Source organism: Diadema setosum, chromosome 2, assembly GCF_964275005.1.
Source record: "Diadema setosum chromosome 2, eeDiaSeto1, whole genome shotgun sequence".
Lineage (NCBI taxonomy): Eukaryota > Metazoa > Echinodermata > Echinoidea > Diadematoida > Diadematidae > Diadema > Diadema setosum.
The window spans coordinates 30,882,167-31,026,345 of NC_092686.1; the positions used below are offsets into that span (position 1 = coordinate 30,882,167).

Below are 144,179 nucleotides of genomic sequence, written 5' to 3' on the forward strand. Positions count from 1 at the left end.
TAGAATGCGTGTGCAACTCATCATTATATCCTTTCTGTTTTTAGTTCCGAATTCCAGTTCTTTTGCTGGTTAGCAAATATGAGTGTGTATATGATTAAAGCCGAAATAATTAATGAAATCATTGTGATCCCGCCGAGTGACAGTAGCGTAAAATTACTAAACAATTTTGAATAACGCATGTTAACCTACTTAATCGGTGTTCAGAAAAAGAAACAAACGCATTTATTTAGTATTTAGTATTTATCTGATAATTCAAATATGAGTGTGTATGATTGAAGCCGAAATAACTGGTGAAATCATCGCAATCTCGCCGGGTGACCGTAGCGTAAAAGGTAGTTGTTCGGAAATAGAAACAAACGCATTTAACAGTTCAAGAACAGAATCGATGTACAAATCGCGAAGAGATTTTCGGAAGAAAATAAAGAACGCATTTTAATCCCTTCGGGCGCAAGGATCATACATTGTACAAAATTACAGCCGAAATGATTCATGAAATTATCGCATTCCCGCTGGGCACTAACAGCGTAAAATACCTCGCAAGTTAACGGTAAACACCGCATGTATGTTACCCTGAAATCATCGCGATCTCGTCAGGTGAAAGTAGCGTAAAAAAGTTGAATGACGCATGTTAACCTAAATCAGAAAAAGAAACCAACGCATTTATTAGTTTGAATAGATCTGGGTTTGTTCATTATTACAATTTTAACACTGCACTTCACAAAGACGATTTTTCTTTCTTTCAGAAAGGTCTACCAGGTAAAGATTTGCGTAAAAAGGATCACAACCTTCCACATTCAATCCTGTCGCATATTTTTCAAGAACGGATGTACAAAACGCAAAGAGATTTTTGGGAAGAAAAAAGAGAACGCATTTTTAATCCCTTCGGGCGCAACGATCATACATTGTACAAGATAACAGCTGAAATGATTAATTTATCATCGCATTCCTGCTGGGCACAAACAGCGTAAAAATACCTCGCAAGTTACTGTTAAAACAAGGCCTATATGTTACTCTATCTGCGCTGGTGTTTAGAAAAACTTCACAAACAAGAATTATTACAATTAAGATTTAACTCATTTCAGCCCCTACTTTTTCGTCTAATTCACAAATAATTTCCCTTTATTCTCTCAATAATAATGATCCATAATTGTGTAATAACAACGCAAAGGATGTCCTTAGGTTTCATTTATGGGTATATGATGTCGTGCTTATGTTTTTCTTTGTTTTTTATATGTACGGATTTAACGAGGTACCGGTTATAACGAGGTAATATCGCCGGTCCCACGGACCTCGTTATAACGGGGTTTCACTGTAATAACTTTTAATTCCATAGATTTGCTTCTCAGTTGCAAATTTATGTGACCATAAGATCATCCTATGCAGGCCCCAGTGTGCTAAAATATTATGCTTGCAAAATATTGTAGCACTTAACAGTGTAAGTCGTGTAATGATCACTTGAATATAAGTAGGACTCCGAGCTACAGTGTACACTGTACTTCCTGGGCACATAGAAATAAAATTCATGACTTTTTGGTTCTTGTTCTTCGGATGTAAGAGACATGGTATCACCAAAGTGATCCTAATGGAAACACAGCAGCATGAATTGCTGTAATAGAAATATAATATTAAGTGTTTTATCATTGTTTTACAGTGTATTATTATCATTATTATTATTATTATTATTATTATTATTATTATTATTATTATTATCATCATCATTATTGTTATTGTTATTATTATTATTGTTGTTATTATTATTGTTATTATTATCATTATTATTGTTGTTATTATTATTGTTATTATTATTATTATTATTATTATTATTATTATTATTATTATTATTATTATTATTATTATTGTTATTATTATTATTATTATTATCGTCAATCACTGTCATCATTCTTTTTAGGACTTGTAGGACATATTAAGAATCCTTAGTTACATTTAATGCAGAGTTACTTGTATGACAACAGTGATTTATACCAGGAAAACGTGAAATGAATATTCATCAAATGAAAAAGAGGTAAAAGACGGAAGGAGGAATTATGGTTCTCAATTTGCTGACACCGCCACTTCGCACATTGTGGGTAGAAAAGAGGCACAATCATGGTATTTCCAAAGAATAATCTCTTTGTATTTTCCTCTATATTCATATGTTTATGTGTGTGTATACATGTGTTTGTGTGTGTTTTCGTCCATTGTCTAATTATGCAGACTAGAAGGGAAATTAACATAAATGTAAAGTGGCTACATGCTTGCCTGTGTTTGTACTGTGTTCGCAGATCAGAAATGTAGCAGTATTTGTTCAGTGTGCAAAATTCTTTTATACATGTACCATTTCTGAACATGGGGGCAAATGATACATACACATGAGCATTACCAGTGCTGTGGCAGCTATCGCTAATATCCTATCAAAGAGAAGTAGCATCCATAGTACTAAATGCTGTTTTGTTACGTGAAGATCTTGAATATCTGGTTCTGGAGTTCGAATTTGTGAAAACAGGCCATGGTGATTATGGAGGATCTCAGAAAAGAATGGCATAATTGTAGCCGTGAATACCAATTCAATAAGTTTGCTTTCCACTTCACAGCACGATGTTTAAGTTGTGTGATCACCTGGTCTTTCATGCACAAACTGGACATTCATAAAAGTCTTGAGTGTTTGTATAAAAGGAATAAACACTCTAGGAGTCCTTTCATCTCTCCTCTCTGGGTACATAGTATGAAGACGTCTGGAGCCAAACATGTGAATATGTGATCAACCGCCATGTTTCCCTGTTAAAGCCAAAGTCAGGGGATGTTATGTTGATTTTATGAAGCATGTCACAATAATGCTTTGAATTGACATATTCCTTGTAAATGTATACTCATGTGCACCGTTGACTGCCTCTGTAGCTACAGAACCTATTATTGATTTGATAAATATGTTCATGCGCTAGCTTGCTTTCTTACAATTTCTGTGGTAGACTATTGGAAATATGTCTTGTACATCATTTGAAAGCTTGGATGTCCCATGAATTTAGAAATGCTGAAATCTGGAACTTGATGATAGGCAACTGAATCAGGCTTTTGGGGTGATGGGGACACAGGTAGTTTGACAGATACCAAGAACCATGTTATGAGGAAAGTTTTACAAACTTTGGAACGCTTGTACAAGAGAGCTAAACCCATTCAACTGACACCATCTTTGTTTTCAGTGCCCTAAATACTTGGTCCAAGTTTATATATCTGTTGTTGGGTTTTTTTTCCTTTGCAATCTCAGACCCGGAACCGTCCTACCAACCTGTGCACCCAGATGAGAAGCGAGTGCTCATCATCAGCACCGAAGAGTCGGAGGAGCACAAGGATGTCGTCCAGAAGTTTGCGGCGTTCATCAGGGAGCACGTCGGTGTGGTTCCCATCCTCCCCTCCCAGCACAAGATGGAGATCCAGAAGTCTGACCTGGAGACCTGGCTGAGCAGTCAGAACCAGCACGCCTTCAAGGTGGTCTTCATCTGCTCGCGGGGGACGCGCGAGTGGTGGAACGCGGCCAAGTCGGGCTGCAACTCGCTGGTGGGCGCCTCCATCTTTGGCGACCCCTTCCAGAAAATGGTGACGATCACGAAGAAAGAGCGAGAAACCATCGGCGTGAAAGGCAAATTCCTGACGGCATACTTTGAGGATTACGCCACGTGGGAGGACATTCCAGAGTTCCTGAACGATCGCCCTTGCTACAATCTCATGCGTGATCTGGCTGAGCTCAGCTTCGCTCTGCTCAACACAGAGAAAGACACTCCAACGTCCAAGCGTCGCATGCCTGAAGTTGACAACTATGACTTGCAGCCAGAAGGGAAGGCGCTTGTGCAAGCTATCGCGAAGGTAGCATCTCTCAATAGAAGAACCTTTCAACCGACACACCCTCCACGGGACATGCCAGTGACCAGCAGGCAGCCCATGATGGAACTCTTTGATCATCAGATCCCTCTGGATCCCCACGAAGTGGTCCCACTGGATCTGATGGAGATTCCGTGCCACGATCCGGGAATGGAGTCCATCCGCGGGATTTTCTCCTCGACAGTTGCGGAGGTTGGGGACAAGCACAATGCTGGGGCCAGTGATGAGAACATGGACTCGGGCTTCGAGACCTTGCCGTCACCGTCACAGAATGGCAGTGCCTCAATCGTCTGACAGTGCAATGACCTCATGCCGACACTTCCACCTTAGCACACAAAAAACTCAATTATTAGAGAGATGTATGCTTGTCCATGAAGAGGTATCACAAATTTAGCCGTGTGGTGTAATATTGTCACTTCTGATGTCATATTTCTGGAAAATACATCAAAAAAAAAAATGAACGGAATCGTGCTATAGTATATTAAAAGATTGAAAAGTTCTGATTTGAGTGGAAGGAAAAAAAACCAACAACACACATTTGTCCTTGCCTGCCTTGTGACAGCAGGTTTCTACCTCGAGACAACGTTCAGTGTATATTTCCTACCACATCAGACTGAGGAACATAACAAAACGAAAGGGGAGTGTGTGTGATTTGCTGCTACAGTTGGAAATACTTCAGAGATGACGTCACAGCAAGCTCTAAAGTGTTGTATGCCATGAGCCTTAAAAAAAAAAACAAGAGAGAGATAAAGACGAAAAAGGTCGGATTATTCTTGAAAATTTGTCTTCAGCTGCACATGAGGTATTTCTATAAGTTTCATTGTATTTGCTACGATGTTGCAAGATGTCCCCTGCAGTGCTGCTCTGTCTGCCAAGGTAGACCTGCAGAATGAGTATATCTGGTCGTAGAAATGTAAATTCTGACCGAAAAAAGAGTTCAGCTTGAGCACGCTCTTTTGACGTAAACTCAACTCAAAAAACAGAGCGGTAAAACCGTAAGAATGTACTGCAGGGGAAGTTTCATGTTGTTTAATAGGCTTCACCATTTCAGTACCCCTCCGTGAATGTAGGCAGGACTGGGCACCTTTATTTGGGTGACATTGTCTGGAACTAGAGCAGCGACTCGACAAACAAACATTGTCGGGCCAGAATGATGTATGCATGATTGATCCCGTCCAATGACGATTTGGGTTATCCAGGCCCGGCCCAAGCAGATGCTGCAACCTTGACCACTATGCCATGCGAAGCTACTAGGAGGGGGTCGCCATTTCTACCAGGGCGTTGATGTTCGGCCAAACAACTCAGTTTTGGAGAGTGCCAGTGTATGCACACATATATTCCCTCCATGAAAAATGGTTCCAAGTACCTGTAGATAGTCTGTGTACGTACATGTCTTGTATGATGGATGTAGATATTGGTAAGGCAAACATTCATGATGCGTAATGTGTCAATGCACTCATTAGACATTGGGCAAAATCCCTCCACAGAGGTTAATAGATTTAGCTACTAAATGTAATTTTCTACCATAACTTCAGCGAAGAGAATTTGATAGAAATGTAATTTGGTACAAAGGATACAAATATAGGAGAAATACTTTTATTTGTACATAGGGGGTGAGAGCTCATGAATTTCATCATAATACATGTATGAAAATGAAGGGCCCGGCCATTGAATTATTGAATGATATTGAAATGTCTCTGAAATTTTTTTGATGTGATGTAAATCAAAGGTGTGTCACACCATCGAAATTGGATATCTTGCCAGCAAAACAGTTGAAAAATACCCGTTTGTCCTGTGATATGATCACACTAAAATTATGATGTACACGTATTGCGGCCCCAGAGAGGGGCATTCTTTAAATTATCTCAGTGAACGGCAACCACTGAAAAAAATTTCCCCCTTTGCCGAGACATTGTTATGCATTGATGTTGCTGCTTTAAACCGTGATCTTTCCTGAGATGGCGACATGTCTATCAGAGTTACGCTTTGCTGTTTCCTTAGCGTGTACGACGTCTTTGTGTAATTTCAATTAATTAGTCGTGTGAATGATTATGGGAGCCTCAGAGGTGTGTATGTTAAATGTTTGATTGTGACTTAAGTATGTTTCTTTGTTTTGTTGTTGTTGGTTTTTTTTTTCAAATTTGTTATTGGGGAAAGAGAATTTTAGAAATTAGATGAGCTGTGTCAGATGTCAAGGAAATCAAAGGATTATTGCAGAAAATGCTGCAGAAGGGTCTCATTTATATGCAATATTTTAAGTGCAGCAAAGAGAGGCTCAATTAAATCTGAACACTTTTGATGTGTTCTATATGTAGAAGATCTTTACTCATGCAAAAACACTTTAGTATGTATATATTTATGAGTACACGTTGTATGTATCCACACATATCTAGTCCCCAAAAGCTGGATTTCATGTCATGTCTCAACATCCTGGTTTTTGTCCCAGGAAATACATATAACTGTATATAATGATGTAGAGATTCTGTAGTTATTCTCAATCAAGTCACTGCAGAAGGTGTGATTGAACAAATCAAATTCTAAATATAGCAGGAACTGATCACTCTTTGTATCCTACACTCAGGAGCCATGGAACTATGATTTTTTGAGGGTTCTATTAAAGGGGGGGGGGGAGGGAGCATTGCCTTCCGACCCCATCTTGAGCACTACCCCTATCACTTTGCCCCCCCCCCCCCCAAAAAAAAAAAAAAAAAAAAAAAAATTCCATGGCCCCCGATGCTAATGAAAGGGAAAAACGATCGTGTATTTAAAGATTGTTGCTACACCATTGACTGTGGGGCAGAATGTAGTGCATTTGTCTGTGTGAGGTGTATTGTATTCATGACAAATCTGCAGTATTCGTCCAAGCACTAATTCCCTCCAGTTTGTGCAGAACTGTTCAGAATGTATGATGGAACAGGCATCGGCCAATGAGACAGTGTATATGACTGTACAGGCAAGGTTTAATCACAGTACTTCATACGTCACCTTTCAAGTTCATGATGCATTGTTCTTTTTCACTGCGGTTCAAAGAAACCTGTGTATCACTAAGAAATAATAACAAACAAGAACAAAAGTAACAACCACATAGAGCTTAAATTAGTTAATTCAACCCAATTACACTACCATGTCTCTGCAAAATTGGAGTTGACAGTGTGGCACGTGGAGCCAAACGTTTTAATCAGTGATGAAATTTCTGATAGCAACTTGGATGACCTGCAATAACTGCCAGTAATCAGTTTCAGTAGCTGTCAGTAATCATCAGTCAAGTAGTAATTCAACTCTCTTTGATTCTTCGTGGATGTGCTCAAATTTGTTTTAATATAATCTGTTGCTGTCATATTTTATTTTATTTTTTTTAAACTTCAAAATAAAAATACACAGAAACATACACCCACCCAGCCGTCAGTTTTATGCAGTATTAGTAAGCCTTGAGTATTCTCGTTCAGCTTAAAAGATTATAAGCTGCAATGAGAATCCTCAAATTGGCAGCAGTAGATGAGATAGATGGTCTTCCATTCTTATGATGAATGACAGGAATCATTGCAAAGTTCATAATTGCCATCAAATTTCTGTTCCACCTGCTCCAGGGGACATCTGTACCGCATTACATAGCAGTGTCACCAACGTCATGTTCAACAAGCTGAAGTTTTGCTTCCTTGTAGGTGTAGAAAGTTTGTTGTGAGTATAGTTGCAACCCTGGGGCTGTAAAGATCTATTAAGCAATGTGGGCCAGTTGTGACCATGACGATCACTTCTTGAACAGACTCTTTTGTCTTTTCTCTGGTCTGAAGGGTATGCAAAGCTTTGGGTAACTGTTCTGGTTTCAGTGTGTTTTGAGGAAGCAGATGGTTTCAGTAGCTTGATATTATTATAGGTTGCAATCTTTGTATGACTCTATGCTCAGTTCCTTTTATAGTCCATCATGCATATGTATTCCTCCCTTGGAATTGCCCAAATTATGAACATGTAATGAGAACACACTAGCTGCATGTTTTGTTTTGTTTGTTTTGTTTTGTTTTGTTTTGTTTTTGTTTTTGTTTTTGTATGATTTGAGCGAATGCACAGTCACAGAAGATATGTTCTGCCCTTGATGTGCAGAATGGCATAATCCCTTTAGATACACTGTACCATTCCTCATTGCTACAGAGATGCCAACCAATACAATTTTATAGTACCTGGTACATTGTATTTCGTAGTATAATACGATATTGCCTCTTGAAAGTATGACTTTTCGTCTTTCAGATCAAAAATGAAGCTAACATAAACTGTAGAAAACTGCGGAAAACCGCATCATCTTATAGAAAGTAAGATGTTAGTACTACTGAATTCCTGCAACCCCTACAAAAATGTTGAACAATTAGCCTAAATGGGTGGGAAAATATGCAAATGCTTCACAATTTTCTCATCAATGTTTATGAAAAAGCAACATTTTACTTGGCATGCAAATTCTTACCAGGGATACATTTTTTTTTTCTGACATATCACTGGCTCAGGGCCAACGACCTAGCGGTGGTGTCGAGATTTCATGAAAATCTGATTTTCCCCTCCAAAATTTGATTTGTTTTTTAAAGGATATTCCATCTGTTTTTTGTGTTGTTGTTGGGTTTTTTTTTTTTTTTTTTTGTCAGGAAGTTGGCATCTCGATCTGATACTGTCAGAGGCAGTGGTTACAGAATGTTTTATCCACGTTTTCCTGCTATTGGATCCACCCAGTTTCTATGTATATATGAATCTACTTCTCCACCCCTCAAGCTGCCCCCCCCCCCCCCCCATGAATCATGGGATGGAGGATTTGATTGACCAACTGACTTAAACTTGTGTGTGTATCTGTAGTGCTGTATGTCTGTCTCTTAATAGTCGAGTCGGTCGGTCAATTTGGATGCGAAGATGATGGGTAATTTAGGAATCATGACGTTATAAAGAAAGTGCATTCTCTGGGGTGATAAAAAGGTAATTCTACAAGTCATGTATATCTGTACAGTGTTGTATGAAATCTCACGCCCAATAATACCCAAGGCCAGTAGTACTGTAAATGATGTATATACATGTATGAAAGTCTTGTCAGGAATTGAATCAAGAAAAAAGTTATGTGATTTGAGACATCGGCAGCAATTATGTGGTTGTGTGTTTGTGTGTTCATGTCTAGTGAATAATTTACAAAGTCTCATTCCTTTGTTTCCGTTGTGATGCGAGGATGTTGACGGAATACTTTATGACGCACTTGTTGTAGAAGATATTTGTGTGTATTTTTATGGGACCATTCAGACTAAAAAGTTGTTTGTTATTTCATGCAGTGGTGGGTGCATTGTTACACGTGTATGCCTTGTTTTCAGTCATTTGCATTGCATTCAACACGACTATTGTAGATGTTTATTACATATCGACATTCTTTATTTTTTCACTTACGAAACGGGGAATGATGAGTGTTCTCTGATGATAGAAAGTGTATATTTTTCTCGTTTATTTCATTATTTTTGATCTCCCTCCGTGGATTTGATGCAACTCCTTGAGACAGTACTAAATGTGCCTACTTTTGAAAAGTAGACACAGAGGGGCATTTGCCCTGTGGTAGCTGATGCAGGCAGCACCTCCTTCTTGGCACTCGCGTGTTATGATGCACACCAGGATTCGGCGATCTAAAGATTAATATTTTTATTAATAAAATCAACCCAGAGTGCATCTAGGGAAACAAGTTCCCACAGTATTTCTTTTGTGTATGCTCGCAGAAAGCTGCGAGCGGCATTTTGTGCAATTAACAGAGGCGCAATTTGCAGTAATTGGTACCTACTGGAATTCCAGATGGCGGCACAACCACAAGATGTGTGCAGATGCGTGGATATGTCGTTGGTACGTGATACATGATGCACGGAGAATATTTCCAGATGTGTTAAAGAAGTACACACCACCTGCTAAACACATGTCAGCATCTGCAAGGGAACACTTTGAGAATCTAATGTTAATGTCACATTCTGTATTGTCCCAATCACATTAGTATGTGTTGAGCCCTGTATATGAGTCTAATTTCTCACTAATCAGGACCCACGACAATTGCAAGAGTGGTTGAATATGCAATTGTGGATTACAGAAATGAAAGGTATGCATGCAAGTTTCATTCATGTCAGGATCTGACTTAATATTTTAGCTTGTTGTTAAAATGGCGGTTAGCACACAACTTTTTAAATTCACAAAGTAAATTGCATATACAGTGATCATCCATCAAATACATGTACAGTATACTGCAATCATCCTTCAAAGATGTGAACAAAATGCTGCATAGCAGTGAAGAAAAGATTTAATGGCAATGTGATTCTCCGGGCCAAGAGAGTAGAAACATTTTTGTGTTTTTCCACTGTAAGAATTTCTCTTTTCAATCCCATCAAGTTTTCTGAAATGTACATTTAGTCTTTATTTCATAATAATTTTGTAACTTACTTATTACTGCAGTAGCATGTTCCAAGTTGCTGGAGTTGTTCAACTTCATCGAAGTTTGGCTGTTGTGATGGAGGATCCGAGAGTGGGGCTAAAGAGGCACCAGATTTTGTGCCTGTACCCCTGTGGTTTTCAGTGGAGCCTTTGCTTTTTGTTTTATTCATCCCGAAGCGAACATATGCATCATGTATTCCACAGCTTGGTACCTTTTTAGACAAAATCAAGTGACTCAGGGATCACCGGTGTGATGGCTCAGGTTGAGAGGGGGAAATGTGTTCATGGGATAACGGGAAGCCTACTGGAAGTTTATGTTAACCAGTTGAAGACTAGTCCCGAGTTGACCCGGGCAGGTGTCTATATGGGAAATATGCATTGTAGCAAAATCAGCCTGTCCTCAGCGAGTTAAGAATAGCATAAAATCAAACCAGCAGAACAGAATGAAGTTTATGAAACTTGTACATACAATAAGAAATTCTTAGGTTGTTTGTTAAAGTTTTGCAGTAAAAAGGGGGGAAAAAAAGGTTGTTGGGGGCAGCCTCATGTGCAAAATTACTGCAGATGTAACAATGATAACATTTCGTCACGATCTTCCCATAGAGTTGTTTATAAAAAATGATATGACGATATGGTATAGGTTGGCAATGTAGCAACAACAACTCCATTTCATGTAGAACTGACTGTTGTGATAATTCATTACAAATTTGTAATTAACAATCTAGTGGTTTTTGTGTGTGTGTATGCCATTTTCAAAAAAGGGGCTTTAGTGAGGGTTTGTGTTCAACTTTATGGGAAACTTATGAGGTGTGACGACATCGTCGACTCTGCTGATTTGCATATAAGTATGTAATCGTTACCAACACTAATGAATTAATGATTTGAGTAAATGTGTAAAACATACACATTTGGTATTTTCTGTACAACTGTAGTTTGTATCTTGTGAAATTACACTTTTATCCTTCTATTCGTTTGATTTTACTGTGGTTTGATAGTAAAGTCTTGTCTGTTTGATTTTACTAAATATTGTTCTCGGAGCCATTTTGAACTTGCGGCACAAAGTTTGACTCCCATGTCTTCCCTTCTCATAGGTAGACATTGAGCAATTACTATCCTCCTACGTCACCCCGATTCCAAGTGCACGTAGCATTAATGTATTCCCATTCAGTAGCTTGCAGGAAAGATATTAGACTCAGGAATCATCAACTGTGATGGCATTAAGGGTATCAAATTTTATGATGAACAGAGTTGATATTTTAGGATCTGTGTTGCGAGTTCACCTTCACTGCTTTTCTCCATGAATGAACACAGAGCTAGTATTTTATATATAAAAACTTCTGATTGAAGTGTGTGCAGTGTGTATTCCAGTGCATTTAGTTTTTTTTTGGTAGAAAGTCAATCAAAATTCTTGTGGATTTACTACCTTGAAGACATGAGGCATTTAGACAGTGGGCCAGGGACTCAAATCAATGCATGTGGGAACTGAATGGCTGTAGAGGCATAGATGTAATGTAGCCTTCCGCCATTTCAGATCAAGATCAAAGCCATGTGTATGAAGCTTTATTTTCTGTAGCCTATCCAATAGCCATCGAGGTCTTGGCTGACCAGCATGAAATGCACTTTAACGTGGTGATGATAGATTATGTGGATATGATGTGCTGTCATGTGACAGCCACCTGCAAGCATTTGCTTTAGATTCCAAATGACTTGACAAAATTGCATGCAAACATTCGCAAGGTTCTTTTTTTTTACTGTATAAGCTGTAACCATCCTGTTATTTTCGCATACAGATATTTCCACGAATTAGAAGGTTACGGACATTTTCGCAAGATGTTGTTTTCGCGAATTGACACCAACGCTATCTTGCATGCATTGTTACTCCAGTGTGTGGCGACACTTTCGCGTGTTGTTAAATTCGCGATCCAACTGTGATTCGTGAAATTCGCGAAAATTAAACCCTCGCAAAAATAATCACTTGTACAGTAATTCCTGCATTGTGTTGGTGTTGTTGTTGAAACAAGAGAATTATCAAATATGCAGTTGACTCAAATGAGATTTTGATTGCAATTGAATACATCCGGTAAGTTGCATGAATGTGGAGGCAACATACAAGTGTATTTTAAGTGCTTTATCCGTAGTCTGCCTTGATTCTCTGTGTTTTTGTTGTAGGATGACATTCCTTTACAAGATTTCTTTTTGTGTTGTAATTCAGTGCTTATGTTTCCATAGCAAGGTACAGTACGAGCAATGTGATACAAATTATATTGATTCAAAATATATATTGCTGTACATAATGCTGCACAATATTCGAGAAATTCTATTATACTACACATAAGTTGCAATTTTCTGTGAATGATTTGAATTTCAACATTTTGTTTTTTTCCTCCCAGTGGATTGGAATTTGCAATACTGGAATAATGGAGGAGTTATGTTTTGTGGCTCAGAGAGAATAGCACTATTGTTTTGAATTTGGTGCAGTTGAGTGATGTTCATATGTTCTTTGTGCAGGGGAAGGTTGCAATTTTAGCATTGAAATGGATGCTCTTCGTGTTTGTTTTGGAAAATATTTCACATTCCCTCATTGTTTCTTTCATTCACTTCCACTCTTTAGCTTGTTTAGATACTACATGATACTGTTGAGATCACCTGAGGAGAATTCTTGTCACACACAATCGCAAAAAGGTTTACGTAAGGGAAATATAGGAGAATGACAAGTGGGGATATGATTGATTGCAATTTGTTACAACTTGCAGGCAATATATCAGTTGGACAGAAAAAAAAAAATCGAAATGTGTTCACAAGCCCCAGGATGTACGTGATAAGTTATCAGAGAAGTGATATCTAGAATGTTGTAAGTAAAAAAGTCTTGCAAGCAACTTCTACCAAGAAATAAGTAAAATTACTTTCCTTTGTTTTAGAGAGAGTGACGGTGTGTTTTTTTTTTTCTTTATTCAAGAGTGGAGAAAACTTACTTCCAGAATATAATCTTGACATTATACCTGTACAGCAGTCAAGTTTCTTGGTATGTTTTTAAACCATAGCTTTAATGTGGCTGTAAGCAACAACAGCAACAACAACTGACAACCACCGATTCGGAAGCATGACACACAGTTTGCTTTGTTGTTCTTGTTTCACCACCGTGTAAGATGTTTTTTCAGATAATTCTAGCTGTAAAGGAGGCTTATTTTCAAATCACAGCAAAGATGTGTATAAGCTGTAAAACTACAAACGCCATTATTTATGTCATTTTTTATTTTTTTTTTTAAAGAATAAGATTTAAAGGGACTGTACAGTTCTGGTTGAGGTGAGGATTTTGCTTTTAACGTTTTGCGAGATATTCAGACTTTACTCTGAGATGTCAAAGAGCGTGCAATTCTAAGGGGTATCAAAAGTTTATTTGATGAAAATTGGTTTTGAAATGGCTGAGATATCAAAAAACAAGGTGAAACAAAGAGAACCTAATTAAAAAGATGTGGCCTGTCGCCTTTTATTATTATCACTTTTTTGTCTCGCCCACCGGAGGTGAAGGCGAGACTAAGGGATCCAAATGGCGTCCGTCCATCGTCCGTCCATCGTAGATGTCCCTTGGGGAATTAAAGGTCATCACAAGGTCAAAGGTCACAGAAAGGGGTCAACAAATTTTTAGGGCCCATTGTTAAGTTTTTCTGGCACGTTTCGATTATGGCTCATAACTTTTGATCCCTTTGTCTTTTTGTGACCAAACTTGGATGGTAAATGTCCCTTGGGGAGTTGAAGGTCACCACAAGGTCAAAGGTCATAGGCGGGTCAATGAACTTCTGGGAGTTAGAAAAATATTAATTTCTTGTACGCGAATGGGCGAGACACAATTGGCACTTGCCTTGTTTTGATATCTCAGCCATTTGAAAACCAATTTTCATCAAATAAACATTGAATACTTCTTGAAATTACATGCTCTTATATATTTCATAAGAGGTTTCTCATTATCTCACTTAGGAATGTTATGAACCTGAAGCCCCATCCCAATCAGTACTGTACAGTCCTGCCTGTTGAATGGCATCTTTAGATGTCAACGTTTGGGTGAACATTGGATATACTATTCAATTTTAATGATTTGTATTGAAACATCATGCCTTTTGAAGTGTGTTCATGTCACTTTCATTCCTTTCCTAGCTTCTTGACTCGCATGTTGTGAATTATCAAGCATCAAACTGCGAGTGTGCACAATGTACATTGTACATGTGTGTGTGTGTGTGTGCGCGCAAGGATTGTTGGATGTGTGTACTGTAAAAGTGGATAATTTCGCGGGACTAATTTTTCGCGCTAGGCCGGGTCAGAAGAGTTTCGCGTGTTTTTAATGCCGCGGAATCAAGACATCACGCACAGGAACGTATGGCAAGCAAAAATATTCGCGTGTTTTTATTTTCGCGCTAGTTTCTGGTTGCGCGAAATGCGTGAAAATTTCAACACCGTGAAAATTCCCACTTTTACAGTATGTGTGTGAGTTTGATGCCTTTTTATAAAGAGTATGTTTGTAAGAAGTGTTCATATTGTAAATATTTCTCCCATGATTCTGTCCTCACTTTACCAGTATATCCATCTTTGGGCTGTCTGTATAGTGCATCACATGTGGTGACGGTGACTTTTAGCGCGAGATCAAGTTACAACGAATGGCCACAACAATCTGCAAAGCCCTCTAGAGCTGACTGTGCTACAGCACATATTTGAACAACTCACCTGCCATTTTTGTAGGGATGAAGAGCTGGACAATGTTTCAAGCTCGTGTGTGTGTGTGTGTGCGTGTGTGTGTGTGTGCGTGTGCGTGTGTGTGTGTGTGTGTGTGTGTATGTGTGTGTGTGTGTGCGCGTGCATGTGTGTGTGGGTGTGTGTGTTTGTATTGTTGGTACTATGAGTAAGAAGGTAGGCCTATGTATCACAAAATTCAAGAGAAAGAAGAGAAATGGCCTTGCCATAATTATGTGTACATGTACTTGATGTATATTTTTATATGATGATAACATGAAAATGCCCTTATAGATTTTTCCTTGAATGTATTTTGTGTTGTGTTCCCCTTCACATCAAGAAAGTGATGTATATCACCTACAGATAATCAGCAGTGTAATTGTCAGAGAAAACACATTGTCATCATGTTTGAGTAGGTATTGATGTTGATCATGAATGTTCCATAATGAGGAGCGTCCATAGCAAAGGTTGCACAAGAGTTCCAGCATTGTCATATGTATGCAATTTGTTTTGATTTGTTGTGTTTTCTAGCAATTACAGGTTTGGAAAAAAAAAAAAAGTTCTGGGAAACTGACAAGGGACTATTCCTGCACCGTAGGTTTGCCAAACATATCTTCACTCTAAGGCATCATCACATTCCATCAATACTAAACCTATTCTGCTATAAAAGAGAGCCCCATGGGGAGAAAAGGACTCGGCAGTGCGAATGTGTCGTTGACCTCGTCTCGGGCGATCATGTTGTTGGATAAGAAAAGGAAAAACAAATGATGAGGACACTGCCCTCTGGCAATGTCAAAATAACTCATAATGTGTCATATCACTGTGTCATATATACATGTATGTATAGATCTGTGTGGGTGCTATTTTTACGAGGCACCGTATTTCAGAGTAAAGCAACAAAAGCTTTTCCTTCGCACTGCACATTTTGTAGATTTATAGATGAACATGAGACTGTAAATGCCCAGTAACCTAATGCAGACATCGTTTGTTAGTTGTTTTGCATTAACAGGACATACACACACACACAGACAAACAAAATTATTAAATGTCATATCTAGATAAAAAGAGGTACAGGAAATTTTTCATATGTATCTTTTCAGACTTCTGATGACTGCCTTGGAGAAAAGATTAGGAACAAATATTCTCTCACAAGTTGATGAAATGCAAAGCAAAGTAGGCCTAAATCTGTGCTAACAGGCATGCTCATTTGACAATGAGATGAACTTTATTCTTACAGAATGTATGGATATAGAGAGAGAATTAGGGAACAAAAGAATCATGCAATTCTTTCACAAAATACTTTTTTTTTTTCATTCACAATCTGTGGCATAATGTATCTTTTTCATAAAGCTTTCAAAATGTCATGTTAATTTGATTCCCCACAAGAAAGCAAATAAAAGGGTGGTTTTTTTGTATTTTTTTTTCAAATGTATCAAATAGTGTTTATGTAAAATTCTGTGAAATTATGTGAGAAAAAAAAATCTGGTAAATACAAACATTTTGTAGTCCGGCAACTGATACGCTATATTTTTCAAACAAAAATCATATCGTTCATGAGTTAACGGCTATTATGCCAAGGTCTGTGTTTTTTAAGAGTACATATTGTACAATGTTTTTCAGCGTTCATTGTCTGTACTGTGACACTCCCTCACCCAGTCACTAAATCAGATCAAATATAGATCGGATGTAGGTGGTGTGCAAGAATGCCAACCTGTCATCGGTTGAGGGAATAGGATCTACTGAAGGTGGCATTTTATGAGATTTGATCGGTGGCGAGGTTGGAGTGCAAGTATCACAATAATGATTTATATTCTCCATTGGTCAATTTGTTGTAACATCACATGAGCTGTGCATACATTGTGTCTTATTGTAAACTGATGCTTGATAACAATTACTAATGTGAATAAACATGTTCTCTTTTTTTTTGTACACATCAAAATCATGACTTATAGAGCTTCTCTTTTAAAGCATGTTGTCAATTTTTTTTTTTTTTTTTTAGTTCCAGTTTGATTCTCTGTTTAGAGAATTGTTCATAATGTATACCTGTGTTCGTGTGTGTTTGTGTGTGTGTGCATGTGTCTGTGTTCATTGAAGCCAAACTGATAAGAGAGAACCAATTTCTCACTAAACTGCTTTGTTTTTGTGGAGGAATAACCAACTATGAAATGCTTTAAAAACAGAAGAACCCCACTCCACACTGAAGGTCACAATGGTTAATAGCATAATAACAGAGTAGTGAAAGTTTAAAGGGATGATATCATTTTGGCTGAGATGGAGAGTCATCTCTCAACCTTTTGCGAGATAATTAGAAACCACTTATGAAATATAAAGAGCATATAGTTCGAAGAGGAATTCAAAATTTACAGAAAATGGGTTTTGAAATGGCCGAGATATCCAAAAAACAAAGTAAAACAAAGCGATCCTACTAAAAGGTGGGTCCCACCTTTTCTTAGGATCACCCTGTTCAAATAAACTTGGATTTTTTTCTTAGAATTGTGTGCTCTTTCATGTTTCATAAGAGGTTTCTCATTATTTTACCCCCCCCCCCCCCAAAAAAAAAAAAAAAGAAGTCAGAAACCTGAAGCCCCATCTCAACCAAAGCTAAGTCACCCCTTTCACCTAATGGGAAATTTTATCCTGATATTACATGTATTTTGCATTAAATGAAACAGAAAAATCATAGAAGTAGATCAACTAAAATTTAGGGAAAGATCAGACACACACACAAAAAAGGTTATGAACTATAAAAATTTAGAGAGTAAAGAAAATGGCAACTCTGTGCTGTTGGTGTTGAGCAGCTCTCCATTCTCTTTGTACACAAAAGACAACAATTTTTCACAGAAAAAAAAAAGTGTCTTTGGACCTGCTCTTGGTAGGAAGAGTATTACGTGTTTGCATGTTCTTCTCAGCAGATAAGTTTTGTCTGTGCACAAACATTTGAGAAAAATGAAATTTAGTGAAAAGTTGTTTACGAACTGGAGGGTGGCTCAGTACCCACCTCACAGTTGCCAATTTTCCCTAAATATTCACCGATTTCTCTGATTTCTCTGATTTCTCTGATTTGTCTGTTTTCATACAAAGCAACACAATTATTTAGATGGAATATTCCTTAAAACTACAAAAAAAAAAAAAAAATAGCAAGTTATGGACTATCACCCTTTTGAACTAGATTGAATAGTGCCTTCTCATAAGTGGGATTACTTTCAATTGTATATCTCTCGTTCCCTGGCACACAACCCTTCACTAATAGAAGTTGTTTATAATAATTTGAAATGAAGTAAAGGTTGTTTTGCATGAACTTGTTCTAGTGTTGAGTTGGTTTTAGCAATAAAGAAAAAAAAATACAAAGTGAAAGTATGGGTTGTAATAACTGAGGTGGATAGAACTTAGGTTAACAAGATAAAGGGCAACATATTAATCACTACAAGGCCTGACTTAATGCAAGTTATGTCAGGAAGAGTTATGATGCCACCAACAGAACGCACATGAATATCTGCACACCGGGAAACAAAAACAGTGACAAACAAAGTAAAAAATTATTGTACTATTGAAGAATAACACTTTATTTGACAAATATACATGCGTGACAATCTGTTAATAATTTGTACAGTCAGCATGGGGGGATATTACAAGTTGAATAGAGCTTTATATAACCAGTTCCATGATACTTCCATTTTTATTACGATTCTACAATTTACAAAATCTTATAAACAATGATTTTCAACAATTATGTACAAAGAAAGCGTCCATATCTTTCTGCCGTCTTGAAAACAAAAACAAAAAAAAATACCCGAGTTCTGAAGCGGACGGATGGTAAATACAGCATTTCTAAATTTTGTTACGCAGCCCTACGACTCCACAGGATTGTCACCGAGAGATTTAAACCCCCATTTGTGTGCTTCCCATGTATCATTTGGGATCACAAAGGTGTCTAAACTTTGCACAGAGCCTTTGTTCACGTGTGCGTTCAAAGCAAAACAAACGTGCACATGTTCTCTTTACTCTTGACTGGCGAAAGTGAAAGCATGAGTAGAGGGAGAGCGATCACTTCAGAAGAACCACAGATGACCAGGACAAAATGGTCAAAATAAATTGCAGTTTTGATTAGAGAAGACAAAAGTCTCCCCCCAGTTAAGTGGTTGCAGCTGGGAGGCAACCATCTCGTAATGAACCGGTCAACAGATGTTTGGTAGAAGCACAACAAAAAAAAAAAAAAAAAGGGGGGACACTTTCGATTCACTGAAAAAAGGTCAACAGCCTTTTGCAATTAACTAGCCTATGTCCACTGAGAAACTGAAACTAATCGTAGCTGATGATAGCTCTCGATTTTGCATCAAAAACTTTTGTGCAAATGGGAAGCAACAATTTCTTCATAAATTGGTCAGCAGAAGGTTGGGAGAAGCACAGAAAAAAAAAACTTTGATTGACAGGAAAAAGGTAAACAGCCATTTGCAACTGACTAGCCTGTGTCCACTGAGAAACTGAAACTGTTGTAGCTGATGATTACTCTGAAGTCGGTTTTGCATGAAAAACTTGTGTGAAATTATTCACAGTGCTTTCCTCCCCGCCCTTTCTGTGGCAAATGAAAACAACGATATGACTTTAGGGGTTACAGTCTTGTGGATTTAATTTGACACTGACAGTAATACATGTTAAACTACAAAGAATGCACGCTGAGAAAAACTGATGTGAAGGATTTTCGGGTTAAATTTATCCTCTACGTGTGTGTATGCGTGTTGTTTTTTTTCTTTGTCCTTCGTATCAATACTGCATCAAGAATAATGCCACGCCTCCCTAAAATTTCCCACAGAAAGTGAATGATCGATATTATACAAGGTGATATTGCAGCATCAACTGTGGACAATGTGCTCTCCTAAAATTGTAGCATTTCCTCAAAACTCCATGCCTAATATGATAGCATATTTCGACATCATGCTGTTCTGTACAGAGGGTTACTGAACAAATGATATAGTGTGAGACAATCCAGCCTTACAGCAGGGTTGTGCAACTGGAGTAGGGAGTACCAGTACTAAGTACAAGCGCTCTAGACATGCAGCCGGCTGTCACTGAATTTTTGTAGCTGACACAAGATGTGTCTCCAACTGGAAGAGTATATTTCATCTTGAATGTCTCAGGGCTGGTAGCATTTTGGATGTTGCTGATGGATTCAGGCCATGAGGGTGAGAGCGGGCCGGTTAGAGATACTCTTACTCTCCTGCTTCCGCTGGGCTGCCTTCTCGTGCATGATCTGCGCCATGCCCGGCAGTCGGGAGAAGTAGTTGCGCGCCCTCGTGTGCTTGGTCTTGATCTTGTGGCAGAACACGCGCCCGTACGCCTGCAAAGGGAGATAGGGAAGGTTGCATTGATGTCATCACTGGCAGTGTCAGAATTTTACAAAATATAATATGGAAATGACCTGATGGCAGAGCATTTGGTTTTTCAAGTTCATGTGCAGCTTGAGTAGTTGGTTCAAATATTTTGTTTCTTCTGCAAGAAGATACACAGGTCTGCATCTACCAGTGCCCTAAAATGCTTGTGTCACTGTGCCACTTTCATTTCATTGCAATCAACATCTGCTCCATTTAAAATACATCCAATTCAAAGTATATCACTGACAACACTCTGTCATCTGTTTGTGTGCTAATGGGTGTGGATAGAAAAACTTCTTTGTATTTAATATAGCACAAAGTACTTCTTTGTATCTAATATAGTACATATTACTTCTTTGCATCTAGTAAGGACATTTCATACTTTTTTTTACTCACTGAATTTCAGAGGATCTATGAATGAATAACTCTTGACGAGTCACATTATTTTACATCAGACAATGGGAAAAATATTTGGCAGCTTGGAATTCAATGCATATGGTGAATGCATCGACTCAGCTGTAGATGTAGCAATATACTTGGTTAGCCTTCTGTCCATTTACAAGACCTTCTTTATCCAACTTTCCATCACACACAAATGTGATGTCACCATTGTGTGCACCAGACATTCAAAAAGTTATAATGAAACTCCGGTTACAATGAAATAAAATTCAGGCCGCAACATTACCAACTCTTTGTTGTTTTTTTATTGCTTATTTGTTCGGTTACAACAAAATTTCGATATAACGAAAGAAAACTGCCGATCCCGAGGACTTTGTCATAATGGGAGTCCATTGTATATCCACGTAGGGGATTAAATTCTGCTTCGTCTGTGAAGCAAAGGGTCACCTTTTCGAGGTCGTCAATCTGAGCATGTGCCTTGGCCTCATCCTTGGTGAGGAGGATGCAGTTCCAGGGTGACCACTCCTCGTCCTTGTCCCACCTCACCAGCACTAGGTCATAGAGGTCCTCCCAGCAGCTCAGGGCACTCTGGGAGCTCCAGATGTCCACCACCAGATACCTCAGGTCAGCCTCCTGCCAAAGGACAGTGACAACAACAACAACAACAAATCAACAAAAGGGAAACAGGACATGCAAGGCATGTTTCATATTTGTTTGGGTGGCTTAATTGTTTCAATTATAAAAAAAAAAAAATGACTCGGTCTAGATATTCGGTATCAATTGTTATGAGAAGTTTCATGGTTACCTGAGGTCTGTTTCATGAAAGTCTTATGAGAGACCATTCGCCTCATAAGACACATTTATGAGAGACTTCATGAAATGGATTTGAAAGTCTCATATATCTGTGTTCAGGACACACCTGCAAGTAGCAAAAGTGTGACAGGTGTTAGACCTTGTTGCTACAAATGCGTGACCCCTTCTTAAAATATCTGATGGGGTAGGCTTTTTTCTACAGAGTGCTTGAATGCTCCAAATCTGTCATATTTTATGGTTCACATGAAATTGGTTTGCTTTGGTTCATTTTTGAGCACTCGAATGCAGCGGAAGAGGGAGGGAAGCTGAGTAGGTACAGGTGTCCAGTCACTCACCTGGAGCAGGAAGGCAATCCTTGACCCATCCCCCATGGCCTCCTCCGACTTGCGCAGTCCCTTCAGCATGTAGCGGAAGTGGCTGTAGTCCTGGCGGGTGCGGGCGTCGTTGTCCAGCTTGGTGCAGCGCCGGCACCGCCCGACGTTGGACGAGTTGGAGGACAGCTGGAACTCGGTGGACGGGAGGTAGCTGCTGCAGCTGGGGCAGAAGTAGATGTTCTTGCGTAGCGTGGACGGGTCTTGAGGTACCTGGTGAGATGAGAGACAAAGTTTGAAGTTTGTAACTCTTGAATCATAAGTAAATCCTCCAATTCCAGGAGAAGCAGGATTGATAAGCAGACCAGACATTGAAATGTAGGAATTACATTTAGACCTAGGTACTTGTAGAAACTGTTAACGCAGTAGTCTTTTCCCCAACATAGAGAATTGAACAATTGCTAGATATTTTTCCTTTAAATTCTGAAGCATTTGGTGCCCACTTTTATTTTGATAAGAAACCCTACATGATTGCAACTTTATGGGTTGCAGTCATTAAAATTCACACTGTAAGAAAATAAACGCAAACTGTTCTAATCACTTCAGTCGCTACAAATAACAGTAGCTGTGATAAAAGAAGGGTATCGCTACAGGACTTTCATGAGAACATAAGAACACTATTGAAAGCTGAACATGCATATTTTCAGATGCAATTGCATGATGTTTATGAGGCTTAGGGCAACATTGAGGCGAAAAGGTGACATACACAGACAGAGAGAGAGAGAGAGAGATCTCCAAGACAAATTGTAACTTTGGCCAGTGAGACGCACCTTCAGGAGTCGTGCTGCCTCAGCATTGAAGGTCGGAGTCTTGACGTACTGCAGGAAGAGGGTGGATATTCTCTTTCTCAGTCCCTCCAGGTTCGACTCCCGCACCCCACGCATCAGTAGATCGGCCTCCCGATCGATCAGTTGGATGATTTCTTGCGTCAGCTTGCAGTCATGTTCCTAGGACGATGGAAATATCGCACAGCGTGATAATTTTAGGAATGCATGGTGCAAGCAACGTATAATTACAGTGTGAATATTCAGAGGAATTATTCCACGCAAGTCATTCAGGTTGTCAGCACATACTGAAAAATAAAAATGTGAGATTACTTGTTATAAGAATAATGTCTACAGTATTAAACAAGTTTGTTTTGGCTTGTTTCTCATTAAAGATCTGATCACAGATTGGCTTAACATGGACTTTTACCCCTTTCAGGTAATCGTGGATGCGGATAATAGGAGCACAAGTCGTAAAATTTCGATTACATGAACGGGAGAGGAGTAGAAAAGTGCGCATTATTTTTATGCTGCTATTATGCGCATAATTGCAGCATGAGGAGTAGATCGAGAATACATGAACGCGTTTTACGACTTATCCGCACTAACATTCCACAGTTCGGTCAAAGGTCACTCGATTTCCCGCACAACCGCTGATTGCTGAGCTTGAGCGCGCGAGAGGTGTGCATGAAGCGCATACACGTGAGGATATTCACCGGAAACATTACGTCATTATAGAGGCGTGCGCCGTAACCATGACAAATAACTCCGTCCTTCGCACCATTATATGAACGGGTGCTCGTAAAAGTAGTGCGCACTTCATGGGATATATGAACGCGATTTTGACTACTTCATCCGCATTATTTGGATGCGGATAATTGAACCGCGATTACCTGAAAGGGGTATTTGTCAGATGTTTCACACTTTGGTGCACAAACAAATCACAGTGTACAAGCTTTTTACCTTGACCGTATGCTTCAGCGTGAGCAGGACATCGAGGCGTTCGTCCTGCGTCAGGTACTTCATGTTGAGGCTGTTGTAGATGTCCTTCAGCTCCCTGGCCCTGATGGTGTAGGCCGTGTCCATCTCGGTGTACTTCCCATCAAAGGCCTTCCATCTCCGTGGAGCAGCAGCCTGTGACGAATTTTGCGATATGCAGATATGCAAGACGCGTCAAAAATCTTGACCCTCTTTTTTTCATTAGGAATAAGAAAATACACTCTAGGTGCCCACTTCATTACTGAATGCACCAGTTTTATGACAACTATCACATTTTCAAATCTTCCCAGAAACTTGTGCTCTTTGATGAACATGAGTATGTGTGAATCTAAGGATGAAGAGTTTGAGTGAAAGTTAGAGGTCCATGTAAACTGAAGCAGGACTGAATCAGTAAGAACATGAAGTTAATTTTACAACAGTGTCATCACCATAACAGATGGAAACTTTGTTTTGCTCAGATGAGACTAATGTTTTGAAAACATTACCATGATAAAAAAGGATATATGAAAAAATATTTTATTCCACTGCCCAATTTTTACCATCCTGAACTATATAATGCAACCAGTGCCAAATGGCATTCTTTCACCCACTCCCTTGGACTAAAAAAGGACATACATAGCCCCCCCCCCCAAAAAAAAAAAAAAACAAACAAACAAACAAACAAAAAAAACAAAAAAAAAAACACACCAACAACAACAACCAACAAACAAACAACCAGCCATCTAATAAAGGAAACTGTGATATATCCATGGAATATTCAGAAACAAAAACTGTGCATTTGGTCAGGGAAGGTCCAGATATGTCTAGAATAAAAGAATAGTGGGCTGACCCCCCACTCACCTTGTCAAGAAAGTTCTGGATAGAGCGCTGCTTGTTCTCACTGTCAGCCTGCAGCTTGTGTCGGCCGATGGCAGCAATGAGCTGGGTCTCCTGGTCCAGTAGGTGGCAGAGGGCAGCCTTGCGCTGGGCCCCCGTCATGCCTTCATCAATGGTGGACAACTCTTCTTGCCTCCATTCTAGTTGCAAAAGCAAGGGAGAACATGTAAACAAGGCATACAATAAAATGAATTACAATTCTACTTGTGATTTAAATTTACTGGTACTTGGAGAAAATATCACTGTGATCACATTAGGACACAGAACTTCCTGCAACTGCCATATCTACAGGGCTTTTTAAGTTGGCTACATAAAACAAGTTAAATGCTGTTGCTAGGGTGACCTTGACCTTGTATCTCAAATTTTGGTGAAAATGACTTTTTGATTAATTGTCAGATAATCAGTTGTGATGTCCTGTCCAAGTCCTAGCTGTTTTACCCTAAAAATGAAGCCACCATGACATATGTCAAAGGAAAGGCAATCCAAATTGTTACAGCGCTTTAGCTGCCATTTTTCTTGCTCTCCTGAACATTTGACATTGAACGCCGATCTGAGGTTTTGTCACCCAAACAGCAATATTCTGTTTTCCCACATGCTGTTATGTTTGTTTGTTTTTTAAGTGCAGCCTTTCTCTTGTTGTTGTTGCTTACTCCTTGGTAGATATGCAAAATATTAGGAAACAAAATTTATTAATGTCAATTTCTCTTCCTTTTGAATGACATTTTGTTGCCATATCTGTGTTATCAAAGTTAGGGCTGCAATTTCTATCTGTGAAGCAGCTACGACTACCAAGGACTCACTCTCCAGTGCATGGTAGAGGAGGTCAAAGTCCTCCTTGGTACGAGGGTTCATGCGACGCTCAAACTCCCGCCGGATGCGCTCCTCCTTCTCCTTGATCTTGCGCATCTCCTCCTTGCGCTCCCACTCCCGCCGCCTGATCAAGTCCTCCTTCAGCTGCACCACAATGTTCTTGGCCTGCCAGCGCCGGAAGTAGGACTGCAGGATGATGACCTGAGTTGGCGACCCCAAGAACAGACCAGAGAGGAGAGAGAGAAAAATAATGAATGAGATCAAAATAGGTGATGCTACTGCACTTGCTATCACATCAAAACATTCACAATTTCAATGTCCTTGCACACACAAGTTCCTTTGACCACTATGCAAAATGAACAATGGCTTCATGAAAACAAAGATATGGTTGGGGCAATAAGTACATAATGTAGTTGAAGACATACTTATATAAAGTGCCATACTTATTTGAAACACATATCATTTGTGAATAGGCTACTATAAAACAGTCCTCTGTTTGAAAGAAATCATTAAGAGAAATCAGTGTAAGCTTCCCAATACAACATCCCATGAATCCTGAGCTCAAGATTTGGATGGTAAACCAGAGTTCACTGGATGACTACTCATTATTTTTACTCAGAAAATCTACAATAAAAGAAAAGACCTACAAATATCTTTATTCACCAGTCATACTGCAATCCATGAAATTAAAATCAGAATTAAAAAAAAAAAATCTAACAGATCTGCATAAAATCCTGACTGAAAAAAAAAAAAATTGACCTTACATAGCAATGTTGAGTTCTCTGAGAACAAAACTTTACCTTCTCCAGTCTTTTGGCATGATACTCATCGGCTGTTTCATATCTGCCCGGCACCACCAGTTTGTCGGTCATGTTCGACACGTAGCAACCGATGGTGGTCATCTGGGTGGACGTGTCCAGTGTCGTCTGCTGCAGCCTGTTCTTGGCAGACACTGTCTGCGTGTCGCGGCAGAACCTTGTGATGCCGTCGTCGGCGCGCACTCTCCCCATGGTCTGGGCCGAGGCGTTGTGGAACTCCACCCCAGTCATGCGGTGCCGGAAACCACCGAGGAATGGCTTACGTCGCGTGGTCCTCTCAATCTCGACTACAACGTCCTCGAACGTACCATCCTCTGTAATAACAAGGAAAGGAATTAATGTCGCAATGGAAAGAACATCAGAGGGGTGACAAATACTGCAATTTGCACGCTAACAGACCAATATGCTATGTCTTAAAAGAAGCGGATATATGTTAAACTTCTTTTGCTTTCTAATGAAAACTATCGACTCGTAAGAGTCAGGAGACTTGACCAGATTTAAACACAAAACAAAACAAACAAAAAAGTCAGATAAGCTTATACTGTAAGAAAGACCTTTCTAGCATATATTTGGTTCGGGATTGCATGAAATTGTGAAAATATATAATTCTGACAAATGCTACTTTTTTGTGTGTGCAAGCACACCCCTGTGTTTTAAACAAAAATCAAAGTGATTAGTTTTCAAAAGTGATCCTGCAGGCGACATTATTCTGTATTTTCATATCAACTAGATCTGTGAACGCACAAAAAGTGCCCAGTGTCCTGCAGTTTACTTACCCCTTTCTATTCTGGTGGTGATAATATCAGGCATATTGTACTCTGGCTTGGGCTTAGGGGCTCTGAGAGGCACATTGACGGGATCCGAAGATGAAATCTCAAGCTGTACGGCCCCATTTGGACCCACTCCAATAGCAGCGAGAGTCGCCTCTGGATCAACATTAGAACCTGGGGGAAAACAAAAATTACAAGAATGAAAAAAGGAAAATACATTAAATAATAATGAGCAAAAAGGCACTTTGGGGCTTAGACAATGGCCAATTAACAATGATAAACTTATTATGAGAATTAAAAAAAAAAAATGTAATGATGTCATAATATTCACACTTTTGGTGCCAGTGTTGAATGCCATCCACCTGTCTCCACTGAAGAGAAACAAAGAAGAAGCTGACAGTATTAGACCATAGTGGGTTGATACCCTTTTCATAAGCTTTATTGTTTTACTCCTTGTTCTCAAATATGAAGCGGTTTTTTATTCTCTCTCTTGAGGCACTTCGGCTTAAACATAGCGAGCCTCGCTAAAAGTCATCCACATAAATACATTCTGTAAAACATATTTTGGCAGTATGAAACTTTCACGAATGGGTGCCGACGGCCTTTTTTCGCGGCATGACATTTTCGCAAGTTGCCTCAACATTCAATGCGTATAGTGTAGACAAGGACTTTCACATGCATTTTAATTTTGCAAATCTTGGCTCTCACAAAATTTGTGAAACTCAAATGCGCGCGAACATTCCTCGTTTTACAGTATGCCAATGTTGTATGCATTCAAAGTCTGCCAACCAACAAGGCAAAACTTTTGAAGGTTGCACAGCATTCCAGTCTGTCACAGAATGACTTGTGCACAGAATCTTTCATGGCAAAAAACTAGGGAAAAGAGAGCATACAGAAGTATAGCTAGCAAGATATTTTGCCGATGGGGTTCCTTACCATCAAACATGAAGACCAGTTTGTCCGCTGGCATGCGCAGTTCACTGGCAAGATGCTCCCTCAGCTCCTGCATGGTCTGGCCAAGAGCACAGGCCATGGTCGTCACCTGACCGCTCGGCATCAGTACAAATTTGACTGAAAAAAATAATTGAATCATGGAAGAGGGTAATTTGCAGGGTGGTTACAAAATCAATGATGTGTATATTACTCAGATGATACAGATGAGCTGTAGCTTTTCAACCACACATCTAAAAAAAAAAAAAAAAAAAAATGGTTTCACTAATTTTGCCCTTTAATGTTAATAAGGATGTTGAGAAAGTTATAGGTTCTACATTGGTTGAGAAAACAGAAAATAATACCTTCCTGATTACTCACCTGTTGCAGTGGCATTGACAGTCACGTCTGGGTCAGGCTGTGGTGAGGCTGCGTGTGGGTCCACCTCATGTGTCTCACCCGTCTCCTCCGTTGCCATAGCAACGTCCCCTGTGTCCGGGGCTGCTCCGTCTGCATCCTGCTGCTGTTCGCCCTCAGCCTGCACCTCCTCAGCTGCTGCTGCTTCTCCCTTGGGTTGCTTGTCGCCTTCCCCTTCTCCTGCCTGCTGCTCTGTAGCAGCAACACCCTCTGGCTCTGCGGCACCCGCCTCAGGGGCCGCACCTTCCGCTGCTGGCTGGTCTTCAGCCTGTGGCGGCTTCTGCTCCTCTCCTCCGGCATCTTGACCTTCTACAGGAGCACTTTCTCCAGCAGGTTCCTCCTCTACCTTGGCATTAGCTTCTTCACCCTGGCCAGCATCCTTGTTCTCCTCCTGGGCAGCACCCTGTGCATCTCCTTCCCCTGCCTGCTCTGCACCCGCAGCCTCCTTTGCCTCCTCGTTTCCCGCCGCAGCTGCTTCCTGTGCATCTTTGGCAGCCTCTGCCTCCTGAGGTTGTTCTTGCACTTCACTTGTCGGCTGTTCTGCCATATTGTCGGGAGCTGTCTCCTTACTTTCTGCTGCTGCTTCTCCTGCCTCCTGATCATCTTGAGTTGTCACTGCCTGCTCTCCCTCCTGGGCTAGGGATTGCTCTTGTCCCTCGGTTTGCTGAGCGTGATCCACTTCTTGCTTCTGAGCTTCTTGTTCATCAGCCATCTTGAAATACTGCTTAAGGCTACCCGAGTCAAAAGAAGAGAATTAAAAAAAAATGTAACTGTTAATAGACAACAAAACAAAACAACTCCAGCCACATCAAAATGTACCATAGTTACAGGTGAACTCAGCCCCCAGCGTGCACATTACAAGTGGCTGAGTTTACCCGCTAGGCCGAGTTTACCCATATATAATTTCATATCTACTTTTACCTATGTTAGAATCCTATGCCACCAAAAATATAATGTTCTCTAACTCTGTTAACACCAAAAAAAGATATGTTGTATGACCATACGTGGTCGGACCGGACAAGTTGTGGGACTGGACTAAAAATTTACTTCCGCAAACACAATAAAATCCCATAAATTAAGCATAAAATACAATGGCTTTTGAATAAATATTTTATACCAATTTTTGAGGTAACTTCTCTCTGAAGCAGAATTCGCGATTCGGCGATCTGTTTCATGATTTGTCAACCAGAAGAAGCGCGCAATATTCTATCACATGCGCAATGTGAAACTTGTGCGCGTGTTTGAGTCAGAAACAACAAACTTCAGTGTTAATCCATTCCCATAGACAATACACGCAGGCTAGCTACAACATTCAAAATATATTTGCAAGCGTTTCAGTTAAGTTCTCTAATTACGACAAAAATTGATGGCCAAATGATTTTGTTCACTTTGCTTTGGAAGAACTGTTAAAATTTAAGTAAACATATCATTTTCAGAACCTCATCATTGTGTATTAGGGTAAGGGCACCAGTATTCGGTCAGGCACTGGTATTCGGTCACTTATCACTAGTCACCAGCCAGTAAGTTCAACTGTCACAACACACGCAAATCACACTAATTCACATACTTGCACACTCATTCACAACAGGAAACTCCCTTAGCCCCCTCCAAAAATCCATCCAAAATCCCAAATTTTACCGTCAAAAGTGCAGAATCGGCGCTACTTTCCAAAAGCGCGCGCGGATAAGGCCCAGTTTTAAGAGTACGGGTCGCCTAAGCGCTAAAAATCGAGAAATACCCCGTTCTCTCGCGGGATTTTTCGCTTATCGCAAGCTTGGAGTGTAATGGTATCCTCAAAAACGCAAAAGAAAAACAAAATGTCCGTACGTGCCGATACAGTGTCCCAATGTACAAGGGTTGAATGCAAGTGCCGAGGCCCCAGTATTCGGTCACCAACGGTCGCCGCAACTTCCCCGATGCAATTTTGCGCCAACAAGGTAGCGCGCGCGCGCGTTTTTTCAGCTGCCTTGAACACGCATTGACTTTGAACGCGCACATAGCGTGACCGAATACTGGAGCCGATGACCGTATACTGGGGAATTTTCAAGGTGAAATATTTCGCGATTTTGTGCAATTCTGTGAGATATTTAACGAAATGAAAGTTGAGATTAAAGAAATTTGATATATTTCACATACATTGCTGTAGATATGATGTATGTATGTATTATTTTAGTTTGAAAAATATTGCAAAAAAGCTTAAGTGACCGAATACTGGGGATGTTACCCTACTATTGGAATATCTTTATTGAGAATAGCAATGTGAAAAATTCATCTAAATCTCAACTTCTTAAGTGTCCGGGTACACAACCCCCATCATACTATCATCCATAGAGATACTGTCATATTCGCAGGCCATGAATTTACCAATATAAATTTACCTCTAACATCAACCTTCTCAGCATAGATTCTAAATGCCAGAGGCAGAGGGTCAAGAATAGACAGAGTTTATGGACCGACTTTATCACGCAGTGCAGTTGAGCTGAGTTAGGAAACCAACACATAAACGAACACTAGTTAGGACTTACATTTGCAAATAACGGCAAGTTTTCTGATAGCAGTAGATTGTCTACTTCTTCTACACCAACATCCTTGTGCTTCGCTTCGGAATACAGCTCTCAGTCCTGAGATTCCTTGACTTTTTGCGAGTTCAAAGCATCAACTGATGTCCACATCCATCCACGCAGTTACTAGTTTCGATACACACCGGGCGCAGGAGAGCTATGGGGGATATGATACACGGGATATTGATGTGTTGAACGAGTAACTTATCTGCGCTAGTACACAACACGCACAAAACACGAGAGAGAATCGCACACCACTCGTAATTGTTCGTTCGAGTCCGAGCGAAAAAAAAGTTGTTAGTAGACGTCATGTTGCTGCGCAACAGCAATAGGAGAACAAATTATCTATAAATAAATACTTGAATTTAATCTATTTTATTACAAAATACAAATAAATGGAATGAAATTAATTTGTAAATATTAATTATATTATTATTTAGGCAAAATATGGCCTTAATATTTCTATAATTTTTTCTATATAGTAAGTTTAATCGATCGAAATTTTCTAACTCTTCGGTGTATACTCGGGTCTTTCCGGAAATTCACCCTAACAACCGACGCGAATCTAATGGAATCTTTCGTAAAAATTGTATGTGAGACGTAGTTGCCCGGCGAATATCTTATTCTCTGAAAATGATGTCTTCGAGGACATTTGGTATTTCATAGCCTGCCCCGTATTTGGAAACATTTCAGGTGTACACTGAATACGAAATATCTCACCAGGTAAGTTTTCACAGGTTTTAGCCGATTTGGACATGTTGCGTAGTTGTGTTGACGAGGAATGACGTTCCAGCTCCCATGCAAGAACTTGCCCTGGCGCGACGGCCAGCTAATTGCTCGTGTGCCGCTGTAGCTGCGCTGGTACTGGGACTACACTGGTGTCAGCGAGACCTAACGTAATAGGCCTAACAAGTAAAGTTAGACGAAATGTGCGTGGACACACGCTAGGATACACCAACTCCACATTTAGCGAACAAATGGATATTACGATGCAACTGCACTCTTCTTGCTGATATTTCTGTATTTATGGAATGGCCTAATTACCAGATTACTAACTTACAAATGCAGAAAGTATTGTCTCACTTTCTATTGAATGAAGAAAAGTATCTGCCAGACTGCCCAGCAGAGTAGACAGATGGCAGAATTCCAGCTGTCCAGGTTTAACTTCGTTTAACCAAGGAGGTACATGTATAGTAAGGGTACTAGGTCTCGCGCAGGGACTTAATGATCGCGCATAGCGTAACTGCGTATAGCAAGAAATATTACGCGTAGGACTAAGCGCAAAATTTGCCGATACGCCCATGGAATAAAAATACCTGACAACCGCTAAACATGAGAAGAAAGCAGGTAAGAAATTTTGATTCAAACAAATTTTTCACTAAATTTCCAATTTTTTACCTTATACTTTACCTACCTTAGCTTAAAATCTTTTCTTAAGGATGTTGTAGCCTAGACGTGTCGTCTCGCTTGTCTCGTTCGTATGATCGTAGCCGATAGAATTCGTAATTTGTTCGATCGATCGTTGATAATATTCTACGAAAGCCGAAGCACGCTACAGCCGCAGAGAGGGGCAGACACTTTCACGCATGAAACTACATAGGGCAGCTGCGCGATCTTTACATACCCCGAGAAGGTGAACGCATAAAAAAAAGTCCGACATACAAACGGCGACAGCGCACTACTCCGTCATCGTATCATCAGGAGATTCTGGGAGGTGATTTTTCTGCATTTTCGTGATATTCATTGAGAAATTCAGGTACGATTATGGAATAACTTCTATTAAAAGAGCATTTCAAATTTTCGTGCGCGATATCCAGACCCCTCAACCATACTAGGCAAGCTAGTACCTCCTTGGTTTAACATGTTTAATAACTCTGCGAGTCTAACCGACTTGCAGTCAATCATGGAATCGGAATGTATCAAATCCCCAAGACCTTTCTTTAGGAAGTGTAAGATCTTCGAGAGAAAACTTGCAGTTGAAACAGATGAATGTTCGTGACAAGACCGAAAGAATGTGAGGAGAAAAGACAATGAGAGTTAATTAAATCTGAAACCATTGTAAGAAAATAAAAGTTGTACAACGTATGTTAGTTATTGGAATGTAAGAAAGAATACAGATATTTTCAATGTAACATTAGTAAATTCACATCGCGTTGTGTGTCGATGCATGCAAACTGTATGCAGCCGCCACAGTAGTCGCGTGTGGCTGTAACCAGTGACCTGGACCATGGCTACAAGTTTACAACCACACGCGTGTGGCTGGATGGTGAAAACTCACGTGTGTGGCCGTATACACTGCCATCAACACAGTGCCTCACATTTCAGTTGGCCGTTTGAACTTGAAGCTTGCATTGATAATAGCTGCCATGTAAAATATGCCTGTCACATTGCAGCATTTGGTATGTTTGTACCACATTGGTGTTACATACAAGTATCATTCTTTCTGTTTGTGCCTATGGACGATGGTGCAGAAAAATGTCCCGGGTCAACGGTCACAGTCCTGTGCACAATGGAACAGCAAATGGTGGGCCCACCCATGGGTCCAAGAGCCCAACCCATGGAGGGACCATGACACAGAATGGAGGGTCACACCTGGTCAATGGTAAACCTCGTCTGCCACCAATTAACACACCTGCCAGCGTGTTGTCCAGTCGAAACTCTCGAGACTACTCAAAGAGCAAGTTGATGCGACATCGGAGAGCCCACGAGACCCAGCAGCTACTGACGGAGAAAATCTACCAGAAGGCAGAAAAGATTAGGGAAGATGTGGAAGAGAAGAATAGGAAAAGACCACTCCTGTCGGAAGACCCAGACTATCCCATCACAGTAAGTTGGCTGCCACTGAAATTACAAAAAGATATATGTGATAAGACTAAGTGCCAATTAAGGTGAACGTATTCTACCTATAAGAATTAGTTTGTTATATAATGACAACTCAACTTTTATAATTGCCTAAATGAACATGGATATCTTGAAAACAGTTAAGACTATTTTGGCCAGTATAGTGCCAGCACTCTGTATTATTATCATTGTCACTGTTGTATTAAAGAAGAGAAATGATTGTGTATGTGTGTGTTAAAAATTTGTATGTAATTATTATTTTTCTCTTTTTTCTACTAAACACTTCTGTCATACAGAGTCAATTACATAAATACATATCAAATTATGCTTCATATAAGATGTACTTATCCTAGGTTAAACATGTACAAAGAAATGTATTAGCATACCTTCTCGACAAAGAGATATTGAATGTTGAGTTTAATACTCGGATATCTTATATGGTACCTCTTTTAAAATACATGTATTTGACATTTTTGGAATGCCCCTCCAGATGATGAGTAAGGATCGGATGACAAGGGTAAGTTAGTGTGCTTGCTGTCAACACAATGTGTAATCATTCCCAAAGCTATCATGGCACAAGTACTTGTATGTGTGTTGACCTCCTGATATATCCTCCAGCTATCTGTGTGTGTATGTCATCTGGTACTAATTTGTCACTTTCTCAATTCATTCACCACCCCACCACCCATTTGCTTCCAAAAAAACAATAACAAAGCAGACTTACATTGTACATGTGAAATGTTGTTGTAGTTGTTTGTCCCACAGTCTCATATTATGTATCGAATGTCTCACAGTCTCATAGGCCCGAATTCACGAAGGTGGTTTAAACATGGTACAAATTTAGACCATGGTCTAAAATAAGCGTTAAATAGGCGTACCAATACATGCGCGCATAAATGCATGTTTTTTTACTGGATGCCTGTTAGCGTACACAATCTGTCAATCATATCTATGCAGAAGAAATTTACATAAACCATGGTTTGAATTTAGACCACCTTCGTGAAATATTGTGTATTTAATGTCTCACAGGGTTGTGCACATCCACTTTCAATGAAATATGTTGAAACTTTCTCTTTCTTGGTATGTGATACATTACATTTCAACTCACAACCTTTTTTTTTCAAATGACTTCCAGTTCTTTTTTTTTCTTCAAAGAGTGTAAACCTCTTCAATTACATGTATTCAAAAGCCCTAAAGTGTCCTCTTGCTGCAGTACTGTCACTTTCTCTGTGTTTCTGTTTCAATAGAAATATTGTCTTGTATGCGTTTTGATTTGTGTGATGATTTTGTGAATGTACGGTAGTTCTTTTCTTCTCGAAACCACTAACTATTAACTTGTGTTTCATAGATTACTATTCACAATAGTGACATGATTGTAACAGCTTTTCTTAAACGAAATGCCACAGACTTGTAAAGGCTTGTCACTTTGTAGAAAAACTCTAATAAAATGAACAAGAAAAAAGAAAACTACATGCAGCTGATTTCCTTTCGAAATTAAAACCCTTCACTAAGTGTTCAAAACTGCCCTTAATAATTTGCAATTTCTCTTTGATTTCATATTGATTGATAAGGGTTCATGCAGCACGTGTATGAAATCATATTACATTTAATCATCATTTCAAAGTAATGAATTAGTAATTAGATAACTACAGTAAAGAAACTTTTCCTCATAGAAGACCATGTGTTGTTCCATATACCAACATACATAGTTGTAAGCTGCTTTTTGGGTTTGTGGCCTTCAGCAAATTTTTGTGGGTTTGTGTTGTGTACATCAAATGTGGATAGTCTGTGAGAAAAAAAAAAGAGAAAAGGTCCGTCACATGCAATATGGGTTTTGTAAATGTTTGCCTTGTATGGGATATAGGATTTTTCAAATGACATCCTTATCAGTAAGAACTAATTTTTACTGTGTCCTTTCAGCAAATTTGTACTTTTGGTCAGATACTTCAAATTTTCTTTTTGTATGTTTTCTTTTTGTGGGAAGGGGATATGATACAGTTAAGGGAATGAAAAGGGGTTGGAACATTTGGTGTATGATTGAAAAACACTCACTTTTCCGTGCACATTTTGCTCTTGAACCCACCAGCAAAATTACCAGTACATGAAGCAGTGCGTGGAGAGCGGACCCATCCCCGACATGGAGCAGGAGCGCTTCGACAAAATCTTGAAGCTGATCCCCAGCCACCTCCAGCAGTCCGCCTCCATGCTGGAGACCATCCAGGAGCTCTTTGGCGAAATCCAGGTGGACTTCCATGGCAGCATGAAAAAATCCATGAGTGAGTGTGCCCTCTTGACCTCTCGTAGTGCACCATTTTGTCGACTGGAATACAATTTGATTTCAATATTCTGCAGCAGTTCCATGTTTTTGAACAACCTGTACCTGTTTCATCAGGGGTCTCCTTAACCCTATTCTAACTGGGCTATTTGAGACCAAGTTTTTACTGAGGGGGGGTCAATTTGACCCCCCCTTCAGATCTCGGCCGCCGATCACGCGATCGCCGCGAAATTTTGCCTGAAGATAGAGCTGGATGTCAACTACAAGATTACATCGTCATACAATAGAAAAATATTGCCTTTCTATTTTTAATGAATTAATTATGCAAATTTGTGGATGAAATCATATTTTCACCTATAACTCCATTAAAAAGACTGGAGGATTGCTAAATTTTTGTGTCAGAATTCCTCAAGACACATCAAACAATTTTTGTGTAAAAAAATAGCTCAATTGAAATTAATTTCTTTTGTTTTTTATTGTTTTGTTAATTTCCTATGTACTTTATTGTTTTTTCAACCTTTTGTTTTCTATTGTTTTTTTGCCAAAACTTGTTGCAGGCACTTTTTCAGGCTTATCTACACTAGAATTGATTAATTTCAATGGTTAAAAGTTAAAATAATCTAATTTATATCAATTTAACCAAAAAACACAATTTGCATTGGATTTGCACACGATATCATGAATTTGAGCTGTCTTTTTGGTTGACATGCATATGCAAAACATTACGTAACTTCAAAACGGTGTACCCGGATGTCGCAAATTTGGTCTCAAAATATGCGGGAGACTTCAATGAAAAAAGTCGTGAAACGACGCGACAAAAGCTTTGCGCGTTGCAAAATCGTGGCGCGAAACGTCGAGGGGGGGTCAATTTGACCCCCCCCCCCCAGTTAGAATAGGGTTAAGACTTATCTTTACATTTTTCAAAATTACATCCTCAGATAGTATAATGTTTACATTGTGACATTTGCACCTCAAATATGAAAGCAAGAATCATGTTTGACTGCTTCAAAGTGCCACCCTCATTTTTAAAGAAATTTATGACTTCGAAGCACTTAAAGTTTTCTACAAATAGCAGCACCATGAAAAATGTCTTATTCAGCTTCCTGGAACATGTGTTTATCTTTTGTATCAGGACTGAAGTGTATGTTGTAACTTTCATCCTGTTTCAGATATTTCTGTTGAAAATAGTGTTGATATCATTTTGAGGAAAATGAGTGTGTGCAGAATATACTGACATATTTGTACTGGTATTTGTGTTGTTTCTTTTTGAAAAAGGCAAGAAAGCCAATATTGAGGGAAGCAGTGTTACAATAAGTGTCCAGTGAGAAAAATTTTGTTTCAGTTTGTTAAATTTACCCATATATGTCATACCTGCTAACTGTTCCCATTTTGTACTGAATATTTTCTGAGGTGACCATTTGTTAATATAGTGTAGTATGGAAAATTGCCAAAAATCACCATTTTTGCAGATGGTACTGCCATTGTTCTTGCTTGTTGAGCTATAGGGTTAGCAGGTATGTTATGTGGACATGCTTATATTTGAGTGGATGTTGCTCTGTTTGGAGAAATGGATGCATATGTTCATTAGATGTTTAGTCCATGACAACTTCTACCTTCTGTCTCTCACAGCGCAACATGTCTTGGTCAAGCCAGATGTCAGAGGGTTGGACAGTGATACCACTGGTGAACCTCCACAGGAACCAGTGTGAGTATTCAGTTACCCATTGATTCCTGCTATTGTATGGGAAATACATGTATGTAAAGAGGGTAGGAGTTGTATATTTGAGGTGTCAGGTTAGTAATTCTGGTATATCATGAGATTGCTTTTTAATTACCACAGAGGAGAGATCAGAAGGGGAAAAGCATTGTTAGCTGAGATGCTATAATTTCTTTATTGCTCATTGCATATGTCACAAATGTACCCTTGGTGTTATTGGTTAAGTTTATGTAGTTTTTTTTTTTTTGTTGTTTTGTTAGAATGTTTTGTGCATATGTACATGCTGAAGGTTTAGTTTAGACACTTGAGTCACCTTTTTTTTTTTTTTTTTAAATTCATGAAATTCTTCCGTCGAGATGCTTTCATTGCAACTGATTGACAAATTGCCCTGCATCGACGTAAATAAGCACTGAATTGATCAGTGTTTTAGTAGTAGCCATGATAAAAAATCATGGGCGTACATACTCGAGCGGGATTCAAACCCACGACCTCCTGATCACCGGACAGGCGTCATCTCCACTAGACCACCGAGCTTTCGCCCGACAGCAAGTGCTGGTTCTAATACCTTCTGCTTATTTACGTTGAGTCACCTTGTTTTGATGCTGTCATTGGAAAGCTGGAAAGAAGGGGATTATTGCCATGTGGGATGGGTCTCTGAAATGGGGAATTTGTACCTAACAGATACTGTGTTTGTTGCACATTATCTTGAATTACTGATTGAAAGTTAAGTTTTGGAATTTCAAAATACACTTGTCATTCTTGTTTTATGTATATGCTTTAGTAGTATGGCTAATGCTGTGAGGTGATATTGTGTTCAATCTGTGCTTAAATCTGTCAATACCATTATCTATACAATGTCATAGGCATTTCAAGACGGTGGTCCCTGTAAGGTTAATCAAAGTCCCTTCTCTTATCATTCCTGTGATCCCCAGTGGCCTGGACTACTCCAGCCCATGGCACGAAGACTTCTTGAACACGGTGGAGGAGATGCGCATCAACTTGCACATCACGCACCCGAGCATGCAGATGGTGCTGGGCATGTGCCAATCCAACCTTGGCAAACTCCTGCTGGTGGACCTCAGGGGTCAGAGGGCGCAGGGGCCGGTGGAGTGCGAGCACCTCAAGAACAATGTCATACTGGAATGCGAGAAGATGGAGGAGAGGTAAGAGGAAGGACCCATGGGGGGGGGGGGGGGACAGTTTCCCTCCCAAGCAGAAAAATGTTTGGTTCATGTGTGAGCATGGAAGTGGTGGTGCAAAGTGTAGGTGTGAATTCAAGGCAAGCAGTCATGAAGAGGTTTCTTGTATTGCAAAAGGAAATTACTGATAATTCACAGATAATGAAATTCCCAATCACATACTAGTAACCAAAACTGCTATTTTATGGTGTCTACAGGAGGTTGTGGTAGGTGAAGAGATTAAATATCAAGATATATGCACATTTCATATCTCAAAGTCAAGACTTCGAAAGTGCAGATATAATCATGTCAGACAGTCTCATTTGTTTGTAACGCTGTCATGTTGTTTCACATATCTGCCAGCAACATTCACTTGATGCTGCTATGAGATACATCTGTTTTCACCTTTCAGTGCTGTGTTTTATTTCAGTGAATCAAGACATGTAATGTTTTCTTTGCTTTTCCAACCTCAAGACTAATGCACAGTTGGTGGCCCGAGGTACTCAACGTCTTTGTGGATCGCAAGAGGCTGTCAGATGTCCGGCAGGATAAACTGGAGAATTTCTACTGCAGCGTTTCCACCCTTATATCAAACCAGGTAGGGGAAGGAACCCACTGCTGAGATTATTTGAACAATGCAACCACCACTTGCTTGTACCACTGCCATGCATCATATCATTGAACTTTCCATCGTAGGTTTTTTTTTTGTACGTTTCTGTTCCGTAATCTCAGAAAATGTCTCTTCTCAATTGTGTGATTGTTGACAAAAAAGTTTAATGGTTTTAATTCAGTACCTAAATTTGTCTGTGTTTTTTTCGTTGTAGACAAGTGGGCTGTCACACAAAATTGAATCCATTGTGCATGGCTAAGAATTAGCCTGTTCTCTAAAAATAAGATACATCTTTATAGAATCTTATGTATCCCTATCAGAACACAACATTTTCAAGGACAAGAATTATGTATTATTGTGGTAAAACTGTTAAAAGATAACAAGCAAGCTAAAATGGAAAAAGAACTCTGATGAAGTAGTAAGAGATCTCCTTGTAAAATTATAGTGGGTTTTTTTTTAGTGAAAAATGTTTTGGAAAATTATATAAGGTCAGTGTATTGCAGCATGTTTGCTCCACCGTGTTAACAACCTTTTGTGTCCTTCACTTTGAATCCATCAGCTGAAGGACCTCATTGTCCGCTCCATCGAGGCCTGGGTGGAGCTGTTTGACCCGGAGGACACCCAGCAGCTGCCCATCTTCAAGATGGAGCTGACCTACGACAACGACAAGATGGAGTTCTACCCTTACTACTCCGACCTGGAGGAGTGCCTGCTCTTCGTGGTGGTGCAGCTGACCCGCACCATGCAGAGCGTGCCCACTGTCCAGTCCTGGCTGTCCGGCACCAACGAGCTCAGCAGCATCGACGTCATGGTGGCCGAGCACGTGGTGTCGCGGGCACGGCAGAAGCTCAAGGAGGCCTGCAAGCGCAACTTTGAGGGCCCCCAGGCACATCTGGACTCCTACCGTAAGTGAACAATATTTCAGAGGAGGGTAAATTTCGTTTTTGAGGGGCATTGCTTGGCTACCATCAGCAATGCACCTGGAAACTTTGTCATCTCTCAAAAGTTGTTTAAAGGGAATATCAGTGGAAATGTTATGTCAGTCTTTACATGATGTCAGAAAGCAAGGCTAGTAAGATTTATGCTAACAGTTGTCAGAATTTGTAGCTTGAACACTTTCATTATTGTACACCTCTTCACAGTACTGTTCTTAGAGCCAACAACCTGTTCAGTCACTTTACAAGAATTGAAGTGTCCAAAGTCTTTCATTTTCATTCCTACATTGCATCATTTCAAAGACTGCAAATCAGGTTTACAAAATATGATGCTTCATATGTTCATATTGAATTTCAGTTCACAAAATAATTTTTCTTTCATGAATGTGGTACCGTATTAGCAGTCATACATTTTTGAGATCCACTTCATGTTGTGAGAAATTGAAAAGATATTCTTGTATTTCTTTTTACATTTCAGTTGAAAAGTATGAACATCTTTGCAATGGAGAGGCTTTGTCCAAAGTCAACAAATTCTTGGAGGATGAACACACATTTGAGGAGTACTGCAAGGTAAGGAATTGTCAACCAGTCGACTGCCCAATGCAGTGTGCCCAGGATCTAGATGAACATGTGTTCAAATTATTCTGAATGCAAACATTTTGAGATGGATGTTTGTTATTCAAATGTAGCAAGTATGTGTTCCTAGCAAATTACATTCATGTTTATGATATCTTGTCCATTTCTCAAATACATGTATGTAGCTTGCTTAAAATTATGTTCCTGGTGTTTGCCATAGTGAAGTAGTAGTGTACTTATCCCGAGCCAGAATGATACATTTTGTATCTTGATGTCTTCAATAATTTTACCTCAGTACATTCAAGAATTCCGCTCCCTGGCCAAGGAAATCATGGGCTTGGACAGCATCGTCCACTTCGACATGATCCGTCTCGACTGCGAGGACCTCAAGAGGGGCCTGGCAGAGAAATCTCGCAGCTACGCCAACATGCTCCTGGAGCGAGTCGCATCCGACCACAGGACAGAGAACGAAAAGTGAGGAGTGCATTTTTACAATACCGTTCTTGAGTCAATTGACATTGTTACAGAGAGGTGTACATATAAACGGATGCTGCTCCTCTTGGATAAACAATCTTTGAGTTTGTACCAATAAATCCCATGGTCATGGCATTTTACACTTCAGCTGTATGGTTTCTGTTATTTCACAGAACTTAAACCGGGTTCTAAAGGGAGTGGAGTTATTTTCTGCACATTTGCTGTTTCTGTATATGTATGTTTCTTTAAAAGACCAACAATACTGAAGTAGAATTATGATAGCGTCAAAACAGAGTGGCATCCATTTTTTTTTTTTGACATCCAGTTTGGCAATTTCAGGCATCATCAATGCTAAACTTTGATTGAATCACAAAAAATATCAATTTGATCGACGGCACTTCCTCCCGTCGCAAGAAGATTCAAATCATACCTGAAACCAGTGATTTCTCAGCCATCTCTTGGAGCACCATTGTCATCTTACTTCATTTCTCTGTCTGTCTCTAGCATCTGCAAGGAGTTTGAGACGATACAGGAGCGGGCGCTGAAGGTGCCCGACAGCTCTGAGGAGATGATGGAGATGATCGCCTACATTGAGAACGCCCGCGTAGCCGGCATCAAGAGCCTGAAGGAGCGCATAGGGGAGAGCACGCGGAGGATGAGCTTCCTGCTCGACATCTACTTCTTCCAACCGGAGCACATCGAGCTCAACAAGACAGTGCTAATGTGGCCCAGCAACATCCAGCCGGTCTTCGATGAGAACGATGAGGTAATTGGTCCAATCGGTCCAATCTCAGTTGTAGTGTGTCAGTGTTGTACCCCATGAACAAGACCAAGCATGCAACCAGATTCAGATTACCAACTGGAGCAGCTCACCGACATACTGCCTCAAGTGCTCTTACGTACACAGACTGATAGATGATAGATCATCCTTTTGCACATTTTTTATTCTCATTTAATGTTCATTTTTACCTATCTTTTCCATGTTGTTTGTCAGAGCAAATCAACTCAAATCGAAACAAATCAAATCAATCTAACAAACCATCCATTGGTTCCCCATCCTGCCCCTAGCTGGTGGAGTCCTCCAAGCGCAAGGGCGAGAGCGAGCTGCTGGAGAAACGGGAGAAGGTCATGCTGGAGCTGGAGAAGATCCGCAAGCGGGTGGCCGAGTTCACCGAGTACGGCGAGCTGGACATGATGGTGCAGTACGTCAACGATGTGCGTGCTGTGCAGAAGCGGCTGGCTGACGCACAGGAGAGCATCAATTTCATCAACAAGGTGAGCAGCAAATGCTTGGGCCGCTGTTTCAGTCATAAGGTCATATTTTGAAAAGAGTCTTCATTTGGCATGACTGAGCTGCCCTCTTTTTAGTTTTTTCTCTCTCCCTCTTTTTTTTTTTTTTTTTTTTTTTGACCCACTACTGTTGTTTTGTAGCTCACCTGAGCCAAAGGCTCAAGTAAGCTATTGCTGTATGACATGAAGGTGTTTGAAAAAGAAAAATGTTTTTTTTTTTTTTTAAATTACTAAAAAAAATACAATGCTAAAACCTTAAAGGCACACAAATGGTTACAATCATTTATGCAATGATTTGCATTTGTTTCCCCCAACTGAGAGATTTCTTGTATGCTTTTTCAAAGCAAGAAGTAGCTGAGCTTAAAATATAATCCTGCACAGTTTTATAGCAGAGGATGTATCGACGCACACAACAAAAACAATTCTTCAAATTCACGACATTCTTCCGTCGAGATGTTTTCATTGCGACTGATTGACAAATTGCCCTTGCCGTATTTACATCGATGTAGTGCAATTTGTCAATCATTTGCAAAAAACAATTCTGTTACTTGAATCCTTGAATTCATAGCATCTTTATAGGCAGAAGAGGCTGAAATTTTGATGTTATCATTTTTGACAGTCTCTGTACTTACACGACTATGTGTAAATTCAGACAGAGAGATATTGACTTTATAATCCAGATTATAGTACAGTTACACAAAGAACATGATTATATACATTACCATCTGGCTACTGGACCATTGTGGTAGTATCCATCATCGAGCATTGTGATTGACATTTCAAACTGACTAACATCATTTTGCTTCGGTCTGTGAATGTTTGTTTGATAGGAGGAGAAGCTGTTCAAATGGGATGGAACAGACTATCCAGAAATTGAGCAGATCACCTCAGCGATAGAACCCTACCAGAGACTCTTCAGCCTGGTTGTCAAGTGGCAGAGGGCGGAGAAGAAGTGAGTCTGCCTTTAAGAATAGTCATTGATATCCAAGTATAGACAGTCGTGGCTTCACGATTGAATTTCATTTCTATTGATGTTTTGTGGAAATTTGTAAGTGGGCTAGAAATGGAAGATTTTAACGAACATGCGTTATCCAAGTGTCCCCTAGAGGCATACATAATTTTCTCTGCTGAAACTGTTTGCTCTCAGAAAATTAAGCTTTGCCCTTTAATTATCATTCAATACTGAGCACGCATGTTTTGCCCTGTGGTCCTCTATCTTCACACCACATTAGTTGTGCAAAGCAAAATATCTGTGTAGTTGAAGAGTCTAAGATCTTGTTTGTGGCATATGCATATACACTGTATTCATAAGAGTCATTGGTAGAAGAGACCACAATGAACTTGAAGCATTGTTATGTCAGAAACTATTTTTTGAAGACAAAGTCAAGTTGTACTGCATAAGCATTGATGAAATTAATCTGTGATCTTGTTTTTGAATTCCAGGTGGATGGACGGCGCCTTCCTCGAGCTGAACTCGGAGTCGATAGAGGGTGAGGCGGACGAGTACTGGAGGGACATCTACAAGATCACCAAGGGCTTCGTCTCCGCCAAGAAGAAAGAGGAGGCGGAGAAGGAGCGCAATGCCCCGCCCAAGAGGAAGAAGCGCATGGAGGATGCGGCGGAGGAGGAGGAAGCCAAACCCGCGGAGGAGGAGACGGGATGGGCGGCCATCAAGGTGTGCAACACAGTGCAGGAGCAGATCAAGGAGTTCAAGGTAAAGTGACAGACAGATGGCACTATGTCTATCCTATATTTTTATTTTTGTGTTTTTGTTTTAGTGTGTGTGAATGTTTGTTTGTTTGTCTGTTTATTTTATTTGGCCTTCCAGAAAATTAAAATACACATATTGGGAGGGGATGGTAATCTGTAGCTAGCGCCACCTGCCAAAGATGCTATGCATGCTTTGAAAAACAGAAAACACACACACACACAAAAAAAAAAAAAAATGGTAAACAGGAATCTCTTGAGGTGACAATTCCATGAAGCAGTTTCTATCTCATGTAAAAGAGGGTCAAAGTTCTGGTTGGATACTTACTCTGTCCATTCTAAAAACAATATTCCTGTCTTCTGTCCTGTCTGCTTTGTACCAATTAACACTGATTCTGAACCTCACAGCTGATGGTTTAGTTTGAAAAAGCATGTTCACTGCAGTTTTACAGTGTACTGGCTCATGATTAATGTATTGCAAAGTAATCCTCACACATGCTCTCGGCAGATAAGAGTTACATGCAGAGCAGATTCTAGTCCTTATTCAGTACTGTACTCTGAAAATGTCTTTTGCATTGCAAGCCTTCAATTTCTGTTTCTTTACATGCATGTGCATGTGTTGCCCCTTATTCAACAGGAGTACATCCCTACCATAGCCATCCTGTGCAACCCCGGCATCAGGCCCCGCCACTGGAGCAAGATGTCGGACATCGCTGGCTTCGACCTGACGCCGGACTCGGGGAGCACACTGCGCAAGGTGCTCAAGCTGAACCTCGGCAGCTACATGGAGAAGTTTGAGTCCATCAGCGCTGCAGCTACAAAGGTCAGTTTCTTTGAGACATTCCATTATCGGTATCAAAGAAAATAATGTATTCCAAGCTTTATTCTGTGTCATATGATGTTGTTGGTTGAATTCTCAGAGCATTGTTTAGAGCACATACACTTGATGTAATGGAAAGTTTCCTGTCTGTGCTATATATCATCTGCAAGCAGATATTCTCATCAGCATGCTTTACAGGGAAGCATATGGCCACAATTTTTAGACACTTCTCCTTCCTAACTGCTTATTTCGTAATGATTTCATGTTTTTCAGCTAGTATGGGTTATTTGAATATGTAGATGTTGTAAAGAATATTTTGAATGCATTGTGTTAGCTGTCATGCAATAGTGCATATGAAGTCAAGAATTCCCCTTTATCTCTTGGTTTATATGAAAGTCTGTTACATTTATATTGTATTTAGATATCGTACATTAAGATTGTAGTGCAGTCTTGTGTATGTAGCTGCTATGTCGACTGTTTGTTTTTTGGTTTTTACTTGTTTTGACTTTGAACTCGTAGCAATAAGAAAATCAAATTGTTTTATGCTTTAACCTGAACAGGAGTACTCCCTGGAGAAGGCTATGGCAAGGATGTTGGACGACTGGGAAACTGTCCAGTTCGGACTGACCGCCTACCGCGACACCGGGGTCAAGATCTTGGCCTCGGTCGACGAGATCCAGACCATGCTCGACGACCAGATCGTGAAGACCCAGACGATGAGGGGCTCGCCATTCATCAAGCCATTTGAGAAGGAGATCAAGGTAAAGTAGGAGTGAGATACACTAGTTTAGTGAGGACCCGTATTACTACAATAGCAGATTTTCTTGGGTGACATACAACCCTAGAGAATTGTGTTGCTGGCTTACTCATTGGTACATATACCAAGTTTGTTGTTTCTGCAGAATAATGATATGGCATGAAAGAAAGACATACAGTCAACCCTGCCTGAGCGGCCACCTGTCCATAGCAGCCACCTGCCGTATACGGCCACTAAAAATTCCCCCGAGAGAGAGGCCATGCTAATGACCCTGTCTATAGCAGCCACCTGTCTATAATGACCACTTTTTTTTCATCTCCCGTGGGTGGCCGCTAAGGACAGATTTGACTACGTAAAGTATTTGCATTTTGAAAGTTTTGCAATGCTATGACATTGAAAATTAAGCACTTACTGGTTCAAATTCAGTGGTACACAAACTAATCCTTCACCAAATTTACCTACACATACTAAATAATGTCCTTGGCCATGGATGATAATTTCCAGGAATGGGAGGAGAGACTGCTGCACATCCAAGAGACGATTGACGAATGGCTGAAGGTCCAGGCCCAGTGGCTGTACCTGGAACCCATCTTCAGCTCCGAGGACATCATGCAGCAGATGCCGGAGGAGGGGCGGCTCTTCCAGACGGTGGACCGCCACTGGAAGGACGTCATGAAGCACACCTCCAAGGACTCAAAGGTAACAGTCTAAAACCTCATAACAAAGGTCAGATGTTGGCACGAAATTGGCCATGCTGTAAATAATTTGCTGGGGTTTGATTGCTTCTTTTTGTTGTTGTTTTTTCAGAAGGTTTTTAGAGTCGAGAAGTTTGATTGCAATTTATGGTAAAGTACTTTGCAGGTGCATAGAGTTATGGTATGTATCAGACACATTTGAATAGTGGAATTCATTATTTAGCTGGTTCAATCATTTTGTGTAGAGCTTAAGACAAAAGACAGAAAGGTAATACTACTTAAGGGGGATCAGAGAGGTGATATGTACGTAGCTGTTTTCCTCATACAACAATGCTATCCGGCATTTCATGGAAAAATTACATAGTTATGGCATACTTTTTACACATATTTGATGAAGGATAAGGTATGCAATGGATTTGCCAAAATGAATTATGGATATTACAAGAAGCAGGAATGCAGAAAATGAGAGTATATCAATATTTTTATGGCCAGCATGTTAAGTTGTGAAAATCGATTGTGATTGTATTTTGCAACCACCTCAATTTCCCCCGCGACTGCAGGTTTTAGCTGCCACCTCCCTGACTGGTATCCTGGAGAAGCTGCAGGATAGCAACAACCTCCTGGACCGCATCCTGAAGGGTCTCAATGCGTACCTGGAGAAGAAGAGGTTATTCTTCCCTCGGTGAGTGACGCATTTCCAAACGCTAGAGTATCTTGTGTGGATGTGGGGCTCAGAGTGCTTTGTAATGTACAGTTTTATGGTCTAAATGCTGCATTTTAAGCCAGCATAATTCATTTATCAACTCCATGAGTGTCGACTTTCTATATTGTATGTAAAACCTGAAGATAGTAGTGATGTTAGTAGATTCCATTCATTTCTGTGACTCATCATGTCAAACCTTTTGGCGTTGAAACAAGCAGAAAATAAAAAACTTTTCAGGGAGCCTTGCTTACAGTGTCCATGTTCTGTCTATCAATTGGTGAAGAAAAAAAAATAAGAGATAAAGTTTTCACACCACTTGCTACATGAACATAAGACTTGTCCCAGGTCTGTAGGCCTTCATCCCTTTTTGATTTTTGGAAATGGTTGCACTCTGTAAATCTTTAAGCCCCGATGACACCACGCCATCGAATTACTTATATGTTGGCACTTTCACATGATTTGATTGTTGGCAGTGCTTGAGAGACAGAAAAGTGTAAATGATGTGCAGTGTCTATTGTATCTTTGCCTTTCCTTGATTCTGAACTAATAATGATATGATGCTCTGCCACTGTCGACCCCGACAGATTCTTCTTCCTGTCCAATGACGAGATGCTGGAGATTCTGTCGGAGACCAAGGACCCCCTGCGTGTCCAGCCCCACCTCAAGAAGTGCTTCGAGGGCATCTCTAAGCTTGACTTTGATGCACAACTGGACATCCACGCCATGTTCAGCAGTGAAGGGGAGAAGGTAAATTTTCTCAAAATCTTTGAAGACTTCCTTGGCTGTAGAGCATTGGGTGTTTAGAAGGCTTATTGGTGCATCACATATCCTTTTTTGGGTATGTATGTGGCCCTGGCAAAGGCCTACCCACTCTCAACGTTTTGGCAAGCATGTTTTTAGAGTATTAAAGTTTTCTCATCATTAGTATTCTGTGACATTTTGTGTTAATACATATATTCATTTTCTCTTTATGGTTAAGATCATCTTTGGTCACCTAGAGGTTAAATTGTTGATTTCTCCTGTGATAAGTATATTCATCTTAAGTGAAATTAATTAAACACTTACAATGTAGCTAGGGAGTTTAAAGCCCAAAGAAAGTTCTGGTATGCCTGCAAAAGTTGTCAAATTTTGCTCCAAAATGTGAACGTATGCCTAGGAAATGTGCGGAATAACGCTGTAATAACAAGATATTCGATGGGTAACGACGAAAATGGGAAATATTAACCAAAAACGTTCAGTCTCAGAACTTACCCGAACGGGGTCAGGCTAGACTCGGACTCGGGGATAACTCGGCCTCGCTTTGCTTGACGACGGGATGAGCTGTATTGGTTGTCCCTCTGGATTGTACAGCGTTGTACTATGCATATGGGAGCGGCCTGTATAAACTACATTGTAGCGTTCTGGCTACAAGCTATAACTCGCAGTAATGGTCCGAGTTGTTACAACGCGCACATCAAAAACCTCTTTGGCGCGCATGCAAAATTAGTGTGCGCCTCTCAAGCACCTCTAAAAACAATCAAAGACGCTTGATAAACAACAACAAAAACTTCAAAGACCGCGCGTCTCAGCAACTGAGGTGATGTGCGTATAGGCTTGAGGACCGTGCGCTGTCCATTTGTTTTGTACAGGATTAGCACGCACTTTCCTGTCTGCTCATCAAGGCCTCGTTTGGTACCCGTAGTATAGAGTAGGATCTACTGATGAACATGGCGATCACGAACTGTGTGTAAATTGTCTGAAATAGGGTCAAGTTTTCCCTGAGACCGAGTTAGTCTGGAGCCTTCTGGAATAAAAGTCGGTCTACCGACTTTTATTATTTTTCTCAAAATACTCCAAAACGACTCATCATTCCGGCAAACCGCGTCAGCCAGGTAAGTTTCTTTGTAGACTTTTTCGATATATTGCAAGCAAATATGAAATGGTGCCAGACGGGTTCTCAGGCCCTTACCAGAACTTTGTTTTCACTTTAAGGTGCTTTTAAGCTTTGAATACAGTTCATGATAACCAATTGAAGCCTGAAAGTGAATGTGTATGTTGCCGGTGATCTTCCAGGTTGCCCTTAGCGATGTGATCTCCACCTCCGAGGCACGCGGAGCAGTGGAGAAGTGGCTGCTACAGGTACAGGATATCATGCTGAGGAGTGTGAGGGATGTGGTGGAGGCTGCCCATGGGGTAAGATAGTCACCAAACTTTTCACACCCACTCTTTCTCTCTCATTATCTCTCTTTTTCTCTTTCTCTTCCTCTTTTTTTCTCTGTCTTGCTCTGTCAATACTTTTTAGTTTTGTCTTGTTTCCTCAGCTGTGATGTATCTGAATTAGTCCTACTTGTCTTTACAACCAGATTATTTACTTGTATCTATCCTTCCATGCGACTGCCCTTTTTCATCCTTCTGGTAGTCATATATTCTGTATTATCATTGTGTCAGTCATTCAAATTGGATTCACATGGCAATTAGGCAAAGATGATCAGACTTGTATGTTTTGTTCTTATCCCTCAATGAGATGATTTTGCAAGTTGCAGCTTGACACTGTTCTCTGGGTCTCATTCTTTCGTTTCACATCCCACCCCTCCCATAATCAGGCATACGCAGTGGAGCCCAGGGCCAACTGGGTCCAGGAGTGGCCAGGCCAGGTCGTCATCTGCGTCTCCCAGATCTACTGGACGGAGGAGGTCCACGAGGCCATCCGCAGCGGCCCCGGGGGTCTGAGGGAGTACCACAGCAAGCTGGAGTCTCAGCTGCAAGACATCGTGGCCCTGGTGCGTGGCAAGCTGTCCAAGCAGACTCGTACCACCCTGGGAGCCCTGGTGACCATCGATGTGCACGCCAGAGACGTCGTCATGGAGATGGCTGAGCAAGGTATTGTTTGTTGCTAGGCAGCTACTAAATGAAAAGAGAAAGCAATACATGAATAGATGAATTATGTACACAAGTAAATTAAAGATTAAAAAATAACTGAATAGATAGCTATGGAAAGAAAAAAAAAATCTTCATGAATAATGAATAGTAGAAAGCAGATGAATGTATGCATAAATAATGAATGAATGAATAGATATTTTTAGGATAGATAATTGGGAAAGCCATGTATTACTGGCATGTACAAAATGCCAGCAGTGTGAAGAACAATAGTATGTATACATAGCTTTTTATTTGTTTGAGATCAAAATTTGGTGAAGGAAGGCTTGTATAGCATGTCAGTTTTATGAAAGCAGTGCTCTATGCAGTATTCATGGTAATGAAAAATAACAAGCAAACAAAACAAATTGAAATACAAATTTTCTAATGTCTAGACAGCACATTTGCAGAGCTTTTGCTGATAATCATACCACAGAATATAATAAAAGGGACCATCTATGGACTATTCAAAACTTATGATGTGACCTGTAGTAGAGCAGATAAGCCGAAGAATTGGGCAAAATTTGACTAAAGCATGAAACTTTCACCATTGTTAGTACATGCTATAAGATTAATTTTAAGATCGGGAGGTAAGTCTGAATTGACCTCTGATGACCTCTAGAGGTCAATGACCTCAAAATCTAAGAAAATTGATATTTTGCGTCATTGGTTAATGATAAACACAGTAATGATGTACTAAAACTTAATATTTGTCACAGTGAAATTGTCTTTATGTTCCACAGAGCCCTGACAGGTTTCTACCTTTGACCTGTGATGACCTCTAGAGGTCAATGACCTCAAAATGTCAGAAAATTGATATTTTGCATCATTGGTTAATGATAAAACACAGTAATGATGTACTAAAACTTAATTTTTGTCACAGTGAAATTGTCTTTATATTCCACAGAGCCCTGACAGGTTTCTATCTTTGACCTCTGATGACCTTCAGAGGTCAATGACCTCAAAATGTCAGAAAATTGACATTTTAATGCGTCACTCATAACTGAAACACGATAATTATGTACTAAAAACTAATTTTTGTAAGAGGAATTGCCTCAATGTTCCACTGAGCCTTTCGAGTCAGATTTCAACCTTTGACCTCTGATGACCTCAGATGACCTATGATGAGGCCAATGACCTCAAAATGTCAGAACATTGATATTTGGTGCAATTGGTTGATGACAAACATGATTTAGATGTTATATTCATTTGTATTACAATTGAATTGTTTTCCTATTCCACAGAGCAAGAGAAATTACTCACGTGTCTCTACCTTTGACCTCTGAGGAAGGTGACAGGTCAATGACCTCAAAATATCAGAATATTGATTTTCTATGTATAGTCAATGGTCAACTTTGTAATACCCGATGTACAATCATTTATGCTATAATAGAAGAATCTTGTCATTCCATGGAACATTGGTCATTAGCCTGTGCATTATATCCAACTTTGACCTCTCAGGACAATGAGAGGTCACTGAGGTCACATGTGTAGGCTTACCTGTATTGATGTTTGGCTTAATTGGTGTAATCGTAAATGCTTAATCATGTACAAATCACGCACTGATGTTTTGATCAAAGTATGTATGCATATTCCACAGAGCATTGGTTTATAGTAACAGGTCTCTGAAATGTGAGAGGTCAATTACTTCAGAAATAAGCTTAAGTTTCTTGAGTGATGGCAGTGACCTCAAATACAACTGTTATGTTTGGGTTAGTTATGTAGACTAGCAAATATAGGCAAATATGGCCATTATCTCGACACTCGAGGAAAACAAGGCCCACGAGACTGATATACAGAGTGTTTAATCTATTCAGTGTAAGTCTCATAGATCTTTTCCCCCATTTGTCGGACTCATTATGGGACTGGTTTGCCTAAGTGTCAAGCTCATGGGCAATATTTGCATAGTTTCCAGCTGGTGGGCCTGTATTGGCCAGTGTAAAGCTGGTGGGTTGTTACAGTATGACTGCGATGAATGACTCATGGTCCTGGAGTATACAGTCCACAGCTGCGACATCATGGACCATCTTGAAAACTTTGACATACTGTGAGGCCCAACATGCATTCCACATGAAGTAATCCTGTGTATTGCAACTAGCTATTGCCATCCGAGACCTACCCAGGGAATAGATAAGCATTCATGGCAAACCATGGAGAAAGCGGATTGTGCAAAATATTTTGGAGTTCCAATAGGAGGCTCGGCTGGAATCAAATCGCCACAGCAGCTTAAAAAGGTTATACTTCAACCAAAGACTCTCTCCAGACGAAGATACGAGTATCATAAAGTTCAGGTGTTTTGCTACTCCATGCCGCTCAGGACTGTCCTGGAATATGCATGCATCATCTGGGATCCATTCACCCAGGTGAAACATCATGAAGTTTGGAATGATCCAGAGAAGATATGCACTCTTTAGCTGCAATGACCATCATATGCATAACAAGCAAAGTAGGCCTACTCCCACAAAAGGTGGCGGCTACTCTCGGCCACTGTCTCTTGTATCTCTTTGAAACACTTCAGGAGAGAGATACTCAATATTCAGCTCTGTTATTAAAGATACATATGTCTCTCTTTTTGTTTTTGCATTTGTTGTTTTTTGCTTCATATAGCTCTTTGGATACCTTCTTTAACCAATTAAGAAAAGGCTCCATGGCAGAATATTACAAGATTACACAGTATAATGAAGAAGAAGAAGAAGAAGAAGAAGAAGAAGAAGAAGAAGAAGAAGAAGAAGAAGAAGAAGAAGAAGGAGAATAGGAAACGAGATCTGCTGTCAATGATGCAGAGCCAATACCAATCAGTTCCATGGCAGATCTTAGTCGGTACTGCAAAGGTTTGGATGTCTCTCTCTGTTGACAAAGGATATTCTAAAGCTCCAAGTAAGTCCATGGGGTGGTTTACATTGTCTGGGCATAGAGGGTTGGGTTGGGTATATGAGGATATGGTGCTTTGTTATAACAATTAGGTCTGAGATATCTATTTTTTATGTTTGTTTTGACCATCCCGCATGGATCTCCAACGAAAAGGAATGATAATGTGTTAGACCCAGCCGCCACCGTGTTTTTTCAATAGATATTGATATTACAGTGTAGTTGAGAAAAAAGTAACCGCTCATTGTCCTAGATGGAAGTCAAAATTGAACTGTGTGTGGAATACTCTGCATACAATTTTGGACATACACACACACACACACACACACACACAATGCATTTTTTTAAATATAATTATTATTTCATAACCAGCTGGCCATTACAAACCAATGAGACCAGACATCAATATTCTTACATTTTGATGCATATCTTTCAATATCCTCCAGGGGTCAGAGGATCATCGCTAATGTTCATGTGAAATGAGTACACGCCTTTTGAATTGCTCACTTTTATTTGCTATAGAAATACACAATATGTGCATCATGTCAATCATTAAATATTGTATCAGTTTCATTTTCAGTCTTGGATTATTTTTTCTATGTACAAATAAAATCGTGGCAAAGTAAACAACTTTCACATCAAAATATAAACGAGAATACTAAAAAAGAAATAGATGTAATAACGTGCAAGGCAAATACCAGGCCTACATCATCTTAAGGTATACAGGTGAAGGAAATCACCTTATTGATAAACAATTAACTTGACTGGGATAGCGACCACTGAACAATATTGTTTCTTAAAACTCTCTCTTCTTTTCAACAAGTGGAATAAAACACATGCACATACCGGGGCATCAGTTTGGAGGAGGGGTGGGGTGGTGGCAGGGATAGTTGACCCCCACCCCATTAAATTCTGAGATGTGGACTATGTTTTGTTGTTGTTAGTTTTTGTTTTTTTTTTGTTTTTTGCTTTTTAGACAGAAAACTGCCCAAGTTTTTCACTTTAAGTGTGCATCGGATTGTTAAAATTTAATTCTGAAATGCAAAATCTCCCTTCTGTGAGAGGGGATATCTCCTTTCGATAGACTCCTTCCCCCTACTTGGTTCCTTCCGCAGATAAAACATACTTTGGGGAATGATAATTTCCCTTATTCTATGAAAAATGTTTTTAAGAGATATTTTTATTTGAATTCCAAAGATGAAAAGGCTTTCCTATATATGCACGATTGTTCATTTTGGAGGGCAAGAGGCATTTGCCCCGCCTCCCGAGAAAATATGGGAGGGGGAATGGTGGGGACATAAAACTTTGCCTCCAAGAATTTCCTGAGATTGAGATTTTTTTTTCTTCACTTTTTTGACAGAAAATGAATTGTCACTGAACATTTCAGCTATAGTATGCACCAGATTAAAAGGCAGAATCTCCTTTGCATACCCCCTCCCCCACACTATCTTTCGTTATGTCCCCTTCCATATACGCTCAGTGCTTTTGTCCCATTTTTTGTTCTGTATCATCACAAAGTATGTACTAGATCTTTAATTTCAGTTCCGACATATTAAAGAAAATCCCTCTTGTTGGAGGGGGTAGTGTATCTTTCCATTAACAATCCCTCCTCGGTTTCTACCCTTAGATTTGGTACACTCCTTTTACTGACAATTTCCCAAATATTCCATCATAAATGTGTATACTAGATTTTTTTTTTTTACATTTCTATTCTTACTGCAAAGGCTCCCTCGCATGGGAAGGATTGGGGGACAGCCCCTTTCATACCCTCCTCTCGCTGTATCAACCTCTCCTCCATGCATTGATTATGGCTACACATTTGGGTATGGACTTTTTTTTTTTTCAAAATGGTAGTTCAACCAAGAGTGGCACGAGATCATTGAATTGCAAACAAAAGAATGCAAAAGCTCCATAATGTGGGAGGGGGATACCTCCACCCACATCCTTCTGTCGATTGATCTTCCTCCATAGATGGCTGACTTACTACACCTTTTTGATACAATTTCGAGGTATTCCTTCAAAAGTGCCTGTGTGCCAGGTCGTTGAATCTCATTTCTCAAAATACAAGAGCTCTGTCGAATGGGAGTGGAATACCCTACCCTCGCCAACGCTGCGCTTGCTGGGTTCCCATCCATATAGACTTGGTACACCTTGGTGATCCATAATTTTCCAAATATTCCCCAAAACGTATACATCAGATTCTTAAAAAAAAAAAAAACAAACTTCGCTTTGGGAGGAGGGTAGGTGAGATGCGCCCACACCCCATCAACTTCCGTATAAATGATGACGCACACATTAAACAAGAGCTACACTGAATCACTGATTTCAGGTCTAAACCTGCAAAAACCCAATCCCCCACCCACATCCTCCCCCTCCCCCTCCGCTTCATTCCTTTGCACCATGAACTTATGCTTTTACATATTTTCCAAGTTCCCCCCCCCCCCCACGTGAAAACAGATCGACACCCCTTGCTCTGTGCACATACCCGACTTGGATAATTACCTTAAAAGTTCTGCGGAATGAGTAGCCACTTTTTTGGTAACAGAAATGCATGGTTTGTAAGCCCTACATTATAAACAATTATTAACTATTAACTATCGCAATATCAATATTAACATCCTCACATTTCATTCGAGGTATTTGACCTTGTGTGATTTTCATAGGTGAACGGTAATGGCTCGTTAATAAACAGGGCCTACGAGTGCTCTCTAAAACATCATCATGTTTACCATTGATGATGCCAAACTATTCTGATACTTTGAGGTCATTGACCTCTCGAGATCATCAGAGGTCAAAGGCAGAAACTCGTCTGTGTGCCTTGGAATATGAAGACGATGTCATTGTACACAGATCTATGCTTGTTTTGTACATCTTTACCATGTTTGACCTTTCACCAATGATGTCATACTTCAATATTCTGATATTCTGAGGTCATTGACCTCTCAAGGTCATCAGAGGTCAAAGGTAGAAACCTGTCTGCTCTTTAGAATATGAAGACAATTTCATTGTAAGACAGATATGCTTGTTTTGTACATCTTAACAATGGTTACCATTAACCAATGACGTCACAGATCAATATGATATTTTGAGGTCATTGACCTCCAAAGGTCATCAGAGGTCAAAGGTTAAAACCTGTCAACATGCTCTGTTGAATCAGAAAATGGTTTCCCTGAAGTATAGATGCCTGTTTAGTGAATCATAACCACATATATTATTCACAAATGTCTAAAAACATCGATATTTTGATATTTAAAGTTCATTGACCTCTGGAGGTCATCAGAGGTCAAAGGTAAAAACCTGTCAGTGCTCTGTTGAATCTGGAAATGATTTCTCTGTGGTATAAATGCATGTTTAGTGCAACATAACCACATATATCATTTGCAAATGTCTAAAAACATCGATTTTCTGATATCTAAAGTACATTGACCTCTGGAGGTCATCAGAGGTCAAATCAGACTTACCTCCCGATCTTAAAATAAATCTTATGGTATGTACTAACACTGGTGAAAGTTTCATGCTTTAGTCAAATTTTGCACAATTCACGTGATTTTGAGGGCTTATCTGCTCTACTACTGGTTAAATTGTTTTGTTAAATTGTTTTGTTCGTTTCTGTTAGGTGTCAGTGCTGAGAGTGACTTTAACTGGCTGGCCCAGCTGCGCTACTACTGGGAAGACAGCAACACTCTCGTCCGTATCACCAATGCCACTGTCAAATATGCCAATGAGTATCTCGGAAACTCAGGAAGGTAATGTACACCTGTTTTTGTTAACATCTACAGGACATGAAACCTAGCCCTTTTTTTTTAGCCTTCCCATGAAATCACAGCTAATTCTTTTTCCCTTTTTCGCACTATTATTGAGGCTAATTCATCCCTATGTTTGATGTGTGAAGGGTAAGGGTTTGTGTAGTCACTTTGATTAATACTGTAATTCAAAGGTAAAACATTTTTCATACTCTGTATTATTTAGTTGGAAAATGGGGTTTCAAAGCATAGCACCACACTAAGATAAAAAAGTGATTGACTAGTTGAACTTCAATTATGACATAAAACTTGGGTTGTTTGTACTTCTTGATTTGCCAGCAATATGAAGGAACATATTGTTGACATCTTGTCATTAGATACTTGGTGTCAGTTAAAAACTTTTTTGGGTATGTTTTTGTAGGTTGGTGATCACACCTCTCACGGATCGATGCTACCGCACCTTGGTTGGGGCCTTCCACCTCAATCTCGGCGGCGCCCCCGAGGGCCCGGCAGGCACGGGAAAGACTGAGACCACCAAGGATCTGGCCAAGGCGCTGGCTGTCCAGTGCGTGGTCTTCAACTGCTCTGATGGCCTCGACTACCTGGCCATGAGTAAGTTCTTCAAGGGTCTGGCCAGCTCCGGCGCCTGGGCCTGCTTTGACGAGTTCAACCGCATCGAGCTGGAGGTGCTGTCTGTGGTGGCCCAGCAGATCCTGTGTATCCAACGGGCCGTGCAGGCCCACGTGGAGACCTTCCTCTTTGAGGGCACCGAGCTGGTGCTGCGCCCATCCTGCTTCGTGGCTATCACCATGAACCCCGGCTATGCGGGTCGCTCAGAGCTGCCAGATAACTTGAAGGTAGAGATAATGTTGCTGTAGATAAGTAGTTATTGTAGAATGAGCCCATTTATTGAATGGTTTTGATATGTGGCAGCACAATTGTAGACACACCGTGTGTCACCTGTGCTGTGTTTTATAAACTGCATTGACAAATGAATGAATAAACGTGAATGTGTGTGTGTCTACATAGAAAACAAAATGGGTGTAAAAGGAAGAAGTACAAGAGGAAGGTTTAAATCTCCTGCAGATCATGTAGAAGGTACAGTTTAGTTGCATTAGGCAACACTACATTAAATGAAGTTATCATTGGATAAAAGTTATCCGTTGATAAAACCTACGTTCCTTGTATTTTCTCAACCTACCTATATGTTTTTTTGTGATCACATAATCTGCAATGTTGCAATGACATAACTATTACTGGTATTCAAGTAACGTATCACATGTGTATGCTCATACTTTCAGGTACTGTTCAGAACGGTGGCCATGATGGTTCCTGACTATGCCATGATTGGAGAGATCATGCTCTACTCCTATGGTTTCGTTGATGCCAGGAACCTGTCCGTCAAGATCGTGACCACATACCGACTTTGCTCGGAGCAGCTGTCCTCCCAGTTTCACTACGACTACGGCATGCGGGCAGTGAAGGCTGTGCTTGCGGCGGCAGGCAACCTGAAGCTGAAGTTTCCCGAAGAGAATGAGGATATTCTGGTAAGTCTGGAAGAGATTTCTGCCAAGTTTTCTTTTTCTTAACGGTTTCAGCATTGGCAAAGAACTAAGAAAGAAAATCAAAGAGATGGTGCTGGGCCATTGTTCAGTGATTTGGGAAATGCATTCAAAGGAGTTGAAAAGAGGAAACTTTAGTGAGGAGGGAATTCAGACCTGGCAAATGAATGTCTCTGATTTACATTTCTTGTATCTCTTAGTGCCTTTTCTGTAAATTCTGTTACAGATCAGATATAATTGGTCCAATGAAGGACCAAGGAGATACTCTCTCCTCTTAACCCATTGAGGACGAGTCCTGAGTATACTCGTGTAGGTGTCTATGGGAAGTGTGCGTTGTAGCAAAATCGAACCGTCCTCAACGGACTAAGTGGGCTGTCAATTTTCAAGCATATCCTTGAATGTTAGATTTTTAGGACATCTCAGTAACTTGTGTCTGGGCCTCCAATGATTTAACCCCGTCATGGAGGAGTCCCGAGTATACTCGAGCAGGTGTCTGTGGGAAATGGATGTGTTGTAACAAAATCAGCCCATCCTCAACAGGTTAAAGATATGTTTTAATATTTGACAGTGATCTCTTTTCATCCTGGATCATCGGGAATTTCAAACAAGGTATAACCTTGGAAGATTAAACTATTCCTTTGCCCTGTTTTCCTCTGACCAACAGCTGCTCCGATCCATCATTGACGTCAACCTGCCCAAGTTCCTGTCCCACGACATCCCTCTCTTCGAGGGCATCATCTCCGACCTGTTTCCGGGCATCACCCTGCCCAAGGCGGACTACCAGGTCTTCATGGAGGCGGTGATGGAGATCTGCGAGAAGAGGAACCTCCAGCCAGTGGACAGCTTCAAGGAGAAGCTGATCCAGACCTACGAGATGATGATCGTGCGACACGGGTGAGGTCATAGGTCATAGCGGCATGTGTCCTGACATAGGCGATACATACAGAATCTGGAATGTGCAGTGGTGCCCTTTGAGAAATCATGCATGGGGTTTTTATCATGTAGTGTAATGTTTATTATGTGATTTTGTACAGAACTATTTTAACAATAAGGAGCTTTGATCAAGTGTTCTCACAAATGTTCCCCAATGTGTTCTGTTTTTGTGTGTAGTCAATACCACATTTTCACAAGACCTGGTCCTAGCACATGAAGCATAAAGTCATAGTGAATGCATAATTAAGGAGCTTTAGATTTTAGACGCGCAGACGTTCAAAGGAAAAAAACATGTTCTGAGCGTGCGCAGTAGCGCGTGTATAGCCAATCTATTTTTAGCTTGCGTCGCCTGAGTTTTTCACTACGCGTACTAGGCTATTTTCACGTCCGCACAGTTTGCGACGTAGAGAGCTTCTTCATGCACTGATTCTATGGGGGCGCGATTGTATTTTTTATACGTTGCGTCCCAGCGTAATCTAAAGCTACTTTTCCACACGACGCAGGGAGAGGAGAATGTCCAGCGCAAGCGTCGGCTCAAACGTCCGCGCGCAAAAATCTAAAGCTCCCTATTGAATGTGATGACAGAACTTCTATTAGGCGTGTCTATTTGTGTCTTAATCTGTTTCCGCGACATAACTCACATACAGGAAATGCAGTTTTGAGAAAAGAAGTGAAGAGCAGATGACAGACCATGGTTGATATTGTTTGAACTGTACAGTTGCTTTAAATGTAAAAGCCTATAAAGCAGTTGACGGAATACCACTGGGGCATACATGTAGTTCTGTGAAAGGACAAATTTGAGGTAAAAGTCCAAAAATTCTAAAATCAGGGTTCAACAAATTTTGCCCAAAGAGCACAACTTTTGGCACAGCTAAACTGAATCTGACTCACCTTAATGAACTCTTTCCATACTCTCTCTACCCCCCTCCCAATCTTCTGCCAGTTTCATGTTGGTTGGAGAGCCATTCGCAGGAAAAACCCAGGTTCTCCACGTGCTGGCAGACACACTGACCCTCCTCAATGAGAAGGGTCTGAACGAGGAAGAGAAGGTCATCCACCGGACGGTCAACCCCAAGGCCGTCACCATGGGTCAGCTCTTTGGTCAGTTTGACCCGGTATCCCATGAGGTACGATCAGTCAGTGTAAATCAGGCATTTTTTCTTAAACTGCTTGCATAATGATCCATGATATCTGTATGCCAACCTAACTAACTCTGGCCTGTAAGCATATAAAAGCCAGATGAGTTGTTTATTCTGTGTACATATCAAGCAGACCAGGGGGGTGTTTCATCAACGAGTTCGTCGGAGGTTTTCACCGACAAATTTTCCATCAGCCAATCAGACGCAAGGATTTCAGTAGCTTTTAACAGTTGTCAGTGTAAATCACTGACAAAAAGTTTGATGAAACAGGCCCCTGATTCATTCTTTTTCCTTTCTAGCATAATGTTGCAAAACATATTTACACTAAGAACCTTTGCGTGTTGGTCTGCAGTATTTCAGTAGAGGGATGGTAGATTTCAGTTCAATGAATGAAAGTGTGTTCTAATGCAAAATTGCCCATGTAGTTATCATGATTTGAATGGAGCAAATATTATGAATGTCATCTTCTTTTAATCCTTTCAGTGGACGGACGGAATTGTGGCCAACACCTTCCGTGAGTTTGCCTCCACGGACACGCCCGACCGCAAGTGGGTGCTGTTTGATGGTCCCATCGACACGCTGTGGATTGAGAGTATGAACACTGTGCTGGACGACAACAAGAAGCTGTGTCTGATGAGCGGTGAGATCATCCAGATGTCGCCTCCGATGAGTCTCATCTTTGAGACTATGGATCTCTCACAGGCCTCGGTGAGTTTGTACTATAGAAATAAAGACTAACCAATTTTAGGTTTGCTTTATTTGCCTTTTTCTTTTCTGCCCTTAGTTCAGCATTGAGCTTTGTTGTTATTGAAAGGTTATCTTCCTTCTTTTTTTCCTCCTCACTTTAACTCCTTCATTGGTATCATTCTTCATGAAAAACCAGTCATATTTCAGGTCCTTCAACTTTTTTGTTCCTCATATGTTTCCTTTTTTCTATATTTATTAGGCATAAAGTAAGATTTGGTATTACAACTAGAATGTATTTGAAATGAGCCAGAAGTTGCACATTATCAACAAGAATAAAAAAGAATTCATCATTACTTTTCTCCTTTACATCCCCCCCCCCCCCAAAAAAAAACGAACATTAGCCTGCTACTGTGAGTCGTTGCGGCATGATTTACCTGGAGCCATCTAGTCTCGGCTGGCGCCCGGTCTTCAAGTCCTGGTGCAACGACCTGCCGGAGGAGCTGCAGAAGGAGCTGCCGCTCATCAAGGCTCTCTTTGATTGGCTCGTCGAACCCTGCATCGACTACGTCCGCAGGAACTGCAAGGTTTGTTTGAAGACATTCTTTCTATGCTTCATAAAATACTGTGACAGCTGCGACTGTGTCAGGTCATACTGGCCACTTGAGTGATTCAGAGCCAAAGAAAGATGACAGATTAATGTCAGGTATAAGAAGTTAATTCTTAAATTAAGTTAATTCTTGAGTAGATGTAAAGTTTACAAGTGTCTATAGATATTTTCATTTATATCATTTCATTTATATCATTTTATAGTCCATATCTTTTATTAAATGTGACCATGTATAAATGCATTTAACAAATTCACTGATATGTTCTGTTCCAGGAATACGTGGCAACAAGTATAAACAACATGGCGCGCTCATTGATGTACTTCGTGAGGATGTTCATGGACGACAACCTGGCCAACTGTGACCCAAAGAACATGAAGCCGTGGCTTGTTGTAAGTATGGCATGGATCCTTGAGACAGGTCCTTTGCGGTGAGATCTACTGTTCAGAAGATGTAATTCAACTCAAAGTCGTATACATTTGAACTTCATTTGGCCATATGTGCACTTCTGAACAAGAATCACCCTCTGGAACTTTAAATGTTCTGCCAATTGGTTGCATATTGTTGGTAACTTTGTTTACTTTTCCTTTCATCAAATCTTCATTGAGCACTATTTGAGACCATTGCACATTTCAATGGCCATGTTTCATCATCCTACATTGCATGGGTTTTTTAGCTTTGCCAAGTTTTTGTGGGATGGTTATATTGAAGCACTGACTAAAACCTCCATTTTGAATTTGGTCAAAGACTAAACCTCTTTCTTGAAGTAGACTGAAAGCTTGCCTGTAGCTCAGAATTCAAATGTGGCTAAATTAGCAGCTGGTGTCACTGACAAAAATTGGGAATCATAGGTATTTCAATATCATTTGACTGGAGCTTTGTAAATGTATAGAGTGTCCTAATGCATTCAAGCCATACAAGTTCTCATATCCTCCCCCATTGCGATCCCAGAACACCTTCCTCTTTTCCATCATCTGGTCGGTGGGCTGCACAACGGACAACGACGGCCGCAGCAAGTTTGACCTGTACCTGCGAGACATGATCACGGGCAAGGCAGAGGAGCACCCCATCCCGGCGGAGGTGGGCAAGCTGGATGTGCCCCTTCCCCCGGAGGGGATGGTCTACGATTACCTCTTTGAGGTGAGTCTCTTCTTCGGCTCTTGCCCTTTCGAGTAGGCCAGTTGCCAACAGACGGTTTATTCGAAATTCAGTGATCAAAAATCACTGATACACCGGAAGGTAGTGTGCAATGTATCCATTACCGTGTCTTTAAAACTGATTCAGGCATCATCCATTTCTGTGACAAATTAGAGTGGTTGTTGCCTTTATGCCATCAGATCATAGATGCAGCTGGACAAAATTAGTGATTTGAAGGGAAAGACAAATTAGCTCCTATTACATTACAAGTGGTTGGCAAGATGATATCATTTTGAGGGATATTGAGATTTACGACAGTTTAATTGGTGTTGAATCGCATGAACATTCATTGAACTTATGTGAGTAAGAAGAATCAATGGCTATGGAGGATATCTTTTTCTTCTTCATCATGATCAATATTGGAATATTTAGAGAACAAGGGAATATATAACAATGATATATCAGACCTGATTCCACATGCAATGCATAATTCAGATTATGTTAATGTATCGCTTATGCTCGTATATTTTTGATGGACTGAATCAGTACAAGGCCAGGGGCAAATGGACACACTGGAATGACACAATCCGGAACATGGACATCGGGCAAGGCCGCAAAGTGCAGGAGATCATCGTGCCGACCATGGACACAGCACGCTACACTTACCTCATGGACATTGCCATCAGACGAGAAAGGTGAAACACAATAAAATGACTACTTACCCCACACATTTTCCCATCTCATCTCTATCGATGGTGATTCTTATGCAGTGAACGTCGAAACATGACTCAGTTTCAAGATATGATTCCAGTGACTAATTATAGACATGATCCATATAAAGCAGATTTCTTTATTTGCAGTCCATCTTAGTCTTCAGCTCGTGAAGTCATTCCACAATATATGTGGTTTGTAAAGTGATAACTGATCTAATTCTGATATTCTTGCTGCATAAAAATAATGATATCCTAATGATGCGGTTAAGCAAGACATCCACTTTCACTACTTTCCTTTTTAGAGCAAGATACTGATGATGGTTGAACTGTTTCTATCCATTAGCTTACTGGAACAAAATGTTGAAAACTATAACTATTTCCCTCAAGTACATTTATTTCTTTGATCTGGTATCTTATGTATTTCTGATAAAATCATTAATGAGTTATAGTTCTTTTGTAATAATCATTCGAGTGTGATATTGTCCACTTGTTTTCAAGAGATGTTAAGCTTGTTTTTTACGTGTTTGTGTGATGTTGTTGTTTTTTGGGGGTCACGTCTCAATAAAAATCACCCTTATTCTCTACCACCAGGGCTATCCTGTTTGTCGGCCCTACGGGTACCGGTAAGAGTGTGTACGTCAAGGATAAGCTGATGAACAACCTGTCCAAGGATGACTACCTGCCGCTCTTCATTAACTTCTCAGCCCAGACCAGTGCCAACCAGACACAGGTTCGTAGATACCAGAACTTTATCAAACTACAGTGGCCATCCTTCACTAACCCCTGATACAGAGGCCTGTACAATGTTTACCTTCAGAAGAAACATATACTTATATTCAAGTTTCAAGTTTCTTTATTTCACCAAAGCAAGAAATATATTACAAGCAAACACATACATCAACATTAGAATACAATAACAGTTAACATATCAGTTGAATATTGGAAAAAGAGAATAGCAAAATAGAATGACAATTATTCAAACATAGACTTACAGGTATGCTATGTGTGATTTCAAGGAGGGAGTATCTTAACCCTACCCAAGCCAGATTTTTTCAGTTTGTCGAGAATGTCGAGAACATTGTTGGAGGGTGTTTTTTTTTTTTCCATTTTAGTTTAGTTTATTGTTATCTAAATGTGACAAAGTTTATTTGACACATTCTATGTGAAATCAGGCATTAGGTACCAGGCAGTAATTAGTGTTGTAAGCTAAATTTCATTCTTGTGGGTCATAATCTATCTTCTTTAACATTAATTTCCTGAGTTGTCTGAGTTTCGCTATACTGAGGTGTCTAAATAATCTATGCTGTGAATCTGCAGGACATCATCATGTCCAAGTTGGACAAGAGGCGGAAGGGCGTGTTTGGTCCACCCATGGGCAAGCGGTCAGTCATCTTTGTGGACGATCTCAACATGCCGGCCAGGGAGGTGTACGGAGCCCAGCCACCCATTGAGCTCCTCCGACAGTACTTTGACCACAAGAACTGGTCAGTTTGTTCTGCAGTCCATTCAACTCACTTTCACTTTTACTGTAGTTTCCAAAGTCAGACACTTTTAGACACTACGTTGATCTTGTAGTTTCTTCCATAGATTATGATGTGTGCATCATATTTTGAATATAATGTCCTCAGAGTGATAGGTGAAAGTTGTGCGAAAAGGAGAATCAGAGTAGAAACAGATTATGGATAAAAGTCTTCCACATTAAAGAAAATTGTTTTGATATCTTGCATCCCTTATATGCTGTTTATGTTTTGTGTGTACAACTTCTTGAAAATTTAGGGATATTACGAGAGTGTTGAGACAGGTTTGCATTTAATGCAGCCAGAATAGTTTTTGAGGAAGACTAATTCTAAGATCATGTTGTTTTGAAGAATTGTTGTCACTCAGGTAAGTTTTGTTTTACTCATAAGAGACAAGAAAAAAAAAGAGCATTGTAAATCTTGGCAAAGAATAACTGTGTACACACACGCACACGCTCACACACACCAAATAGTCTTCTTAGTTTGGTGCTTCTTTTTCATGTCTTGAATTTGGTTTGAATCATCCACTTTATAAATAGGAAGTATTGTATTGAAGAACATGAATCAAATAATGAAATAGTACTGATTATTTTATTTAAAAACAAGTCTAAATGATTTTAATATTGTATTTGATGCAACGATCTGAGTTCATCAAAAATGAGCAATCTTGTCTGATATATCAAAATGGGAAAGGTTGATGAAAATCAATTAAGTTTTGTTGAAATTGATTGAAATCTTAGAAAAAAATTATTTAAAGAAATTATAAAGAATTTTAATGGAGTAAATAATATTTAATCACCCATATAAATCATGATTCATGATGGTGTGTTTGCCTGACCTAGGTATGACAAGAAGGACACCAGCAAGATCAGTCTGATCGACATCCAGTACCTGTGTGCCATGGGCCCACCGGGCGGGGGCCGCAACCCCATCACGCCCCGATTCCTGCGCCACTTCAACGTCATCGGCATCGTTCCCTTCAACGATGAGACCATGCAGAGGATCTTCACCACCATCGTCAGTTATTACCTCAGGGTGAGTTGCTGTCCGCTCCTCTTCTGTTCATTTTAGAATTGCAATGACTGGAATTACAGAGGCATTTCAAATCTAGATTTATGTGAATTGTTATTGCATAAATGTGCGTCTAAACACATTGGGTACTCCAACATATAGGCCTGTCCAGCGGTGACACGCAAATGTTATATGCAAGGTATGTTTGTTTTGCATTAGTTGCAGTCTACGGACGAAATTCAAACAATGTTTTGATTTTAAATTGCTTTCGTGAATTCCTGCCATGGTCTGTTTTCAGCCATCTCTGTCAGAGGAATAAGGTGATTTTTTTTTTTTTCTCAATTTCCTCAGTGAAATTAGTGGTTCCATGCAGTAGATCAGGAAGTTAATGTTAAATTATCTTGGATCTAGCTAACAATGAAGTAAGAGAACTGAACAGATTAGTAAATTACATGAATTGGACAAATAGTAAACAAAGGCAAGTGCTGGAAGCTTGAATATCTGTTTATCTTTCAACATCAAATACTGTGGGGCACTCGAGTACCCATTTTTTATGTTATACTTGTACAGTACTTATCACTACTATTTTGGCACAATAAAAAACAAAAACAAATATGAGGATCTATTTCGTAGACTGAGGTTGTTAGTCCTACGTAATTTTATAGAGCGTTGGAAGTGAGCTTGTTGTCTTTAAAAGTAAAAATTAAATAGCATTTCTATGGAGAAGTTAAATATTTTACTCATATTTGTTTGGTGGACTATCAGGCCAACGAGTTCCCTCCAGAAATCTTCACCTGCGGCAACATGGTGGTGACTGGCACCATGGAGGTGTACAAGCAGGCCATGGCCAACCTCCTGCCCACGCCGGCCAAATCCCACTACACCTTCAACCTGCGCGACTTTGCCCGCGTCGTCAACGGCGTGCTGCTCGTCAAGAAGAAGGCGGTGGAGAACAAGCGCACGTTTACGCGGCTCTGGGTGCACGAGGTCTTCCGCGTCTTCTACGACCGCCTCATCGACGACGCAGACAGGGAGTGGCTGTTCAAGTGAGTCTTCGCTCATTTGTCGTCGTCATTTCTCTGTCTTGAGTAGTTCCCACTGCCATCTTTATCGCAAACACTTGTATAATATTTTCACTGATGGTCCTTAAACAGTAAGGTCACGCATGGTTAAACCATCTTCTTGAAGTACACAGCTGTTCATGAATACTCCTTGTGAGACAGAAAAAGAGGTTAATTGTCACTAACTCAGTGTAAGTGGTAATAGTTCAAGATTTTGCTGGTACATGTGTTTTCTTTTTGGCTTTGATTGGTCCCATTGGTCCAACTTGTGTAGTATAAAGTTCCTTGGTGGCAACAGAATTAAAGTCGCTCTTGAGTTATCCCATTTTAGCTTCACTAAGTCTGTTGGACAGGTGACCAGTGGCTAAATTCAGCTTGTAAGTAGGAAACAAGCAAGGGGAAATCACACTGTTTATGCATGTATTCTGAAAGCCTACTCTCTTCTTGATGAAGCGTATCAATTATAGTTAATGTTTGTTTTTCTCCAGAAAATCCTTAGTTCTTCAAAATTCAGTAAGCCTATTTAGCAGTGCACAGGAAGGTGACATTATCATGCTCATTAGACCGCACGACCTAACAGCTCTCAGGATTCATGATAACAGCCATCTTCCCTTTAGTCCCATTGATATGATGAGATGTCGTAGTCTTGATTCGTATCAGTGCTCACCTTCTCAAGCTGTGACCTTTGACACCTCTCTCTCTCTCTCAATCCCATTAGGTTGTGTCAGACCCTGGTGAAGGATGTCTTCAAGGACAGCTTTGAGGCGGTCTTCGAGCACCTGGACCCGGACAAGCGGGGCATCAAGCAGGACAACATGCGTTCGCTGATGTTCGGCGACTACATGAACCCTGAGGCAGAGGACGAGGACAAGATGTACGAGGAGGTCAAGTCGGTGGAGGAGTTCAACAAGGTGGTGGAGTATCAGCTGGATGAGTACAACCAGATGCACAAGACCGGAATGAACCTTGTCATCTTCCGGTAAGCCTTTGTTTTGTGTTGCAGAGCCCGACTCCAAATTGTGTTCCTCCGTCAGCTATAAATCCCATATTATGGTTTCCCCCACCCCCGAAACTCCTCCGCCTTGAACACTCCCAATATTTTAATTACCCAGGTTGAAGGCAGTGTGGTCATTGACCTTTCTTCCTCAATGGAGTCATTTAATGTTTTGTTTGTTTGTTTGTTTGTGTTTTTTTTTTTTTGGGGGGGAGGGGGTAGTTCTCATAGATTAAAGTAATTAATCCAGATGTACACTGCACCTCAGTGAAATTGTACTTTATTGATATTTTTCTGATACTGATGGTAGGATGACTGGTGTGATAAGAACACGGTAAGTATGAGCTACAGATGGAATCATGCTGATAATTGGGACCTTAGTGGTTTTTGGAAGCAAAGCATGGCTTATGCTGACGTACAATAAGCTGTTCCCACTTATTCTTTGGGGGAAACCTTCACTTCTTTTGTCATGTAAAAGGACACCTTAACAAATACAAGTAATACAAAGCAATCAAGTAAGGTTATGTGTCCATTCCTACTGTCTGAGACAAAGAAATATCTCTGATGGTGTTGGAATAAGCAAACACAAATTAACTATTCATGTCTCTGTTGAAACATGATATTGCAGATATGTTCTGGAGCACCTGTCCCGCATCAGTCGAGTGCTGAAGCAGCCAGGAGGGAACGCCATGTTGGTGGGTGTAGGGGGAAGCGGACGACAGTCCCTCACGCGACTGGCCGCCCACATGGCCGGCTTCAGCCTCTTCCAGCCCGAGATCTCCAAGAGCTACGGCAAGAACGAGTGGCGGGAAGACCTCAAGGTGAGATGTTGAAGCTGGCACCTTCATATTTTTTTTTCACCAGCTGTAGTGGTATTTATTCATAGCCTCCATGCCTTACAGAATTGTATGATATTATTGCACCTGAAATTATTGTAGAGTGTTGTTTCAAAATTTCCCAAAGGAAATTTTGAATTGCCACAAACTGATGCTCGAGTTGTATGTGTGTGTATGTACTATTAGGCAAGGCATACTTAATTTCACCTCCTTGATAATGGAATAATGACAGATATGATCTCACCTGAAATTGATTTTAGATTTGTATAGATGTTGAAATAGAACTTGACACATTCAAAGAGATAAAATGTGAACTGAGGAAAATCTGTGTCATCCTGAGGTTAAGTTGCATTTCCTGGTGAAGAACAGTTTCACATTCCTGTGGCACAGACTGCTTTCTATCCCAAAGCTAAACTACATTGTATAGCAGGTTCTGAGAGATACATGCAATACATTGGTAACGTACACAATATAAGCGAAGTGATCACTATCTACCTTGACTGTGGAACTAAACTTGTGCACCCTGCTCTCGCCTCCTTGATAGTCCCTGCTGAAAAATGCCGGTGCCTTGGGTAAGCCCACAGCCTTCCTCATCACAGACACACAGATCAAGGAGGAGTCCTTCCTTGAGGACATTGACAACCTCCTCAATACAGGCGAGGTGCCAAACCTCTACGCCGTGGACGAGAAGCAGGAGCTTCTTGAGGTGAGCAGGCAGCATTCATATTTGAGATACCATGGTGTCAGCTTAGCAACAGCCATTCAGGCCTTTATATGTCTAGCTGTTGCTATAGTGACTCCAATTTATGTTATGTTACATGAGTTATGCAGGTTCTTACGAACAGGGCTCATGTGGTGGATATTCCTTTTTGCTATTACCATGTTCTTTCTTTTGCTTTCTAGTAAATTTTTTTTCATCAAACATCTATTCAGAGAAAAGGCAGTCATCTCTATCTTTATGCAGTCCACTACCATGGTACTCTTTAATCACATTTAAAAAGTAAATTGTTTGTCATGTAAATGAATACTAGACCTTTGCTCTGGTATGAGTGTAAATAAACTTCACGTATTTAATATTGAGAGACACAAAGGTACTTCTGTCAAGCTTTATGCATTTTTAAGTGAAAAGAATAAACAATTTGGTCTAATGTAGTTGCACTGATGTCATTGCTGAACTTTTGCTTCTGTAGCACACATATTGCAGCACTGTTTGAACCTTTCTTTGTAGATTGTGATATTTGATATGCAAGTTATCTAATCAATTACCATTGTCCACACTGATTGTGTTTCCCATACTTTACTCAAATCACAGGCTGTCAGACCAGTTGCCCAGGCAGGCGACAAGAATGCCGACTTCAGTCCCCTCGCCCTCTTCGCCTTCTTCGTCAACCGCTGCAAGGAGAACCTCCACATCATCATCGCCTTCTCCCCAATCGGTAACACCTTCAGGAACCGCCTGCGCCAGTTCCCCTCCCTCATCAACTGCTGCACCATTGATTGGTTCCAGGTTGGTCCACACTTACGTCTGCAGGGGGATTCAATGAGTCAGATACAGTAGCCTTCATTCAGTTAAAATAGCTGTAAACTAATGTACTTTCTTGTGGACTCAGTAGCTATTGAGGGTTTTTACTTTCTTTTTGTCATTCTTGGTTTTGTGAGATGTATGAATTGGTTGAATTAGATTATTTTCTTCAAGAGATCTTGAACAGGGGTTTGGAAAGTTTAACCCATGTGCAACGTTGATACGTACTACAGCATCTGTGAAGAAACTCCGGTACAGTCTACATGCATATTGGTGTGAGAAGAACAGGTTATCAAATTTAAATGAGCATGTATGCTGCTGTCCTTCAGTTGTGTATCATTTGTTGTAAGCGATCCAAACTACACAAGCTGCTCCCACATACTTATCTGCATTAATTATGTTGTCTTCCATTGCAAGGCGTGGCCTGAAGATGCCTTGGAGAGGGTGGCCAACAAGTTCCTGGAGACTGTGGAGATGGAGGAGGAGGAGCGTGGTAGCGTGGTCCACATCTGTAAAAGCTTCCACACCAGTGCCAGGAATCTGTCTGAAAAGTGAGTCATCGTCCTTCCTCTGGAAATCACATATCATGGACTGTCAACATTCTGCACCATGTTTAGAAAATTACAGGTCTACTCTATTTGAAGATATGCTGCTTTGTTATTACTAAAGCAATCATTGACTCTATAGACTGCAATTATCCATGTAATGTTACTGTGCAAATACAAACTGGAAGAACATGTTTAGCATTTCTGATTTATGTGCAAGCCCCCCCCCCCCACCCCCCCCCCCCAAAAAAAAAGGAGAAAATATCAAAGGAATGCAAAAAGGGAGTTGTGTTATAAATTGTCCTGAGAAAGAATTTGGTGATATCATGTCATACTTGCTTCCCTGTGTACCTCAGGTTCTTTGAGGAGCTCGGCAGACACAACTATGTGACCCCGACCTCGTACCTAGAGCTGATCTCGGCCTTCAAGACGCTGCTGGGCAAGAAGCGGGACGAGATCGCCAAGGCCAAGCGCCGCTACGTGGTGGGCCTGGAGAAGCTGAAGTTTGCCGAGAACCAGGTGGGCGAGATGCAGGTGGAGCTGAAGGAGCTCCAGCCCAAGCTGGTGGTCGCCGCGGAGGAGAACGAGAAAATGATGAAGGTGAGTTGAAAATGGAGGTCCCTTGTGTGGGAGAGACAGAGACAGAGGCAGTAGCCACAGTCACACTGGTAAAATATAGCAGAGTTTAACTTTGAGAAGTCTTTGCAAAGTTTGCTCGTCCATCCACACTGGCGGCCAAACTTCTTGAAGTTTCGGTTCTGGAAGCTTGGGTCACTGATGTGCATGCACAACATAGTGTAGAATTAATAAGTGTGTACCATCTGACAGCTAATGATTGTGACGTAACAATGCACACACATATATCGCAATGAATGCACGCTATGGAGGCACTGCAATGAACACGCGCTTCGGATGCACTGCAATGGATTGGTCTTGTGACAGATTTCACAAAAATTCAGTTGTGTGTGTCCAGACAGCATAAACCTCGAGAACTTAAACTTTGCAAACTTGGTTGGGTTCTGGAGTTAAGAACTATGCATGTAGGAGTAAATGTTCATGAAATCTATATAGAATTGAGAGATTATTGTGCGTTCTTTGTTTTGGTGCCTCCAGTTTCTACTTTTCACACTTTACATTGTTCATATGATTATAATTATGATTATGATTATCATGGAATTACACTTTACACACTTGTGCTTCTCTGCTTCTAGTGTGTAACTATTGCAATTTTTGTGTACACTGTATATCATGGGTACACCATCAATGAATAGCTCCATCTCACATGTCTCATGAACTACATCATAAGTCAGAGATCGCCTTGTTTCTTGTCCCTGTGCAGGTGATTACGAAGGAGTCAGTAGAAGTCCAGGCCACAAGCGAGATCGTCAAGAAGGACGAGGCGTCGGCCAATGAGCAGGCAGCCGCAGCCCAGGCCCTCAAGGATGAATGCGAGAGTGATCTGGCCGAGGCCATCCCTGCACTTGAGGCTGCCCTTGCTGCTCTCAATACCTTGAAGGTATCTTCATCCTTTCTCTCTTGACATGAGATCCATAAAAGGGATGGCTCCTAGCTTGACATGATTACTTGTGTGGTATGACAAACAGTAACTGGGACATAGGAATTATGCTTTAATAATTTCTATACAAAGAAAATTCTTGTGTATTGCCATGTATGGAAGATGTCCAAAGTTTTGATAGAAAGTAGAAGTAAATTGAATAAATATCTAACTTTAAACTACTAGACTAGTATTCTTAGCACAAACTAGTAGCATGCTACATTTTTACAAGAAATGTCACATTTTGGGCGGCCTGAGAATAGAAATTGGACCAGATATAAGAAAAAAAAAATCTGCAACTGTCTGGGATAATTTAGAAGATATTGACCTTAGCTGTTGAACCCTAGAGGTTGGGGTGAAAATGATTGTCTGTTTCGTGAAGATTAATTGCAGATAGCCCATAGATACGATGTTTCGCTTGCTGCTGCTGCTGAGCTTCATCAAGTACAGTGATAGAAACATCATAAGACCTATCTATGGTTGCCGATATTCTTCACAAGACTGATGTTTTCACTCTCAATGTTGTAGGATTTGGGATATTGTTCTAAATGTGATAACCAGGCCACATCTATCATACAAACCCTCTGGTCAGGTCTGGAGTCTTTTGTAACTTATTTCTTGCTACGAACCTGCTCTTTAACCCATCATGCCCTGTTGTCCTAAACTTTGCAGCCTGCTGACATTGCCGTGGTGAAGACAATGAAGAACCCACCATCCGGCGTGAAGCTGGTCATGTCAGCTGTCTGCGTAATGAAGGACATCAAGCCCGAAAAGATCAACGACCCCGCGGGTACTGGAGGAAAGATCCTGGACTACTGGGGACCCTCCAAGAAATTGGTTGGAGACATGAACTTCCTCAACATGCTGAAGACCTATGATAAAGACAACATTCCGGTATACAGAACTCTATATTTTGTTTAATATTTCAAATTAAATGACCAAAATGAAAAAGAAAATCCATACAAAAATTATCCAGGAATACTGTGACATATTCTGGAGGTATATAAGTCACTTGAACTTCTTGTAAATGTTAAGCTACAAGACTAGTCTTTAGTGAAAATGAAATGTATCATGGTGTTTCTCTTACCTTTGTCTTGAAAAGTTGAGTATTTCAGCTGTGTAGTGTTTCTTGCTGCATATAGTGATTGTGATGTTTAAAAATCAGTTTGTGAATAGAGCTGTTTGCTCCAAAGTTTCCCAATTAAATGATAAATTGTAGGTAACATATTATGTGTGTCAGTTCTCATATTCAAGTGAAGTGGCTTACCTATATCTTAAGGTATTTAAAACTTCTCATTTTCCTGCTGGCGTGAAAAAAGACATCATGTTTCATGTGCTTCTCACCATTTCTAAGCAATAACTGTAAAAATCATATGTTTGTTCAAATTGGACTTCAAATCTGCTTATCTAATTATTTCAAGTCCTTGCAGTTTTTGAACCAAGAGCTGCCACTCACTGTGCACTGTCTGCTGTATATTCAGTCTATCAATTAAAACTGCAACAAATACATGATAGTGCATGAAATTGATACAAATTAACGCTTAATGGATGTCATAACTATCTGATGTTCTGGTTTAAAGGTTTGGGAAGAAATATTAAGCAGTAGCTCCTAAACGTGAAATACAAGAATCAATGCATGCATCTTCTCCTAGGTTAGGAAACTGCACTTAGGTCATGCAAAATAAATAGACTGTAAACTCATACACATTTTTTTTTGTGTGTGTGGTTTTTCCAAATAGGTGCCTACCATGAAGAAGATCCGCACAGAGTTCATCACCAACCCCGAGTTTGACCCGGCCAAGGTGGCCAAGGCCTCCTCGGCTGCCGAGGGCCTGTGTAAGTGGGTGATGGCCATGGAGGTGTACGACCGGGTGGCCAAGGTGGTGGCTCCAAAGAAGGAGAAGCTGAAGGAGGCTGAGGAGTCCCTAGCTACCACCATGTCGATCCTTAATGGTGAGAGAGAGATATCACACTCTGTCCACATAATGATAATAATTATGATATGAATTTATATTGCGCTAAATCCACTCTGTACGAGTGCTGAATGCGGACACATCTTATCATTACTGCATACTGCAAAACAGAAACATTCGCGGCATGAAACTTTGGCATATTGGAGCTGACGGCCTTGTTTGCAGAATGAAACTTTCACTAATTGCAGGCAATGAAAGAATGATGAGTATACTATGCATACTGGATTGTATAGACGAAAACTTTTACATGCATTTTATTTTTGCTAATTGTGGCTCCTCACAAAATTTGTAAAAGTTTCATGCACACGTCCATTTCTGGTTTTACAGTAGCATTAGACACTTCATAGGAACCAGCGGTATCAAGTATACAGTTGTTTTGTCTCAAAGGCTGTCTTTACTTTATGCCATAATGAAGGGTTTAGAAGGGGAAAAGAAGTATAGATTTTGATTATTTCTTTCCCACTGAGATATACGCAAACATCAAATGCAATGTTTAAAATTGTTGTATCATTATCAAATTGACCAAGTGCAGAAATTTTGTAACTGCACATCACATGCTCAAATGTGTAACAGACATGCTTCATTGATGTGATCATATAAATGCGCAAATTACTCCAAACACTCAGCAGCAACATATATCTGACAATGACAGATGTTGCTGCAAGGGACACAGCAACAATGACAGTGAAAAGCAATAACAGTATTATGTCTATATTCAGCACATTGTGGCAAATGACTCTTCTTTAAACCCCAACAGCCAAGCGGGCGGAGCTGAAGGCAGTGGAGGACCGCCTGCAGAACCTGAAGGACCAGTTCCAGGAGATGACCGACAAGAAGGACCAGCTGGAGAAACAGGTGGACCTCTGCGCCAAGAAGCTGGAGAGGGCGGAGAAGCTCATTGGTGGTCTCGGGGGCGAGAAAGAGAGGTGAGAGGAGAAAATCCTCCAGGCGTCTTTTTTTTTTTTTTTTTAAGAAATAAACTTTAAGCCGTGTTCATACAAAATGATAATGAGACTCTTATCATATTATAATGCTTTTCAATATGATTGTGATAATTGCTTTAATCCTAATACATTCAAGGATGCACTCCAGCATCACCTCCATTATGATTAGATGCACATTCCCACGTGCATCACAGTGCTGAGTAATATTCTATCCAGAGTTTTTCAGTGTACTAAATCAGATCCAGATTGCCGAAAGCCTCATTTCATCTGATTCTGCCCGGTGTCTGAAGTAATAGCATCTTAGTTGCATAAAATTGTGTTTGTCACCCACAAATTTAATGATGGTACTTTCTAGAGAAACAAAAAAGGTTTTCAACCATGATGTTCAAACTGTGGCACATGGTGATAGACCTCTGTCAAGAGTCAGTCCTGCTCATTCCCTTTGCCTTGAGCGAGTTTAAGCAATCCTTTATCACTGAATCAATTTGAATGTCATGATGATAGAGTGTCCATAGTGGAGACAGAGTTGTGGAGATTGATCTGGACTTGATGTTTTGTATTAAGATGTTTGTGTACTAAGTAATGCTTGATTAAAGGGTGTGTACAGTTCTGGTCGAGATGAAGATTTATCTTTTAACGTTTTGCAAGATATTCAGAAACCACCGTGTGAGATGTCAAAGAGCATGCAATTCTAAGGGGTATCAAAAGTTTTTTTGATGAAAATCGGTTTTGAAATAGCTGAGATATCTAAAAACAAGGTAGAACAAAGAGATCCTAATAAAAGGCGTGGCCTGTCGCCTTTTATTATTATCACTTTTTTCAATATGTCAGCCATTTGAAAACCAATTTTCATCAAATTAACGTTGAATCCTTCTTAAAATTACATGCTCTTTCATAGTTCATAAGAGGTTTCTCATTATCTCACTTAAGAATGTTCTAAACATGAATCCCCACCTCAACCAGTACTGTACAGTCCCTTTAATCTCATTTGTGGCTTTTCAGCAATTGGTGTGTTCGGAGAATTTAGTAGTAAATGAACATACTTTGATGTATACTTTCAATCGTTTCATCAGTGAGACAAGGCAGTTGGACATATCGTGCATTAGCGTACCCGCTTGTAATTGTGTAATGTAGCTTTGATGAGCTCACAAAGCAAAAATATTGAATGGTAAGGACGAGGAATAGAAGTGCTGAATGGAGGAATAAGATGATCTAGGTCTTTGTTTGAAAATAAACAATTTTAAGGAATTTGGTGTTTTATCTACCTTTCTGTTCAGATGGACCATTGCTGCCGCCAACCTCCAGGACATCTATGACAACCTCATCGGTGACGTCCTGATCTCCTCGGGTGTCATCGCTTACCTGGGGGCGTTCACCTCTTCCTTCCGGTCAACCTGCACGAATGGCTGGAGCGCAGTGTGCAAGGTCAGTGGTTCAAGCCTCCCGCTGTAGGCATTTCAGACGATCATGACAGTTCAACTTTGAAGGCTTCCATGGCGGTAGAACGTTGGCCTTTTACCACCCGACAGTTCAACTACTGCCAAACCACAGTCAACCTCAATCTTTTATTATGGTCTTTGCTTACCGTGGAACATGGTATACATTTTATCTGATTTATTTTCTCTTGTGAACATTCAGATTGAAGGAAAAAAGGCGTGTGTATTTTTGGATAACTGCATCATGTATGGTCAGTGACATGAAGCAAAATTTTATGGAAAAGACAAATTTTGGTGTGTGTGTGTGGTATGTGTATGAGTAGAAGAGTTTTGGAAATTTTTTAGGATCACAGCCTAAATAGGATGTAAAGCCCCCTAAAAAAAATCATGTGATAGCAATTATTTGATAGTAAGAATGTCTCAATGACTCTATTGTCCATGCAGGAGAAAGAAATTCCTTGCTCCAGTTCATTCTCCCTGAGTAACACCCTCGGCGAGCCGATCAAAATCCGCGCCTGGAACATTGCTGGCCTCCCCACAGATAACTTCTCCATTGACAACGGTGTCATCGTCGACAACGCAAGGAGATGGTGAGTTATCCAGTCTAGCTGTGTGTTGTTTGGTAGAGCAGCTATCATTTCTTGCACATGTTTTTCTCTTCTCCTCTTACTCTTATTCACTGCTTTTTCTTCTCTTCTCATTCAGTTGTTTTGGGTTTTTTTTTTTCGTCAGCTTTCCTTCTTACCTCCGCCAAGGGAGGAGGTTATGTTTTCGTTACCGTTGGTTTGTGTGTTCGTTTGTTCGTTTGTTTGTTTGTTTGTCCGTGTGCAAAATAACTCAAAAAGTAGTTAACGGATTTGGATGAAACTTGCAGGAAAGGTTTTGAATGATACAAGTAACAGATGATTAAATTTTGGTAGTGATCCAAGAATTTTGGGGGAATTTATGAAGGATTTTTTATATTTTGGCAGGTAGGGTCAATGAACTTGGGAGTTCAGGCTGCGCATATTTGAGGCTTGCATGCGTGCACTAAAGTGCATGCTCTAGTTTGTGCTAGGGCGAGGCGCGCCATGCAGCTGAGGGTTTATGACGTAACAAAGGCTTCTTTATTGGGAAATCGGGCAACTTTCAGCACAAGTACGTATGGGTGATGGAAATCACTGATATCTCTATGGAACAAGATCAGTAGTGAAAATGAGCTGCATGCTTGGCGGAGGTCTGCACTCTCAGAGTGCTTCTCTAGTTTTGTTTTTCTTTTTGGGGGGATGTGATTTCAAGAAATGAATGTTTCCACATTAAATGTTGGAGTTAAGCAGCTGGAAGAGCCATCAGTTTGGATATGTCGTGCAAACTTTGGTTTATTCAATGCAGAACACTGATTTTTTTAATCCATTTCAGATAATCCATTGCAGTTTTCCTATGTAGCAACATGAGTTTATATAATTTATCTTCTCGTTGTGTAAGGAGCCTGTTGGCTACCATGTTGCTCTAAACTGCAGAAGGACCCACCTCAGTTAAGTCAGTCACTAATGTCGTTGACCCCACTGACCATTCCTTCTCATTCTTCAGGCCGCTAATGATTGACCCGCAAGGCCAGGCCAACAAGTGGGTGAAGAACTCGGAGAAGGACAACAAGCTGTCGGTCATCAAGCTGACCGACAGTGACTACATGCGAACCTTGGAGAACTGCATCCAGTTTGGCACCCCGCTCCTCCTGGAGAACGTTGGGGAGGAGCTGGACCCATCTCTAGAACCCCTCCTCCTCAAACAGACCTTCAAACAAGGTGGGTTCTCAAAGAATGTCTGAAAGTCGAATGAATGTCCTGTTATGTCTTTGTATAGCACCCATGGGAATGGTGAGGTTTGCATACACAGTGTTTTCAGTGAAGTCAGACAGTCAAAATCTGTCAAGTGAAGTGAGATGTTTAATCGCATGATACTGGTATGTATACAGTATAAAAACAAACATTTTCTAATGATTGTTATCATTTTAGCGTCGTGCAAGATTATCCATTGCGGTATCACAGACAGACCCTACTCCTAGCACATTATTTTCCCTTTTAATGCACAGAATTTACATGATCAGGGTCTAAAATTCCAAGTAAAGACATGCAGAGTAGAGGATCATGTACAAAACCTTGCACCAAACAAAATTTCTGTGAACATTTCCCCCTCCAATAACTGCCTTCTATACCAGGTGGTATTGACTGCATCAAGCTTGGGGAGAGCGTGATAGAATACTCCCAGGACTTCCGCTTCTACATCACCACCAAGCTGCGCAACCCCCACTACCTGCCCGAGCTCTCCGTCAAGGTCTCTCTCCTCAACTTCATGATCACGCCGGACGGTCTGGAGGACCAGCTGCTGGGGATCGTGGTCGCCAAGGAGAGGTCAGTCCCTGGGGGGTTTATAGAGTGTGGTGGGAAAGAGTAGCCTTTGCTGCCATGTGAAGCTAACACATTCTGATTTTGTTGGGGGAGGCGGGATGGGGAGGGATGGGGGGGTCATGGGTGTGGTGGAGAAGGGGAGCCTTTACTGCCACTTGAAGATAAAGCATTCTAATTTCATCTGTAGATGAGCGGATAGGGCAGAGGGGGACAAGAAATAAAAGTTTGGAAAGTTGTCTTACCTGTAGTTCATGCTTCTTCATCATAAGGGGAAAAAGCTGGGGGATGGCTGTGTTTGAATGAATGTATCAATATGTCCTTCAAAACTTGTTTTTCACTCTGTTAAAAGTATGGATGGATACAATTAGATATAGGTCTTCAGTCCCATGTTATGTCTCAAAACACAAAATCACAATCAGTTCAGACTGCCGGCATGTACTTTTTGTACATCTCTTTTTATCAGGATTTGCTTCTGATGTCTTTTTGGTACACAAAACATTTATGGCATGACTTTTAGATTTTCCTCAAGGTTTAGTTCGAAGGAATAAGGTTTTGATACCTGTTTGAGGAAGAGACATCGATTCAACCACGCCTACTTTTCCCTCCTTCGCCCAGGCCGGAGTTGGAGGAGGAACGGCAAGCCCTCATCCTGCAGAGTGCTGCCAACAAGAAGCAGCTGAAGGAGATTGAGGATAAGATCTTGGAGACGCTCTCCTCTTCCGAAGGCAACATCCTGGAGGATGAGAGCGCCATCTTGGTCCTCGACTCGTCCAAGGTGCGTCCCCGTTTGACCCTACACGTGCTGATCTAATTTTCAAATAAAAGTTTGATTTGAATTCAAAAGAGTTGAATAGTACGTACTTGCACAAAGAAGGCTAATTTAGGTGACTGCTCAAGCAATCTAGCAGATGTATACCCAAAAGCCTTTCCACTAAGCAGGCACATTGGATATAATTCACATAAGACAGAAACCGTAAGACTGAAATGCATTTGCAAACAGTGATGCAGATGGTTTTATTGATTGGCAGTCCGTCATACAAGTATAATTACTGTACCTTTCTAGCCTTTATGCAGTCCAATAAGTATTGCAGTTTGACATGAGCTTTTAAGAAAAATAGTAGTGAATTAGCCCCATTCACACTTGGCAAGTGAATTCACGTTAGCCTTGTCAAAGCGTACCATCAATTATGCTATTGTGAACTCGTAGATATTCCCGTTCACATTTAACACTCAATGTGTGATAATGCAACTGCTGATTTCATGCGTTTCTCTTTTCTTTTTCTTTTTTCAAAATGTGCTCTAGGTGCTTTCGGACGAGATCTCCAAGAAGCAGAAGATTGCCGAGGAAACGGAGAAGAAGCTGAACGAATCCCGCGCCGGCTACCGCCCCATCGCCAAGCACTCCAGCGTGCTCTTCTTCTCCATCGCCGACCTCCCCAACATCGATCCCATGTACCAGTACTCCCTGACCTGGTTCGTCAACCTCTACATCAACTCCATCTCAGACAGGTGAGTGTAGAGACCTAAAAAAATGAGATGCAAGGCAAGGGAACTCTCCTTCCTGCCCTCCACGATTTTAAACAGAAATGTTCTTTTGGAGTCAAATTTATTTCATGAATTAATCTGTTCTCATACAGAAAATTTAGTGCAAAGCTTATTAGATCTTTTGCCTATATATCATTAATATTGCAAGAAAAAAAGATGGAAAAATGAGGTTGGTCTTTTGTCTAATAAGTTCATTGAACAAACCTCATATCTTTCTCTTCCATATTTAAGTCCTCTTTCTTTTTCATTTATAATCATTTCACCAATATCTTAACTGTGTCCTTTCAGTATCTTCACGTCAGTCCACCCCTTTCTTTTATTTGTCCTTTTCTTCTCCCATGACCAATTTTCAATGTTCTGTCTTTACGTCTTGATTTCGCTTTCGTATTTTTGAGGCATAAAGCAATACTTTCTTTTTTGGTGGAGCTATTAGACTTGTTCATGCATGCTGAAATAAAGTATGAGATATATTGACTGAGATTCTAGAGTGTAGACATCATCACATGCCAGAATCCCTTTGAATCCAATTTTCTCATACTCATGCATGGGTCTAAAATTTGAGAGACTGTGTATAATTTCTGTTTGTTTGTTGTTGTTTTTTCCTCTCTCAATCAGCAACAAGTCCAAGATCCTGGAGAGGCGTCTCCGATATCTGTCCGACCACTTCACGTACAACCTTTACTGCAACGTCTGCCGCTCCCTGTTTGAAAAGGACAAACTCCTCTTTTCCTATCTCCTCTGCATCAACATCCTCTTGTAAGTGTTGCTGAAAGCTACCCTTAGAGAAATTAATGGTAGATTATTGATAATAGTTCTATCTCTATCTTCATGTCATATGCGCACTATCCATACCTGCGAATCTTAGTGTGCCATTTCTTTCGGATTAGAGACTTTTGATATCTTTGTTGTGACATGATGCATCAAGAATTCAGTAGTCCCATCTCCATGTCATATACATACTATCAATATCTATGAATCTTCATCAATTTGCCGTCTCTTTTTGGATTTGAGACCATTGCTATATTTGTTGTGACATGATGCATGAAGATTTCCCCCTGCCGTTTTCTTTTCCTGCTGACCTACCTGCGAACTCTATGCCTATGTGCCAGTCATTGGTTTGGCAGCAGCATGAGAATGATGGTTTTCTATCATATTACTTGATTATGGAGCAATAATGTCTTGCCCACTTTTTTCTTTCATTGTAGCTGTGTGATGCTTTCTTTGCAGCATTGTAATGTCTTTTAGCTGTATCACTCTGGCATGTATCTCATATACTGTCATCTCGATTTGAATACAGTGTACTGAAGACTACACACTTTCTTCATCTGAAACTAGTCTACATTTGAACGTCTACATCACCTGTCGTATCAATCAACCACATCGGTTTCCATACCATTACTACTGTTTATGAGACTTGTACACAAGGTCATTTTCACAATGGATTCGATTGTTTACATGTATATCTTACAGATTGAAATAATTATCAGAAGTACGAAAGTTACACGTAATGAATTATAGACTGAGAACAGACGTAGCCATAATGTCGTGCATAGAGTGTAACCTAAATGACATACTTCATCTACAACTATATGCAACATCTCGATCACCACTGGATGACCAAGTTCATGATATTTTTCATTTATTGAACTGACATCTGTCACTTCATACTAGTTTGTTTGCATCATGCTTTATTTTCTGTGTCAACATCTGCGCATGTCTTCATGTATCATGCCATTATTTTTCCCTCCATCGAAATACATCCACTTCTTTTTTTCACAGGGCCGCCTCTGATACGTAAGTGTGAATTTAACAGGATTTATTGACACTAACACCAGAGTTCTTTTCCAGTAACACAGCACTAATGTGGATTTGTTTTTGGTTTGTGCATAGTTTGGTGCATTTTTCTGTCTGTTTTTTTAATGGGTCTTCTGGGTGTATTAGTGGAGTTTTGCTCAACTTCTTGACTAAAGCAAAGGAGATTCTTTCTAATTACTTTCCTTCCTCTGTGTGTGTGTGTGTGAGTGTGAAAAGGGGTATCAAATGTTATGGTTCTGTGCTAGATTAGTGGTATTCATCTAACTCTGCCTGTACTTGTTTGATGTTAACTTTGTGAGAATGAGATTCGTATTTCGATGAGTCTTGCTATGATTCTGTGCTAGGGATTGCTGTTTTCTAACATTGTGAAAGTTTGGCAAGTTATTGGACTTAGCTTTAAGACATTATACTTTTAAGCTGAACTTACTCTGTAGAAGTTGAACAAATATGACATGAAAGAAAAATTATATATAGTTTTGTTGGGATTTTTTTCAGTCTGTAAGACTTGAAAGCCTGTAACATACAGACTTTTGATTTTATAACTCTCTATAGTCATGTTCAAGTTTTGTTACGGTTTTTATTTATGCTACGGCTTTTTTTTTTTTAAGTATCTAAGCTTTAAACTGTTGGGGATCGCAATTAATATGAGATATTTTGTAGCGTCGAAATTTTCAAGAACTTTGTGTTCCACTGAACACAGGCAAGTGTAAAAACACACAAATAGTTTTTTTTTAACTCTTTCAGTCATGTACAAAAATACTATAATTTTCAAACTGACAAACTAGTAAGGTGTACTGCGTTTGGCCCAGCGCACAAAAAACGAAATGTATTCAAGTTTCCGCTTTTTGCAGTCTATCTCTGCACAATGACAATATATTCTGTGAACTTTTGTCAGCTTTTAAGGCCTGATTCCATCGACTGATATTCGTCAAATTCTGTCCTTCTTTTGTACATCCTTAGATGCCTCCCGTAATTCACTCTTTACTCGTTAAAGAAGTTTAATTGAAAAATCAAATAGACTTTGAGTCTCCTCTGAGGATTTGTGTAATCTTGTAAGGAATAGAGAGGTGCACTTGTACACTTTTCTCTTGAGTGGTGTTTGAACAGTAATTCATTCATTCTTTTAAAAATGTTGTGTTTAGTGAAAAATCTTGTGAGTTTGTTTGTGTTTGGTGGTTGATACTGGGTCATTTCCAGAATAAAAACCTTGTTTGTTCCCATTTTCACCAGTGGCTTGAGACCTGGTTTTAATTTTCTGGTGGCCTGAGGAAGATATGTATTTCCAATAAAGTGAATTGTTTGTTGGTTTGACACCTTGACACATTCCACTAAGGTAAAAAGTGAAAAACAAAAGCGAGCAATTTCCTTTAATTTTCATGGTCAGCAACTGTAATCCCCTACTGCTACATATTGTCTGTGGTACAAGGCCACATCGTAATAAATAGCTTTTCCTGAAAAATAAAACAAAATAAAACAAAAAAAAAAACAAAAAAGCCTGTGCCCAAACCCTGTAGCAGTTTACAAGCTGAACAAATTCTATTACATATCAGAAACTATGACAGTGAAGGTCATGATCTATCCACTACTATCCAAAATGTGAATTGATGAATCAGATAAGAGTTCTATCTGTTGAGAATTTTTTTTCCCTTTTTTTTCAACTTCAAATCTATTTATTGGTGTCTTGCAATTTTCTTCTGTTTTAAGTGAAGGAACAAAAAGAAAAAAAAAGAAGATAGATAACTTGAAACTTGAGTATGTGCAATAACATAAAGCCAAAATGCATAACATAATGGGGATACCGCTAGACGTAGATGAATAATAGAGGACGTACATTGTACAAGAAGAAAGCAGAAATGATTGATGATATGTGGTTGGTTTGTCTGTGGCCTGTGCAGAGACAAGAAGGAGATGGACCAGGGGGAGTCCATGTTCTTCCTCACCGGAGGCGTGGGCCTGGAGAACAAGCTGGAGAACCCCGACCCCTCCTGGCTCTCCGACAAGAGCTGGGACGAGCTGTGCAGGATGTGTGACATGGCTGCCTTCAAAGGTTTCAGGTGAGACAGACTCTGGGCCCGTTTGAACCGATATTGAGAAAGCGCCGCTTCTATTCAAAGGCCCTATCTATCTGACATCAGTCACTAGGTGGATTGCCAGTGTGATGCTACGTAATGTGTATGAATAGTAATATCTGATGCATTATTTTCTGATTGATTTCACATGGAAAAGACAATTGGTTGTAGCAGTAGCTGGTTGTCACTGGGGCCATTTGAGATGCTTGATTACAGATAGGTAGACTTTGGGTGAACAGTAATCGCCACTATCATGGCAACAACTAGGCAGCTAAAAATTAGTTATGAGCCTCCAGTCATTGCTGGGGAAGATGATACCAGTATTGCAATTCAACGAGAGTCTAGAGGAAAATCCATTTGACTACAAAGCAGGTTGAAAACTGAAGCTGATAGGATAAAAACAGGTTTTGTTAGGGGAGGGCAGTCCTGAGACCATTCTCAACCATATCAAAGATAGTGATAATTTTTAGACGTTTTGATTATTTCTAGGTTTAAAACTCTTTAGTTTGTTTCTGAGTGTTTTCACTTTCTTTTATTTCATTTGCTTCCCTCAATCTCTTCCATCAGTCTTGTAAGTCAAAGTCATTTGATTTCAAAGTGATATATGGTGCTGCATAAACATCAACTTTCCCTGTAAATTTCATCCAAGTCTTTCTCAACTTTTTGAGTTAATTTGCAAACAGACAGAAGAAACAAACAAACAAACAGACACACAGACACGCAAACCAATGCTGGCAAAAACATAAGCATCTTTGGCAGAGATAATCAAAACCTTAAAGGGATGGTACAGTATTGGTAGAGATGAGAATTGGGCTTTTAACTTTTTGCAAGATACCAATAAAACACTTATGATATAGTACAGAGCATACCATTTTAAAATGAATTCAAAGTTCATTTGATGAAAATCAGGTTTGGAATGACTGAAACATCTAAAAACAAACTAAAACAAAACAATCGTAATAAAGTGTGGGTCCCACACTTTATTAGCATTGCTCTTTTTTTGGATATCTCGGCTATTTCAAAACCAATTTTCATCAAATAAAATTGAATTCCTCATAAAATTACATGCTCTTTCATATTTCATAAGAGGTTTCTCATTATCTCACCAAAAATTGTTAGAAACCTGAAATTAGGTATCAACCAAAACTGTACAATCCCTTTAAGATCCCAGATATATCCCACATGTACATCATCTTCATCTCACTATTCTTCATCTGGAAATATGAACAGGGATAGTTTCCAGGACCACCTTGGAGAATGGAAGGCATTCTATGAGAGCAAGGAGCCACACAGGGAACCTCTCCCGGCTCCCTGGCAGGAGAAACTCACAGACTTCCAGAGGGCCATCGTGGTGAGATGTCTGCGGCCAGACAAGGTACGGGGAAGTCTGCTAAAAATCTAACGACCCTGTCCATCGTGAATGACTGACAGTTCTTAAATGTTTCTCATCAGGCCAGTGCCAACTTCCAGAAGAGTTCAGCAGTAATGTTTATCTAGTTTTTGTTTGTGTGTTCTGGGGTAGAGTATAAAGATATCGGGAGACAGAATTTGTGTAGTTGAGTATGTGAAGTTTCTGGACATTCTTAATTGTTACATTTCTTTACCTTTTCGATAGTTTCCATTTAGTGGTGCAAATGCATGATATCCTCACCTGAACTCTTGCAGTCTCCTGCTATATTTCAACAAGTTTGACTAGATGTTATTCCCGGCAAGTTGTTCTTTTCAAAGCATTTTCACACCTCTAGGATTGGAACAAATTTTTGTGGTAAACTATATTGATGGCTTTTCAGCAAGAATTCATCTTTAATTGTTTTGTCTATGGCTTTTTAGCATGAATTCACCTTTTGATTGTTGTTTTTGTTGTTGTTTGCCTTCATGTCAGGTCTTGCCACTGGTCACAGACTTTGTGGTGAGCAAGCTTGGCCAGAAGTTTGTGCAGCCGCCGCCCTTTGACCTGGCCAAGAGTTTCACCGACTCCCACGCCTGCGCCCCGCTGATCTTCATGCTGTCCCCCGGGGCCGACCCCATGGCGGCGCTGCTCAAGTTTGCTGACGACAAGGGTTTCAGCGGGGACAAATTCAATGCGATATCACTTGGACAAGGACAGGTTTGTAACACATTCCACTAACGCATTCCTCCTCGTGATATTACACAATGGGTATAGGGGTGATGGTGGCATGGTAGGTGCTCATGATACACCCTCTAGAGGGATTTGAAATCTGAAGAGGTACATTGTACCTTCTTTTTATTTTTGTTTTATTTTTCCTTCATTTGTGTCATTGAAGTGAAGAGCAATAAATAGTAGACTTGAAGACGGTATCTTCACATGAAGAAATTTTTAGAAAAATGATATCTCTGAAATTTTTAGTACGAATATATTTGCGAAGGTTTTTTTTTTGCCATTGAATAATTTAGAGTTTGCTCATTTTCAGCATTCGACATCAGTACAAATGAAGACAACTCAAGTATTTACAAATGTATGTTCATTGTTGCCAAGAATTCATTTGAGAATCATACAAAGACAAATATGTATATAAAGGCAGAGAACTTCAGTGGGGGGGGGGGGGAATTTTTGAATATGTTTGATGGCAATGTACGAGGGCCCTAAGAAACAGCTTGGCTTGCAGGTTGTAAGCCATCTATGCAGCTTTGTGAGAGCGAAATGTAAAGAAGACACCTGCAATGGAACAAGATAAAGGGATTGGGTGAGAGAGAGTGACAGTGATAAGATGGCAAGGAGGGTCCTTTTCAGTGATGACGTCTCGTTTTTACCCCCCCACCTGACCCGCAGGGACCGGTGGCTGCGGCGCTGATCACGTCGGCCGTCAAGGAGGGCACCTGGGTGGTGCTGCAGAACTGCCATCTGGCCGTCTCCTGGATGTCTGCCCTGGAGAAGATCTGCGAGGAGTTCAGCCCCGAGACTGTCCACCCAGAGTTCAGGCTCTGGCTCACTAGCTACCCGTCAAACAAGGTATGTGGAGTCTGAAGATACCTTTGACACAAGATTTCTCCTGTCGGAAAACCCTTTCGATGTGCCTTAAATGTTTTGTTTGTACATACGCATTGTTTATCTCTCGATAGCAATGTTAACATCTAAAGTTTTCATTTCGGAAAAAAAGAAGTGTGATCCATGTTCCTTGGAGTTCTTTTATTCACATTTTTTAGCTGAAGTTATCTCCCGGTTGTTAACCCGTTGATGAGGAGTCCCGAATATACCCGGACAGGGGTCTATGGGAAATGCATGTTGTAGCAAAATCAGTTCGTCCTCAACGGGTTAAAGTCCATGTAGCGTGGGGATACATGGATCATGGAGTGGGAAGGCTGGCCCAGTTTGGATATATTCAAGAATCCCTGTAAGAAAATGCGTACCGATCTCTATGTGAGTATACACACAGCCGCAGAATCTTGACTGGAGTCTACTGTTTTCAATGAATGTACCCCTCAATGCACATATCGAGTGGAACCCTTAAACTTCTAATGATAGTTTCAAGCCTTAGCAGATAAATGTGTGGTATGTAGCTCAGTCACTATTTTATGCTAAAGTTGGCATATTTCTTTTCAACCCTCCCCCCTCCCTTTCCAGTTATGCTTGCTAACTTCAAAAAGCTGTGGTTGTTACTTGTACACCATCCTGAAGGGAAGACTGTGGAATGCCAAGTGAAAATGTCGAAATCGTAAATCTTGCAGCATTTATTTTTCATGCCCACATACATCGGTCATTCCAACCAAGCCCTGACCCCTTTTTTTTTTTTTTTTGTTCTCTCCTTCTTTTTTGTCTCAGTTTCCAGTGACCGTCCTCCAGAACGGGGTCAAGATGACCAATGAGCCTCCCACTGGCCTTCGCATGAACCTCCTGCAGTCCTACATCAGTGATCCCATCAGTGACCCAGAATTCTTTGCCTCTTGTCCGGAGAAAGAACTGGTAAGGACAGGAAAGATTTGGGATTCTTCCACTTCACTCATGTCCATGTGCTGGTAGAGCTCAAGTGTATCAACACGTGTTCGGGTTTTTTTTGTGTGTGTGTTTTTGTTTGTTCGTTTGTACATAAAGCTCTATTATTTGGATGGAAATTGAGAAGTGTTAATGAGTTCCATTTTTGGGGTGTATTTTATTTGTAGCTTTTACTCTACTTCTTGAAAGAGGGTTTTGATTGATTTTGGGTATAAAAGCTGATATTATGGAGTTATTTGAAAAGTGAAGAGTATATACATTTTGTCAAAGTGTTTTTACCTTAAGTTATTTAATAGCCATGCAAAATTGATTCCTCGCTTAGTGTTTGATGTGCAGACTTTCTCCTATAATGAATCTCTTCAATAGTCTCTTTACATAACTAAGCATAGTAACATTTTTTTCACCAATATGATGATTTTGTAGACAAGAAGCAACTATCAGAAGAGAATAAGTGTCCTAATGTGGGGCATGATTGTCATTGATTTGTAGACCAACAACAGCTCTTTAAAGAAAATGTCCAAATGAAGCTCTAAATGTCGTCTGAAGAAATGTTGTAATATGGGTTTGTTTGTTTTTTATGGGTAGGCAAGCAGCAGGCCTGCTTGTGTTTTAACTCGAAGACACTCATGGAGATGTGGTATTCTGTTAAATTTTCTTCTATCAGGTGTGGGAGAAGCTGCTCTTCGGGCTGTGTTTCTTCCACGCCCTGGTCCAGGAGAGGCGTAAGTTTGGCCCCCTGGGGTGGAACATCCCCTACGGCTTCAACGAGTCCGACCTGCGCATCAGCATCAGGCAACTCCAAGTAAGCTGCTTCTGACATATCCACCCTTGTCTCTTCAGTATATCTGTTCATAATCATGAAGCAACTACTGTATACGCCATATATTTAGCAAGTCTATATTTTCAGAAATCGAGACTTCCCGACGATTTCGCAAGTGGTTAAATTGGCGATCATGGAGTACAGTACCGAACGGAGAATGTTTATGTGCACGTCACATTCATATCGGGATCAGAATCATTATTTTTGCTTGCCTTTAAACTTGCGAATAGCACCTGACTCGCGAAATCCAGGAAAATAAAAACCTCGCGAAATATTCAGCGTATACAGTACTTGGTATTGTGGGATGTGTGATGAGGATGCAAGAAGGATTGAGGTTTCAGCAGGGCTGTGATTTCATTGTGGGGATAATTTACCTTAGACTTTCATAAGAAAGGTTAGAATAGACATTATACACTTGAATCTGCTAAGTTGTCGTCCATCTGTATATCTTATCCTATCACAAGAATTTTTCTCTCTGCTCAAAATGCATTCATAAGATGGGATATATTTTTTAAGGATAACATTGGATGCCAGAGAAAAGGTCCTTCATTATTCTCATGAAAAAGGCTCTGCATTTTCAACCCAGCACATGAATTATCTGACTCCTACAGGGTGAATATTAACTTCTTTTTTTTGTAAGGATTTATCTGTTGTACAACTTGAGTATACGTGATTGTAGGCCAACCATTTAAAATGTTCTACTGTAGGTGAAATACTGCTGCTGTGTTGAGAAGTAAAGAGTGTGCATATATTTGCATATTACTGTATAAACGGTTATTTTCGCGAGGGTTTAATTTTCGTGAATTTCGCGAATCACAGTTGGATCGCGAATTTAACAACATGCGAAAATGTCGCCATGCACTAGGGTAACAATGCATGTAAGATAGCATTGGTGTCAATTCGCGAAAAACAACATCTCACGAAAATGTTTGTGACCCTCTAATTTGCGAAAATATCTGTACGTGAAAATAACAGCTTATACAGTACCATGACCATATGTATGTATGTGGTATGTTTGCTGTGGTATACATACACTGTGTCATGCCCCATTGTTCGTGTTTGTTTTTTCAGATGTTTGTGAATGACTACAAGGAGGTGCAATATGCGGCCATCTCGTACCTGACGGGAGAGTGCAACTACGGCGGCCGGGTGACCCAGGAGTGGGACCGGCGCTGCCTCCTCACCATCCTGGCCGACTTCTACACCCCGGACATCATCACCGACCCCAAGTACAAGTTCTCGGCGAGCGGCAACTATTACGCCCCGCCCAAGGGGTCCTACGAGAGCTACCTGGAGTTCATAAAGGTATTTGCACGAAAACGAAGAGAGAGAGGGATGTGATTTGCCGATGGGACAAGATTGGAAAGTGATCGATGGATGGAGATCATTTTCAAGAGGAGTCACCTCAAATAGTAGTAACCCTCTGAAGCTACGACTTTTGCTACTTCTCTTACCTGTCAGGGGACTCTACTTGCTTTCAGATCAGCATGATTCAAAATTCAAATCAAGAAGTGGCGATTATGAGGGTTACCTTTATTTTTTTATTTATTTTTTTTTTTTGGGGGGGGGGGGGTCAGTCTTTCAATGCTTTAAATGTTTTGCAGTCTCCCTTAAACAAACCAGTTTCTAAATATCAAGTTTACAGTATGACTGTAAATGAAACATTAATTTGTACCTAACTGTTGTGATGCACAATTAACATATTTCCGTATAAGAACCCACTGATTTCCTTCCACCCCATTCCCCTCGATAATTATACTTCTCAAATAAGACCTTATGATTGTTAACCCGTTGAGGACGGTTTGATTTTGCTACAACATGCATTTCCCATAGACACTTGCCCGAGTATACTCGGGACTCGTCCTCAACGGGTTAAGTAAAGGTAACACATTTTACAGTTGTGGAGATTTAAACTTGAGACACACTGAAACTTGAAACAAAAGAACAAAAATTCTTGACTTTGTCATTCTCCCACTTCTCCCCTATTGTCATTCAGAACCTACCCACCTCCCAGGACCCAGAGGTGTTTGGCATGCACAGCAATGTGGACATCTCCAAGTCTCTACAGGAGACCAGGCAGCTCTTTGACAACATCCTCCTCACCATGGGAGGCAAGGGGATGGGGGGCAGCAGCGGCTCCACCGACAGCGTTCTCTCCGACATCGCCAAGGACATCGTCCAAAAGGTGGGGGATACTGGGCAAAATACTGAGATCTGTGAAAGATTTTTCTCTTACATGTTACATCTTCACTTACAAAAGGTTCCTGTCCATCATAACAAGTTTTTAATGTCTGTTTGTACTTGGTACATCATCCTATGCGACATCACCAACGACATCATCCAGAAAGTGGGGAAAGTTTGGGCAAAAAGCCCCATGAAGGTTGTGAAAAATTGTTCACTAACATGTTCAATCATCTCTGACATGTTACTGTCAAACTGGTGTATGTGGCATTAGATGAGACTTTCATCAGCAATGATTGCTGCGTGCTGATAAACAAATTTCATGCTTGCCCGTTGAAGACTTGTCCCGAGTATACTCTACTCCGGCAGGTGTCTGTGGGAAGTGTATGTTATAGCAAAAACAGCTCAGCCTCGGACAGCTTCAATTATAAAATGTCCTATTGGCACTACTTCTGCCACAAAAGCATGGGTTATGCATCAAAACTCCCAAAGTCCGGATTTACCCCAGAGGGTATATTCGCAGATAAATAATAGTGGCATCATTTAGAATTGCGGTGTGGTCCATGCCTTACATCTCAGTGCTGAATAACTTCACCTCAAATATATTGGCATAGTTACGACCAGTTTCCTTTCCACCATAGCATGTTTTTAATGTCTGTTTGTATTATAAATTATAGCGAGGTAACATTGATCTTTTAATCAACCACGGAAGTCTGACAGAGCAAAAGAAAACATGTGGCATTTGAAGCCACAACACTTTCAGGTTGCATGAAACATGGCAGAGCTCATTTTATGTTGCTCATTTTGTCTAGCATGATTCTGTGCAACTTCCAAACCTTGTATCCATACATGTGATTTTCATTGGTTGTATGACTCATGATAATGACAAGTCTGTGAAGGTTTCGTAGCCATATGACAAGAAGGCCACGCTGTTGATGTTTTTGCGAAGTGTGATTCCTGGAGCTGTGCTCCAGTTAGTCCAGCAGCCGCGATTTGGATGAATCTATAACGGGTATCATGACCAAGACATGCCCTTGTTGTTGTCGTTCCACATCCACATGCAGCTACCAAAGGACTTTGACCTGGAGGCTGGTCTAGCAAAGTACCCTGTGACTTACAATGAGAGCATGAACACTGTGCTGGTACAGGAAATGGAGAGATTTAATAAGTAAGCCACTTTTGATGTTTGTCATCTCACCATATATATAGATTATGAATCCCTTTGGGTCTTAACACAACTAGCTTTGAGGTAGAAATATATTTTTAAAGCAAATGTCCTTGTACTCTTTTCATCTAAGCCCTTTGAGGATATTGTAAGAACATTTTTAGACCAGAAAGGTTATAAAGGTTCCTAAAAATACATGTATCAATCCTAGAGGTTATAGCTACATGTGAATGCACTATTCCGTTTTAATAAGCTTTATTGATTTTTTTTTTTTTTTTTTTGGGGGGGGAGGGGGTTGGTTGCATTTTCTATGTTGAGAAGGCAGTGCCCTTTACCTTTTTTCATACAGATATGATATAGACTTCACTTTGATTTTGCTGGTGGTGTTTTTATTTGTATGAGGACAAAAACGATTTTATATTTGATTTAGTTACATTATTTCTGTCATGTATTATTTTAGATTTATTGTGATGGCTTTATGTTAAGAACAAAATGCAAAAATTAAATCAGATTCCAGTACAAGTATAGCTTGATCTAATTTGTGCCGAAATTGTAGAGGGAGCTTCTAATACTTTGCTTGTTGCGCAATAAAGCATTTAAAGCAATCATTTCTTACATAACTAAAAATATACATTACACAATTTGATATTTGTAATTATTTCTTGTCACTGTATGCTACAGCCATCCCATCGCTCAGTTGCGTTTAGAACATAACAACATGCTTTCTGTTAAGTTTTCTACATAAGCTCCAGCATGTTGTAATAGAGGAAAATTCCCTTCCAATTTCGTAATATTTTCCTATCTCGTCGCTTGTTTGACTCTCCTCCCAGATTGCTGGTGACCATCCGCAGCAGTCTGCTCAACCTGCAGAAAGCCATCAAGGGCTTGGTCGTCATGTCCTCTGATCTGGAAGGTGTGGCCCACAGTCTGCTCATTGGCAAGGTGAGTTGACCTCAAGCGAGGACGGCGGCCAGTCGGGAATGGTTATCTATCACAGTGTAACTATTGAGTGTTGTCCCTTAACCCTAACTTACCTGGGCTATTTAGCAAGCTTGAATTCCTGGGGGGGGGGGGGGGGGCATTATGGCCCCCCCCCCCCCTTCAGATCTCTGCCGTTGATCGCGCGATCACCGCAAAATTTTTCATGAACATAAAGCCGGATGTAATCCACAAGACTGTTAAGTTAAATTTTCAAAAAATTTGCATTTTTTATTTTAAATTAATTAATTATGCAAATATATGCAAAAAACCTCATTTTTGTCTGTAATTAGCTTATAAAAGCTTATGGAATGCTGATTTTTGGTGTAAATATTCCTAGTGACATTCCAAACATTTGTGCGTAAAAAAAAAATCAGTATCAAAATTAATTTCCTATGTTTTTTAATGTATTTCTGTGTTTTTTCGAACTTTTGTTTTTGTTGTTTTTTCCAGCAGAATTTGTCATACACATCTTTAGAAGCATAATTATACTAAAATAAATTTATTTCAGCCATTAAAATCAAAAATATGAATCTTTATATGAATTAATTGAAAAAACACAATTTGTATTGACTTTGTACACAAAATCACGTTTTTGAGCAATTTTGGGGTTGACGAAAATTTTTTGAAGGGGCGTGGCTTCGGAACAGTATGCCCGGGCGCAACAAATTTGGTCTCAAAAGTTGCATGAGACTTGAAAGTAAAAAGTCAGCGAGCGGCGCGGTCAAAAAATTTTGCGCGGCGGAATGGTTGCGGAATTCGTTGAGGGGGGGGCATTATGGCCCCCCCCCCCCAGATTAATCTTAGATTAAACTTACTCTTAAAGATGTTTAAACAGCCCGTGATAATAGATGAATGTTGTAATGCATGCTAAAGTACATTAGCATTTAATTGTGATTCTTCCGAATAACTCCTTACCTTCAATTATACTTACTTAAAAAGATGTTTCAGGAGCATGGGTTGGTAGATGAATGTTGTAATGCATGCTGAAGTACACTAACATTCAATTGTAATTTTTTCCTAACACCTGTTCAGCTGCCCGAGATGTGGGCCAAGCGGTCCTACCCCAGCCTGAAGCCGCTGGGCAGCTACATCAACGACTTCCTGGCCCGGCTCAAGTTCCTGCAGGACTGGTACGACGAGGGCAAGCCCACCGTCTTCTGGCTGTCTGGGTTCTTCTTCACCCAGGCCTTCCTGACGGGGGCCATGCAGAACTACGCCCGCAAGTACACCATCCCCATCGACAAGTGCGGCTTCCAGTTTGAGGTTAGTGTGGTAGAGGGGGTGCACGGCAAAAGTTGGGTTTTTGAAGGGTAGGGGGTTGGGGGTGGGTGAGAGGGATGGTGGACTTGTTGATGTTGTGTGGTCATTCACGAAAGCGGCAGGCAAATATGATTCATATCAATGTCATGAAATTCTCGTGTGTCATCAGCAGTAAAAGTTTTATGTGTAACTTGTAAATGCATGATAATTTCATTTTATGTTTGTGAAGAGTCTCCGTATATCTAAACCACTCTGATTGTGCATACACACATGCACTCACTCACTTTCAAACAAACTTGCACATCACCCCTTTCCACATGTCAATAAAGATGTTCACCCCATTTTGCATATATTGTACCTCCAGGTACTAATACAAATGCTCGTTACACAGTCTGACGTTATTACAAATTCTGATGTTGTCGACAGACATGGCAGTAACACATCTGCTACCACCTATATCCCTGATACAGGTCTTGCCCTCAGAGACAGCTGACCAGCCTCCCGAGGATGGTGTCTATGTAAATGGGCTCTTCCTTGATGGCGCCAAATGGGACCGGAAAGCGTAAGTCATAAATAGTTGGTCATTCAAAATATATGGTGATAGTTCCAACCTTTCTCCTTCCATGAGCCCCGAGGAACCATGATAGATCTCCAGTCAAAGTGTCAAAATAGTTTTAAACATTGGCTTTAAAGATCCTTATATAGGTTACTTCTTTCTTGCTTTAATCTGTACAGACTCTATTGATTGTCACTTGAATTAAGACGGTCGATATTGAAATACTTGTTTGCTACCTCTTTTACATGACTTTTTAAAACATATGATTTAAATGCCTCTCTTCAAAAAACTTTAAAAGGGGGGACCCTTGAAGCTTAAGTTTCTACTAAAACTGTAGAGACATTTTGGGTCATCTTGTCTTGGTAACTTGGCTAAACTAGTCACTTTGTGTGGTCTTAAAATTCAGGATACTACACTCTGTTTCTTTCTTCTCTCTCTTGGCTAGTGGAATGCTGGGAGAATCACTGCCAAAGGTTCTCTTTGATGCCGTCCCAATCATTTGGATAAAGCCTGGTAAGTTATCACGTTCTATGTCACTTTTCTGTCTTCAAGAATCTTTGCCAACAGTGATAAGTTTGAATTTAAAAAAAGTTCTGCTAAAGTGGAATTGCCTGTCAGTGAAATATGTGTACTCAAGCGTACGATCAACGGTAACAGTCAAATCTAGTCAAGGGTGATTCTTTGGCTGCATGTGTTCTGTTTTACAGGGATTATGAGCCTAGCGCAATTATGCACGATGGAGATGAACTTAACAATTTTGGGATCCAGCGGAGCAAACCTTGCACCAGGTTCAGGCAGTCAGAAACTGAGCAGTAAATCATTTCTTGCTCCCCACGTGCCTTGCACAGATACAAACCTCCTTGCCCCATAATAAGTGTGGACAAGTGAACATTACCAAACATATATAACATTGTCATCTGCACTCTCTCTTTTTCTGCAGGAGTAAAAGCTGACTTCAAGTCCAAGGGTGACTACATCAGCCCCCTGTACAAGACTAGTGAGCGTAGGGGCACCCTGTCCACCACGGGCCACTCCACCAACTTTGTGCTTGCCATCCACCTGCCCACGGACCGCCCAGTGCAGCACTGGATCAAGAGGGGTGTGGCATTGCTCTGCCAGCTGGATGATTGAAGGGCGTGGCACGTTTGGACGGTGGTTTGTATTCAATCAGACCCGCCTGTTGCTGGCTGGTGTTACAGTTCGTTTTTTTGCATGGTACATTCTGTTGATACATCCCGCACGAAAGACGATATCATTAACTAATGTGGGTAGATGTGTGGTATTGGCAGGGTTTGATGTACATTGTATTCTCTGATTCCAAATATCTGCATCTCCTAATTCTTTCTGATTCCTTCCCCCCCCCCCCCCTTCTCAACATCATTTGTCATTCCACTTTGCTGTGATGTCACTCCAAAGTAAGCTGCAGTATTAAAGATTACATCCGTTGAAATATCCATAGTTGGGATAACTACTGGTAGAACTAACTTTACAGAGCGACTTCAATAGAAAGAGTGTGAGCCCTTAGCGCCATTAAGAATGACTATGTGATAACATCAGCGAAGGAAATGGCCTGTACAAAGTATACATTGAGTTTGTGTTTTGATTCCATGCAGTGTCACATGGGGAACTACTGTATAGGTGCTGTGAAGAACTCGTAATTCTCACAATCTTAAAGACAAAAAAAAATAACATTGCATATTGTGGGCTGCACTATGAGAACACAATGGCACAGATATTCTCAATTGATGAATGTATGTACATGTATTTTCATAAATGAATCATATGGCAGTGGATATTCAAGAGTTGCGTTAAGTAGAAACCAATGGAATGGAATCCTACAAGCACATCAAGAAATGTTTACAAAGTATTAGTGCCTTGTTAGAGCCAAACTTATGCAGTGTTATGCAGTGTAAGCAATGTATTCCTGTACACAAAACATGTCAGTCTCTGTCATCAGACTGTGTAGCATGTCATGCAGACTGGATTGACCAATAATGTCAGTGTATTATAACTTTGTACAGAGGAAGACAATTACAGGAAAGACTGGTAATTGACAAGTTCATGCATATCTATGGAAGAATTTCATTGTGAAACCTTTGCAAATATGTTTTGTTTCTTTGTTTCAGTATTACTACTGAGTATAACCATTCCTTTTCCTTTCCTTTTTGCCTGGTTAAATTAAAGGGAAACATATATGTTACTGAAACATACCTGGAGCTCCTAGAAAAACCAAGATTTCTGTCTCTGGTGTGATTAAATCTTAGCAAAGATATTTGTGCACCGAATGATGAGCACCCTGTACATACACCAATGAAGTGACAATGATAACTTCAGCAGATATATTTCACAGTAGACGGTGTAAAGGACAGTCACAGTATGAAAAGTTATCACACTTTCCACTGACTGAAATAAGAGCTTACAGCTGACCTTGAACACCATCCAGAGATTGTACTTGAACCCTGTGAGTGTGTGAGAAAAATTATGTACAGGAGATATTGTATAGAACACAGCTAGGTAGAGATTGTACAGCTTTTCCTTTTCTCTTTTCTACATACTGCTGTGAATGCAAATTATTATATTTGTATGTGACTGTCTGTCCGAATCCTTAAAGGTGCATTGTAGATATCCAGTAGATGGTATGCAAGGATGAGGAAGAAGAGATAAAGGGAAAGATAGTCAGCACAAAAACATAGGAAATGTCCGTCCAGTGTATGCATTGACCACCAACAATAAAATTACTTGAAACCTACAGAATGTGTCTTACCTTAGTCGTGTCTTCAGTGGTGGTTTTATCTTTGAGAGTATATTGTATGTTTATATATATTTATATACTAAACAATTTGTGTACTGTATATGTTTGCAGAGAGTACATTCAAGATACTCATTCCTTCACGATGTGGTAAGAGTCATAAGCAAAGATACCTTTATATGCCTTTGTACAATAGATAAGTGATGTTTTTATTTTGGCTAACACGTCATATTAAAAAAAGAACACCATGTACACTCTGTGAATAGGATCCTATTGTGAAAACTGCCCAGTGATTGGTGGTTTTACAAATGCATTCATATTTGGTAAAATGTACATTTTGTTGAAATATATGTTAAATGCTCACAATGTTGTGACTCTGTTTGCTCAACAATAAATGACTTTTAAAAAGCGACATTTAAATTATAATCTGTGTATTTGTTATTTTCCTGACAGTAGAAACTCTAACACTCCTGTTTTGACGTCTTGTTTTTCTTCACAAAATATCCCACTCTCCCTCTTTAGTTTATATTTCTCCTGCTCTAGATGTGTGTCCTTCTCTTGCTTCGATGTTTTTTTCTCGTGCTGAAAATGCTGTTCCAACTTTATTTTGTCTTATATGTTTAAACTGAGGCAAAGAAAGCACCATAAAGCATTGTAAATGTAGAGTTACCAGGGCCATTTAAAGGGATGGTGTAGTTTTGGTTGAGATTGGAATTCAGGTTTTAAAGGACAAGTTCACCTTCATAGACATGTGGATTGAGTGAATGCAGCAATATTAGTAGAACACATCAGTGAGAGTTTCAGGAAAATTGGACAACCCGTTCAAAAGTTATGAATTTTTGAAATTTCTGCGCAGTCACTGCTGGATGAGAAGACTAACTACAGCTTGTGATGTCACATGAGTACAATGATATAAAGAAAACATAAAGAAAATTCAACATATTTCCACTTTTCTCGCATAATAAAAGAATGCTTGACTTGCCTCTTTCAGAAGGCGGGGGAATAATATTACAATAAACATGTCAGTGACAAGTCGAGGAAATGTGCACTTTTTTCAAAAAATATAAATATGTGAAAATCTCTTTATATTTTCCTTAATATATTGTTGTATGCATGTGACATCATACACTAAAGTAGTCTTCTCATCCAGCAGTGAGTGAGCACACACTTTAAAAATTCATAACTTGTAAACAGATTGTCCGATTTTCCCCAAACTTTCACTGAAGTGTTCTAATAATATTGCCACATTCACTCATTCCACATGTACATGAAGGTGAACTTGTCCTTTAACTTTCTGTGAAATGAATAAAAACAACTTACATGCAACAAAAAAAAAAAAAAAATCAAGAGGAATTCAAAGTTCATTTAATGAAAATTGGTTTTTGAAATGGGCGAGATATTAAAAAAGAAGATTGAAACAAAGTGGATCTTATAAAAGATTGGACCATCTTTTATCGAGACCATTTTGTTTTCCGATATCTCGGCCATTTCAAAACCGATTTTCATCAAATCAACTTTTAATTCCTTGTAGAATCGAAATTATGCTTTTTGATATTTCATATAAGTGGTTTCTAGTAGTCTTGCAAAAAGTTATAAACTTGAATCTCCATCTCGACCAGAATAATACCAGTCCTTTAAGTGGGCCCTAAATTCTGGCTGCAAGGGACGTGGAGGTTTGATGCACGTTTGTGCAATCAGAGTTTCCAGTTTGCCAAGGAGTCCAGGCAGGAGATGTGTGGGGTTAAAGTCTTTGTGACAGTATTTGAGATGCCTTTGATAGCTGAGTGTGTGTTGATGGGCTTTACTATCAACTTGAACAAAGCAACTTACGATGAGCTCTCGTTATAACGAACATATACAGCTAAAACAAAATTCCATCTATATAAAATAATTCAGGTCTCCAAATTACTATTTATTATATAATAATTTGTTTGGCTGTAACAGAATTTTTATATAAGGAAAGAAAACTGTCTTTCCTCAGGACTAAAACAGGAGTCACTGGTATGTACCTCAGGGTACTTTGAGTGAGTATCATGACATGGGAGAATCAGATTTGTGCATTTTTTTGTGTGTAGGAAAAGAGATGCAATCACAGTTATTAGTATCGTCTCATTCCACAATTGTAAGAGTCAAACGCAGGGCATCTACACGTAAGGATGGTGTCGTGGTGACCATACAGCCTAATATGCATACAACTGATAGACAGATGGACAGACATACAAACACTTGCACACACATGTAGGCTTACTCACGCTTACACGAAATATAAGTACACACACATACATATCATTCACTCAAATTTACATTTAAGGATTTTATGCAAACGGGTATACAGTGACGTGTGCAATAAGAAAAACACGAATCAGAAACAGCGAGACACTACCAGTAACATTTAGTTCATTTGTGCGTTCACATTAATTCCCTCCACCTCTTGGCTGTTAGTAGCCATGATTTTGAATTCGGCTGGATTCAACTTTTGCAGCTACCCCTCTTTATTCCCAACCCACAAAGAAATACCTGGATTATATTTCATCCAGGGACAAACAGACGTGACAGGCATCAGAACATTTTTTTTTTTTTTGCACTTATCTCTTCTCTGATCAGTAGAACAAATTTTCTGGATCATTTCACTCAGTCAAGGTCCCTACAGTTGCCATGAGAACAAACTATCATACATCCTGGTCTCAAGAATTATATTCATCTACTCCGTTGCAGCTCTAGTGGATTCATAATTTGGTTGATTTTTAAAGCTGTTCTTTCTCTTTAGCTTACAGGAGTGTCGGAGTGCATACGATAACATCAACACTACATTGATGTAATTATGTAAAACATCATATGTGACGTTTGATAAACAATTTTATCGTCAGTCCCCCCCCCCCAAAAAAAAAGAAGTCTGAATGTTCTGCATTATACGCCCCATCATCGATATCTAATACGTGTATTGCTTTTGATGGCTTATTTTGACACGGTTTCTAGCATATTTTGAGAAACGAGATCTCGGATACTTGTATCGCTTGACTGAAAGATCCGTCTGTATCTGGTCGTCGGGGAAGCAGTGGTGAATCCAGACCTGTAAAAGCGCCCCACTTTACGGAATTCCTTGATCCGCGGAGACTGCGTCTAGCTTCACTGATCCTCTACCTTGTCTACGGAGGAGAGCCGTATAAATGTCAAAAAATGATTTAGAAAAAAAAAACTCCTCCGGGCAGGTGGATTTTTTTATTTTTTTATTGTTTTATTATTATTATTATTTTTTTTGTCTAGCATATCGCCATCTCGACCTCTTGAACTCGAAAAGGAGCGCGGAAAGACGAAATCTGATATCTCGCCTTCTCTGATGAGATGTCCAGAAAATGAGATCTCGCAACTCTGCTTTCTCTCGCTTTCGTCTCACCTCCCTGGTCATGCTGGTCGGATACGAGATGTAGAGAAGACGACATCTCGTATAACTATTCTCCTTAATTCTCGCTCCCGCAAAAGTTCGAGAAGGCGAGGAATTATGCCGTCTTCTCGGAGGTACTCCGAAGTAGTTGCTGAGAGGGAAAATTTTCCCACGAAAACACGCACCAAATTTAAAACTAACGTCACTACTGCACTTTCAGCGAAGGTAACGTCCTCCAAGCAGTTGCGTCACACGCGGATGCTAAAAATGCGATAACTTTGACAGACACAGCGGGAAAGCCCCACTGTTGCCCATGAATTTTGTTCCTTCCCATCGATCGAGATAATGTCAAAGGTCACTGTCGTTCAGTTCTCTTCCCATGAATTTGGCTTCGTGCTACCGCCAGCAGTCTGATGCCAGGTTCCACTGTTTGCAGATGGCACAAACAAAACAGCAGTAACTCGACAACAAACGATGCGTGGTTTTAGGATCAAGACGAGGAGCGACAGAGGTCATTCCATGCGAATGCCAGGCTTTTTGAAAAAAAAAAAAAAATTATAGAAAACGCTGCCAAATAACATTTTCTAATGGAGGCAAACTTAAGCTCAATTCCGAAAAATTTATGCGTCATTTATGACTGATGTAGATAACCATTTAAATCTGCGTCCCGTGCACATACACGTGGTGTTGTTTGAATAATCTGGATTTGACTAGGACTTTTTGGTTACAGATATCGCTCAACACTGATCTGCAATGATCTGAGTGTGTAGAAGCTGACGAGAAAACCAATACGTCTTCAATTTATCTCCTTTATAACAGGTAAAAATGAATATAAAATATATTTTCTTTGAACCGACTGCGTTTCACGTACACTATGTAGCAAATGAGACTTACGCTTGCAATGCCATAGATCTCGATCTATGGATAGGGTGTTTACAATCACCAGCTAGCTACTGTCTCTCAGACAGTACGTATAACATAATTTAACAGGTTAAAAAAAACTTATGCTCGAGTTTGTTCAAAGTTTATCTTTACATTTTCCAGCATAGCATGGGAAGCAGGCTAATTTCTTCATTTCTCCTCTTTAAGGAAGAGATCGAGAGGGTGAGGGGAGAGAGATGCTGTGGACATCGACGATAGAGATGTCTTGAATTCATTCAAATAATTGAATTCTACTTTGCGATCCATGGTTATTATACATTGTTACTTCGCTCATTTTCGTCTCTTCATCAGTGTTCCCACTGTTCGCTACCAATCGCATTCAGTTTATTTTCATGCTCGTGGGTCAAGTGGGGCATTTGGACCAAAACAACAATGTTGTCCAAGGGTGTACTTCCCGAATCCTAGATCATCTGTTCACAAATCCTGAGCCTTTACAACAATATGACGGCGTTCCCAAAGTTATGGCATAAGTATCGATCAATCAATCAATCAATCAATCAATCAATCAATCAATCAATCAATCAATCAATCAATCAATCAATCAATCAATCAATTAATCAATCAATCAATCAATCTATATATTGCATGCTTTACCGAATTAAACATGCCACTTTGGCATCCTTATTCTAACAAATCAAACCAAAAACAAAAAACAAAACAAAACCGAATCGAACGTAATCAAACAAAATAATTTCAGAGGGAAATTTGCATTCTACACTTCCTGAAGCTATAAAGAAATCATTGATCAGGAATGCCAGATAGGGCGTGGCGAAAATGTGATTGGTTGTTTATTTCATAACTGCTCTTTTGTTCGTCTGTTTTTGAACAAACCTTTGACATTTCCTTCGATAGGAAATACGGTAACTTTTGTTGCTTTTTGTTGTTCATTGAAGGGGTATGAAATGTGGTAGCTATCATCAATCTTATTACATCCTCTCCCCCGGCAGCGTAGGCGATCTTTCGCCGTTGTTCTCATTAAAGTTTGACGGCGGTTAGCCATCCTGTGGGCCATGAAAAAGCAATAAGTTTCCATTACTACGTCATTTAGTCATAGGTTGGTTTGCCTATGTGGTCTAACCGCCAAACAATAATGAACTTTTTTTTTATCTTACTTTCTTTTTTTGCTGTAACAAATAATTACTGGAAAAAACACCCTGCAAACTGCCCTAAATTGAAACCTAAATTTAGGCATAAATAACAGTCCCTAAATTGTTTAAAATTTCTAAATCTTGCCCTAGCCCCCCCCCAAAAAAAAAAAAAAAAGAAAAGAAAAGAGAAAAAAGAACAGAAAGTTCTGCTGTTGGTTTACTGGTATAGGGGCGTGTGTTTAGGGATATTATGTTGCTTCTCTTAGCTAGCACCAGTCATCGAGTTTCGTAATTGTGCGTGCGTGTGTGTGTGTGTATGTGTGTATGTGTGTGTTCTAATGTTTATCTAAATCAATTATGTAATTTGTACGATAATCTTGTTGGGGAATGCACCCTACAAGGATTGATTCTTCAGCGTTCCTCCCTATTTCGAGGCTTTTCATAATACTCAAAATATTTTTTACCTTCCTTGTCAAACTTATAAAGTCAGTTTATTGTACATTTATTATGTACTTATTTTCTGTAAAAAAAAACAAAAACAAAACAAAACAAAACAAAACAAAACAAAAACGCATAATCATGGGGGGGGGGGTTTCTCCCCGGAGATTGAAAATAAAATGAATGGATAGATGAAGGAATGAATCAGAGATCTCCACATGAATATTTCAGCAGCATTACAAGCTGACATTGTCACCTCATCTTTTCTTATTAGCACATAGAATTTGATCGATAGCATTGTGTTGTAAAAAAAAACACAAACAAACAAACAAACAAACTTATTTCGTAACATACGTTATCTGACGACAGATTTTGATGATATCTCTATCATGTCGTTGGCTTGAAATTGCTTCACTTATCGAAGTTAACTTACAAAATGAAGTGATTCTTCGCTCTAATGCAGATGAATATGCATAGGGAGTGGGCGTGGCAGGTGAAGAGGATAATAGTCTATGCAGGGATCGTGTCCACCTCCCTGGTCTAAGGTCTACAAGATGAAAGCCTTATCCGGAGCAGCTAGGAGGAGGACGAGAGAGTCCTTCCGATAAAGCTCAATTACGAAGTTATGCCGGATATAAACATGAGAGAATTACAGAAAGTAAAGCTATACTAATGTTGCGCCACCTGTGGTTTTTCAGTGTTGATGTTCGACATGATTGTGAAAGACGCTACTGCCAAAATGACTTCAACAGCTGCCTGTTGCCATACCGACATTGAAAACATTCGAAAAATGCGAGTATAGTTCCACTGCTGCTGTGCAGACTGTATGTCCGTTCACATTCTTAAAAGCAAAATTACGAACTTATATTAGGTAGTAAAACGTAATATATAAATTATTATGTTATGAAACAGTTATAAGCCGTGACGTGAAGAGGTCTGCAGATTATCTATAGAGACAAACATACAAACATAAACATCGATAGACAGATGGATAGAGAGAAAGAGAGAGAGATAGATAGATAGATAGATAGATGGATGGATGGATAGATAGATAGATAGATAGATAGATGGATAGATAGATAGACAGATAGATAGATAGATGTATAGATGGATCGGTAGACGTGTAGACAGAAAATGGAAGCATATATGTGTTTCATAATGTACATTGCATGTTTTGAAAGAAATACTTTCTTTTCCTTATACTTGAAAGCATGAACAACATATTAATATTCATTTTTTTTTATCTGAATAGACACACAAAAACACGCGGAGATAAAGCATAGATGCACACGTACATACACGACAAAGTATTGTATTATAATTTCGAGCATGAATACGAATAGTAATCTTGCTTTTAAATCGATTAATCTATTTACGCATAAATTAATGCATCAAATTAATGACATCAAACTTCAGAAAATCGCATTGTATACTCAACGAAGTTGTCGACGATTACTCAAGTGAGGGGGTGTGTATTGATTTCGCTGCAGGTCGAATACCTGTAAAGGTACTAGTCTATAGTTGCATCAGGAACATGTCTTTGGTGTTGCAGTAGAAGTCATTGTTCTCTGTATCTCTTTAAAGTACGTCTGCTGTATCGTCATCACAAAACGTTGTTGTGTAGAAAACTGTTTGTTTTGTATGTACAGAAAACTGTTTGTTTTGTACGTAGAGGTCGAAGGTCGACAGGGAGGTTTAATCGACTAGACCTTGATCAAGGGGCTTAAATCTGATGCACGTCAGTGGACTATCCCGGAAGCTAGTTGTCACGTCTGATAGTGAAAACGTATTTAATTGGAGCAGACAGTTCGTGAAAGAACGATTTCGCGGCAAAATAAATCTTTTGAGAGGGCGTAGGAAACGTTATTCTGTCTCAGAGCTTAAAACATAAACCGTTTCAAATCTCCCACTGTTTTCCCCTCCCCTCTCTAATCTAGATAACACACATAACTATCTACGCGCATAATAGGCCTATGTATAAAATGTGTCTTGAAGAATGATTTGACTGATTGTGGTCAAATTAAAGAAGGTGTTTTCTGTTATGAATGAAAGCCAGGAGACGTGAAGCATCAAATTTCTCAATCATTTCTCTGATTTTGTAGTGGTCAGTGTTTTTCTTTTTCGCTTGGCTCAGAAAGAATAAACAAACAACAACAACCACACCATCATCAACAACAACAACAACAGCAACGGTGTTAACCCCTTGATGTCCAGGTCGGATGCTGTTGAAACTGTGCAACACCTCCACATATCGGATGATGAGTAAAATAATATCATGTACCTCCGAAACAGAGATGTAAATGGGGGGGGGGGGGGGGGGGGGAGGGGGACTGAAATAAAAGTATTTCAGCTTGTCACTCCTCAAAGCAATACCTTCTACAAAGTGAAAGATAAACAAAAAAATGAGGTTGACTTCCTCTTCTCCAAGGATAGATGGGGCGACAAACTTTTGTTTCTGCTGTTGTTGTTTTTAAGCACTTACTTGTTATAGTCGCACGACCGTCTAACTCCGGCCTTTAAAAAAAATGAAAAATATTGGTTTGGTCAGAATCTCCCTCTTGAGCCAAGGATGAAAATGACGTCATGCTGGGCGCATGTGCAGATCGGCAACACTTTCCTACATGGGAAAAAAACAAACATACAAACATTCGGGCTTTATATAAATTCGGCGCTTGATGCATGCACTTCTATCACAACACGGGTGTTTATAATTTCGCCACGGCATTATACCCACTGGCGAACATCTAATTTATTCATCCGGGGACGAGTTGCATTTTAGCGGTGAGTTAACGTCTCTTGTTCTTAAGATTTGATGATTTGATCTTCAACATGACTGCATCCTATCGAAAGGATTCAACAGTATTAAGGGTGCTAATTGCCATTTTTCGTTTTTGTTTCTCTCTTTTTTCTTTTTTCTTTTTTTTTTTTGGGGGGGGGGTGACTCTCCGTTAAACTTCACATGAAATTTGTGTCAATATTTTGCATTTGCATCATGTTTAGAAATTCATTCAATTAAGACAGTTGCCTATTCATTGATGGCACCATTCCGTGCACGTATTGAGCCAGTAAAAAAGAAATGAATGATTAAATACTTGGTGACACATGAATTTGAACCATGATTATCAACGTCTAACATTTTTTATCTTAGGGTATCCCATATCTTCACCCCTCTGCTTATAATCTCCTGCATTCTTGTTTCATCTTTTTATTATAGATACAATGAACTTTATTTAGTCATTCCAGTGAAACACTGATTTAATGGTCTGTGTTGCTTGTATACCAAAAACTGTAGCACCAAGGTGATACTCGCCTAGTACCTCATTGATCGCACTGAATGCGTAGTATCGCTGTAAGGGATCATTATCGTTATGAACTATCTTCAAGATCGTCTGTCCAAGGACTATTCTGTAGTATTGTGAGATGAAATAGAAGGGAAGAGGAAAGTAATCATCTTGTTTGACAGGAACGAAATTGATATGCTTGCATGCTGACCAAGAGTTTCGTTCCAAGTTCGTTCTATGTGAATACACTATGTCATAAACGTGTCATAAAGCCGGACTTTTAACAGTTAATGAATTTTTGCCATCAGCTTAAAGTATACTGTCGATTCATTTGTGCGATGAACTGTCAAGTGCACGTCTATATTACTCTTAGTGCGCTTCCACGATTAAATTATGCTTTAGTCTTTTATGTATACACTGAACTGTATTTCATATTCGTTTGATTGGCATTGGGATGATTTGTCCAGCAATATCTATAGCTTTTATATCGAGATTCCAGCTTCATAGTCATGTTTGGGACAGCACAAAAGTTTTATTTTCTTTAAAGCTTGTAACTTTCCGAGTTCCCTCCTGTATTAATAATGTTTTGATCCATGATGTAACATAATGATGCGAATAACTTATAGATGAAAATAAAACAAATAACTAAAAACAGATATTGCAACGTAACGTTGTGGCCATGACACTTGAAGACCATTTCACTAGGTGTACATACTAGTCGCACTGCAATCCAAACGTTCTCCGGTATAGGTGCCCCAAATGAAGTTTGAAATTACTGTGCTCCAAGACCTTTATGGTTCAAGAGACATTACATGTGCCAGAGGAGTGCAGGTATATATTGAAGGTAATTCGAGTCGGTCAGTGAAATCAATTGCTGGTGGAAAATAATAAACAAACGTGAGAAAGCGCAATTGATGTAGCGTCTGATCACGCCAATCGACCAATGGCTCGTGAGCAGAGCCGATAATGTATACATGGAGGCAGGTGATGCTAGTGGTTGAAACTTTGTGGTACAAGGATCTTTACCTTTTTCCACTTTTCTTCGCTGTTTTCCTTGAAAAGAAGATCGCTGAAGAACAATGGCTCTCATGGCTCGTATCGTTTCCGTGCTCGTCTTGGCTTTCGTCGTCGTCGATGGTGTCATTGGGTGTGTCATGAAGAATGGCGAAGGCTGGGATCTGACGGGGAGAAAGCAACCTAGTCAACCTGGTCAAGGGGTACGTGTGTATCATAAAGTGACCAATGAAAGATAGTCTGTACACTTAGAACATCCGGGTCAGAACTGACCCGGAAAGGGTCCATTGGGGTCACACCCCGTTCCGGGTCAGAAATGACAAGAAAAGGGGTCAGATATTACCCCATTCAGAGTCATGAATTGGGTCAGGGTGAACCCCATTCCGGGTCTTCATGTTATAATGTCATTGCTCTGATTCGACTGTGTTAAAATTTCACTTGAAGAGAGTCCGTCATTCGTGATCACAGATTTCTTCCCAACGCACTGCGTACACTGCGTATCACCAGGGAGGTGGAAAATATCTCTTTCCACCTTCCTGGTTAGTTATAGGTCTCCGTGTCTTAGTTTCTTTTGTTTCTCCATTTTGTATGTATATTAGTCAATCAATCATAGAGTTTGTTGTATTACGTGTGGGGGGAATGCACCCTACAAGCACTGTTATTTAGCATTCGTCCCCACTTCCAGCAATTTCGTATACTTACAATATTTTGTAAACTTATCCTTATTTTGTATCATGATAAAATTTAAGTATTCAATATCTATCTGTTTCTACTGAAAATGGAAAAATGAATGAATGAATGAATGAATGAATGAATGAAAACGCATTGAATGTAATTTGTTATATGAAAAAAAAAATGCTGGCAGGAGTGAGTTACTGGATCATTTGTAAGGGAGAATATATCTTTCAATTTTTCAAATTCATGAAATTCTTCCGTCGAGATGTTCTTCATTGCAACTGATTGACAAATTGCCCTACATCGACGTAAATAAGCACTGAATTGATCAGTGTTTTAGTAGTAGCCATGATTAAAAAAACCACTGATCAATTCAGTGCTTCTTTACGTCGACGTAAGGCAATTTGTCAATCAGTTGCAATGAAAAACATCTCGACGGAAGAATTTCATAAATTTGAATAATCAATTAAGCAGTACCCGCTGCATGCTGTAAGGATTAGAACCAACACTTGCTGTCGGGCGAAAGCTCGGTGGTCTAGTGGAGATGACGCCTGTCCGGTGATCAGGAGGGCGTGGGTTCGAATCCTGCCCGAGTATGTACGTCTATGATCTTTCTTTATTTTTATCATGGCTACTACTAAAACACTGATCAATTCAGTGCTTATTTACATCGATGTAGGGCAATTTGTCGATCAGTTGCAATATCTTTCAATTTTGTTTACAAGTCAGTAATTGTCCATTTCAATCTTTCTCTTCACATTTCAGACACTTCCTTCAACGCCAGAGTGAGTATTGATAGAAAACACATGAGAACCGTTCATACAATCAATTCTTGCTGAACTTGGTAACTTATCTCATGCACTCACGATTTCTTATTTCTTTAATATCACAAACAGAATTGACAAAAATCATATATTTCAGCTGCATAAATATAAAGCTTGCCTTATTTAAAACTACTCAAAATAAACAAGGGACAATGTTAACCCTGATATATCTTAGTATGAAAACATGGTTTTATGTGCTTGCATTAGCTAAAAAATTACAATTTTCCAAATTTTATATAAAACGTGATAAGAAAAAATGTGAGGGTATGGCATCATCAACTCGCTCATTTGAATATTCGTAAGGACTGGTTAAAAACGTTTTCCGAAAAATGTGAATGTTCAAAGTTCCATGTCTCCCTTATTTCTTATCCGATTTTTTTCATTTTTGTATCGTTCTGTGGGGAATATCTTTATCTTTCTCTTGAAGTTCGTATATATTGTGGGTGGATTTTCTCTTTAGATAAAAACGTTGCCGTCTATACTGTAAGGGACCGGATTTTGAACATCAACCCAAAAGGATGGTATAGTAGGCCCTATCGGTTGAGATATGGATTGGGCATTGAACTTTTTGAGAGATACCAAGAAACCACTTACATACCAAGAAATAGTACAAAGCACGCCATTCTAAGAGGACCTCAAAGTTTATTTGATGAAAATCGGTTTTGAAATGTCTTAGACATCAAAACACAAAGTAAAACAAAGCGATCGTTTTAAAAGGTGGGTCAACCTTTTATTGGGATCGCTCTGCGTTGGATTTTCAGCCATTTTAAAACCAATTTTCATCAAAAATGAACGTTGAAATCCTCTTGGAATTATACACTCTTTCCCATTTCATTAGAGATTTCTCATTATCTCACCAAATATGCCAGAAACCTGAAGTTTGATCTCAACCGAAACTATACGATCCCTTTTAAGTGCTATTGCACTATAAAACGAACCACCACCTAATACTACAGTTAAAGGATAAGTGCTATTGCACTACAAAACGAACCACCACCTAATACTACAGTTAAAGGACAAGTTCACCTTCATAAACATAATGATTGAGAAAATGCAGCAATATTAGTAGAACACATCAGTGAACAGTGGCGTACCGTGGGTCAAGACATTGGGGGGGCACCTCATGGCAGCAACATCAGAATTGCATAACGTAATAATTAAATGCGAGCGAGCGGAGCGAGCGAGCTTGAAAATTTTGACATTTTACAGTCCCCAAACTGCCGTTTGTAGCTATATATAATAATATATGTATGTATATATATACATATATAATATATATATATATATTTGCTTTGGAAATTAAGGGGGTTGCACCGGGCGCAACTGCTGGCAGTTGCTGGCAGTAACGTCACGAGAATGGCATAACGATTAAATGCGAGCGAGCGAAGCGAGCGAGCTTGAAAATTTTGACATTTTACAGTCCCCAAACTGCCGTTTGTAGCTATATTTTTCCGCTTTGGAAATTCGGGGGGGGGGGGGCGCACCGGGTGCAATTGCTGGCAGTAATATCAGGAGAATGGCATATAACGGTTAAATGCGAGCGAGCGAAGCGAGCGAGCTTGAAAATTTTGAAAATTTATGTTCCCAAAACTGCCGTTTTTAGGTATATTTTTTCGCTTTGGAAATTACGGGGAGGGGGTGCATCGGGCGCAACTGCTGGCAATTACTGACAGCAACATCAGGAGAATTGCATAGCGATTAAATGCGAGCGAGCGAAGCGAGCGAGCTTGAAAATTTTGACATTTTACAGTCTCAAAACTGCCGTTTGTAGCTATATTTTTTCGATTTGGAAATTAAGGAGAGGGGGCGCACCGGGCGCAACTGCTGGCAATTACTGACAACAACATCAGGAGAACTGCATAACAATTAAATGCGAGCGAGCGAAGCGAGCGAGCTTGAAAATTTTGACATTTTACAGTCCCAAAACTGCCGTTTATAGCTATATTTTTTCGCTTTGGAAATTAAGGAGAGGGCCTGGGCGCACCGGGCACAACTGCTGGCAATTAGTGACAGCAACATCAGGAGAGTTGCATAACGATTAAATTCGAGCGAGCGAAGCGAGCGAGCTTCAAAATTTTGACATTTTACAGTCCCAAAACTGCCGTTTGTAGTTACAATGTATATTTTTTTCGCTTTGGAAATTAAGGGGAGGGGGCGCACCGGGCGCAACTGCTGGCAATTACTTATAACAACATCAGGAGAATTGCATAACGATTAAATGCGAGCGAGCGAAGCAAGCGAGTTTGAAAATTTTGACATTTTACAGTCCCAAAACTGCCGTTTGTAGCTATATTTTTTCGATTTGGAAATTAAGGAGAGGGGGCGCACCGGACGCAACTGCTGGCAATTACTGACAACAACATCAGGAGAACTGCATAACGATTAAATGCGAGCGAGCGAAGCGAGCGAGCTTGAAAATTTTGACATTTTACAGTCCCAAAACTGCCGTTTATAGCTATATTTTTTCGCTTTGGAAATTAAGGAGAGGGCCTGGGCGCACCGGGCACAACTGCTGGCAATTACTGACAGCAACATCAGGAGAGATGCATAACGATTAAATTCGAGCGAGCGAAGCGAGCGAGCTTCAAAATTTTGACATTTTACAGTCCCAAAACTGCCGTTTGTAGCTACAATGTATATTTTTTTCGCTTTGGAAATTAAGGGGAGGGGGCGCACCGGGCGCAACTGCTGGCAATTACTTACAGCAACATCAGGAGAATTGCATAACGATTAAATGCGAGCGAGCGAGCTTGAAAATTTCGACATTTTACAGTCCCCAAAATGCCGTTTGTAGCTATATTTTTTCGCTTTGGAAATTAAGGGGAGGGGACGTACCGCGGGCGCAACTGCTGGCAATTACTGACAGCAGCATCAGAAGAATTGCATAACGATTAAATGCGAGCGAGCGAAGCGAGCGAGCTTGAAAATTTTGACATTTTACAGGTCCAAATTGTAGCTACATATATATTTTTTTCGCTTTGGAGGGAGGGGGCGCCCGGTGGGCCCCCTGGATCCGCCACTGGTAGTCAAGGGTGTCGGTTTATGTTTATGATTGTAGTCAAGGCGCTAATTCCTGTAAGAGGCTTAATTAAGGATTTCGTTCAACCCACCCCGCAGAAAAGGTTTGACCAGACAAGGTGGTAGATGGGACCTCTATGAACATCCCCAGGTAGTATGTGGTTCCAAATTGTGGTGTCAGTAGAATTTTTCTGGCCACTTTTCATCATGATTTGTTGGAACAAACGTAAAAGAGTCTGCGCACGCCAAGACTATTACACGCACCACTAGCACTGCTACAGGCGCCAGTGCCAGTGCTGCGTGTAGTAGTCTTAGCGCGCATATACTTTTTCTTCGATAAACAAGGGTTTTGCCTGCAAACTAACTTTCCACGCCAAGCTGGGTTCGTTGTAGCGTAGTTTCTAGCCGTTTTTATTTTGTCTTTATTTCAAGAGTTCAAGCAAGCCGAGTGAGAGCGCATACCCGGTGATTGTGACGACCGAATCGCAATCACTGGGTGTGTGCTCTCACTCCACTTAGCGCAATATATACAGCGGGCTTCTGCATAATACACAAGCTGCAATTCAGAGAAATAAAGACGAAAAAACGGCTAGAAATTAAGACTAGGGTCGGTAAACGCTTGTCGCTATTTGGGGCACTGAAAACGACAAACTCACACAGTTTTTGCATTTATTTCATGAAGAATTCATCAAAACTTCATAAAACTAGATATGTATATGTTGCTAGAGATGTCATCCATACAGTGGGATTCATTGTAAGTTATAATATTGTGCATGGTTACCATGGTAACCGGGTGCCTAAAGGTGAGTGGTAACCCCCAAAATGCCTCCTGCTGCTGCAAACATTTTTTTTTTAATCTTATAGATGCAATAAAAAAAAACACACAAATTTTTATTGATTTTCGTTAAAAAAAAGTTTTCCCTGTTGCCATGGCAACCAGTATTATCCAATCAGAATTTAGTTGTCAATAACTCGAAAACTAAAGCCCATAATAAGCATGTCCTTCCTTCTGCATAAAGTGTACGACATCAGGTATATGTGAAGAATATTTTGAAGCATTCTCAAGTTACAGCAAAATTTGTAAGCAAAGGCATAATAAACGGCCGTTGAAAGAAAGATATCATTTTCGAATAGTGAAATGCATGAAAAAGTTGCATCCGTCGTACTTTCAACACAAATTTGACTTCAAAGCATATTCAAATGTATATAGTTTTTAATAATGTATGGACACAAATTTCCCTTAAAAATAAGATGAATACAGAAAGCAAATAGTAGCTCTTTCGAGTATTTACAGAGCGATGGTTATTCAAAACAATCCTGGAAAAGAGCAGAAGAAAGCAATTGATTTTTTATGTTCTTAAAGGAAGTTTATTCAAGAATACCGATAAATTCCTTTCTAAAGAAGGAATATACACGTGCGCTGGATTATCCATCAAAGAATTAAGCGTACTCTTGTGTTCGTTAACTATTGTAAATATATATATATATATATATATATATATATATATATATATATATATATATAATAAAATGAAATATCATGATATGTAAATTTTATTCAAAACGTGCAGTAATGAATTAATGCTGAGGAGAGAATGAGGGGAAAATCTTGGGCGTCTTTTCCCTTTTTATCCAGACTAATTTTACAGTGTAGAGCTCATCTACAATGAATGATGTGCACGAAAGGCAAAAGAAACAAACCTGTCTAAATCCCAGATATTTTTGGGAGTTACCAATCACCTGTAGGCATTCGGTTACCATGGTAACCATGCACAATATTATACCTTACAATGTATCCCATTGTATTGCTGACATCTCTAGCAACATGCACATAATAGTTTTAAGGCGTTTCGATGAATCCTTCGTAAAATAAATGCAAAAACTGTGACAATTTCGTCATTTTCACTGCCCCAATAGCGACAAGCGTTACCGACCCTAGTCTTAATTTCTAGCTGTTTTTATTTCGCCTTTATTTCTCTGAGTTACAGCTTGTGTATTGTGCAGAAGCCCGCTGTATTGCGCTAAGCCGAGTGAGGGTGCATGCTCAATGATTGCCACAAAAAACGGTTCGGGCGTCACAATCGCTGGGTATGCACTCTCACTTGGCTTGCTTCAACTCGGAGAAATAAAGACGAAATAAAAACGTCTGGAAACTACACTACACCGACCCCAGCTTAGCGTGAAAAGTTAGTTTGCAGGCAAAAAAACCGATGTTTGTCGCGGAAAAAGTCTTTGTAAGCTAAGACTATAACACGCACCACTGGCATTGGCGCCTGTAGCAGTGCTGGTGGTACGTGTAGTAGTCTTAGTGTGCGCAGACGCTTCCTCGAAGAATATGGTCATGTCGCAACTAAAATGGCCTGTAAAATTTCATTGATACCACAATTTGATATCACATACTACCTAGGGGTGTTCCAGAGGATCCAACCGACCACCCCATGCAGTCAAACCTTTTCTGCGGGGTGGGTTGAACGAAGTCATTTTTTCTGGGTCGCTGCGCCTGGACTATTGGGGGAGGTATGACCAGCGAGGGAGCGTCGAAGTGACCAAGCGGGAGAAGGATGTCCAAAATCTGCACTTTATATAGAGCATCTGGTGTTTGTGAGTGTGTGTCTTTCATATAGATGGAAAAGTTAGGAAATAGCCAAGGTCAAGTCTTATTATTGGCAATGCAAGGCATTTTAATATAGACTAGTATGTAAAGCAACACTGCAAAATCAATGATCAAGCTTAATGTGAACAACCTATGAAACATCATTGCGCAACATTGCAGCGACTCTTTTTACCATTCCGATGTTCTGAGTACACTGCGCACATCCATGCTTGTATTCAAAATGCCAACCAGGAATCACACTGAATCACAATCTTTTGTCGTCTCCGGGCTTTTTGAACAATGTTTCACTATAATACCTCTTTAATTATATGGTTAAAAGAAATCTTAGAAATGATCATCCTTTCATGTCGATTTCAAAAGCAGTTTACTTAACCCTTGAATTACCATTTTGGTAGGTTTTTTTTTTTTTTTTTTTTTTTTTTTTTTTTTTTTACCAGCGGATTGGGGGGGGGGGGGGGGCACGTGCCCCCCCCCCCATGCCCCCCCCCCGTAGTTACGCCACTGTCAGTGAAAGTTTGAGGAAAATTGGACAATCGATGCAAAAGTTATGAATTTTTAAAAGTTTTGTGTTGGAACTGCTGGACGAGGAGACTACTACAGCTTGTGATGTCATATGAGTACAACAGTATAAAGAAAATGTAAAGAAAATTCAACATATTTTCATTTTTTTCGCATAATAAAAGAGCATTTGACTTGCCTCTTTGTAAAGGTAGGGGGAATAATATTATAATATAACGTGTCAAGGGAATGTGTACTTTTTTCAAAAGATGAAATTTTGTGAAATTCTCTTTATATTTTCTTTATATTGTTGTACGCATGTGACATCGTACACTGCAGTAGTCTTCTCCATGGTTACTGCACAAAAACTTCAAAAATTCATAACTTTTGAACAGATTGTCCGATTTTCCTCAAACTTTCAATGATGTGTTCTACTAACATTGCTACATTTTCTCAATCCTTATGTTTATGAAGGTGAACTTGTCCTTTAAAGGATAAGTTCACCTTCATGGACATGTGGGTTGAGTAAATGCAGCAATTAGTAGAGCACATCAGTGAGAGTTTGAGGAAAATTGGACAATCTGTTCAAAAGTTATGAATTTCTGAATATCTGCTCAGTCACGGCTGGATAAGAAGACTACTATAGCGTGTGATGTCATTATGTGTACAACGATATAAAGAAAATTCACAATTTTTTCTTACTTTTCTCGCAGAACAATAGAACACTCGACTTCTCTCTTTCAGAGGGCAATGGGAATAATATAAACCTTAACATACGTCAGTAATAAGTCGAAGAAATGCACACTTTATTCAAAAAGTAAAGTTTTGTGAAATTCTCTGTTCATTTTCCTTATATTATTTTAACGCATGTGGGTGCGCAGATTCTTTAGAAAATTCATAAGTTTTAAACGGATTGTCCAATTTTCCCCAAACTTTCACGGAAGTGTTCTATAAATATTGTTGCATTCACTCAATCCAAATGTCTATGAAGGTGAACTTGTCCTTTAAAAGGACTGCGGTCCAAACTTTTATTTGATTGTGCACATCTTCTTTCTTCCAACAGTTTGTCGTCCACGTTCTCTTTGAGTAGCACTTTCAACCTCATCGACAACAACAATGACGGCCTGGTTAGCAGTGAAGAGTGGGAGGCGCTCTTCACTCAGATGGTCGATAACTACGATACAAATGGTAAGGCTTTCCCTCCTTGCTCCCCTTCCCTTTCAGTTTAATAAAAAACAAAAACAAAAACAAAACAAAAACTCTGTCGCGCAGACACAAACATTATATTATGATGTAATGGAAAAACGGCACAAATGTTACGTAACAGGGCAATTGCACTGTAAAACACGATATATTCGCGGCATGAAAATTTCGCGAATTGGAGCTGACGGGCTTTCTTGCAGCATAAAATCTTCGCGAATTATCAATATGGCATGCAATGCATTGTGTAGCCAAGAACTTTTGCGTGCATCTTCATTTCGCGAACAGTCCTCGTTTTACAGATAATAATATTTATTATGCACTACCTGACATAGGATACGACATAGGGCTGCTAACCTAAGATCAAACTGCGTGCATGTATTATCATAACATCGTATTTAGCCGTCAGTCCGTTGTACACATTATTAATCAGTTATGGAATAGTTAAAGAGAATTGATGTGATCGATTATATAACCTCAATATATATTATGAGTTCCGCAACAAACTTCTTGTAACTGCCCCTTCGTTTATCTAACCATTATTCTGTCGTTATTTTATCTTCTTGCAGGTGACGATATGCTCTCCCTGGCCGAACTCAGACCTTCTACGGGAGTACCCACAGGGCCTGTGTCTATCCAGGGAGGTGAGCACCTCCCTGGTCTATCCCAGATTTAACTATCCACGACAGACCTATCCCAGATAGATCTATGCCCGGCCCACGGGGCCTACCTTACGAACGACTTCGGCATCCAAACTAGAAATATATATTCTGAATAGTCCAAGTAGTCTATCCTGCTAAAGAGTTATTATCATACCCAGTATATCCACCTGATACAATTGTTATTCATCAATCCATAAACGGGGAAGTGGGAAAGATGTGCCCATCTTCGTGGCTCATCCCTCACTCACACGCATTACATACACGCACACAGGAACACGGAACACACAGGGAAGACAACTATGTTTCTGGATTGTATCATTTTTGTTGTCAGTTCGCTTCAGTGAACAACAAAAATAAAAACAACAAAGGTCAGAGACAGCGAGAAAGGAAGGAGATATAAACGCTTGCTGAGATGATGATTATGTGTAGTTGTGTTGATGATGATAAAATAATAACAATAATGCTGCTGCCGTGGGGATTGTTTGCGACTTGATTATAATATTGGATATTCTTTTCGTTTCATTTAACCTAACATGTTTCTTTTCGTTTCATATAAGTTAAATGATTCTTCTGCTTCAAAAGAATATCGTCACTGACGTAGAAATGACAATCAAAAGACATCAAATCAATGGATTTTGTACTGTGCTGTTTATCAATTCTCATATTCGTGATATAGTTGAGTGTACGAGTTTGAAAGGAAGACGATGAGGTTATTATAAACAGGTGGATAAGAACAGTTGCTATATTGTACATAGTTTAGAGTTTTCAGCTGTGACGTATCTTTGACAGATTCTTCACCGTATTTTATACTGTTATTTATACCCATTTGATACAAGGCTTATGTAGCAATGTATGAACGTGTGATTATCTGAGAAATAAAAATCAAAGAACTTTAAGACTGCAACGTACTTTCTTCCTTTTATATATATATATATATATATATATATATATATATATATATATATATATATATACATATATACATATAATTATATATGTGTATACTAGTATATTATTACAAAAAAAAAGAAAAATATATGTTTAGAAATTATTTTGTTAATCTCTTGCAGTGATTTTTTTCTATCTTATAAAAAACGGCTCTCTCTGTGAGAGTAGATACACACATGATAACCTATAGGAAATGCGGTACAGTGTATCGAAGGAAACTATACATACATGATTACATACACACATACAAGTGTATGATATTTAGGTAAATATACATTTACATATACAGTATGTCCCCAAAAAAATTACAACGGGGCCCTCCGCCATGATATCTTTAAAAATAGTGAATCAATCTAAATACAAATTCAGGGTATGAAACTATAACTCATTGCCCACATCTTACAGAAAACCCCATTCGATTTGCTTCAGTTATCAAAGAGAAATATGGAATTTTGTAGAGGATGTCGGGAATCTCTTCCGTCCAAGTTCTGTCTATTGTTCACACACAAGATCATCGAAATGCTAAACTCGGAAGAATCTGATTCATGACATGCTTTACAACAATCCACATTTCTCTGTGACCGCTTAACCAAATCGAATGGGGATTTCTGCAAAATAGAGCTAAAATGTTATATTTCAAGACCCTGAAGTAGCATTTGAAAAATTTAATCATATTGGGCATTATCAATGCGAAAATCTTATTGTAATTTTTTTGGGGACATACTGCAGTAAGTCGCCCCAAAAATTACAATCAGATTTTCGAATTGATAACACCTATTTTAATATGATCAACCTGTGTACGTGCTACTTCAGAGTCTTAAGGTATAACATCTTAGCTCTATTTTGCAGAAAACCCCATTCAATTTGGTTAACCCTTTCCATGCCAATGAGTCAAATATGAACAGATTTCACACACAAACCTATGGACAGGGAATTGATGTGGCATGCAGAGGGTTAAGCGGTCACAGAGAAATGTGGATTGTTGTAAAGCATGTCATGAATCGGATTCTTCCGAGTTTAGCATTTCGATGATCTTGTGTGTGAACAATAGACAGAACTTGGACAGAAGAGATTCCCGATATCCTCTACAAAATTCCGTATTTCTCTTTGACCACTGAAGCAAATCGAATGGGGTTTTCTGTAAGATGTGGGCAATGAGTTATAGTCTCATACCCTGAATTTTTATTAAGATTCATTCACTATTTTTAAAGATATCATTGCGGAAGGCCGCGTTGTAATTTTTTTTTTTTTGGGACATACTGTATATACACCATCTTGTATATTGAGAACCACGTGGTGAACACTATTCAATAGCGAAATGTTGCTCTTACCAAACCGAATACAAAATTCTGCTACGACTTTGGTATGATATCTCGTGCCTCGTTTTTTGGATTTTTTTAATCGAAATTATATCATTGAAAAGGAAAAGAAATATAGAAAAAATAAAAAACAAAAAATAGAACAATTTAACTTCTGGCCTTCTTTCTGCATTGTTTCCTGTGTCTGGAAGAAGGGAAGAAAAAAATGATAACAGTGACAGTCTTAGTAAAAAAAAAAAAAAGAAGGAATACATATATAAATATATCAGAAACATGTACTCACACACACACACACACACACACACACACACATATATATATATATATATATATATATATATATGCAGATACGTGTGTGTGTGTGTGTATGTGTGTGTACAGTAGATGTATAGATTTATAGCTATATGTGCATATATATAGGCCTATATATCTATATATATATATATATATATATATATATATAGGATAAATATACGAAGAGGTTCAGTGTATATGACATATGTTATGGTCTAAGCAGGGAGTCCACCTCGCTCCGCTGGTCTTAAGGTCTGGAGGAAGAAAGCCTGGGAGAGGACGAGATAGTCCTCCCGATAAAGCTCAATTACGAAGTTATGCCGGATATGAAAATGAGAGAACTACCGGAAGTAAAGCTATAATGTTGCGCCACCTGTGGTTTTTCAGTGTTGATGTTCGACATGATTGTGAAAGACGCTCAGTTAACTGCCAAAAATGGCTTCAACAGCTGCCTGTTACCATACCGACATTGAAAACATTTGAAAAAAAAAATGATAGTATAGTTCCACTGCTTCTGTTTAGACTGTATGTCCGTTCACGTTCTTAAAAAACAAAATTACAATCTTAGGGAGTAAAACGTAATATATAAAGGATTACGTTATAAAACAGCTATATGTCGTGACGTGGAGAGGTCTGCAGATTATCTAGAGACAAACATACAAACACATACATCGATAGACAGATGGACAGAGAGAAAGAAAGAAAAAAAGAAAGAAAGATAGATAGATAGATAGATAGATAAATAGATAGATAGATAGATAGATTGATGGATAAAAATGAAGCATGTAAACAACATGGATCAGTAAACGTGTAGACAGGAAATGGAACCATATTATGTGTTTCATAATGTACATTGCGTGTTTTGAAATAAATACTTTCTTTTACTTATACATTGTACTTGAAAGCATGAACAACATAATTATTGGTGTTCAGTTTTTATACTTAAATAGACACATAAAAATACGGGGAGATAAAGCAAAGATGCACACGTACATACACGGCCAAGTATTGTATATATATATATATATATATATATGTATATATCTCATAATTTCGAACATATGAATAGTAATCTTGCTTTTAAACCGATTAATCTATTTACGCATAGATTAATGCATTAATGCATAACATGACATCAAACTTCAGAAATTGTATTGTACTCAAACAAGTTGCTGACGATTACTAAAGTGAGGGGGTGTATTGATATTGGTGCCAGGTCGAGTACCTATGTAGGTGCTCTACAGTTGCATCAGGAACACGTCTTTATAGTGTTGCCGTAGAAGTCAATGTTCTCTGTATCTCTTCAAAGTACTTCTGCAGTGTCGTCATCTCAAAACGTTGTTGTTCAGAAAAATGTTTGTTTTGTACGTAGAGGTCGAAGGTCGACATGGAGGATTAATCGACTAGACCTTGATCAAGGGGCTTAAATCTCGATCATGCACGTCAGGTGACTATCCTGGAAGCTAGTTGTTACGTCTGATAGTGAAAACGTATTTGATTGGAGCAGACAGTTCGTGAAAGAACGATTTCGCGGCAAAATCAATCTTTTTTTGGGAGGGCGTAGGAGACAGGAGAGACGTTATCCCGTATCCCGTCTCATCAGGGCCGGAAACATAAACCATTTTAACTCTCTCACTGTCTTCCCCTCTCTCCCCCTCTCTCTCTGTACGACGTACACATAGATATCGCACATAATTAATTACGCGCATAGGCTTATTATGTATAAAATGTGCCTTGAAGAATAATTTGACTAATTGTGGTCAGGAAAAAGAAAGTGTTTTCTGTTATGAATGAAAGTCAGAAGACATGAAGCATAAAATTTCTCAATCATTTCTCTGATTTTGCAGTGGTCAGTGTTTTTCTTTTTCGCTTGGCTCAGAAAGAATAAACAAACAACAACAACCACACCATCATCAACAACAACAACAGCAACGGTGTTAACCCCTTGTGTCCAGGTCGGATGCTGTTGAAACTGTGCAACACCTCCACATATCGGATGATGAGTAAAATAATATCATGTACCTCATGTAAATGGGGGGGGGGGGGACTGAAATAAAAGTATTTGTGCTTGTCACTCCTCAAAGCAATACCTTCTACAAAGTGAAAGATAAACAAAAAATGAGGTTGACTTCCTCTTCTCCAAGGATAGATGGGGCGACAAACTTTTGTTTCTGCTGTTGTTGTTTTTAAGCACTTACTTGTTATAGTCGCACGACCGTCTAACTCCGGCCTTTAAAAAAATAAAAAAATATTGGTTTGGTCAGAATCTCCCTCTTGAGCCAAGGATGAAAATGACGTCATGCTGGGCGCATGTGCAGATCGGCAACACTTTCCTACATGGGAAAAAACAAACATACAAACATTCGGGCTTTATATAAATTCGGCGCTTGATACATGCACTTCTATCACAACACGGGTGTTTATAATTTCGCCACGGCATTATACCCACTGGCGAACATCTAATTTATTCATCCGGGGACGGGTTGCATTTTGGCGGTGAGTTAACGTCTCTTGTTCTTAAGATTTGATGATTTGATCTTCAACATGACTGCATCCTATCGAAAGGATTCAACAGTATTAAAGGTTGTTTTAATTGCCATTTTTCGTTTTTGTTTCTCTCTTATTTCTTTTTTTTTTTGGGGGGGGGGTGACTCTCCGTTAAACTTCACATGAAATTTGTGTCAATATTTTGCATTTGCATCATGTTTAGAAATTCATTCAATTAAGACAGTTGCCTATTCATTGGCACCATTCCGTGCACGTATTGAGCCAGTAAGAAAGAAATGAATGATTAAATACTTGGTGACACATGAATTTGAACCATGATTATCAACGTCTAACATTTTTTATCTTAGGGTATCCCATATCTTCACCCCTCTGCTTATAATCTCTTGCATTCTTGTTTCATCTTTCTATTATAGATACAATGAACTTTATTTAGTCATTCCAGTGAAACACTGATTTAATGGTCTGTGTTGCTTGTATACCAAAAACTGTAGCACCAAGGTGATACTCGCCTAGTACCTCATTGATCGCACCGAATGCGTGGTATCGCTGTAAGGGATCATTATCGTTATGAACTATCTTCAAGATCGTCTGTCCAAGGACTATTCTTTAGTATTGTGAGATAAAATAGAAGGGAAGAGGAAAGTAATCATCTTGTTTGACAGGAACGATAATTGATATGCTTGCATGCTGACCAAGAGTTTCGTTCCAAGTTCGCGCTATGTGAATACACTATGTCATAAACGTGTCATAAAGCCGGACTTTTAACAGTAATGAATTTTTGCCATCAGCTTAAAGTATATTGTCGATTCATTTGTGCGATGAACTGTCAAGTGCACGTCTATATTACTCTTAGTGCGCTTCCACGATTAGATTATGCTTTAGTCTTTTATGTATACACTGAACTGTATTTCATATTCGTTTGATTGGCATTGGGATGATTTGTCCAGCAATATCTATAGCTTGTATATCGAGATTCCAGCTTCATAGTCATGTTTGGGACAGCTCAAAAGTGTTATTTTCTTTAAAACTTGTAACTTTCCGAGTTCCCTCCTGTATTAATAATGTTTTGATCCATGATGTAACATAATGATGCGAATAACTTATAGATGAAAATAAAACAAATAACTAAAAACAGATATTGCAACGTAACGTTGTGGCCATGACACTTGAAGACCATTTCACTAGGTGTACATACTAGTCGCACTGTAATCCAAACGTTCTCCGGTATAGGTGCCCCAATGAAGTTTGAAATTACTGTGCTCCAAGACCTTTGTGGTTCAAGAGACATTACATGTGCCAGAGGAGTGCAGGTATATATTGAAGGTAATTCGAGTCGGTCAGTGAAATCAATTGCTGGTGGAAAATAATAAACAAACGTGAGAAAGCGCAATTGATGTAGCATCTGATCACGCCAATCGACCAATGGCTCGTGAGCAGAGCCGATAATGTGTACACGGAGGCAGGTGATGCTAGTGGTTGAAACTTTGTGATACAAGGATCTTTACCCTTTTCCACTTTTCTTCGCTGTTTTCCTTGAAAAGAAGATCGCTGAAGAACAATGGCTCTCATGGCCCGTATCATTCCCGTGCTCGTCTTGGCTTTCGTCGTCGTCGATGGTGTCATTGGGTGTGTCATGAGAAATGGCGAAGGCTGGGATCTGACGGGGAAAAACCCACCTGGTCAAGGGGTACGTGTGTATCATAAAGTGACCAAGGAAAGATAGTCTGTACACTTAGAACATCCGGAAATGACAATAAAAGGGGGCAGATATTACCCCATTCAGAGTCATGAACTGGGTCAGGGTGACCCCATTCCGGGTCTTCATGTTATTATGTCATTGCTCTGATTCGGCTGTGTTAAAATTTCACTTTGAAGAGAGTGCGTCATTCGTGATCACAGATTTCTTCCCAACGCACTGCGGATCTGCCAAAATATCAAAAATCCTTCATAAATTCCCCCAAAATTCTCGGATCACTGCCAAAAGTTAATCGTTTGTTACTTGTGTCATTCTAAACCTTTCCTGCAAGTTTCATCTCAATCTGTTAACTACTCTTTGAGTTATTTTGCACACGGACAAACGAACGAACGAACCAACCAACCAACTAACTAGAGAAGCACTCTGAGAGCGCAGACCTCCGCCAAGCATGCAGCTCATTTCCATCACTGATCTTGTTCTTCCATAGAGATGTCAATACGTACCGCTGTGTGCTGAAAGCCTCCCAATTTCCCAAAATAGAATCCTTTGTTACATCATAAACCCTCAGCTGCACAGCGCGCCTCACCCTAGCAGAAACTAGAGCACGCACTTTAGTGCGCGCATGCAAACCTCAATACGCGCATCCTGAACTCCCAAGTTCATTGACCCTACCTGCCAAAATATCAAAAATCCTTCATAAATTCCCCCAAAATTCTCGGATCACTACCAAAAGTTAATCGTTTGTTACTCGTGTCATTCTCAACCTTCCTGCAAGTTTCATCCCAATCCTTTATCTACTTTTTGAGTTATTTTGCGCACAGACAAACGAACAAACCAACGGTAACGAAAACATAACCTTCCCCCTTGGTGGAATGAATGAAAACGCATTAAATGTACAGGTAATTTGTTATATCAAAAAAAAAAAAAATCTGCTGGCAGGAGTGAGTTACTGGATCATTTGTAAGGGAGAATGTATTTTCAATTTTTCAAATTCATGAAATTCTTCCGTGGAGATGTTTTTCATTGCAACTGATTGACAAATTGTCCTACATCGACGTAAATAAGCACTGAATTGATCTGTGTTTTAGTAGTAGCCATGCATGATAAAAGAAAACACTGATCAATTCAGTGCTTATTTACGTCGATGTAGGGCAATTTGTCAATCAGTTGCAATGAAAAACATCTCGACGGAAGAATTTCATGAACTTGAAAAATCAATTAAGCAGTACCCGCTGAATGCTGTAAGGATTAGAACCAACACTTGCTGTCGGGCGAAAGCTCGGTGGTCTAGTGGAGATGACGACTGTCCGATGATCAGGAGGGCGTAGGTTCGAATCCTGCTCGAGTATGTACGCCCATGATATTTTTCTTATCATGGCTACTACTAAAACACTGATCAGTTCAGTACTTATTTACGTCGATGTAGGGCAATTTGTCAATCAGTTGCAATATCTTTCAATTTTGTTTGCAAGTCAGTAACTGTCCATTTCAATCTTTCTCTTCACATTCCAGATACTTCCTTCAACGCCAGAGTGAGTATTAATAGAACACACATGAGCACCATTCATACAATCAATTCTTACTGATGAACTTGGTAACTTATCTCATGCACTCATGACTTCTGATTTCTTTAATTTCACAAACAGAATTGACAAAAATCTTTATATTTCAGCTGCATAAATATAAAGCTTGCCTTATAACTACTCAAAATAATAATTAAAAAAAGTTAACTCTGATATATCTTGGTATGAAAACATAGTCTTATGTGCTTGAATTAGCACCCAAAAAAAAAAAAATTACAGTTTTCCGAATTTTACATACAACATAATAATAAGAAGAAATTGTGAGAGTATGACATCATCAACTCGTTCATTTCAATATTCGTAAGGACTGCTTAAAAATGTTTTCCCCAAAGTGTGAATGTTAACAGTTGCATGTCGTTTTTATTTCTTATCCGATTTTTATTATTTTTGTATCGTTCTGTTGGGAATATTTTCCCTTTCCTCTTGAAGTTCTTATATTTTTGGGCGAATGTTTCTCTTTAGATAAAAACGTTGCCGTCTATGCTGTTAGGGACCGGATTTTGAACATCAACATAAAAGGATGGTATAGTGGATAGGCCCTATTGGTTGAGATGAGGATGGGCATTTAACCTTTTGAGAGATACCAAGAAACCACTCATGAAATAGTACAGAGCACACCATTCTAAGAGGAATTCAAGTTTATTTGATGAAAATCGGTTTTCAAAAGGCTCACACATCAACGAAGTAAAACAAATCGATCGTCATAAACCGTGGGTCCACCTTTTATTGGGATCGCACTATGCTGGATTTCGCAGCCATTTTAAAGCCAATTTTCATCAAATAAACTTTGAAATCCTCTTGGAATTATATACTCTTCACATTTCATTAGAGATTTCTCATTATCTCACCAAACATGCTAGAAACCTGAAGTTTGGTCTCAATCGAAACTATACAATCCTTTTAAAGTGTCATCGCACTATATAACGAACCACCACCTAATTAAAAGAACTTTTACTTGATTGTGCACATCTTCTTTCTTCCCACAGCTTGTCGTCCACGTTCTCGTTGAGTAGCACTTTCCACCTCATCGACAACAACGATGACGGCCTGGTTAGCAGCGAAGAGTGGGAGGCGCTCTTCACCCAGATGGTCGATAACTACGATACAAATAGTAAGAATGTCCCTCCTTCACTCCCCCTTCCCCTTCAGTTTAATCAAAGAAAAACAAAAACCGAAACAAAAACTCTGTCGTGCAGACACAAACATTATAATACATTGTATTGGAAAACGGCACAAAAGTTAAGTAACAAGGCAATTGTATATACAGTATGCACTTGATACCTGACTCATAGTATACGACAGAAGGCTGCTCACACGTAAGGATCAAACTGCGTGCATGTATTATCATAACATCGTATTTAGTCGTCCGTCCGTTAACACGCAGTTTGATCCTAGATGAGCAGCCTTCTGTCGTATCCTATGTCAGGTAGTGCATTTACAGTTGCCTTGTTACTTAACTTTTGTGAGAGGATTGATGTGACCGATTATATAACCTCAATGTGGGTTGCGCAACGAACTACTTGTACCTGCCCCTTCCTTTATCTAACCATTATTCTGTCGTTATTTTCTTCTTGCAGGCGACGGTATGCTCTCCCTTGCCGAGCTCATACCTTCTACGGGACCCACAGGGCCTGCGCATATCCCGATTTAACTATCCCCGATAGACCTATCCCAGATAGACCCATCCAAGATAGAGCTATCCCCGATAGACCTACCCCAGATAGATCTATCCCCGATTCAAGGGGTCTACCTTACGAACGACTTCGGCATCCATACTAGAAATAGATATATTCTGAATAATCCAAGTAGTCTATCCTGCTGAAGAGTTATTATCATACCCAGTATATCCACCTGATACGATTGTTATTCATCAATCCATAAACGGGGAAGTGGGAAAGATTTCCCCGTCTTCGTGGCTTATCCCTCACTCACACGCATTACATACACGCACACAGGAACACGGAACACACAGGGAAGACAACTATGTTTCTGGATTGTATCATTTTTGTTGTCAGTTCGCTTCAGTGAACAACAAAAACAACAACAACAACAACAAAAAGGTCAGAGACAGCGAGAAAGGAAGGAGATATAAACGCTTGCTGAGATGATGATTATGTGTGGTTGTGTTGATGATAATAAAATGATAACAATAATACTGCTGCCGTGGGAATTGACTGCGATGTTGGCAATTCTTTTCGTTTCATTTAACCTGAAATGCTTCTTTCCGTTTCATATACGTTTAGATTATTCTTCTTCTAAAGGATATCTTCATTGAAGTAGAAATGGCAATCTTGAGATATCAATCAATTAATTTTGTACTCTGCTGTTTATCAATTCTCATATTTGTGATATAGTTTCGTGTACAAGCTTAAAAGGAAGACGATAAGGTTAATGTGACAGGTGCATGGCTCAGTCAAGAAAAGTTGGTATATTGTACATAGCTTAGAGTTTTCCTCTGTGACGTATCTTTGAAAGATTCTTCTTATATCCATTTGATACAAGGTTTAGCAATGTATGAACGATTTATTATCTGAGAAATAAAAATCAAACAACTTGAGACTGCAACGCACTTTCTTCCTGTTCAAATGCAATAAATGTATATATACATATATGTATATATATATATATATATATTTTATTATATATATATCATTACAAGAAGAAAAAAAGTTTAGAGATTATTTTTTAATCTCTTGCAGTGATTTTTATCGATCTAATAAAAGTGAGTAAATGCCCACATGAGAACCTACAGGAAATGCCATGAATGCGGTAGACTGTATCGAAGAAAACTACATGCATGATAACATACACACATGTATGTATATATATATATATATATATATATATATATATATATATATATACAGTTGTATATACATTATTTTGTATATTGAAAACCACGTGGTGTGCACTATTGAAAAGCGAATAAATTGCTCTTACTAAACCGAAGAGAAAATTCTGCTACGAGTTTGGTATGATATCTCGTGCCTCGTTTTTCAGTTGTTATTTTAATTATATCATTGAAAAGGAAAAAAATAGAAAAGTATATGTAACGAGTAACAAATGGAGGCGGGACTCTCAATGTTGGATAATATGTTCTTTGTTATTCGCAGGTTCTGATCATTGGGCTGAACAAGCCAAACCCTGAAAGATGTAAACATTATGTATATACAAGGGATAATGAGTACATTGTATTATCATTGAACACATGAATGAATATTTGACATTTTTGTCAATGAGGTTCATCAATATAGCATACACAGTCTTATAACTCAGTTGTGTTCATTCTTAATCGTTATGCTTTGTTGCATCATTGCGTCTTGTTATGCATAGTAAGCTCATATCGATATTCAGTAGTATATAATTACTGTAACTTGTAATTGGCACATAATATAGCTGTTGATTGACATTCCAACAGTGAATGGCCACTTCTGATAGTTTGTTTGTTTAATAGATACTTTATTTTCTGCAAATCAATCAATCAATCAGCAAATCAATATACACAAGGCATATAATCATGAACATGTGGGAAATATACAAAATAAATTCAAAACAGAGTCGTTTGACTTGTATAAACAAAGATATAAAAGGTAATTAATGATACAATATACAGTATGCATGTCTATGCAACGGGGATTACAACAACAATTATGATTATGGAGCGTTTATGCAGAGGGCCGCCATTGTAAGCATAGCTTGAAAAGATGGCCGGCGGGAGGAAAAGGTAGGGACGTATACTAGTTTCGTAACAATACAATACAATACAATACAATACAATACAATACAATACAATACAATACAATACAATCAATAATAGTTCATGCTATTATCTAGCCCTTTTTTTCTAGCTGCATGATTATAGCTATTCCATTGCTGATACATATTTACAATAGCAAATATCCTATTAAAAAAAAAAAAAATCTAAATTGTACGAGCGAGTGAGCCGAAATTTGTATATTTCCGCGTCATCATTACGTTTTGTTCTTATCTTGTTTGATTTGGGTTTTTTGCGCCCCTCCCCTCCCCCCCATGTTCAAAACCGTTGGCGCCTTCTTTTGATCCTATTGGCGATCGCTTCAGAACGAAAGAAATTGCAGCCGCTGCTCCGTGAAACATTTTTCCTGCTAAATATAAAATGACATGTGTGAACACAATAGACATTGTCATTTTGTCCGCTTCATCATCACGTTTTGTTCTTACCTTCTTTTTTGATATAAATTTTGGCGATCGAGCCGAAAATTGTTGTATTTCAGCTTACAGAACATGGAGTTCTTGTGTGAACACAATAAACATTGTCATTTTGTCCGCGTCATCATCATGTTTTGTTTTTATCTTGTTTGATTTGGTTTTCTGCCCCCTCCCCACCATTCTCCCTCCCCCCCCCCCCCCCCTCCCCCTTTCCGGGCGAGTTTTTTTTTTTTTCTTCTTCTTCTTCTTCTTCTTCTTTTCTTTTTTTTTTTTTCTACTTCTTCTTCGTTTTTTCCTTTTTTTTCTTCTCCTTCTTCGTTTTTTTTTTTTCGTTTTTTTTTGCGCCCCCTAGGAGTGGCGCCCGGGGCACGTGCCCCCCTTGCCCCCCCCCCCCCCCCAGATACGCCACTGTTGATGTAGGTATAAAAGTTGCATCAGGAACGTGTCTTTAGTGTTGCCGTAAAAGTAAATGTTCTCTGTATCTCTTCAAAGTAATTCTACTGTATCGTCATCACAAAATGTTGTGTAGAAAACTGCTTGTTTTGTATGTAGAGGTCGAAGGTCGACACGGAAGGTTAATCGACTAGACCTTGAACAAGGGGCTTAAATCTCACGTCGATGAACTATCCCGGAAGCTCGTTGTCACGTCTGACATAGAAGACATGTTTTGATTGAAGCAGATACAGTGGGCTCCCTTTATAACGAAGTCCTTGGGACCGGCAGTATTCTTTCGTTGTATCGAAATTTCGTTAATAACCGAACAAATAAACAATAAAAAAAGAAACATAGAACGGAAAATATTGCGGTCTGAATTTTCACTTTGTTGTAACCGGAATTTCGTTATTACCGTGTTCGTTATAACGCCTAACGGGAGTGTACTGTAGGTAGTGAATTCGAATAAACGATTCGTGGCAAAATAAATCTTGTGGGAGGGCGTAGGAGAGAAAATTAGAGGCCTTATCGTGTCTCAGAGCCACAAACATTAACCGTTTCATCTCCCCACCGCCCCCTTCTATCTCTCTCTCTATGTAGATAACATACATACGCGCATAATATTATGTGTAAAATGTTTCTTGAAGAATGATTCGACTGATTATGGGGGTTTTTAAAAAAAAAAAAAAATGTTTTCTGTTATGAATGAAAGCCAGGAGTTATGAAGTATCAAATTTCTGAATCATTTCTCTAAGTTTGGAGTGCTCAGTGTATCCGTTCGCTTGGCTCAGAAAGAATAAACAACAACATCATCATCAACAACAACAATGATGTTAATCCCTTGATGTCCAGGACATAGATGCTACTGAAACTGTGCAAGCTGACGAACTGTTCAATGATGAACTACCTTTAGTGTATCTCCTGATTAATTTTGCAGCACCTCCACTTATCGGATGATGAGTCAAAATAACATCGTGTACCTCCGAGACAGAGGTGTAAATTGGGGGGACTGAAATGAAAGTATTTTCGTCTCTCGCCCCTAAAAGCGATACCTCCCATATAGTAAAAGTTAAAAAGTAAGACTGACTTCCTCTTTTCCAAGGATAGATGGGGTGACACACTTTTATTTCTGTAGTTGCTGATTTGTTTTGTTTTTTTACACACTTACTCTGTCATGAATTCGACGACGTAGTTGCTGGTAGGCGGAGGACGTCCCACTCCGGCCTTAAAATAAAAAAATAAAATAAAATAAAAATAAAAATCAGTGTCCACATAAAGCTGTAGCTTGATTTGGTAAGGATTTCCCTCTTGAGCCAAGGATGCTGATGAAGTCATGCAGTGCGCATGCGCAGATCGGCAACACTTTCCTACATGGAAAAAACAAACAAACATATAAATCTTGGCGCTCGCGAAATTCGCGAAATTAAAGTGCACGCGAAAATTCCTTGTTTTACGGTATAGTGCTGGATGCATGCGCTTCTATCACAACACGAGTGTTTACAATTTCGCAACGGCATTGCATACCCACTGGTGGACATCTGATTTATTCGTCCGCGCACGAGTTGCATTTTAGCGGTGAGTCAATGTCTCGTTTTCTTAAGGTTTTACTCTTTGATCTGCAATGAATAGTTGCATCCTAGAACGGACTAAAAGGTTAACTGCCATCTTCGTATACTCTCTCTCTTTTTTTCTTTTTCTTTTTTGGGTGGGGGTGAGTCTCCGTTCAGCTCTGTATGAAAATTGTGTCAATATTTTGCATTTACGTCATGTCAAATTCATTTAATTAAAACGGTTGCCTATCTATTGGCACCATTCCGTGTACGTAATATTTGAGCCAGTAAAAAATAAATGAATAGATAAATACTTGGTGACACATGAATTGTAACCATCAATGTCCAACATGTTTTATTTTGTATCATATCCCCTCTGCTTAATAATCTCTTGCTTTCATGTTTTATCTTTTTGCTATCAATACACTGAACTCTATCATTAGTCATTCGGTGAAACACTGATTTAATGGTGTGAGTTGCCCTTACCAAAAACTGTCGCACCGAGGATGTACTCGCCTAGTACCTCCCGAGCTGGTTCGCACTAAATGCGTGATATCGCTGTAAGGGATCATATAGTTCAAGAACGTCTGTTCAAGGACTGGGTACCATATTCTTTAGTATTGTAAGATAAGATAGAAGGGAAAAGAGAAAATGGCACCCTCATTGTTCAGTCCGTTCTAGGATGCAGTCATGTTTGTATACCCAAACATTTCATTGTATCCTCAGTTTGTTCGAGATGAAATAAAGCAACTTGAACTTGAACTTGAACTTGAACAGTAATCGTCTTGTTAAACAGGAACAAATTGATATGCTTGCACGCTGATCAAGAGTTTCAGTCCATGTTCGTGCCATGTGAATACACTCTGTCAAAATATGCCATAAAACCGGACTTACAGTTAATGAATTTGAATTTGTGCGAGGAACTGCCAATTGCATGTCTATACTACTCTCAGTACGCTGTCATGATTAGATGATGTTCTCGTCCTTTATGTATACACTGAATTGTATTTCATATTCATTTGAGTGGCATTGCGATGCTTTGTTCTGAAATATTTATAGCCTTTATGTCGAGATTCCAGCTACAAAATTATATTATGGGCATCACAAAAGTTTTCTTTCTCTTCAAAACGTGTAACTTTCCGAGTTCCCTCTGGCATTAAATGATATGCATTGATCTATGATATACCATATGAAATATGATATACCGTACATGATGCGAATAACTTATAGATGAAATAAACAAAGTAATTTAAAAAAAACCCAGATATTGCAACGTAACGTTGTGGCTATGATGTGAAGATGTACATAATAGTCACACTGTATAAAACAAACGTTCTCCAGTACATGTAGGTGCCTGAGTGAAGTTTGAAATTACTGCACTCCAAATCCTTCATACATGGTTCAAGAGACATGTGCCAAAGAAGTGCAGGTATATTGCAGGTAATTCAAGCCCATCAGTAAAATCAATTGCTTGTTGGAAAATGATCAACAAATCACAAATGTGAGAAAGCGCAATCGACGTATAGCGTCTGATCACGCCAATCGACCAATGACTCGTGAGCAGACCCTGTAATACAAGGAGATAGGTGAGGTTGAAAACTTTGCGGCACAAGGATTTTACCTTTTTTTTTTCTTCTTCTTCTTCTTTGCTGTTTTCCTTGAATACAGATCGCTAAAGAACAATGGTTCTCATGGCCCGTATCGTTCTCTTGCTCGTTTTTGCTTTCGTCGTCAATGGTGTCGCTGGGTGTGTCACGCAGAATGGCCAAGGCTGGGATCAGACGGAGGGAAGACCCGGCCTAGTACCTGGTCCACCTATCATTCCAATACCCGATCAACCTGGTCCAGGGGTACGTGTGTATCATAAAAAGTACCGGTAATCAATGAAAGAGCCAGTTTGATAGTTTGTATACGTGATGCGCAGAACACCAAAAAAAAAAAAAAAAAAAAAGAGAAAGAAACGTCTCTAAAGCACAGTAAAGCAATATGCGACTTGAGAAAACCCGGAGAATTTCAAGAGAACATTAGAAATTACTGTCATTTGTCTTAAAAACAGTGTCCAGGCAATAGTGGACATAATTTGTAACCACGAAATGTCTTTGTCTTTTTTTTTTATCATACCATTACTCTGATTCGACTAGGTTAATATTTCACTTTGAAGAGCGAGCACATCATTGATGATCACAGATTTCTTCCCAACTATTACAAGATACTGCGTATCACAGCAGACAACTAGCAACTGACTAGCCGCTTCCATAGGGTCAATAAGCTTTTGATTATCAAGAAAAAAAGATTTTGAGAAGCTTCGATCCTTTACAAAATTCACCGAATAAAAAAAAAGTATGCATTCTGGTCAGTTGAACATAGAATTGAACATAGAACATCGTTGAGAGCAAACTTACGGCACAACTGTCACACTTGGGACATTAGATTTTAGATTAGTCCCGGGCCCAGATAGAAGCAGATCTATAGGCCGGCCTATCTTAGAACATTTATACTGTGAAATCATATTTTTCCTTTTTTATCGAAGTAAAAAGGTTATTGTAAAAAAAATATCTAAATTCTTCATATGTATCTAATGTCTGCAAAAAGAAAGTACTAAAATCTCACAATTAAAAAAGTTAATTGATGCCACCAAGAGGGCAGAACCCAGTTTGTTTAAAGGACAAGTTCACCTTCATTAACATAAGGATTAAGAGACTGCAGCAATATTAGTAGAACACATGCATCAGTGAAAGTTTGAGGAAAATTGGACAATCGATGCAAAAGTTATGAATTTTTAAAACTTTTGTGTTGGAACCGCTGGTGGATGAGGAGACTACTAAGGCTCGTGATGTCATATGAGTACAACAGTATAAAGAAAATGTAAAGAAAATTCAACATATTTTCACTTTTTTCGCATGATAAAAGAGCACTTGACTTGCCTCTTTCTAAAGGCAATGGGAATAATATTACCCATAACATATGTCAGTAACGAGTCAAGGGAATGTGTACTTTTTTCAAAAGATGAAATTTTGTGAAATTCTCTTTATATTTTCCTTATATTGTTGTACTCATGTGACATCATACACTGAAGTAGTCTTCTCATCCAGCGGTGACTGCACAAAAACTTCAAAAATTCATAACTTTTGAACGGATTGTCCGATTTCCCTCAAACTTTCAATGATGTGTTCTACTAATATTGCTACATTCTCTCAATCCTTATGTTAATGAAGGTGATCTTGTCCTTTAAATCTCAGTCTACCACGGGGACCGAACTTTACTATACCACTACAATAAAGCATAATTGATTTAAAAAAAAAGAATGGTATTTTTTCATTATGGACAGTTGCTGGTATCTTAATGAGAGAAATTAATCATTTTAAAGTGTTAAAAGTGTTGTATATTATAGTACATGGGTTTCATAAATGTGTGTCGGAAAACGTGTGAAGAGTCCGTTGAGTATGACGCGTTGATAAATTTTGTATGTATTCAGTTAGTTTCTTTGAAAGTCCTCTTTGTTGTTATTATCCACTACTCTTTCCACACGACATGCCATTTTTGGATATGCCTGTTGTTGGTAACCACATCACAAGTAAATATTCACGTCTGCTTTTCATTTCATTTCATTTCATTTAGTTCTGATTAAAATACATGTAACAAAGAACATCTTGCATACTCTAGGCACCTCTATAATGCAATGTGAAATTTTGATGTAAAAGATTCGAGCTGACGAAGGTGCTTCTGTTTCGGGCTGGTTACCTCCAAGAGTGTGGCGTTTCTTTTCTTTTCTCTTTAGCAATATTTGTTATCACTGCTACTTTTTTCCCTTTCTTCTTCTTCTGTCTTACGCTGCTTTCTACCAATGCCTATAAGGCGTTCGACGTAATGTTGAACTTCATACCAGTAGTTTTATTATTTTTTTCAGTAGTAGAGTTGTTGTTTTTTTCTATTTTCTTTTCCAGTAGTGGTAGTACAAGTTATTTTTCTTCTCTTTTCTTTTCCTTTTCCCTATTCTTTTAGCTGCAATTCGCATTATGATTGACACTGATATTGCTGAATAGTTTAGATAGTTTTGAAGTAAACATAGATATCATTTCTGGAGTATCCTTTCTTTCGAGCAAATCATGGTATTCAGTGCATTTCTGTTATGTATCAGGGGCATATGGGAAAAGGGATAAGGAAGGGTACAAAATTGGATGTTTAATTGTGTGTGTGCTGAAAAATAACCTATTTTCCTTTCTTTCTTTTTTTTACACTAGGATCCCTTGTCAACGGGTGAATTATTTTTTCCGTACAATACAATGTTATTCTTGTTGGATTTTGATATACTGATATATTTTTCAAATACTTTAATATGAGTCAACAAGGGCGTGTCAGACAAAGAGATCCGAAAGTGTATGAGTAATATTAAATTTTGTCCTAGGTCATATGTATAAATAATCTAATGGAATTGTTTTTAAGGGGTGAAAAACGGATAACAAAGAATAGTACATTTGTGTTTCCTAAGTGGCATGTATTGTAACTCTTCTGTTGAGAAGTTGGCTTCCGAGAGTATCTTGGCCAATCTATGTACAAACTCAGTAATAATTTGTTGCCGTCTGTTTTCACCAGCATGTTTGCGAGAAACCGCTCCTTCCATGAATATCCGACTCGTCACTCTGATGAATTCCGTCTGCCTTTATAGGACTATTTTACACACTCTATATTTGGTTGGCGTCCACAAGTTTAAGTTCTTTTAAGAATAATTTGAAGAAAAAAAATCTTGAATAGCTATAAGAATTTATCTAAATTTCATCATGAAAATTGATATTTTGTATATATACTTTATGAAATCGTGATATTGTGTTGATCCTTTAATGGTTGCAAAGAATTTGAAAATCCAACTTTATATTTTGTTAAAATCACGGCTGAGCGGCTCCATCCATCCACTACCTCTTGTTATGGTCTTCTATCTTTTTTGTCATTTATCTTCACACCACATAATAAGTTTCTTTCTCTCTCACACACACTCAAACACACACACACACACACACACACACACTCTCTCTCTCTCTCTCTCTCTCTCTCTCACGTAATACAACAAATCATATATGATTGGTAGACTGATATTTATACTTTTGATTTCATAAATTATTACAATATTTTGGATTTGACTATTGATTCTATTTTTGTAGACACGTCCGTTATACAGATATGTAAATCGATTTTTAAATCTCGAATTTTACCCCGAGGCCTCGATCCATGTCAAGCTGCTGCTTATGATCGCGGTCTCCTGCTTTTCTGTTATTATAATAACCAAAAATATTTAATTCTAAAAATCAATTTATTCAAATCCCCTCTGTTATATTCTTCTTTTTTTTCTAAAATTCGTTTAATGAAACGACGTGATATACTCCGAATGAATAATCAATTATTATCTACATACTCTACAAGTGTTGATTTAACGATTCGCCTCCGAACTCTTTTTTTTTTGTTTTTTTTTTTGTGAATGATATGCTACACGTCTTATACATCGAATACTGTCATGTTCATTATAGTGTGTGTGTATATGTACCTTGAATTAATTTGCAAGACAGTATATGCTTGCTTAAATGTCGTGTAACGTTAATTTCTAAATATGTATATTCTTTTGTTATGTGTGATTTGGAAAAAGGCAGAAATAAAATGAATGAATGAATGAATTCTGCTAGCAGGAGTGAGCTATACTGGGTCATTTGTAAGGGAAAATATATCTTTCAATTGTGTTTGCAAATCAGTAACTGTCCATTTCAATCTTTCTCTTCACATTTCAGATAATTCCTTCAAAGCCAGAGTGAGTATTAATAGAACACACATGAGAACCATTCATACGATCAATTCTTACTGAACTTGGTAACTTATCTCATGCTGTCACAATTTCTTATTTCTTTAAAGGACAAGTTCACCTTCAAATACACATGTATTGAGTGAATGCAACAATATTCGTAGAACACATCAGTGAAAGTTAGGGAAAAATTCAACAATCCGTTCCAAAGTATCCGCGTACTCACTGCTGGATGAGAAGACTACTACAGTGTATAATGTCACATGCATATACAACGATATAAGGAAAATAAAACAGAGAATTTCACAAAACTTTACTTTTTGAATAAAGTGCACATTTCTTCGACTTGTTACTGACGTATCTTAAGGGTAATATTATTCCCCCTGCCTTCTGAAAGTAAGAAGTCGAGTGTTCTTTTGTTATGTGAGAAAAGTGAAAATATGTTGAATTTTCTTTATTCTTTCTTTATATCGTTGTACACATGTGACATCACAAGCTATAGCAGTCTTCTCATCCAGCCGTGACTGAGCAGAAACTTAAATAATTCATAACTTTTGAACGGATTGTCCGATTTTCCTCAAACTCTCGCTGATGTGTTGTAGATTGCTGCATTTACTCAACCCAAATGTCTATGAAGGTCAACTTGTCCTTTAATTTCACAAACAGAATTGACAAAATTCTCATATTTCAGCCGTATAGATATAAAACTTGCCTTAAAACTACTCAAAAAAGAACAATGTTAACTCTTATATATCTTGGTATGAAAACAAGGTTTTATATACTTGTATTAGCTAAAAAAGAACAATTTTCCGATTTTTATATATAACATATAAGACAAATTGTGAGGGTATGACATCATCAACTCGCTCATTTGAATATTCGTAAGGACTGGTTAAGAGATGTTTCCCGAAAAAAAAAAATGTGAAAGTTCATAGTGTCATTTCTTCCTTATTTCTTTTTAGATCCGATTTTTGTCATTTTGGTATCGTTCTGTGGGGAAAATGTTTCTCTTTCTCTTGAAGTTCGTATATTTTTCTGGTGGATTTTTTCTTTAGATGAAAACGTTGCCGTCTATACTGTAAGGGACCGGATTTTGAACATCAACTTTTAAAGTGTCATTGCACTATCTAACGAACCACCACCTGGTTAAAAGGACTGCGGTCCAAACTTGTATTTGATTGTTCTCATCTTTTCTCTTCCCACAGCTTGTCGTCCACGTTCTCTTTGAGTAGCACATTCAACCTCATCGACAACAACAATGACGGCCTGGTTAGCAGCGAAGAGTGGGGGGCGCTCTTCACCCAGATGGTCGCTAACTACGATACTAATGGTAAGACTGTCCCTCCTTTACTCCCCTTCCCCTTCAAAAAACAAAAACAAAAAACTCTGTCGCGCCCGTCCGTAGTGGAAAAACGGCACAAAAGTTACGTAACAGGGCAACTGTATATGCACTACCTGACATAGGATGCGATACAGGGCTGCTTACTTATCAAGCATGAATTATCATACCATTGTGACCAACGACGTTGTATTTAGTCCAGTATACGTTGTACAACTTATTAATCAGTTATAGAATAGTTAAAGAGAATTGATATGACCGATTATATAACATCAATGTGAGTTCCGCAACGAACTTCTTGTACTTGCCCCTTTCTTTATCTAACCATTATTCTGTCGTTATTTCATCTTCTTGCAGGCGACGGTATGCTTTCCCTGGCCGAGCTCAGACCTTCTACCGGAGTACCCGCAGGGCCTGCGCCCTTCCCCGATTTAACTATCCGCGACAGACCTATCCCATTTTAGACCTATCCTAGATAGGCCTATCCCAGATAGACCTATCCCCGGCCCACGGGGCCTACCTTACGAACGACTTCGGCGTCCATTGTAATGAAAGTATATTCTGAATAGTCCAAGCGGTCTATCCTGCTAAAGGATTGTTATTGTGTATACCCATACAGTATATCCACCTGATACAATAATTGTTATTCATCAATCAATAAACAGGGAAGTGGAAAAGATATAGTTTCCATCTCCGTGGCTCATCCCTCACGCACACACATTATAAACATGCACACAGGAACACGGAACACACAGGGATGACAACTAGGTTTCAGTACTGTATTTTTTGTTGTCAGTTCGCTTCAGTGAACACCAAAAGCAACAACAAAAAAGGTCAGAGACAGCGAGAAAGGAAGGAGATATAAATGCTTGCTGATATGATGATTATGTTTGGTTGTGTTGATGATGATAAAGAATATGATAACAATAATGCTGCTACCATGGGAATTGAATATGACTTAATTTTGATATTGGAGATTCTTTTCGTTTCATTTAACCTAAAATGCTTCTTTTCGTTTCATATAAGTTAAAATGAGTCTTCTGCTTCTAAAGAATATCTTCATTGAAGTAAAAATGACAATCTTGAGACATCAATCAATGAATTTTGTACTGTGCTGTTTATCAATTCTGATATTCGTGACAATAGTTGAGTGTACGAGTTTGAAAGGAAGATGATGAGGGTATTGTAACCAGGTGGATCAGTCAAGCACAGTTGTTATATTGTACATAGTTTAGAGTTTTCATCTGTGACATATCTTTGAAAGATTCTTCACCGTATTGCTATTTAAACCCATTTGATACAAGCTAGGCTTATGCGCAACAATGTATGAACGTGTGATTAGCTGAAAAATAAAAATCAAACAACTTTCAGACTGCAACGTACTTTCTTCCTGTTAAAATGTAATCAATTCATATAAATAAATAGATAAATATGTATATACATATATATTTACATATATGTATATATTATTACACACAAAAAACCATCAGTTTAAAAATTTTGTTTTTGTTAATCTCTTGCAGTGATTTTTATCAATCTAATAAAAAACGGCTCTCGCTGTGAGAGTAAATGCCCACATGAGAACTTACAGGAATGCGGTACAGTGCATCGACGAAAACTACATACATGATTACATACACACATACATGTGTATTTGTACATGATACACGTATATATAACCGAATAGAAAATTCTGCTACGAGTTTGGTATGATATCTCTTGCCTCGTTTTTTAGTTTTTTTTATCATAATTATATCATCGAAATGGAAAAAAAGAGAAAAATATATATAAAAAAAAAGAACAATTTAACTTCTGACCTTCTTTCTGCATTGTTTCCTGTGTCTGGAAGAAAGGGAGAAAATAATAATAACTGTGATATTCTTATTTTTTTTTAAAAAGGAATATATATATATATATATATATATATATATATATATATACATACATACATATCAGAAACATATACTGAGTACTCAGACACACACATACACACTACACACACATGTATACATATATGTATATATATTATTATGTGTGTGTGTGTGTGTGTACAGTAGATATATACAAATACATATATATATATATATATATATATATAGGCCTATATATATATATATATATATATATATATATATATATACTCCTAGATGGGTCATTTGGAAGACATTTCCATTTGTTTTATATGCAAATTTGTTATATACATGTTCAATGGCAGTTTACGCAATGGAGACACGAAAATTGTCTCCTTAATGACCAGTTGTCTCCCTAATGAAGACACTTCCCCCCAATATGTCTCCCTAAGGTGCCAACTAGGGATATATATATATGTATATGTATATATAGGATAAATATACGAAGAATGGAAGAGGTTTCATTTATACATATATTATAGTCTAAGCAGGGAGTCCACCTCGCTGGTCTTAAGGTCTAGAGGAAGAAAGCCTGGGAGAGGACGAGATAGTTCTCCCGATAAAGCCAACTCAATGGCGAAGTTATGCCGGATATAAAAACGAGAGAATTACCGGAAGTAAAGCTGTACTATAATGTTGCGCCACCTGTGTTTTTTTTTTTGTGTGTGTGTGTGTGTGGGTTTTTTTTTTCAGTGTTGGTGTTCGACATGATTGTGACAGACGTTTTGGTCTACTGCCAAAATGACTGCAACAGCTGCCTGTTAAAATACCGACATTGAAAACATCCGAAAAATGAGAATAGTCCCACTGTTGCCATGTAGACCTGATGTCCGTTTATATTCATAAGAACAAAATCACAAACATAATGGCAGTAAAAGCGCAATACATAAAGGAATACGTTATGAAATAACTTACCAAGAGAAAAAAAAAATAAGCTGTGACGTGGTAAAGTCTGCAGATTATCGAGAGACAAACATACAGACACATCAATAGACAAATGGACAGAGAGAAAGATAGGACAAAAGATAGATAGATGGATAGTTAGATAGATAAACAGATAGATAGATAGAGAGATAGACAGACAGATAGATAGATAGATAGATAGATAGACAGATAGATAGATAGATAGATAAATAAATAAATAAATAAATAAAAATGAAGTATATAAACAACATGGATCGGTAGACGTGTAGACAACAGATGGAAGCATATACGTGTTTTATAATGTACATTGCATGTTTTAGATATAAATACTTTCTTTCATACTTGATAGCATGTACAACATATTAAAATTCAGCAATGCTTTTAACATAGACAAAAGTAAATACATAGAGATAAACATAGGTGACCACGTACATACGCGACAAAGTATATCATGATTCCGAGCATATGAATATAATCTTGTTTTTAAATAAATTGATCTATTTACATTAACATGACATCAAACTTCAGAAATCGCGTTGTACTCAAACCAGTTGCCGACGATTACTCAAGTGAGGGGGTGTGTATTGATATCGCGTAAGGAACGTCGAGTACCTACGTAGGATTCATAGTTTCATCAGGAACATGTCTTTAGTGTTGCAGTAGAAGTCAATGTTCTCTGCATCTCACCAAAGTACTTGTGCAGTATCATCATCACAAAACGTTATTGTGCAGAAAACGGTTTGTTTTGTATGTAGAGGTCGACTAGTCCTTCAGCAAGGGACTTAAATCTCACGTCCGTGAACTATCCCGGAAACTAGAGCTGTCACGTTCTGACAGAGAAAACATAATTGATTGAACAGATACCGTGATCTCCCGTCATAACGAAGTCCTCGGGACCAACAGTTTTCTTTTGTTTTATCGAAATTTCGTTAGTAACCGGACAAATGAACAGTAAAAAAAAAAAAAAAAAAAAAAAAGAATAGAACGGAAAATATTGCGGCCTAAATTTTCACTTCATTGTAACCGGAATTTCTTTATAACCATGTTCGTTATAACCCCCAACGAACAAACAACAAAAACAACAAAAACAACAACAACAACAACAACAACAACAACAACAACTACAACAAAAACAACAACAACAACAACAACGATGTTAACCCCTTGATGTCCAGGACATAGATGCTACTGAAACTGTACAAGCTGTTCTCTCGAAGGAGATATGAACTATATCTCCTGATTAATGTTGCAGCACCACCACATATTGGAATAATCGATGATGAGTCAAGATATCAACGGGTATCTACGAGACAGAGGTGTAAATTTTGGAGACTAAAATGAAAGGATTTTCACACCCCTCAAAGCGATACCTTCCATAAAGTGAAAGTTAAACAGTAAGGCTGACTTCCTCTTTTCCA

The 144,179-nt window shown here is 39.3% G+C and overlaps 3 protein-coding genes across 3 annotated transcripts in view; 2 read left to right on the plus strand and 1 right to left on the minus strand.

The window, feature by feature from the left end:
- The window catches only part of LOC140241674 (interleukin-17 receptor D-like), a 17,595-nt gene extending 13,428 nt beyond the window's left edge, over window positions 1-4,167 (plus strand). Inside the window, exon 5 of the mRNA XM_072321419.1 lies at window positions 3,263-4,167. Within this exon, the coding sequence (XP_072177520.1) occupies window positions 3,263-4,167 (905 nt within the window). The remainder of the gene's footprint in view (window positions 1-3,262) is intronic.
- A 14,417-nt stretch (window positions 4,168-18,584) lies between these two features.
- Window positions 18,585-31,034, minus strand: LOC140241685 (IQ motif and ubiquitin-like domain-containing protein). The gene is made up of 12 exons (XM_072321431.1): window positions 30,880-31,034; window positions 28,319-29,085; window positions 27,944-28,078; window positions 27,014-27,181; window positions 26,220-26,551; window positions 25,410-25,620; window positions 24,574-24,749; window positions 23,698-23,868; window positions 22,741-22,917; window positions 21,935-22,183; window positions 21,234-21,419; window positions 18,585-20,353 (listed from the first exon to the last, which is right to left on the minus strand). Exons 2-12 carry the CDS (start codon window positions 29,064-29,066, stop codon window positions 20,186-20,188), a joined length of 2,721 nt encoding a protein of 906 aa, XP_072177532.1. The 5' UTR covers window positions 29,067-29,085; window positions 30,880-31,034; the 3' UTR covers window positions 18,585-20,185.
- Window positions 31,035-31,561: 527 nt separating this feature from the next.
- On the plus strand, window positions 31,562-99,061 carry LOC140246264 (dynein axonemal heavy chain 12-like). The gene is made up of 67 exons (XM_072325726.1): window positions 31,562-31,638; window positions 33,387-33,741; window positions 34,247-34,273; window positions 35,843-36,032; window positions 37,661-37,736; window positions 38,681-38,911; window positions 39,401-39,524; window positions 40,096-40,441; window positions 40,950-41,041; window positions 41,343-41,521; window positions 42,026-42,287; window positions 42,590-42,796; window positions 43,642-43,763; window positions 44,255-44,525; window positions 45,156-45,341; window positions 45,899-46,099; window positions 46,600-46,794; window positions 47,351-47,472; window positions 48,078-48,240; window positions 49,546-49,665; window positions 50,076-50,352; window positions 56,873-57,002; window positions 57,421-57,856; window positions 58,301-58,546; window positions 59,226-59,455; window positions 60,438-60,621; window positions 61,117-61,341; window positions 61,722-61,904; window positions 62,201-62,317; window positions 62,877-63,065; window positions 63,609-63,757; window positions 64,367-64,505; window positions 65,093-65,259; window positions 66,135-66,327; window positions 67,069-67,349; window positions 68,083-68,343; window positions 68,987-69,179; window positions 69,739-69,900; window positions 70,507-70,701; window positions 71,134-71,267; window positions 71,618-71,861; window positions 72,601-72,777; window positions 73,489-73,710; window positions 74,556-74,769; window positions 75,547-75,715; window positions 77,011-77,158; window positions 77,614-77,759; window positions 78,739-78,953; window positions 79,367-79,559; window positions 80,172-80,331; window positions 80,860-81,065; window positions 81,717-81,857; window positions 82,881-82,895; window positions 84,812-84,970; window positions 86,216-86,360; window positions 86,868-87,092; window positions 87,777-87,956; window positions 88,767-88,907; window positions 89,602-89,739; window positions 90,829-91,062; window positions 91,754-91,942; window positions 93,003-93,106; window positions 93,934-94,045; window positions 95,117-95,347; window positions 95,815-95,906; window positions 96,346-96,413; window positions 96,841-99,061. The coding sequence occupies exons 2-67, from the start codon at window positions 33,391-33,393 to the stop codon at window positions 97,029-97,031; spliced, it is 12,015 nt and encodes a 4,004-aa protein (XP_072181827.1). The 5' UTR covers window positions 31,562-31,638; window positions 33,387-33,390; the 3' UTR covers window positions 97,032-99,061.
- Window positions 99,062-144,179: the final 45,118 nt, after the last annotated feature.

Bases quoted from the DNA above. Each gene is read 5' to 3' on its own strand.
- LOC140241685 (XM_072321431.1), bottom strand. From the start codon at position 29,066: ATGGCTGATGAACAAGAAGCTCAGAAGCAAGAAGTGGATCACGCTCAG. The intron at 25,621-26,219 runs GTAAAGTTTTGT...TCGCCAACTCAG, and splicing joins ATGCCAAAAGACTGGAGAAG to GTCATCATCCTGCAGTCCTA. The intron at 22,184-22,740 runs GTGCGTCTCACT...TCATCTCACCAG, and splicing joins AGGCAGCACGACTCCTGAAG to GTACCTCAAGACCCGTCCAC.
- LOC140246264 (XM_072325726.1), top strand. From the start codon at position 33,391: ATGTCCCGGGTCAACGGTCACAGTCCTGTGCACAATGGAACAGCAAAT. The intron at 66,328-67,068 runs GTGAGTTGCTGT...GTGGACTATCAG, and splicing joins TCGTCAGTTATTACCTCAGG to GCCAACGAGTTCCCTCCAGA. The intron at 69,180-69,738 runs GTGAGATGTTGA...CCTCCTTGATAG, and splicing joins AGTGGCGGGAAGACCTCAAG to TCCCTGCTGAAAAATGCCGG.